The sequence below is a fragment of the Amblyomma americanum genome, chromosome 8, assembly GCF_052857255.1.
Source record: "Amblyomma americanum isolate KBUSLIRL-KWMA chromosome 8, ASM5285725v1, whole genome shotgun sequence".
NCBI lineage: Eukaryota > Metazoa > Arthropoda > Arachnida > Ixodida > Ixodidae > Amblyomma > Amblyomma americanum.
In genome coordinates, this window is record NC_135504.1 from 69,359,382 (window position 1) to 69,488,702 (window position 129,321).

The window sequence follows — 129,321 nt, forward strand, 5'->3', positions numbered from 1 at the left end:
TAGCTTGCTTCCAGAAACAATCGTAGGTGGCGATGCCTCTTATTCAATACCTTTAATGTTCGTATGTTAAACGGTTCCTGTTTAGTCAAAGCGGTCACTTTTTTTTATCAGAGCGCACTTAATTGCCCATACAGGTCAACTTAAATTTGTTTTTATATCCATTTAAAAATACATAAGTAAGGAAATTGTGAAATTGTCATTATTAACGCGAAAGCATTACTAGGCTATATTGGCGGGGTCGTGTCATCGAAACGTGTCATCAAAATGTGTGGGCAGCAGTTGTGGGGAACTCTGAAGAGATAACGTCAAACGAGTGGTTGTAATCGAAAGAGCATGTTGTGAGGATGCTGCGCAAAGAAATTATCTCGACAGAGTTATTTGTTAATTAGTTAGAACCAAAAATGTCAAGAAATTGGTGGAGCTAGGGCACTGTGTGGCGCGAAATTTGAAAAACCGAAAGTGTGGGCGCAGCCAAAGTGGCGCAAAAATTTAAAAAAGTGAAAGTTTGAGCGGAGCCAGCGCGTGGCGCCAAATTTGAAAACCCGAAATGGGTACAGTGTAAACAATTTAGTGTAATTGAAGACTTCATTTTAGAATTCAAATAAAATGACACAAGTAACGAATTAAGGCTGAATTAAGAACGAATTAAGGAATTAATCAACACTTCCACATTCCTCCAATTCGGGTAGCCGCCGTGATCTCTAATTTTTTTTCGAAATTTTCAGACCAATCCTCCGGGAGCAGCTTGGACTGGGCATACGACCGCGCCGGTATCAAGAAGTCATTCGTCCTCGAACTTGAGCCATCGTCACAAGCGTTCGACTGGAAAAAGGCCTTCATGCTCAGTCCGAGAGAAATACTGGGCGTCGCCAAGGAGACGTGGGAGGGAATTAAAGCAGCCGTCGCCTAGACCCCTCGGCAGTGCTACATAATGCCCCACTGCATCTCAGGGCGAAGCACCTCGGAACTCCTAACTTAGCAGCGTACTCATCTCAAGCATCACTGTGGAAGCTGCAACATCTTAGAACTCTTATAAGCTTTATGATATTTCTTCTGAAACTGACAATACCATAAGAGGCGTCATACGCACTATACATCGTATGCATTTTGCTATGGAAGATAATAGTAATATATTCGTCGCAAATGGCACACAATAAAAATAATTTATAAGTATGTTTCATGGTCCTGGTTTGTTAGACGGCCGAAAACTTGATTTCTATCTCAATAAAATGAAGAACTAAGTTGACGAGATGCTTAGAGTAACCCTCGGTAAGACGTCTCCAAGAAGACCTCGCAGTGTTACCAACTAATACCCCTACCATACGGCAAATTTAATGTCATTCCCATCGAATGACATTCGCAACTAATGCCAGATTAGCAACTAATGCCAGTAATCTGCTGCTACACGGCAACATTTAATGTCATTCCCATCGAATGACAGTCGCCATCGAATGAGTTTGGGGAACTCATTTGCATTGGATCTCGAACCGAATGTGTACTCTGGACACCAGATACGCAACAAAAACAAGCGACGCAAAAAATAGCATGTGCACTGCCAAAGTTAGAAATTGTATTTATTTAGTTCTGCCAAATTAATTTCGGTGCGAACTTCTTGACACTAGAAGCTGTCGTGGATAGCTGCTACTCTCGGTCCCAGCAGCAGCCAACAGCAGCGGCCGACCGTGAAGCAGGGCATTTCTCGCGACCGTCGATCATTTTGGGTTGCGTGTTTCTTGCTGGTTGGCGTTCCATGTTCGTTTAGCTCGCAGGTACTTAAAGATGTAACTGAGCACTTTACCTTTTCGAAGTCATTTCCACGCTCCGCGCGCCGCCGCGTCAGCCATTTTGTTTGTTTACATTTATCGGATTTGTGGTTGACTTTGTACTTCGCTTGGCTTTTTATGGCTTTAGTGCGGGAGAATTGCCGGAAATAGTATTTCAAGCTTATGTCATTGCACAGACATGTTCTCACCCACTTTAGAAACACCACATAACAATTTCAAACATCTTTTATGCGCGCTGATTACTTTCAATTGTACTATTTTTTTTCAGTGATCGGCACTGCCATCATTTTCGAATGACATTATTTTTTACCGTGTAGCACCGAAGCACACTAAATGACATTCGATGCATCGAATGACATTTGGTTAGAATGACAATAAATTTGCCGTGTGGCAGGCGTATTATTTAGTGCATTAATCATTCGGAATCAAAAGGCCCGGAAGTGAGGACGGTCTTCTGATCTGTCTGAAAATGGTTCAAATATTTACAGGCAAATCTTTTTCATGTTGGTCGTGGTTGGTAAGCATCGATTTTAAATGCTCCTATTAGGCAGCAGTGTTGTCTAGGCCCTTACCTGTATCATAGCCATTTAGCTCACCGTGACCGCAGACAGAGCATAGATGGAGGAGCGGCCGGCAATCGCCCGCTTTCAAAAATGGGTCACGGCGCCCGCTCCAGGCTGATGCTGGTTTTTCTTCATTTCAGTTTTATACACTTTACTCAAACTTAACAAGAACTATCAATCAGTTCACCATTATTACAAATATAATATACAGTTTCTCTCTACACTATTAATGGCTCTTAATATCTTTGCCAAGGTTGTTCCGCTGATTTTAAGCCGCTTATTGCGCAGGCGTTTTTAGTACAGCTGTATAGTTTTCCTTTATAGCCGTATGGCGGCGCATGGGTGTATGCCAGTGAGTAATTGGTCCCTTATTATACAGTTGCATTTCATGTGCTCATATGACGCCAACTCTCACTGCATTCTGAACAGCATCCCAAGAAAGCTGTCTGGCGTTACAATTGTTTTTCTAGGCTCTTTATTAATTTTGTCTTCTTTATATTTATTTTACTCCAAAGACGCGCTACCTTAAGGCAGCTACCGCATCAGTTGTCAGTAAGAACACACGGCACAAGACCCGACGTGATACCTAGAGCTGATAGCTTCTGAACTGCGCAATTCTTCCGCTTTATCAACAAAGGCAGCGCTGCCGAATACACACCTTACAAATGGAGAACCTACAATAAAAATTTTATAAATTACGGCTCTCTGCTACACAAAAACCACTCCTAGATTTAATTTACAACTTTAACTTTTCACAACAGAGCCCAGGGAAAAGAAGCTGAATCTTTAAAGACTTCTTCTATTTAGTTTACATAAATATTTCCAAGCGCGTTTGAGTTATATGCACCCAACTCAGTACATCCTTTAAAAAGCATCGCCAGTACTAAAGCGTTATACAGCTTCTTTTTCGGGTGCAAGACAAATAAATACCCTGCATGTCTTTATAACCCCTCTTAAATGTAATGGAAAAGCGACGAGTTGATACCATCTTAAGCAACCAAGGAGTCAACAGCTTCAGCACAGCTTTCGCGGAAGCGTCGAGCTTAAATTTTACTTGCAGAGTCAGCAAACGTGTCAGCAAACAATCTCCACCAGCAATTTTTAAGATGTAAGTTACAACAAGGTCGTGAAGGCCTCATTCGTTGCAGTGTCCCTTGTACTGCGTCTCTCTAATGTTCTTATTTCTCTCGCGCTAAGCCCCCTCGGAAACTGCGCTAAAACACGGCACACATATGCTACACATAAACAATACTCCGCTCCAACGTCTCCCAAGTCGTGTCCACGTTTATACCTTTCATTATCGATGAACTACCTAGACATAGTGGTGAGCTGCTGGTAAGAGCAGACTTCTAAAAGAATGGTGGCGTCTTCATAAAATCTGTTGCTATGACACACAAAGTGATAAAGTTGATATGTTCTGTTAGTTGAAGTGGGTTATTACCGTTGAAACCGCGGAGGAAAAAAAGTATATTTCAATGCCTAAATTGAATTTTTGAAGTGGATTTCTGTTTTGTGTGGAAGATTTTTTTGGCTTTGCAGCAAAGTTTCAATCCTTCAGATCAATATTTCATACAAATCGTGTAAATATTCTTCGTGCAACAATAAAAATATCAAAATGGATTTGTCCGTGCCATTGGTTTTGGGAACCCTGCATGCTGCTTCAACGAAGACGTTAGACTTTGGATGATTTATATAACGTGATCTGTTTAAATACAACTAATTACAATAATCTACACCAGAACTGGACGGAAACAGCTAAAAGCTTTCGGTCAAGCCGACCACCTAACAGACGGAGAAGGGGACGCCGCGTCCCAAACTGCGCACCTTGCACCAGCCCCAACGCTAGTAATCGCGGTCACCCAGTTCGATCATTTGACATCGACGAGAAAAGAGCCCTCAAAGTTGCACAGTAGACAGCTTATATGGCCTCGCCATCCTCTTAAAAAATAAAATTAGGAAAAGTTATTTTATCGAGATTGGTCAGCGCTCAATAACTTCCCGCCACGAACATTCCCTATCAGACGGAAACGCTGCCATGATCGCACTTTTCTTTTATGTTACCAATTTGTACTGAAATGACAACCTCGAAGTCAGTCATGATGCTTAATCATCGCTTTAGAGAGAAAAACGCAGAAAAAACGTTTGAGGTCACTGCGGTAGCCAGCATTGGAGGAATGTGAAAGCATTGATGCCTCTTCGTTTCTCTTTGCACCTGTTTGCTTCCCTTTGCTCTAGTTCTCTCTTCTTCTCATATTTATTGTTTAAGCACTGATTGAAATTCATCCAATTGCCCTATTACCACAATTAATTGCCTCACTTAATCAAGTGCCATCAATTGCCCATTTTGAGTTTTCAAACGCGGCGCCACGCTTCGTTTTCAAATTTGGCGCCACGTGTTGGCTCCGCCCACACTTCCGGCTTTTCAAATTTGGCGCCACACACTACCCTGGCTCCTCCCACTGTTTGGACATTTTTGGCTCTAAATAGTGAAGCATTGAACTTAGAGACATAATTCTTTTTTCGGCATCATCCTCACATCAACCTCTTTCGATTACAACCATTCGTTTGGCGCTACCTCTTCTAAGTTCCTCACAACTGCGGCGGACACGTTTTGCGGACACTATCTTATCGACATAGCCTAGTAAAGCTTTCGCTTTAATAAAGAGGGTCGCGAAAACGGGGTTAGGTCGTGAAAGACCCAGCAGCCATGCAAACGGGGGGAAAGACTGCCCTGTCGAATAACAGAAGGCGCCTACGTGTGCCTCCAATTGAGTGTACCAGCACTGAAAAGAAAAAAAATGAACAGCTGCACGCCGAAATGCACACTGCACCTATACGCCCCTATTCCTGCAATCAGCTTCGTTTACACGGGAGTTAATCCAGAGGAAAATTATTGAGAAACAAAATTTTTGCTGTTCAATTGAATTGTTGGAAATCTACTTCCTCTTTACCCAAGTCAAGTAGTATTGCACTCTCGTGTATTTATTGGTTTTTTGTTCACTCCAGTCCGGAGGGAACATTTTGATGCTTTAACACAGGAGTTCAATAATATTTCCGTCTTGCGGAACGATGCGGAATCCCAATTTATCTGCGTTTTCTCCTTGTTACGTTTGTATTTTGAGTGCGCCGTACATAGGATGCCAATTTTGCTATTGAATTTCCAGTTTTCCTGGAACCAAAATCGTAAAAGTGTAAAATTGGTAAGATACAAAAATAAGCATTTGGTTGTAAACATGGGCTACTGTTTGCCATTTAACAAATGATGGCGTTCTGAAATAATTTAATTAAGGCCCAATTTATGAGCTTCAAATTCGGGTTAACGTGTATGAGCGGCCGCCTTCCATCTCACATTCCATTTGAGGGGGCTTCCAAACTAGGTCTCATTTTTTTTTCTGCAGTAATTTCACGGTAATGAAGGCAAAGAAAATGTACCACAAATTAACACTTTCTGTGTCAAGTGGCAAACATATTTGAACTCTGATCAGTAGTGTCGGCACCTTTAACGCTGTCAACAAAAAGGATTGCTCGTACTCAGTGCGGTAGTACGTGTCAACACCCATCGTACGACTCAGTAATAGGTGAGAAATCTAGCAGGAAGCGCCCTAGCCGACATTGTGATGCTATAAATTTTATAAATATGAGGCCTAATGTGAAAAGGCTCACCCTTACGTCTTTCTTTATTGTATGTACATCTTGTATAGAAGCGTGCAAATGGCCTATAAATATTTGGTGTATTTTTTCAATAACCTCACATCAACTTGACTGGAATTTAAAGCTGCAAGCCAAATCTAATCGCAGATGGTGGTGGCTCTTGGTAGGAGTGCTTGCAGTGCATCGTTGCATGACGGGGAGAAATGTTCTAACACAGGATATTGGAGCCGATAACCGCCCGTATTCACATAGTCACATAGTGTCCGCTGATAAGAAGCAATGCGTATACGCCAAAACAGGAACTGAGATGGCCTCCCTTTGGTTACAAGCAGCGGATGATATCTGTGACTCCCAAAACAGAGCCTCACGTTAGCCTCTTATCGGCACTGGAGGAGCGCTATACAGGTGTGTCAAGACACCGCACCCATTTCTCCATATTTGCAAGGGAGACGCGCATAGAGGTGGTGAGACATACGCTGTTAGCGGGCCGTTGGCCAATTGATGACATTGCCTTAGAGGGAAATAAGGCATTTATATATTTTTTCGTTATTTACGCACGAAACTGTACCCAGTATGGCACAGATATGTAACATTTTATGCTAAGCTTAGAACTGCATTTTATTGTAAGCTTGGCAGGTAGAGTTGGCAAACAGTTACAAATTAATCGCTCGTCAAGTCATCCCCGAAGAATTAAATATTTAATGAGAAACTTCGCACACTTTCCACGTCAGCAAATTCACAGCGCCCTGTTTTGGACAAACAAAACTATTATTTTGCTAGATGCCCAGTACACACCGTAATGAATACTGAAACGCAGGATGCATATTTGCATGAAAACGTTTTTACGCAAAACCATTAAAAAATTTGCAGGCGTAAATCAAAGAGTCAAGAGGTTTAGTTCGCTACTTACAGTCTCAGGATTCATGCGCAAGAAATTGTCATTATACTGTGAAGTGCTATGAAATAACAAAGTGATGAGCGACAGCAATCACCGGAAATGTGAAGGCTCAAAAAATCAACCTTAATGTTTATTCTCTCCTTTTTCTCTTTTATCGCCCCGTATGTTATTGCTTTTGGTCAGAGATATTCGACATTTCAAACAACAGAAGCTCCGATCATCTGATTTCTCATCTTCATGGTGATACTATGGTGGTGGTGTTCCCTCATTGAAAACCCGCAGTATTTTGGTGAGGCGGGGCTACCAGATCCCGCCGCGGTGGCTCAGTGGTTAGAGCGCTCTGCTACTGATCCGGAGTTCCCGGGTTCGAACCCGACCGCGGCGGGTGCGTTTTTATGGAGGCAAAACTTTAAGGCGCCCGTGTGCTGTGCGATGTCAGTGCACGTTAAAGGTCCCCAGGTGGTCGAAATTATTCCGTGGCTCTCTACTACGGCACCTCTTTCTTCCTTTCTTCTCTCAGTCCCTCCATTATCCCTTCCCTTACGATGCAGAAAATTACAGTGCGGTTCAAATGTCCAACGATATATGAGACAGATACTGCGCCATTTCCGTTCCCCCAAAACCAATTATTATTATTATTATTATTATTATTATTATTATTATTATTATTATTATTATTATTATTATTATTATTATTATTATTATTATTATTATTATTATTATTATTTTAGGCTATCAGACGTCCGATTGCTCACAGTTTCTGACGACCAAATTATTGCGAATTATTGCGGGAAATATACAAGTTCCTTGGTTATATACAGCGGGAAAAAACGTTACTAGTAAGTGTTTGTTCCCTTCGAAGAAAAATTTCGCGACGTGCTCAGGGAAAAACATGCAAGAAAGCTGCAACCAGACTTCGCATAGTTTCGCACTAGTGTTTCTCGTGTACGCATAATGACAATTAATAATTGTTTTTTTGGGGAAAGGAAATGGCGCAGTATCTGTCTCATATAACTTTGGACACCTGAACCGCGCCGTAAGGGAAGGGATAAAGGAGGGAGTGAAAGAAGAGAGGAACAATGAGGTCCCGTAGTGGAGGGCTCCGGAATAATTTCGACCACCTGGGGATCTTTAACGTGCACTGACATCGCACAGCACACGGGCGCCTTAGCGTTTTTCCTCCATAAAAACGCAGCCGCCGCGGTCGGGTTCGAACCCAGGTGATTTGATTTTAATTGTAATTGAAATTGTAACTGTTTGTAATGAAGACGATTTCATTGTAACCATGAGTCCGCGATTAAAACCGATGTTGAGCTCTTCGCGCTCTCTGTCGGCCCTTTTTCTATATTGCATTTATATTCTATTTTTTTTATTTTCCGCAATTATTCGCACTATTTCGGCCGTCTAAAATTGTGCGCAATCGGAGGTCTCATTATTGCGAATTGTTGCGGAAAACATAGAAATTCCTTGGTTATATATAAAGGGAAAATAAAAATAAATTATTACTAAGTTTTTGTTCCCTTTTGATTAAACCAGCAGCGAGTTTTTCGCCTCGATAACAGAGAAAGAAAATATGGCGACGTGCTGAGGGAAAAATTTTGCAAGAAAGCTACAACCAGACTTCGCATAGTTTCGCACTTGTGTTTCTCGCGTACGGAAGCAAAAGACCCGATATCGATTTTAATCACAGACTCGTACAATTACAATCAAATCCTCTTCATGTTCGCAGTGGCTGATAAGAGTTTAATATCAAAAGCCTGCTATTATAAAATCCCGAAGCCCATGTATATGGCCCACTCAAAGCCAATTAGTCCACATTGATTGAACGCTCTAGAAAGACCGGTGAACGTTCGGCCATAGCCACTTTTAAACGTGATGGTAGCTCGCACCATATTTATTTGATATTTTGTTATTTGAGAAGGTTTATGGTTTATGGGGGATTAACGTCCCAAAACGACTCGGGCTATGAGGGACGCAGTAGTGAAAAGCTCTGTATATTTCGACCACCTGGGGTTCCTTAACGTTCACTGACATCGCACATACACGGGCCTCTAGAATTTCGCCTTCATCGAAATTCGATCGCCGCGGCCGGGATCGAAGCCGCGTCTTTCGGGTCAGCAGGCGAGCGCCATAACCACTGAGCCACAGCGGCGGCTTCTTATTCGAAATCGTTTTATAATTCTTAACGCCTGCTTTCCTTAAATTCATTCCTCTTCCAACACAAATTACAAATCTTTATATGGTACATCCGTTTTGAATGATTGAGCTCTTTCCTAGATTTTTCCCTGCTCTAAACTACCCATTTTAGTACCGTTTTCTTACTTTCGTCATTCTCTAGTTAGCCTTGAGTGCAAATACCTCAGGGCAGTTGATTTTGCTACGATCCACCTCTCAATTTGTGCCAATGCGCAGGAAGCGCTTCGATTCTGCAAACTGCGGCGCACGACATAGAGGCCCGTAAATAATGCAAGGAAGGGTGCATTGCACACGTCGTGAAGGACGCGCCAGTGTAGCCCCCAACGCTACGATTACCGAGAAGAGTCGCAAACGGGAATCGGACCGGAAGTCAGTACATTCGCTGACGGAACTCTTCGGACCTTTCTAACTGAAACCGCACACCATGGAGGGGCAACTTTCTCTACCCTCAACTTCCTGCCAAAAGTCTCTGGAAGCAGCAGCTGGCCGTCAGAAAACACTTGACAGAGCGACTAAACCACAAGCTTCAGGAATCTGTACGTATACAGTGAAAGAGATAACTTGAACTAAGATACCGATAACGAAGACTCAAATACTGAAGAAGACGTTTTCCTCCGAACTTGTCCATCGTGCAACGTTAGAGACGGGGTTATGGTCAAGGTCAAGGAGGCGCACCACTTGGAACTTGAAAGCGCACTCTTTATCGCCCTCTTTTGTCCTTTCCGGCTAGCTTATCGTTTCTTTATGTGAACCTTCGTCTCAGTTTTCGGGCATGCTTTAAGGAGAGAAAAAAAAAAGAGTGGAAGGAAAGGCGGTAATGCCTTTCATGCGGTGGTCAGGAGGAGTACAAGAATGTTAGTTTTCGTGAGCATGTAGATCATGGATAAAAGGTCGCGTTGGCAATGTTAACAGTGCCGGAGGAGCCAGCGTTACTATTTATGAGTGTGACACAATATCCGATCATGCTTGAGCACGGTTAGATTATTGTGCTCTCACCTCTCACCCCCCCCCCCCCCCCACACCCAACGTCACAAAAGAAAGATGAAGGACGCGTTCCATCCAATGGAACTGTAAGGTATAGCATCTGCTTTGTATAAGGGGTTTCATGTTTTCTAGAAGGCTCCCTATAAAATCATTTCAAATTTTATTTGCTTTTCAATACGTGAAAATGTTTTTTCTTAAAATATGCTCTATACCCAAGAAAATGTGCGCAAAAGTGTTATTCGATGTAATAATATAATGAGAAAGCAGGATGCTTTCGGAAAAGCGCGTGTAGAAATTGGAGTGCGATGTCTTAGTTCTTGTTGCAGGGCTTTTTTATCACTGCTTTCGTCTTCTGTGGCGATTTATGACTCAAAAGACGCGTTAACTTATCGCAGTTTCCCATGAGTCATCTATAATCACACAAAGCACAACAATGGCCTGACAACCAGAGCTTATCGATAGCTAGGAGCTATGCATGTAACTCGTCGGCTGTGGCACCAAAGGTAGCAACGACCAAAGAAAATCTGACGAAAGAGTGACTTAACGCAAAAGTTGCCAATACGAAAAAGTTGCCAATTCACGGCCACCTGAGCTCTACATGTTTTTATAACCACGCGGTGACAAAAAGAAAAAGCTGTGTTTGGCGGAAATACACAGACAGCTTATGCATAATGAAACAAATTGCTAATGAAAACTCCGGAACACATAATGAAGTTCTCCCTACCCAGTATAGTTAGCAAAATATTAAAAATGTACCAAGGAACACAGGTGGAAGCAACTACGCCTGTGTTTTGACTTCTGTATTTAGTAAGTCTAACTATTTTTGTAACTTCTTGTCAATAATAAATCATATAAAAAAAGTATTTTTCCAGCTACGGCGAGTCGAGCGAAAATTTCATTGCCTAACTGATGTCCACCTCAAGAAATTTTCAATAGACCGCATTTCATTAAATTTGTGCTATGTTTTTCCGCGCAGTAAGGATTGCGCATAAAATATGAAAAAAAATCACGTGACAGCGCTCTCGCACACCGCGACAGCTGCGCTTTCAAACTGTGAATTGGTGAGCGCAGAGGCCTTTCGTGCCGCCGAGGATGTGTCGGGCGAAGACACTGCAGTAACCTCCGGCGGCAAGATTGAAAGTAAAACTTGCCACCTGAAAGCGTTCAGTCCGGAAAGTACCTGGCGCGCTGGCTCTCGGCATCGACACGCAAGCAGGCACACTGCACAGAATTACTAGTCGTAGGCACAGCGTTTCGTCTTTCGGGACCGAGAAAAATCGGCAATTTTTGAAGAAAACCAATGCGTCCGAATGCAAAAATGCCCCGTGTGAAGCGCAGTATACTTCTGGAGGACAAAAAGTTACGCGAGTTGGTTCAATTCCGTAATTCTACAGCGCGAAAAACGAAGACGAAAGAAAACGAGTTGTTGTTGTTGTCGTTGTCGTTGTCGTTGTTGTTGTTGTTGTTGTCGTCGTCGTCGTCGTCGTCGTCGTCGTTGTTGTTGTTGTTGTTGTTGTTGTTGTTTTCGTCGTCGTCGTCGTCGTTGTTGTTGTTGTTGTTGTTTATGGCCTGTTTATCTCGCCTTGTTTTCATTCGTTTTCGTCTTTTCCGCTGCAGTTATGGAAGCGCAGTACCTGTGTTCGAACCCTGCCGCGGTAGCCCTGTTTCGATGGGGGCAAAACGCGAGAGGCGCCCGTGTGCTGTGGGGTGCCAGTGCACGTTAAAGGACTCCAGGTGGTCCAAATAAATTCCGGTCTCGGACCTCTGTTACACCACCTCTTTTTCATTCCCACCTTCATACCTTTTCTCGCGGCGTGGTTGAGATGTACACGGAAAATTTAAGCAGTTACAGCTCCAATTCCTTCCCTCAAGAAAAAAAACAAAAGGAATTAATATAAATGCTAGAAATACCATCCTTTGACTCGCATCGTAACTTAGTGTTCAGCCCGCATTTAGTTGTTGGGTTGTGTGTTGCATTTAGCTGCGTGTATATGTTATTATTGTGCGTTTCCTTCTGCTTTCATAGCATTTCATATGCTGCTGATTGCAATGATTTGTCCCTGCTTTTATATTTTCTTTTGCCATAGCCTCATGCCAGGCTACAGTACAAAATGAACAAAAAGTGGTACTTATACGTTATGGCACATGAGTTTAACACTCCTAACTTGCACCTCAGCTTTAATGGACAACGCAACGTAGCACTGGGGTTTAATTTTATTAGCTGTTCAAACTCCTCGAGCATCCACTACTGCACATCTGAAATCATTCTTCGCCTAGAACGCTAGAGACTGGAACAACCTGCCCGCTGAAGCTTTCATCCGTCCTGGCCTGAAATTCTTCTAATCGTTCATCACTCACCTAATTAAATTTTATGTTAGCTTACTCCTCATGTACTGCCCCTAGTGGGCCTTTGAAGTACTAATCAATAACTAAATAAATTTTCTCCATCTACGGTTACATAGCGTTCGCTAATATGGATTTTAAACCGTGACCTTTGCTCTGCTTTCAAGTTTGCGAGTGAGGAAGCCAGCACCGCTACGGAAAGAAGGAAGATTGAAATGCGTAAAACCTATTGTCGCGTACTGGAGGCGGCAGTCAGAAATACAGCGAAAAGTACTGCGAAAAGAAAATGTTTATTGGGCAGACCTGCACCCTCAAAGAACTGAAGGATTCGGCGGCACCATAGCAACAAGAGTGCTCAGCGTTCGTCGAACAGAACCCTGCAGTTCTTGACAGCGTTCGATCTAAAACTGGCAAGGAACCTTTGAGATAGGGAAGCAATTCACCTACAACAAAATTGGAAAATGTGGAAGCGGCTGTGCGCGGCAGCAATGAACCGTGATAAGCCTGCTGGCATCTCGCGTCCCAACAATGATAAATCAGCATGACGACGTCTTTGAGCTTGAGCGAGCAAACATTACAAAGATTCGCGAGAATATTTTTTCAGGCATATCACACCAGGAAGTTGACGGCGTAAACAGACATTCACATGGTAACTATTTAGCAGCAATAGCTGTTAAGTATTTGATTGAAACCATAGCCATTCATTCTACCACTGAATCTACGGAGTCAGTCGCAAGGCATAATTACTGAAATACTTTAATGAACTTATGCCGATGCCTTAATTCCACTAAACAAAATTAAATGAAATTTGATTTTCACCTGCCAACAACGGCAAGTAACGGCGACCTGCCAGATTATCTAAACCAAAGCTCAGTTTTCGCTGATTAATGCATTAGGACTATCAGCTTAGCTCTAGAATTTCTTATTTGTTGTGCCACGTGGATATTTATTGATGTCACGAAAACCATAAACTCAAGCCAGGGAGTACCCGACGAAAACGTTAATTCCTTTTTTCCCAAATGTGTGAAAAGAGAACTCTATAACCGGCCCGAGTTTGACGTGTCTACCCCAACGACGCCGAGCGAACCAAATATTAGCCTTAGAAACAACCACCTCCTACATTCGTTAGCTGATGTATGCCATAGCGAGCCCCTCTTTTTCCGCCCCTTGTTTGTCCAATAGCTAACGGAAATGACGGCCTCGATTCTAGCAGTCTTGAAGCCATAGGCAGCATATGGGCTGTGGTTCACGTGCAAACGAATGAGCGATTGAGTGGTGCGTCGAAGCGAAAATTTCCAACTTTTTGGAACCTCGCCGCTAACCGACGCGACGAAAGAAATTGATAATTGGATTTGGGGGAAAGGAAATGGCGCAGTATCTGTCTCATATATCTTTGGACACCTGAACCGCGCCGTAAGAGAAGGGATAAAGGAGGGAGTGAAAGAAGAAAGGAAGAGAGAGGTGCCGTAGTGGAGGGCTCCGGAATAATTTCGACCACCTGGGGATCATTAACGTGCACTGACATCGCACAGCACACGGGCGCCTTAGCGTTTTGCCTCCATAAAAACGCAGCCGCCGCGGTCGGGTTCCAACCCGGGAACTCCGGATCAGTAGTCGAGCGCCCTAACCACTGACCCACCGCGGCGGGGCCGAAAGAAATTGGAAAATTGGTCTTTGGGGATAGGAAAATAGCGCAGTATCTGCCCATACCGGCGGACACCTCCATTAACCGCGCCATAAGGGAAGGGTAAAGGAGAGAGTGAAAGAAGAAAGGAAGAGGTGCCGTAGTGGAGGGCTCCTGAATAATTTCGATCACCTGGGGATCTTTAACGTGCACTGGCATCGCCACAGCACACGGACGCCTTAGCGTTTCGTCTCCATCGAAACGCAGCCACCGCGGTCGGGTTCGAACCACAACTACCACCACTTAATTACGAATTTGAATATGTTGTGAAAAGTACAGGTATTGAAGACAAGTAGGTACAGTCCCACAAACAATGATGACGCTATTATCAGTGAAGTTATATCGAAAAATGGCTATTTAATTTAGCTGTTATAAAACAGGAACCAGGGACGAGCAATGTAGTCCCAGCAATGTGGATTTGTGCCTATCCTGTTCGTTTTATGAGCCCAAGGTTGTTAGGGAGCAATTATTCATTAGCATCTACCCAAGCGCTCCCATACGGCTGCAGAGAGAAGGTATGCAAGTTTAACAAAAGGCTATCATTTTAAAAACAAAATGTTTCTTGTCCGGAGTATATTACGATTTTTCCTTTCATCGGAAAAGCTTCTGGAAAGCTGCGTAGCTTTTTATTTTAGCCGCATGGCTGCGCTTGGGTGGATATTAATCAGCAATTTCTTCCTTCCTACAAATTTGCTCAAATTTGGCGGACTCCACAGAAAAAACATTAGACAGACCAAGGTCGCGTGATCGAATCCCGACACCGAAGGCTACATATGAACTGAGGTGAAACGCAAGAACACCCCTCTGCTGTGCAGGTCAGTGGACATTAAAGAAACCCAAGTGATCTAAATTAATCCGAGGTCATCCATTCTATCCAAGACAAGATATCGACCAAGATATGATTAGCTGTTGACCCATTACCTTCCTTTTGCCTGCGTATAAGGTATTAAAAGCATTTTCGAATTGAAAACTGGCCTTCGACTTATTATACTTAGTACCTTAAACCGCGGACTTAAACGAACAAGAAGAGGAACAAAATTTTGAAAATAACCGGACAGTTGAGAAAGTATGAAAAAATGAAAATTTTTCTCAAGACCTCGAGTATTAAAGGAGTATATTTTGTTCACTTCGCTAGCCGGAAAGAGGGGATCGCAGTGTGAAGTGAACGCACCATACGAGGCTATTGCAAGAAGTACAGAATTCGCAATACATATAACTGTGATTTTTTTTACCATTTCAGCAACACTGCATGGGTAAACTGAAGTTCTTTTATGCAGACGGTAGATCGCCTACCGCAGTACAGAAAAATAACGCGTCTCTATTCATAAAACGTTCATGTGTAGAGAAAATGTCAGTGGGTGTTAGAGGGGGGCAGAAAAGTTTGTGGGTGTCTGTTTTAGTTCGTTGACGTTTACTTAACATTGATTGCTATTTACGAGAATTTCTGCTTGGTCTCCTTGGTCATTCACTGAATTTAGTTATTGTCTGCCTGTCTGTCTGAAGCCGGTTTTGTGGCAGGCTCCTCACCTGCCCAGCCGTGTGTGTGTGTGTGTGTGTGTGTGTGTGTGTGTGCGTGCGTGTGTGCGTGTGTGTGTGTGTGTGTGTGTGTGTGCGTGCGTGTGTGCGTGTGTGTGTGTGTGTGTGTGTGTGTGTGTGTGTGTGTGTGTGTGTGTGTGTGTGTGTGTGTGTGTGTGTGTGTGTGTGTGTGTGTGTGTGTGTGTGTGTGTGTGTGTGTGTGTGTGTGTGTGTGTGTGTGTGTGTGTGTGTGTGTGTGTGTGTGTGTGTGTGTGTGTGTGTGTGTGTGTGTGTGTGTGTGTGTGTGTGTGTGTGTGTGTGTGTGTGTGTGTGTGTGTGTGTGTGTGTGTGTGTGTGTGTGTGTGTCACTAAAGCCAGACAATGTTGCCCGGAGCATAGACAACATGCCGGCAGGGGCTGTGGTAGTAGTGTTCCTTGAAGCGCTATTCAGAAGCAACGGATCGCAGGCGGGCAGTCTGACGACCTACTTTAGCTAAAGACAGGATCTCGGTGATACACAAGTTGTCACTGGTTGAAAGTGGCAAAATGGTGTCCAGGATGCAGCGAGACGGGCGAGCGTACAAGAGGTGGACCGTATCCAGTGAACTCTACAAGAGGTGGAAAGGGGCTGTATCCGGTTTTCTCATGAGCGGCGGTATTGAGGGCGTATGTTATGAAGGGCAGTGTGGTTTCCCCGTTCTTATGGTCAGAGTCCACATACCGTACTTGTCACCTTTTGTTTGTGGGTGATATGACGTTGAGTGCCTATAGGCGACCGTGCACAAACATAGCAGCTCTTCAGCGATATCGGCCGTGAATTGGCGGCCTCGGTCACTGATTACCACTCGCTGTGGCCCATGCCGTAAGAGGACAGAGTTCAGCAGAAATAGCGACACTTGATGCGTGGTAGCCGATGGTAGAGCAGCGTTTCCCAATAGCGTGTAAGGTTGTGAGCACATACCACGATCCAGAGACTGGGTTTTGGAGAATTCGGAAAATGTCCAAGTAGGCCGGGTGGAGCAGAGGTATGGCATTTGTGGCGCTCACACTGCGTGCAACTGGCCACATATCTTTCTGTCGTGGAACGCATTTTTGGCCAATAAAACCGCTCTTGAGCTCGATGGAGCGTGCGAGCAGATCCCAGCTGTCCGGAGACAGAGTCGTCGTGCATGACACGTAAAATTGGGGAGCACAGAGCCGTTGGAACAATGAGCAGATATTGTGGACCCACAAGAGAGTTTTTTTTTTCATAACAGGCCATCGCGGATACAAAAAAAAAGCGGCCTTAACTCCCTAATTTCGAGCGGAGGAAAAGAGAGGTTGCAGAGCCGGATCTCCACGCTACTCAGTTTGAAACATCTACACTCCAGGAAACTCTGGAGCGTTGGCTGTGATGCAATGGTCGATATTGTCACTCTCACACTCAGTTGAAGAAGCTGCATTCGCGAAAGACAGTCGGCATCGGCCTGTCGCCGCCCGCTCTTTTATACGACATCCAAGTCATTCTCCTGTAGACTGAGGGCCCAGCACGCGAGGCGATCGCATGGATCTCGGAGATTCACGAGCCAGCAGAGGGAGTGGTGATCAGTCACAACGGTGAATGGGTGGCCATACAGGTATGACCAGAACCGCTGCACGGCGAAGATCGCAGCAAGACATTCTTCTTCCGTAAAAGTGTAGTAGCGCTCTGGTTTGCTGAGGGAGCCGCTCGCGTATGCAGTAACGTGTTCCCGATCATCGTGGCGTTGAACAAGAACAGGACCGATGCCATCACCACTAGCATCAGTATGAACTTATGTTCGTGCGGAGAGCTCCAATGCCGGAGGACGGGATTTGAGGTCAAGAGAAACTTGAGCAGGCATCGCACTCTGCTGTCCATTCAAACCCAAGCTCCTTTGTGGAGATGGCACCTCAGCGGATAGGCATTGTCGGCAAAGCGCTGAATAAAACACCGGAAACAGGAATATAACCTCAAGAAACTACGAAGCCCTTGGAGTGTTCGTGGTGCTTGAAATCACTCCACTGCCCCTGTTTTCTGGGGATCTGGCCTCACTTCCTGTTCATCGACGATACAGCCGAGCACCAACGCCGGACGCTCGCCAAAGCGGCACTTCTTCGAATTGAGGACCAGGCCGGGGTTATGCAACAGTCTAACACACGAGCTAAGCTGTCGCTATGATCGTCGAGCGTTTTACCAAAAATGACGACGTTGTCAAGATAGCACAGACAAATATCCCATTTCATGCCGTGCAATACCGCGCGTCCATACATCTCTCAAAAGTCACAGGCGCATTGGAAAGTCCGAACGGCATGACATTAAATTTATAAAGTCCAGCAGGCGTTACAAACGCCCGGAAAGGTTCGAGGCGCCAGAGAGGCAGTCTATGGCGTCATCAATTCGAGGCAAAGGGCATACGTCCCCTTTGGTGATGGCATTTAAACGGCGGTAGTCCACGCAAAATCGCCACGTGCAGTGTTTCTTGCGGACAAGAATTACGGGAGCAGCCTAAGGGATCGAAGACTTCTGATGACCTTAAGTCTCAAGCATCTCTTTGACTTGCTCGTGAATTACTTTGTGCTCGGACGGCGACACACAATGAGGCTTTTGATGAACTGGGCGAGACGAAGCGGTGTCAATAGTGTGACTTGTGCGAGACGTGAAAATAGAGGGTGGTCCACTGTGCTGGGAGAAGTCGAAGACAGCCGTGTACTGCAGCAGAATGTCTAATAACAAGCGGCGCTGAACGTTTCGGTGATTATGCCAAAAATTATGCGTTCAGCGCTGGACTCTTGGACAGGTTCAGCAGGGGCAGCTGCGTCTGACGCCACAGCTGGAGGTGCACCGGGTTCACAAAAAACGAGTTTTAAGCAGCTTGGCAATATGACAAGAACTACGGGCCTTGTAATCATGAAAATGAGCTGAAAACAATGGTACGCAGTGTGAATAATTACTTACAAAATGATTTTGTACCGGAAGCTTCGCTCTAAGTCGTCGCCTCCGCTAAAGTGTACCTTGACGTCATGGTCGACCGGTCTACCGGGGACTGCCTCATTCCTGATAACGCCGACTAGCACTGGTTTGTCGTTTCTACGAACAACCACGGAGCTCAATGACGGCAAATTAATTTTCACAAGTGCACCTTGACGTCCTTTGAAGCGGCCAGAAATGCCCAGCGGTGCTTCGCACAACATTCAAAATCATTTTGAATTTTGTTCCACTCAGTACCTGCTCCTGAAAATTGCTTTACGCCCTTGAAACAAATATCTTTTGTTTGCATTCGACATTTTTTTGTCTATGCGCTTTTAACAAACTTTAACAATCTGCTATGGTGTCCCTCACAACCCCTGCGTATATCTGTCATCCTGAGCTCTACATGACACATATTTCTCAAATTTCTCATCCTTTTAATCCGGCTCGTTTCGCATAATAAGGTGACAGCAACATCAAGATGGCCAAGTATGCTAAGTGTTTCTGGCGCCGTGGAAGGCCAGCATATAACAGTAGCTCAACTGGCATCAGAGACAAGCAAATATATGAGCATTCTTATATGAGTGACATTGCTTCAAATGACACCTGAAATGCTTCTTTGTTTATTACGCCTCCAGGATTTTCCAGTGCACTGTTCGTCTGATCTTAAGCCTTACAAGCGTTACAACCAAGCGTTACAGCATGTGAACATGGCCATTGGAATTTTTTTCTTATCGTCATAGTGATTAGATGTAGGACAAGACGTCGACCGTGCTGACGGAGTGGGAAGCACACGTCGGAGACAATGGGCCACCTGCAGCCGGTGATAAGTGCTTCAAACCGTTTGAAGCGTTGCGCAACCGGCATAATGTGCAAACTAGTTCATATGCCGCGAATATGGCGTTATGGGGGCGGCTCAAGTAGTACAGGGACACGTATTCCACAGGAAAAGAGTCAGCAGGAAAAGGAGTGGCAGCTTGTGGCCTCGTTGTACTCATGCGCCAAGTCCAACTCAGACCCAATGCGTACAGGAGAGCAACGGCGTTTTGAAAACGCGAAGGAAAGGAAGATTCGCTGAACGGTTAAGTGATAACGGCCGCCGGAGAGATAAGATGCGCGATTGTATCCGCAAAAGCTCCCCGCGACTTCGCTGAGGTGTAGCTCTCGGAGTCGTCATTCGTGTGTGAAGTACTGAAAGGGAGCAAGGATCGCCAGTCGGCAACGGAGGGTCATCACCATTCATGGCGCACTTGAATTTCTGCGTTACCGTGGCCTTTGTGGTGACGATAAGTTTGTCATGGGCGCTGCCGGCACACAACGAGACGGAGCGAGTCGACTACACGGGGTAAGTCATGAGTGGAATATTTCTGAGCTGACCGCACCTCGCATCGATTTCGGCATGTTTTAGCGAAAAGAAGGCTGTTTTTGTGGTACTACTTTGAGACTGGAAAAGTTCTTCCGCTGCATTTCACAACTTTCTGATTTCGATATCCGCTCGCCCTCGAAGGATGAGGTTTTTTTATCTTGATGCCGAAGGGACGAGGCTGCTGAAACTGCAAAAATCCATTTGGATTCTTTGAATAGAATGTCAAGAGATGCTCATTATTTTGCAGGCGTAATGTCCGAAAAAATTTCTCCTTTCCTCATGTTTTGTTCGCCTTTCCTGCAACGAAACTGCCGCAGAAATTGTGCGTGAAATTGTGGCTACTTTGTCATGAGCCACAAGGGCATCGCTAGATAAAAATCCTCACGTGCCCTGATGGCAGGGTGCCTGTCCCTGGCTATGGGTGCCAGCGCTGTAGCCTAAATTATTCTGTTGACAAAAGTAATAAAACAGTGATTGATTGACTGAGTTAATTATTTATTTTTAATATTTTGATTGATTTATTGAATGATTGATTGATTGGTTGATTGATTGATTGACCAACATGTTTTTGGGCCGATCTTGGAGTGCTGATAATTGCGCTCCTAACATAGGTAAGTGGAAAGTTCTATCGTGGAAAGGGTTTCAATCGAAACAGTGACTATCATTACTGGGAAAGCAAACACATGCGCGTACCTCCTTAAAGGTCAACGTCTTAAGATATCCTTAAAGGTCAACGTCTGGTCCTACACTGAATCACAATGAGGAAAAGAAAAAATTCTAATGGCCACGTTCATATGCTGTAACATTTGGTCACCTTGAGGCTTAAGCTGCAGCAGCCAGAAAAACCATAACCATTTCCTGGCAAAAAATTGTTGAATAATGACAAGCGCATAATATAGGATGCTGTTCAGTGAATATACCGTGATTTGAGAAGAGATTTATCGCTTCACGTCAAATATAAAGTGCTCTACCTTCAAATCTCTCCTGGAGTTCTCCCCTGCGTTTCATTACCATACGGCTGGAAATGCTGCCACAGGAAGCTGAGGTTGATAACGACACGCAGTCATATATTACGTGTAATAGGCTGCATTGTCTTCGTGGCGAAGAAGGAACTGATATCTCTTTCCCCTTTGACGCAGCCACCAGTTGGTATCGGTGACGCCCACAAACCCATCTCACGTTAGCCTCTTATCGGCCTTGGTGGACAGGCTTCAGGTGAGCGATGAATGGAACCTCTATCTCGTCGCCATATCGGCAAGGACAGCGCACAATAGAGCATCGAAGCCATGCGGCTGGAGATAACATGTCCGCCATACAATTTAAACGTCCTTGCCGAATCGTTTAGTGCTTGACTCCCTGTTTACAGCTTCGATACAGGAGAACAACAGTTCAGTGCAGCCTAGCACAGAATATGTGGGGTATTGATTTTTCTCGAGATTTCTTGTTCTCGGTTGTTACCGTGTTTCAAGAACCTTCTACAATTGCCGTTATCTATTATTGTTCCACAGATGCTGTCCCAATTATACGAAATCCATCCCGGCAGCCGCGGCTGCGTTTCGATAAATGCGATTAGCAAAAGCCCTCGTATGCTGAGATTTTGGCGCGCATTAAAAAATCTCACGCGATCATGACCATTCCGGAGCCCTCCGCTACGGTGCTTCTCATAGACCATACGCCGCTTTAGGACCTCAAAACCATCCATGTAACATCGCCTTATAAGACTTAATATATCTGATTTATGCACGAATAAATAGATAAGTTGTGAGAACAAGTAAATCGCGCTGCTAATCGCCCTTCACCGCATGCTGATCTTCGGCGCTTTGATTTATTTGCGAGATTAGTGCATGCCGCAATAAATACGAGCTCAATCACAGTGCTCGAAACACTTTAAGTTAACTCTCCTTTTTTTCATTGGAGCATTCATTAGCTGTAGTTACGTTGCTTGACAGACAGTTACTAACACGCCAAACAAAGAAATCGCCCCAGTGGTTAAATGAAGTCCCGTTCCCGCCAAACATCTTCACAATCTATGTTTGGCCAAAGCGATCATTTTAGAACATAAGTATCGTCTCTTGCAAATTTGTTACGCTCCACTGCACGGGTTTCACGCGGCACAACGTTTAGTATTTCCACCTCATGGCCCGTAGTTTCCTGTGCATTATGGGAGCTATTATTTAGAACACAGGTGGTTTACTTGGACGTACTGAGCGGGAAACAAGGCGAAAAATTTTCTAGGGCATGAAGTTCGTTAGCATGAGCTGAAAAGAATGCAGCGAACTCTGAAATCTTTATGTAGGACACCACGACCAAACTATTCAAATCGTAACCCATTCCCTTTCGTTCCTGGTCATTGCCTCTGGCACCGGTCTTGAAGCGACTCAAGATATTTCTTTTAATTCTGAAGTTTTCTGTGCGCCGAATAAGGGCCCATATGAATGTATTCCACTTAGCAACTGTCAGTTTCCTGAAAGGAAAACAGCTTACGCTTGAAGTAGTGTTAATTTATTAAAGCACTATTTATTCGCTGTCTGTACTTCACTCGTTCCTTTTGGGAGCTGTCTAGCGTGAGAAAGGAAACTTGAAAGTGCGTAAAGCGACAGCTTTGTTACTTCCACACACACACACACACACACACACACACACACACACACACACACACACACACACACACACACACACACACACACACACACACACACACACACACACACACACACACACACACACACACACACACACACACACACACACACACACACACACACACACACACACACACACACACACACACACACACACACACACACACACACACACACACACACACACACACACACACACACACACACACACACACACACACACACACACACACACACACACACACACACACACACACACACACACACACACACACACACACACACACACACACACACACACACACACACACACACACACACACACACACACACACACACACACACACACACACACACACACACACACACACACACACACACACACACACACACACACACACACACACACACACACACACACACACACACACACACACACACACACACACACACACACACACACAGATATATATATATATATATATATATATATATATATATATATATATATATATATATATATATATATATATATATATATATATATATGGTTCTGTTACAGAAGTTGATAACTCTCAGGACCATGGAACACATCAAGTGAGGCACGTCGAAAAGAGTTAAGAAGAATAATTGCACTTAATGTGTAATAGTATCATCTATGTCCGCAAGTCTATTCACAATACCCGACAAATCCGTCATACAAGCGCCCGTTTTTATAACGCCAATTTACCCAGTTTCTTTATTGTTAAGACAAAGGAAATATTTATCATTTTTTTCTTCTAGAACTACAAGCAATTGAAATAAATTACTCAGTATATTGCCGGCACTCAATGTTTCGAAGTTTTTATTCCAAATTCCCAACATATGTTGCTTTGTTAATACTTGTATTTTGTTCCTGTTTCTCCTAATGACGTATTTTATACGTACCTAGTTTTGTATCAATCTCATCTTCTCGTCAAGAATGTGGACTGTTCTTAGATACAAATAAGCAATGGAAAAACAAACGGAGCAGAAACCTGATGAGAACGGACAGGGAGCAGACATTTCAGAAATGCTCCGAACATTGCAGTAACGTTCACATCGAGAGGCGGCTCACTTTTCATTCGTACAGAAGAGATAACGTATATATCCTAGCTAAGGTTCTCCTAAAGTATCTGTATTTTAATGAAACGGACATAACTTCCAGCAAGTCTTATGACATGGGGCGTTTCATTCCGTAACAAATCAGTTTTAAAGTTTTCCTTTTCCGTGGCCTCAGATCAGATAATTTCAATTGGAAACACTGAACCTGCAACGTGTTAAACATTCCCTGCTTACTGATACATAAAAACCACATAAAATTTGAGGCTTGTATTAAGGCGTCTCAGGCATTTTATGGAATTACTTATCGTCTTCAGTCGCTACTTCTGTCATTCGTAGCGCATACGAATTGCTACGCCTGCCGCGAGTCGCTGGCTGCGGACTTGGTTTCGGTTTAGGCTTGCTGATTTCGCTGCTTTACATGGTTCCACTTGGTCCATCAAAAAAAACGATTGCTTGTGACAGATAACGGCGACTCAAAGCACTGTATTGTGAATATCAACTAAATGTTCAAAAAAAAACAGGACTTTTGTTACATATAAGCTGTTGTTGGAAATTGCCAGGAACGTGTGCGTAGACTAAAACTAATTGCTACGCATACCATGACCTTCCTGTAGGCACGTAAGCTTGTTTTTGTTGGCGCATAAGCTTTCGTTTTTTGTCGAATTCTCTGGAGAGATTTAAGATTTATAGCGGCGATTTTTTACGCTCCGTTTAAAACCACTGTCACCCGCTGAGAGGTCTGTCCGCCGTTTACATCTCAGACTTGAACCTTCAAAGACTTTATTTCTTCCTTACGAAGAAAAAAGAAGCTGAGGCAAAAGGCCTGTAGCGCCTGACGAAGCCTCAGCTTCCTTGTACACTTTGCAGTACAGTGCAGAGGTAAAAAAAATTGAACATGTACAAATCAAACAAACATTCAACGTATTACAGAACAAAGCAAAGAGAAGGAGGCTCGCACATTGCATGAAACGTGATAACGGCGGAGCAACAAACATGAAATAAAGCCAGGCTTCGCTTGCGCACAGAAAACAAACGAGTGAAATACACAAGACTTTTCAATTGTATTAATACTGTTCAGGCACAAAAAGGGGCTATATTTATTAGGTAAGCTAAGATTGTGACAGAACGTCGGTGCAAAAAAGATTAAGGATTTAACATGTCATTTTGCATTAAGTAGCCCTTGGTTATTGCATTAAAATGTTTGAGAGAAACACTAAAATCAAGGCCATCTGAAAAATTATTTATCGCGGTAGGTGCTTGATAGATCATTTGCTGTTTCCCGTAGTTGGTACGCGTCCTAGGGACTAGTTACCTATGTGCTCGGAGGCTATAATATGATGAGGAATTGTCTGCGATGGTATTATACAGCCGGTTTTTTTTTAGATGTGTCGGAACAAACGATAAAAATATGCCTGATCCGCTTTAGGCAAACTGTGTCTCTTACATTTATATTGCTTCTATAAAAGTTATAATCTATCCGGCACCCTCTAGTACGCTGTACCAGATGACCACTTTGACATCTAAAGTTGTTTAATAATAATGCTATTAATATTCGCATGTATGTCCACTTTTTAACAATACGACTGAAGAGCGGTTTTAACCTTACCGCCATGAATGGTAGGTGGAACGGTAGTTGCATTACTCTCGGCCTGGGCCTCATTTTCACCATTGCAACAGTCCACAATGTGTTCACACGCAGCTGGACGTGTGGCAGGAGGCACAGATGGTCGGCGCGTCGGCACTCCTGCGGCTGCGGCCCGAAGTGGTCGCCGAGTTCGTGGCCACCACTTCGCGTTCGGGCATCACCGTCACAACGACGTGCTCGAACCTTCAAGAGTAAGGCATTTTGCGGTTCCTGTTTTTGAGGCTGAACAGTACCTTAACCGTCCACCCAACGCTGCCCACTGCTGTATTGCACAGTTTGCGTTTACGTTCAAACTAAGCACGTCGGGCTTAGATCTCATAAAATCAAACTTTCACTGGTGCCATTGCCTTAGCCGAAAAAAATTCTACGACCTCTTAATCCTGCATGACATCAACCAACCGACACTTTGGCCTCAAAGAGTTCAGCAAAAGAAAAGTGCGCTCTTTTTTTACAGCAGAGCTTCGGCATGTGGTCGGTGGAAGAATTTGTTTTCGTTTTATGTTTTTCTATCGCCACTATTCGAGCGGCCGCATTTTGCACGGCGCTAATGTGCCACTAACATGTGAGAAAAAAGGCACAGAAATAAGACGACGGAAAACTCTAAAAACTGAATATAAGGAATGCAATACGAAGCATGTACGTAGGTCGTAACAACGAAGTGAGACACAGGTGTGCTTGAGTTTATAGCGCAGGCCAACAACTGTGTGACGATCTATATTTGTGCTATCCGTTGATATATACATGATGATGGCGCCTGCAAAGCATGGCGACAGCCAGTGCTTTTTTAAGCGACCTGATGCCACTGCTTTAGATTCTCAATTTCTCTAAGTTAAGCCGAAAGTTGAACGTTGATGATTGAACGTTGAAAGTCAACGCTCACGATGTAAAAAATAAACCATTGACACGGCTACCGAGGGAAACCTCCGTGTTTCATGTTTTTTTCATAGTTCTATGTACAAATTGCGTACATTCAGCAATAAACCTCAGTCGCGAGTTAGCGCTTGTCTGCGTCGTCCTGTCTGTGTTTCTTGTTTCCTTTGCACTATTTTTACATTATATCTATTGGTCTCAGTTTTCTCTTGTCCTTCAACATTAGCCGCTCAGAACAACAATCACTTAACCCATAACATTGGATGCCGAGAACCATTATCTTCCATAATCAATGTCGCTCTTCCTAATGGTGACCGCAGTGAACGGCCATCAAGTTCAAAGAGGTACCCGTGCTCTCTTGAACAGTCCTGCAACCCACACAGACAAAAACGCACCAGCACCCCGAATTAATCGTTTCACCAGAAGACCCTTTGTACCATGCAGAGTGTTGTTCAGTGCATGCATTGCACTTTCTTTTAAGAGCAATAGCTCTTACTACTCGCATTCGAACGTTTCATGTCCGTCCAAGATTTGAAGATGGCGGCCGGGAATCTCGGTACAGCAATATGTGACTCCATCACGTGACTGCGCACGCGCAGCCGTCGGACCGGCCCTGCGGCAAGTTTGCCCTCTGTGCTGGCGTTCCGCTATATATATTTGCCGTCTGAGCTGGTGCCGAGACTAATGCCGCTAGGGGTCGTCATTGATGAAAAAATTGCGGCCCCTCCGTTTGGCGCAGAGGGTTCGGAGTGGTGGCAGTCGAATAAGCACGATTCGTCGCAGAAGTTGTTAGCCAAGTTGAAGCCTGGTGTGTGTGAGGGATTCGTACCTACGACCTTTGGTCGTCGAAACCGTAATGGAGGCGACAATCGGAGGGCCGTGGTGGGCAAACCAGTGGTGTCGCAGAGTGATGCGCGTGGTACCAAACGAATCGTCGTTTCGTGATGTACACGTTGGTATCCGAATTTGTCGAAAGCATAGGTTCAAACAGCTAACGCTCTTCATTTCATTTCGCATTCGTTAATTATTCTTTAATATTTTTTTCTAGCCTGATCGACAATGAGCTCAACGAGATGCGCTTCACAACATACTCAACATCGACGCTCCGCTTCGAGAGGTACTTGAAGTTCCAAGAGGTACGTCTGGCGTGTGCTCTGCGTAGTGGTTCTGGGCCGGAAAGCTCGCGAGCGGGTTTCCGCGGCATGCCTAACCCCAATCACCACACGCAATCAGCCAAATATTCCAAATGTATCGGCAGAGGCCGGTCCTACAAAGCACCACATTAAAACCACCATTTTCCAATATTGGACCAATATTGGTAATACATCGACAAAGGTGGTCTAACCAGGAGCACGGCGAACCACCCATTCCTAATATTGGGCCAATGTTGGAAATACACCGACAAGAGGCGGTCCTACAAAGGAGCACAGTGAAACCATTCATTTCCAATATCGGTCCCATCACTAGTTCTGCCTGGAACGTGTTTCCTGGTAACGTACAACTAACTAAACTAACACGCATTTTTTCTTTTCAATTTATGCGCAGACTCAATTTCAACCTTCCCTTTCCGTCGCCAAAATGTATAGAGCGGTGCCTTCACGTGGCTTTCATAGCTGCTTCAAACAATATGATGCCTTAACTATGGCAAGCTTTTCGCGTGAGGTTCACTATTGATCTTCTTTGGGATGTTATTCCCTCTCAAGAAGCATGCGTTCTTACTATAGACTTAACCGTTACTTTTTTTGTATTTACATGATCTCAGCGGCTTCCAACTACTCACTGCTCCAGTCATGCGTGTTAAAGGTGGACTCGTGCCTTACTTCAACTAGAAATCAGTAGTGTAGCCATTGGCTGGGGTTAACCCAGCCATTGGCTGCGTGAATGCTTTCTTGTAGGATGAAAAGCTTCCGATTATCGAGACCAAAGTACCTTATTCGCTGTATTAATGATTGCACGCACATCTTCTTTCCCAGTTTAAGAATGCCCTGAAGCAGTACGCCAAGAAATACGACCACGTGACGTACACGTCCATCGGCAGATCATACGAATCGAGGGATATGATCGGCGTTCACGTAAGTGAATGACAGCGAGGCGCTTGAAACTTTGCGGCTGCTTTTTTATGAAAATTAGTGCATGTGGCCATGTCCTTGGCTTATCGGTCGAAGTGGAATATTGCTTGAATTGTTAACCTTTGCTACAAGCCTGCCAGCTGAACTTCACGCTTAACCGCTTAACTGCTTAACCGCTGCGCCTCTGCACTGGTTGGTAGCTGTATGACGATTCGCGTGATCTGTGAATGCTAAGTAGAGAATGACCAGTTCTGCATATATGGGCATTACCCCACTAAGTACATAGCATCATACCCTTAAGGCGGAGCCTAATTGCCCCTCCCATTGGAGAATGAACACTCGCTCTCGCACGGCTACTTGATTTAAGTACGTTAAATCCTGATTACTTTTTCGTATTTCGCGTATCAATCCTATTTGCACAATAATTCCTTGAATTTTTATCAATATAACTGGTAGCTGGTGCGGCTGTATCGAAGAAAATTTCTCGCTCGGAAGGCGGAGGGCGGGGAAGGGAGCGGGATATTCCTGCTTTTTGTGTTCAATTTCAGCCCAACTTTGCATCTATCCTGTCTTCTCGCCTTAATACTTCGTTTTAAGCGTCAAAAAGCAAGTATTTAGAACAGAATCAGTGCCACCTGTTCGTTAATATAAGATTTACCATCTACCATACCTTCCCAAGCCTCCAAAATCCAATGTAATCGAAATCTCCTTGTCCACAAAACTTGTGCATTTTAAGAAATAAATAAAATTAGCTCGTCACTTGACAACCAAGTGTGAATGGTGCTATTGGCTAGTGCCTTCATTTTCCTTTTGTGTGCTTGCAGATCAAGGCCAAAGAAAACTTGCCCATCGTATTCCTGGAATGCGGAATTCATGCCAGGGAGTGGATCTCACACTCCACCTGCCTCTACATCATAGACCAGGCAAGTGAACAACAGCGCTGCCAAACACGAAGCGTGTAAGCTAGTAGCAAATAGACAGCGGTAAATGCACGTAGTGAGTGATTGTCCCCTTCTCAACTAGAGGCCTGCATGTCTAGGAACAGTGAGCTATGATTTACAGGGAGTTGGGTCTAGGCGCGAAAACTGAACCCTTAGAGTAAATAATGGCCCTAGGTCTCCTCTACGAGTGCTCCTAATTGTCACACGAAGAAATTATCTTTCGACCTCTAACTCCTCAGGTCACGTCGTTCGATCCGAAACGCCCTCTTACCTTTAGTACACTGCGTCCTAAACTGAACGCCTTTTGCAACCATATATTTATTTGTTTATTTATTTATTTATTTATTTATTTATATCTCAAAAACCCCATCACGTGTCATTACATGAGGGGTGGGCGTGGAGTATGGCAATAAGGTTACAGGTGATTTTACAGGATATTTTATTTATTTATTGATCTTGAGGAGCAGTAATGATTAAAACAGATCAGAAGCATAGAACTTATCTAGGAAGCCTTTTTCCGTTTCCTACTTTCAACCCTCTTTTTCCCGCCCTAATTCTGGCAATAAAAGGTAAATAAGACGTACAAACGAAGAGATCGTAAAATTTATAAAGATTACTGTACCCCGCACGCTGCATGCGCATTACAGCGGCGTCTGACTGCCAGCTTTGCGTCCAAGCTTCTTGTGCTCCATCAACAGTAAGAAAAACTTCCTAATTACAAAAAGCGTCCGGATGAAAATTGCGCGGCAGGAGCAATGTCCACTGCAAATCAACGTTATTTACGTAAAAGCAGCCCCTTCAGGAAGCAGAAGCCTTTGTATGCTCTACTATGCACCCTCAATTTGGGGCCACTGCGTATTGGTTCACGCGAGAAACAAAAAAGAATATAAACAGGCCACGCAACCCCAGTCCTAATTGTGTAGTACTCAAGTTTCCACTCAGGTTACATCATTCTTATTTAATCATTTCTTTATTATCATTTTATCAATGTTCTGAATTCTGAATGCAAGCGAATAAAAATCTTAATTTATATTTTTCCCCTTTTTCCCTCACTTCTTACAACAGCTGGCCACGCAGTACGATAAGGACGAAGACATCCGCCGCCTGGTGTCCAAGTATGAGTGGCGCATTTATCCGATAGTCAACCCGGACGGCTACGAGTACACACACACCACGGTCAGTCATCATTAACGCAAGAAAATGCACTTGCTGACGTCATCATGTGTGCGGCAGTGCAAGCACTTTTAACACTGGTTACTAAGGTTGCAGCAATCAGTGAAAATATCGCATAGAGAAATTAATGCCGAAACCAAAAAACTAAACTATTATGAAGGAAATATGTTTTGGCGTGTTAGTTCATCGTAGCAGAGAAAGAAAAGCGCAGTACATACACAGCAATTCTAGATAATAAGCATTTTTCAGCGGGAAACCGTTTATCAACGCAATTTTTTCATGTAATGTAAGATTTCGCTATAACAATCAATATATCTGCAGATGACCCGACGGCAGTTTCGAGTTTTTTTTCTTTTAACGTTTTTCCTATCATCTAAAGAGTTCTCCGCTGGTTTTCTACGGCAGTCTTAACTGTTGGTTTCGATCGATGGAGACACCTTAGAATAAATATTTCGCTAGATATTTTCTTAACAATAGCTTACAATTTTCAAACATTTTTGTGCGAGAATGTTGGGCATGAGGACAAGTGCTTGCGCCGTCAGCGCCTCGTCCTCTGTAGTAACTGCGCTATGCTTTCTGTGTGAACTTTTGTCACTTATGCAGCACACGTTGCCTAGGCAGTTGCGGGGTTAAAATACATTTGCATTTGCAGGATCGCCTTTGGAGAAAGACCCGTTCCAAGAGCCGCTTTAGTAACCGGTGCCGGGGAGCGGACGCCAACAGAAACTTTGATGTGGGCACATTTTGCAGTGAGTGATGTTTCATTTGATCGCGGCATCTTTCCATCTAACATACTGCACCACTAGTTAGCAAGAATCCAAACAGCTCGCATAGTTTTTTGGCGAGAATATATGAAACTGCTCCCAAAATAAGCGCTCCAAACAAGTCGTGCATGCAACCTCCGCGCTGCCACTGCCATGCAGAAAGAACGGAAATCACTTATGTGCCAATGTTTATCGATGGAAAAACATTGCGAAACTAACTTCTGTTATCTGCATAAATTTATCGGTCAATTATTAGAGTGACTACAAGAAAATCTCAAATACAGACAAGCAATATGCGACTGCCTAACGGGTAATAGCATCTGATGTGGTCGATGGATATGGGTCCGAGTCAAAAGATACCGCTGCATGCCCCACATTTCACTTTGTGTCTCCGTTAGTTCAAAATGAGTCACAAAATAGAACAACTTTACTCAGGCACCACAAAATGTATAGTTCTCCGCTGAGCCAGCAACATATTATGCGACGAGCTACCCGCCTCCTAAAATAGTACATGAGATATCACAGGATGAAAAAGTGTTGATTGCCAAATTGAAGGCAAGGAAATCTTTCCCTGCCGTCGGACCAGTGTGACTGACTCAAGCGGAAAATTAAGCTGGCTGCGTAAATTACTCAAAACATATAAAACAAGAAGTACAACTAAGCTAAAGCTAAAATCAATGGGCCCAAGACTTCGTGCGGTTTTTCGAAATGCCACTTGTCTAATAAGGATTTTTCACTAGCTGGAAAGACAACGACAATAATCCTGGACATAGACTCTCTACTGAATCAAATTCGACAAAAACTGACAATTTTAATCACGTGTAAATAGGAAAGACGCCTTTGGTTCCAGGTTACTGCTAAAGACTCTTGCTTGCATTCGCTTCGTTCTGCCTTCTTTCTGCCATGGGCCATAGATTAATGTTGCCAGTCCATTGACAATTTAGCGCATGATCATTATTTCGTTGCTGATGTGGGGATCAACACATCGCGTTATTTCCTTTCGAAAAAACATAAGCAGCCAGTTAGCTGAATTGCTTACATTGCAAATTTGAAGAACAAAAAGGTATTTATTTTGCCGCATTTATTTTTCTTTCAATTGTGTTGAAAGCATGAAATAATTCCCAGCGGTGAAGCCAAGGGTACATATACACATATTAAGAGTAAAGATGAACAATGTAAACTAAAACCCTGCTTGGATGACCGGTGGTTTTAAAGGCTATCATACACAGCCGGCTGCTTGTTCCGCACAAACGCATTCTTCCAGGAATTATGTGTAAAGCTTTAACAAGCACTAGTTAGTTTGTTTCAGAAGCTTGGTCAGCAAATACTTACACAGAGATGATGAACAAAATGTGCGTGACTGCATCTCGTGCACAGACACTAACACACAAACTGTACCTGGGTTTCATCTTCAGATCCGGTAAAACTGCAAATAGAGGGTTTGAAACTGGGCTTGTTGGTTCTGCACCAGTATTTGTGTCGTTCCTGTGTTCATCCAAGTCAATTCAAAAGCGCAATTATGTATGGCCGTGAAAATTACAATTAGTTATGAGCCCGAAAAAGCCGCTGAGCGATGAACTGAATTCTCGCTTATCAGTTGACCTCTCTGCTAGCATAATAGCGTGAAAAAGCTCACAATTATTATGTAGATATTATTCTTCGCTTCGGAATATATTCCGGAGAGTGAGATTAGATAAACAGATGTTATGGAAGGGTAGCCGGGGCTTGATCAATACAAGCTGGCTGGAGATCAGTGGGGCGTTTTCTTGCAGTGTGCTAGGCTTCAGCGGGTGCTTATTGATGTTCTGACGATGATAAGAGTTAAAAACAAGTTGTTTGTCATTTTTGTGTGTCGTGTATCGTCCTGACCCTTCTAGTTGTTCTCTGCTTTGGAGTTTACACCTGCTTCCTGTCTTGTGTGCTTATATGTTGCTGAATGTTCGTATTTTTATTCTTCACACTTATGTTATAAAACTCATAAATTTGTTTAGATAACTATCATGCTTAGGGCTATTCTCGTCAAACTGGTGAGCAGTGCTTCCTCTCAAAAAAGTGTTTTTTTCCGATGCGCTAAGAATTTTAGTCGCGAATTTAACGTCCAGAAGACAACGCCGTAGTGGAGGTCTTCGGATTACATTAGAATGCCTTGGGCTCTTTATTTGTGCCACCTCGTTCAGGATACGGGCCTTTACGTATTTCGCCCCCATCGAAATATGGCCGTCGCGGCCAGAATGGAACTCGCGACCTTCATTAAAGTGCGGACCCACGGTCATCTGATAACATTATATCACAAGTTGACCTTGTATGCAGTGGAATTAAAACTCAAAACCTCATCACTCTAGTATAAAAATGAAACAGCATGGTTACGCGTTTCCCTTCTTAACCTATTAATATAATTATCAGAGTCAATACTGGCATAGCATAACTGTCGCAGCATTCTCGCATGCATAGCTGCATTCAGTTTGACGGGCAAGTTCAGGTGGTGACTGCATCGCGGTTGGCGCCTTCAAGCAATCCAGTGCATCGGGACTCCAAGCACCAAACCTTTGCGGACACTGATGTCAACTCTATGTGCTCTATGTGCTGGCAATTTCAGAGCGCCATCAGGCTTTTACCTTCGGTTCTGTCGAACCTCTGGCCTTGTACTACGTGGTGCACTTAATACTTGGGGCAGCTCTACACACACAAACACACGCAAAGATTTGCGTGCATGTGGATATGTGTTTTTATGTTTAAACACAGGACGTTACCTTTATTAGTCATTGTGGCCTATCGGACAGCCACGGACAGTGCTTGCAAGTAGAAACGCTTACGATAATCAGATTTCTTTTTCCTCCGCATGGAATGTCTGACGTCAGCGGCAGCTGCAAACAAGATTGTGCCTGCTTGTTCTGTGTAGTAGCTTGTTCTGTGCTCGTGGTGTGGTGTGCTATGTCTTATGCAATGTGCAGGCTCCGTCCATGTTTATGGCAGCAATGTGGAACCTCCGTTGTCGTACGCACTTAAGCTCGCACTTCAAGCCGTGAAGAAAGGTATTGAAGTTTTTGAGCCTATTGAGCCTTTATTATTCAATTAAAAATATTTTTGTAGCTACCTGATAGGACCAGGTCACACCAAATTTAGTTCGTTAGTTTTTGAACAAAAGACAAGTATGGTTATTTTTTTCACGCAGGTACAAAATTTCATACAAATTGTTAAAGGAGGCGGGAATTGCAATGCTAATACACGAGGGTAGGGAATGTTTACTCCTAAGATATTACGGAATTGTTTGAATTTTGAATATTCACGCGACGAGAGAAATTCAGAAGAAACATTGAAATTACTTTTGGTGCCAAAACTTGTCGGCGAAAAAATGGCGTCGTTCGTCCTACCACGTTAACTTTTCTGATAAATAATATTTGCTGCATAGCTGGTTGACATAAAAGAAGGCAGCCTATTTCTAGTATGAAGGATGCTTAATTCGACTGAAACGAAAAAATTGTTTCTAGGTAGAACACAATCTGAGAAAAGAAGTGTGAGTTCGCAATGCACACAATTGTCCAAATCACTTTAAACGGTAAAATGACAAATTGTGTTCGTTTCTCTTTCATCAGTTTCTCTCATAGTTTAGCTTGGTGTTTTAATTTGCACATCCATTTGAATCCTAACATTTACTTCATTTGTATCTTCTAGTGTGAATAATTCTGTCATATACTGCAAAGCACTTAGGCTAACCAGTTCTTGTTCTTTTTCGCGGTTACATAGTACCTGTTAATTAGCTTTGCTCGACACTTCCGTAAAACAATTCTGTTATGAATTATGCCCTGGTGGTGGATTGATAAAAGGACCAGTGCAGGGGGACGCTTGCGGCCTCATCAAGCTTTCCCTTTGATAGCGTTTCCTGGGGACCTCCAGCATCCTGTATATTTTTTTACATGATGCGAATATATGAATAATTGTTTAGTTGCAAAAAAAGTGTCAGCTCATTTATGTTATGTCAAAGCAGAGAAAGGCTGCAGTTTTTCAGAATGACTGTCAGGGTGTGCGTCCCTATCATTGCTACTACGGTGTTACTTTTGTAGATGAAATTCAAAAGTTCGAGGTCAGAAGTTTTTAATCTCCAGAAACGAGAACTTCATTGGGGCCGTCAGCGCCCTGCGATGTTTCTCGGTAGCAAAGCCTACGGCCCACAAACTTTTATTCAGGGCAGCACATATATTGTCCATCATTTACACATACTTCTCCCTCGCCCTGGCTGCGGAGAGGCCACATTACTATTTCAGCTTCCACCCAGCTATTCGGCTTGCTTCTCCTAATTGCGGAGGCGAATTTTCTGCTTTATTCTCCTATATGAATTGCTAAAGCAAAAGTAATCTCCAGCTGCAGCTAGTATCTCCTAGTCCTTTAATGCAGTCTTCCTGTCATCAGACTTCGTCATTACAGATATTTCCACTCTCACTGTTTCAGTGCCTTAGGGCTTTCGTGATCGTTTCTATCCTATACTTCCAGATATAGATTATTTTTCTAATATTCATCCATTTGGCTGTACTAGAAGGCGCACCTTATCCACTGGACCTGTAGATATTTGCGCGATATATTTTTATTTAAGTGCTATAGTTATTGGGGAACATGCCATTCTCCTCCTCAGCTAACCCTTTCTGCCTATTTCCAATGCTTTTTCTATAATTACGTCAGTCATTACTCCCCATATTATGCTCGTCTTCCTCATTTGAAGCAATATAAAAATTATTTTAGCACAAGAACCTTAGTAGTGCAAGTATTTCTTCTACACGCTCTTTTGTTTATCCGCTTCTTCGTCAAATTTATGCTTAATTATCTTTATTTGGGTAATGAAGAGCTCAGTATTATGCAAGTGCTACGCTCATGGCTCCTAAGACCTCTCTTTCTGCACAATGTTCAGGTATCGACGGAAAATGAACTTTGATATCTTTCTCTTCCGGATAAGATTCCTATCATGTCCACTTTCTCAAACTATTTTCTCCTGAAATTTTTACCAGCAGTTGGCTTTTGTTAGCCCGGGAGTGTATACTACCGTTTAACGGGTATTTACGAACTGGGATTTACTGAATTTTACAATGAAGTCACTAACCCGCTCCGCATCCTACATTTTCCTTTCTCCATTCCCTATTTGTTATCTTTGAACGTGCGATCATCTCGCCATCCAGACGTTATATAGGCGCATATAATCTTGTACTTCTTTCGATTTCTACTTCGCATTATTAAATATTGCATCTTCCCGATCGTATATATCGAATGTTTTTTCGACGTTCCCGCTCTCTGTATCCCTCTCCGGTTATTCTTAGATCAATTAATCCATGACGTCCTATGCACGTCTAGGGATGTCTTCAGTGAGCGCCTCTAGACAAGCCTCGCACCTTGAGGTCCTTAGATATACATTCTGATCAATGTCGCTCCAGTCTCGAAAATTCTCAGCAAACTTTTCTATGCCTCAATCAAGGGCTCAAAGAGGGACAGGATGACATTATACTTAGTATCTCTGGATACCTTCACCTCTCCAGCCTTCTTGTCAGCGCTGCCGCCAAACCAAGATGTGCACCGTCTGGCACGCAGGGGTCCGCTCTAGTGAGAACCCTTGTACGGACACGTACTGCGGAGACAGCCCCTTTTCGGAACCTGAAACCCGTGCCATCAGGGAAGCCGTGATGGACACCCGCGACCGCACGGAGTTCTACTTCTCGTTCCACAGCTTCGGTCTGCTGTGGATGTTCCCGTACGCCTACAGCGACGCCATCGTACCGGAGTACGATCAGCTGGTAAGTGCGCGTTGTCCAACGGCGAAGGATAGGAGAGGGAACAAGGCCTGTTAGAGGATAGAGGACGCGATAACTCCAGGCAAAGAGCGTATATTTAAAGCCCTTCCTGTGGTACGCGCTGATCGGGATAACGAAGAAGAGAAGAAAAGAGGCGGTCGGCTACAAATTAGGCGTATAAACAAAGAGCTCTAACTAATGGTGATATAACTGCTCAATGAGCCGCAGTCAACTGGCAGGAGGATATTGTCTCAGCTCCAAACAGTGAACTCATCGGTGTCCATCAGCGCTAAGTCCGCAATCTACCGAGATTTTCTACACAGGATTCTAGATAACCGAGAGTAAGTGCAAAGGGTGCGCCAGATGGGAGGTTTCTCAAAATTATCATAGGTACGTGATCTTTAATTCAGTGCATGAAATTTGTGGGATATTCGAGGTGAGGAGGACTTTTTGTTTTGACATTTTCGTTGCTTTTTCACAACTTTCGCAGGATCTTTAACGAAGTATACGCATTTAAGTACACTACTTTTCATTGCGGAGGACGCTTCCTAAAACACCAGTAAGAAAAAGTAGTTCACTAAGCTTCGTTCGACATGTTAGCTCCATCTGATTAAGTCATGTTTCTGCCAAGAAACTTTAAAAGGCGGAGGCGGCTTTCAGCAAAAAGTTATTGTTACTATACATATTAACATGACATTTCTTGGCATATCAGAGATCATTTTTTGACAACGCTTACAAAATTACACTGTTATATCGCCTGAAAATTGTCCTCTAGTGCATAATTTTCCTCTAAATCTAGCCGCTAGCGCAGAATTGTTGCCCTTTATGTCTAATCATCCTTTAATTTTTAAATTATTTTTCAAGACCGCAGAGTTAAAGTTCGTTGCGTTCGCTGATGCACTGAAATTATATTTGTATAAAGTCGCAAGTTGTTCTTAGTACTCTTAATTTTCTTACAACAAACGCTGTCATGTAAATGAGGCTCTGAGGTTCTTTGCCGCGAAATTTGGTGTTCGTAGTAAATGCTTACTGACTGCTGTAAGGATTTCTTTTATGGTTTCGCTCTTCCTAACTTGCTCATATCTAATTTCTTTCAGCTCAACATCTCGCTCAGGGCAAAGGAAGCAATCAGAAATGTCCGTGGAACAACCTACACAGTTGGACCCATATCGACGACAATATGTAAGTGTGCAAAAACAAAATGGCCATGTTGTCGTATTTCGGCTCTTGTAGATTGCTTTTGTGGCTGATTACGACGCTCACAATCAAGTGTCACCCTGGGACAGAATCAGCTTCGCTTGAGGGACAGCAATCGGCCGCCATGTCAACTTCGCCAGGGCGAAAACTTGCACAGCGGCAGAGAGTGCTGTGCTTAGAGTACTTAATAAGAAACGTTAATTTCGCATAATGCAAAAAAACAGCGCGAACAAACGGGGACTAGACGAACTCGCCCGCTTATCTATCCTGTTGAATTTCATTTCTAGTACTACGGGCTCTGTTACGTACCCTAACCCTCTCCCTGTTGACCCGGCTGTCTTGGCCTCGTTGGTTGCTGTGTGTGTGTGCAAAGCTCGTGTGTCCTCCTGGCATGCAAGGAAAGGTTGGTGTCCACCAGAACTTCAAGTGATTTGCGGGTTCCTGCAACCGTCCAAAGGACATGCTCGCCGCGTATGTAAAATCCTGTCTTCGGAATGGAGGCACCACGGCCGGTTTTTCAAGGACCGCCTGAGAGTTGCCTGTGAGCACAGCGGAAGTCTACATCACCATCCTCGTATGTACCGTGAATGGTGCAAAACCGTTGACGAGTGCACTGAGTTCTTGTGGAGCAGGGTTCGACCGAATCTCCCGTCAAGGAAAGGGACGTCGCAGAAACCAGGAAAAGTGATTGTACTTGGTGATACGCCACTACCAAAACCGCATGAAGCCCTTCTTCAGATGGGCCCAAAATTCTGTGTTGAGCCACACCTGCGAGGGGAAGAAAAGGTGACCATGGCGCGATCGATTTCTCGCCTGGCACCGGATGAGTCTCGACCCAGGTGCGTAGAGGAATTTACAGCGGTTTTAGCCAGGACCTCTACGGCGGTCAAGCATGGAAAGAGATTCGGATCACTGATTAACTTCCTTGTCTCGAATAACTTGCGACTGGTAACTGCGGATAAAGAAGGGTGTTTTGTAGTCATACCTGAATCATTATTTTCGGATAAAGCATTAGTAGCCATCGAGAAGAACTTTCAGCCGGTCTCGGCGAAGTTACAGAAGGTAAAAAGCAGAGCGGTGCAACTGCTTGAACAATTGAATCTGGAGCGACTTAAAGGGAGTGTAGTTAAGGCAAAAAGCAGCTGTTTAAAGATTTTCTTCTCTGCTAAGACACATAAAACGGGATTACCATTTAGGGCCATTGTGACGGAAAAGAGCACCTGGCAACACGAAATTTCTGGATATTTGCAGAAACATTTGGCAGCTTTATCTATTAATGATCCTTTCAAGGTACCAAACTCTGAGTGTGTCGTCAAGTTTTTACAGGCGCATAACCCAGGTTCATGCTCGGCTTTCAGCATTGATGTGGTAGATTTATACTACTCCCTGCCGCACAAGGAAATGATGACTGCTGTTTCTGATTGCATCACTTCAGACAATGATGAAGAACAGTTTATAAGTGTTTGTGGTATTGCTGTGTCTGGGTTCCTTGAGCTGTTGTCTTTTTATGTTAAATCTACCTTTGTTGAATGGGAAGGCACACTCTATACCCAGAAAGCGGGTGTTTGTATTGGGTCTAAAGTAGCGCCTGCGCTTAGTGATATTTTTCTGTCATTCGTGGATAGAGCTATCCAGAAAGATTTGTGTGGAATGCCGTACCGAATTTTCAGATACGTCGATGATTTTTTAATCCTCATTGAAAAAACGGACTATGCCAAGCACATGTCTACAGTGTTAGAAGCATTTAAAGCTAATGCACGGGGTTTACAGTTCACCACTGAGGTACCGGTCGATAACCAGATACAATTTTTAGATTTATGTTTGACTGAGGGGAAGGGACACATGTGTTGCAATTACGCGCCACGTGCCAACAAACCGCTGCTGAACTATAAGTCACATCATTCTAAGGTAGTGAAATGTGGAATTGTTGTTTCATCCTTGTCATCTGCGTTGTCAAAATCTTGTCACCATGCTATGCAAGAAAGCTTTGATAATCAGGCTAAAAGACTAAAGGAAGCAGGATATCCAGCTGAGCTTATCACTTTGGGTTGCAATAAAATAATTAAAAAGCTTAAAGCGCCGACATTGCTGCCGTCTTCACAGAAAGAACAGAAACGGAAAAAGTTCGCAGTCCTTCCCTATGTGCATCGCCTGTCTCATGGTCTTAAAAATGTGGCCCATAGGTATAAAGTTGATGTGGTTTTTCGGCCCCGAATAAGCTCAGTAAAATTTGTTCAGCAGTAGAAAATAAGTCCCGCAACCCCAAGAAATCTGTAACGTCCTGTGGTGTTAAGCACGCTAAAAGTTTTGTGCCGTGCTCCAAAGGGGTAGTTTATAAAATCCCCCTATCCTGTGGTCAGATATACATTGGGCAAACGGGACGTTGTATTAACACACGACTCGGAGAACATCTCAAATCATTAGAATCTAATCGCTCCACTAATCTAGTTGATCATTTCCGAGAGTGTCAATCATGTTTTCCGTCCTTGCATTTTACTGACATTTTGTACAAACACCCCGACCAGTTGACCAGGGAAATTATCGAGGCGTATAACATGACAAAGAAACCAAGATTATGTGTCAGCCAACCATCCCTGCTCCTGCGTGACTGTGAGGTTGCATATCTGGACATCACATAGTAACACATGCGTTCTGATTTTGTGTTTTTTTTTGTTTTTTGTTTCCTTTTATAAGTGTGCTTCCTGTGATTAAACTTTAGTTGAGAGTCAGCGCTTGTTCCTGTGTATTCTTCGTCTAGTCCCCGTTTGTTCGCGCTGTTTTTTTGCATTATGTATCACCAACTCGCCCGCTTATCTATCCTGTTAATTTCGCGGCTTTATATAATGTAGTAAATGCAATTAAATAGAGTAGAGAGTTACTTTTCTCCGACGAAAAAAAACAACAATAATTTCCTGGCGAGTTTTGCGTTTTGCAATTGTTTTCCACAGTGGTTCGTTCAACTAGTCACCTCCACAGGCATGTGTTGTGCGCGTGTAAATGTTAGAGACACCTCATCTAATAGAAGGCTTTGCTGCCCAGGTGGTGCAATGCCAAGAAAGGGTCATTCCGGGCGCCATTCAAAGCTCTCCGATGGAAATGAGCACAAGGTTTTCAATCAGCTTAAAAGCAGACCTATCATTCATAGGAATGTTTCATTTCTAATGGCTGAATAATAATGCAAATCACATTCCTCTTCTTTTAATTCAACCTGGAGTTCACTTGAAATACATTTTTTGTCCAATTCCTGAGGTCCCTCAAGTTACATGTAATCGTCCATCGCTACTCTTGAGTTATTTGAAGAATAAACGGCAACTAACCCTAGCAATTTCTTTAACACGGCACGCGAAGAGAGCACGCTCGGTTACCTATATGTTCGACTAAAAAGATATGAATACTTATTCAGATTCCTGGGAAAAAAATCCAGCCTTAACTGAAGTGATCCTGCTGTGAGCGTAATTTGCAGTTTTTTTTTCATTTTGGATCTGGTATCGGGTTTCATTCAGAGCACAAAATCGATAAAAGCTTGAACGAGCGATGTTTTAAGTTACAACTCGCAGCTGAATAAATAAGCAGAACGCAGCCGCTGTGCTGGAATGGCGTCTTGAGGCGCAGATATCGATCGAGCCCAGCGACGAATCTCCTTGCGCGGAGGGGCCGTGCAGTGAACAACGCCACAGCCGCTTCTGTGCTCTAGAAGAGCTGCTTTTTCATTCGATGTTCATTCGCCCATTCGTAGAGACGACAGAAGATTCACGCGGAGGCATGTCATGCCGTCAGAATGGAATATGGGGCGACGAAACTCTTTGCAGCACCCGTTTATCATGAATGATTATGGCAATGGACAAGTGTCGTCTTTCTGGAACTTGTGTACGAAGGGAGCCCCTAGGAACTAGCTGAAACCCATTACTAACATCGTTTCTATGGAGGCGAAACACTAAGGCGCCCGTGTGCTGCGCGATGCCAGTGCACGTTAAAGATCCCCAGGTGGTCTAGATTATTCCGGAGCCCTCCACTACGGCACCTCTTTCTTTCTTTATTCTTTCACTTCCGCCATTATTCCTTCCTTTCCGGCGCGGTACAGGTGTCCGCCGAGATGTGAGACATATACTGCGCCTTTTCCTTTCCTCAAAAACCAATTTTTGCATCATTCCATTTTCGAGTTTACATATTCTAGGTCGCTCTTAGCATGGTCGCCATCGGATTTAGTTTAAGCGATAGAGCAGCCGCCCTAGAATACATATCATTTCTAGCATTTGACAGATGCCCCACTCCTTTGCAAATTTACGGTTCTAAACGCAGCCATATTGCTATTGGTTTGCAGGAGTAGCGGTTTAACTGCTGTTCATGCACAGCACAGTTCCAAACCTAAGTTGACTGAGTCAACCTGTAAACTTTGAGAAGCTTTTCAAAAATTGATTCCGTAAGAGCAGGTTGATTCTAATAGTCGTTACTTGTGCTTGCAATACTATTTGTTCTCGAAACCTTTCAGATCAAGTGGCCGGGAGCAGCATTGACTGGGCCTACGAGCGTGCGGGTATCAAGAAGTCGTTTGCCCTCGAGCTTCAGCCGTCCTGGTTGAGGTTCCAAGGGCAGCGGGGCTTCATGCTGCCGGCCAAGGACATACTCCCCACCGTCCAGGAGACGTGGGAAGGCGTCAAGGCAGCCATCGCCTAGACCCGGCGTTGCTACAAGTCACCACAGCCCTCATCTTATATTACGACTGTAACGGCACGCCTTGCGTCATGGTTAGCTTGAGCGCTGATAGTAACCACCCAGCGCTGAGCAGAATAAGCTTATACGGGAGGGCTCATGAAAAATATTGAGTGCCGTGGAGTGATGACATCAAGTGAGCCTTTATCTGCGACACCAGTTAAGCCAAGAGACACGTGAGATTCACCGCACGCCCAAGACAATTAACCAGACAATGTGTGTGCAGTTGCCATCTCTAAATACTAAATCTGCGCGAGGTCCTTAATTGGGCAGTAGTGAAAAGACAATACTTCGCATTTAGTCCAGCTTGAGTGCACCGCGAGATCTGAACTGCATAGAATAGACAGGTTTTACGGCATGCCATACTCGGCGAAAATCTATGGTGGAATATACCGCCCCACCACGTTGAGGCGGTTGGTATTATTTCTAGCATACTTGCATGTAGAGCCGTCTAATCAACCCCAAAACCACTTATTTACATAATAAAAAAGCATCTCGTTTTAGAACGCCTAACCATAAAGCATTACTATACGGAACTTTTCTTGGAAACTCTAAGTGCAGCGGAAAATAAACGCAATAATTTTCTTTTCATTGTTGTCTTCTAACGAATCTCAACGTTCACCAGCTAGTTCCATGGCCACTTTCTCTGTTATGAGCTCTTCCATTGCTTTCAAAGGCCCTGAATACGTTTCTAGCTACCGAGAAACTTTTTCTGCTTCAGAGAAGTGCGTTTAAGATACCTCTAAAGAATACTGGAAGTCTCCCTCCGAAATGCCGGTCTTCTCTAGAAACAATATCTTCAGTATATCTACAAGACATTCCTATCGTCTTCAAAGACGCGAGCACGCCCCATCTCCCCGCTACATTCTGGGGTCTATATACTAAAATGGTGTACGTCGCCGGTGACATCTTACAATCAACAAAATGATAACAATAAAAGATTTTCATTGTGCGTGCTCTTTAGTGTCAGAAGAACATCCGTGAACTGCTGCATTAACCTTCAAGGAACCATGACATTTCTGCAGACAGCACTTCCACGTCTGGATCTGACCGCACGTAAAAAGCTGCTGTGAGTACCACTGGCATGGCCTCAGCGCTTAAAAACCTTTGAGGTCCTCTGCATATATTACTACTGCTGGGCTTTGTCTCCCCCCCCCCCAGATTTCTTAAGCTTCATATAAACTCTTCAAATTAAGCGTGAATGAACGCACACAAACGTAAATATCGAAAGCAATTTATACATTTGAAAAAATCACGATCACGCCGCAGCATGAGACCAAGTGAGAAAAGTGACAGATTCATTGCTACTGCCATTGACACGCGGCTGGTGCATTCCAGCTTGCAGCGATGTATTAATTTGTAACAAAGGACAGGTTTTCATGAGGCTGGTTGAAGCCGCACATAGAATACATCTCCGTGTCTATGTTCTATCGGCAGCATAAAAAAAATGCAAGAATTAGGCACGGGACTGCCATAATCCGAAATGTAATCTCTCTTTCCTCGCCAGCCGATAGGCTTTCTGCAGGTGTTTCTATTGTGCAATAGAAAAATAGACGCGCTCTCTGGGAAGTACAAGACCATAACGTTCAAAATGTGAATAAGCTTGAATTCAAGGCATTGATGGCGAATAGATATGGGATAGACGTAGAATGTAGTAGATGTAGAAGGCACCCCTCAAGTGCCGTTTACCGCGTTTCTGGTTTACTAATCGCCGATTTCACGTCCTCAAAACTTACCAACCCTTCCGTCACCATGGGTGAATGTAGATGCCTAGGCGTGGAGTGCCTTCAGTTTGTGCCTGCTATTGAGACTAATTATAATTATAACATCTCTTTACTGCTGTAGATTTCTTCAACGCTTCTAGATAAGTCCTAATTGATCACGAATCCAACACCTTATTCTCACCTGTCCAGTAAACCGAGATAGCAAACTCGCTAATAAACTAGGAGATCCCATTTGTGGCCACCAGTACCTCGAACACCACTGCTAGACTAGCCTCAATGCCTTAGGTCATGCTGCAGATTTGCATTGAGCGGAAGGCAGGGATATGAAGTGACAACAGCGCTCTTACTCATGCTTCATATCCTCTTCTTTCCCGCTGTTGAAATGCACCATTAGAACTTCCAACATACCTCTTCTATATTACGTCCTAGAGCTAAACGTTGACAGCTTCAGTTTCAAAGTGGCACTTTCTCAGGACGCAGAAAACTTTAGCATCCTCAGCTTCGTCATATCTCCAAGAGAAGGCTTGGCTGGTTACTCCGCACCCATTGTGGACTGAGGACTAGTTGTTAATTAGCGTATTCATAAAAAAGGCAGTCGTACACCTTAATCACTATATGAATAAGAAGTAGGCTGGTACACTGCCGTAGTCTCAACAACGAGAGCCGAAAAATTAAGCCAAGTAGTAACTGGACATCCGGCCCATGAGAAGAAAATAAATATATTAATGAATAATGGGGAGAAGTATCATTTACCAGGTGATCTAAGGCTGAAACAAAAGCTTGCCAATATCACTCATAAGGAAAGTACACTATGGTCGCAATCTTCATTCGTAATTCACGCACTCGAAATTCTTCGTAACAGAAACCAGGGGTACATAGAATCAGAAAAGAACATCAAAGTTATTACGTATATGCGCAAAAGTTAAATTAGCAAACGTTTTATTCTATGTGGATTTGAACACTCTGAAAAATAGCGCTCTAGTGTTACCAGAAAAGGTTTTGCGGAGAAATAGCACTTCTTGTTCAGAAAAAATTAGGCATAGAAATTGTTATCACTCATTTTCTGAACGTTAGCACATATATTCTGCTAGTAAAGCCTATGACGCGGTACACACACCACTTATGATATTGAGTTCACCCCATGATGGAACGATAATTACATGATACTAAATTTGGAATACCTCCTCAAGAAAAAGAAAAACTGCAAGTAGATTCGCTTACTCGCATAAGTCTACGAGACGCTTACTAAGATCCGTTCTAACTGAATCGTAATTACGTTTAACCTCAGTCTGCACAGGATGCTCCGCACATTGCAGATTGAAGTCATCACTAAGGTCACAGAGAAAATGTGTGGATGTGAACTGACCCCTATGTACAACTTTCCCGGATACAAAAAATTCAAAAAATCACAGATTCAGCCAACTACGTGGTCAAAGGGAGACTAACGGTGAAAGGGCGACACGCACGTAATAGCATCACACCGCTTACTGTGCGATGTGAGAGCATGTTAAAGGCCTCCAGGTGGTCGAAATTTCCGGGGCCTTTCACTATGGCGCCCCTCGAAGCTTGGGTCGCTTTGGAACTTTAACCCTTTCGGCCCTGGGGTTGTCAGTTGACACCACAACACAAGTATTCTACGCGCGCCTCAGTAACGGCTGAAAATGCGATTACTTTTCAAAGCAATAGTTCCTCCGGGATCCCTGTTGCTATCGGTATCGCTGTTCACGCATTTCCATTGAGCTGTGAGGTCTAAAGAAGAAGAAGCAGCAGCATGGTAGGCATCGGGTGAAGAAGCCGAGGTAGAGCAAATTTGTAGGCTTACGTCTCACAAAAAATTCATTCTTTTGCGCTCAGATTTTTAAATAGTTTTTTAAACCCTATTCAAGCTCACATCTTCATCGAAAATATTATTTAATGTGTAGATGCTGCGCTTGGCTGCATTTTTGACATGCGCGATTTTCACCCCACCAGGTATCAACGGTTGCCAACGGTGGCCGTTGAGTGATAACAGCTGATCTTTGTGGAAGAAAATCTTCTAGTATTTTGCGGATGCACTTATACTGGTGAGCTTGAACGATAGCTGTCATAAACTTTCAGTGCAGCAAATTAAAAACTTAAATTTAGCTTTGTGATGAACTGCAAAATGGAAACTTTTGCTATCACACAAACTGAATGTTCGGATCGAGCCTCGAAATGGAATGCGGATGTCGGCGAACAACAATAGGAGCAAAAAAATAGCGATAAAGAATGCTGGGCATGGGTTGCAACCAAGGTCGTGCACCGCTATAACAAAGCCATGGCTACAAAGAAGAAATTTCGTGGCCCTTTCGACTTCGCGTTAACGAGGCTACACAGTAATTTCTCCGCTATTATATCGAACGCATCGAGATTTCGTTAGCTTACTTGATACGCCATATGGTTAGCTTGGCTGATACAGCTGTTAGCCATTTGGCTAGCTTAGTCGAAACATCGAATGCACCATGTGTTCAGTGGTCCCGCGTTCGAGCCCAACACAAAGACCAATATTTCTTCAACCGCATTATTTCAGGGAAAGCTGAGAACTTTTCATCCTAGAGCTTTCCTTCATGCTTGGGCCAAGTAGTGGCCTGCAGTATTCTGAAATAAATACATAAATAAGGTCGCTGTAGGGTGGGCGTCAGCACTTAACTACCGCCCATGTTAAATACCTTTTTGATTTCTAGTTATTCGTTCTCGATAATCGGCACTTGTGCCGTTTAGTATCAGATATATTGTAACTGTCTTTGCCGCATACTGCTGTGTTTATTTAACATTGCAAGTACTTCAAAAACTTTTTCGCTGCAGACACATATTTCTCTTGGAAATATGGTCCTAGCTGCTGCGCGTGCAAGAATAACGTTGACAGCCAAGATTGTATATCCGCTTTACAAATGGATAAATCGTTCAACATAGGCAGTTGAATCAGCAATTAAGACTGGCAAGACTGTGACAAAAACAAAGTGCATACTGAGTTTGTTTTTTTCAAATAGTGTAAAAGGAAGTGTATACTGACCCAGGGCGGATGTCCTCGACAACATCATATTATGTTACTGGGGAAAGCACAGGTCTCTTCAGTGGTGAAGCAAATAGATTCCGTTGCACGAAATTGGACCTCCAAGACCGTCTAAACAAGAAGCACAATCGTTTATATAACATTTACCAAGAATACCCCACCTCCAACATTGTTATCTCCAGCTTGCATTGGTTACGCAAAATGCAGCGAATGCCCAGAGTCACGGGGTTGCCATATACCCCTTATCCAAAGCCCATCTCGGCTAGCAAACGTACGGAAATAACTTTTCAATGCGCGGGCCATCAGCTTGTATTATGTAGCATTGACTTTTCTCCTTCATCCTGTGTTAACATGTTCTTTAAAGTGTCACCCTATTACCAAATTGGAAGATGTCAATCGTTCGTTAAGATGGTCCGTGGCTCGTCGTAAACAGTCGTGTATCCAAATGGGACAGGAAGCTGTCTACACAAAAGCAGTGGCTCTGGGAAAATTGCCGTTAGTCGAGAGGTGGGTTGAACTCTAACTTCTAAATTTTGTTATTATTATTTATGAAATACTGAGTACACTAAGTCTAAGCAGGGTGGGCGTACAAGTGAGCGAAATAAGAAAGAAATAACACTGGAAAATATACAGAAATAGCACTAATTGGTTAGACCTCATGGGACAATGGTTGGTTTATTTGATTCCAATCTATTATAATTCGTGGGAAAAATGAAAACTTGTAGGTGTCTGTTTTGGCGAATATAGGGGTTAGAAAACTAGGGTGGTAATGTCGAGTTTGTCTGGCAGATAACGGCTCTAAGAATAATGAAATACCTTCTATTAGGCACTCTGGTTTGAAAAATCATGCTGCATATAAGTTAGTGATCGCGTTACATCGAACGTGTTCGTACGCATTGTAGACGTAATTACTGTTACAAAGAAACATCTTTCCGAGGGTCATATTCGATTGCAGAAGATTATCCTGATGTTCCGAGACGTCCACTAATGACCGACGTAAACACCCGGTTCTCTTAAGAGCTGTAAATCCTACCGATCTGCCAGGCAGAAAGAGCGATCCTCGCAGAAGGCATGGTGGCCACCAGGAGTACATTGTTCAGAACCTGTCGCCATGTGGTATGAACGATCTATTATGCAAAGTTTCTATGTCTGTCATGAAGGCTGTTTCTCGGTGAACTTCTGCGCAGCGTAGCAAAATAACTACTGCCAGAACTGTTATGAACGCGTTATTAACCATCATAAAAGTACGACAGCAATATAGAAGATTCTACGAGTTTCTGCCTTTATCTTCGCAGCACACATGTGCCTTTATCTTCGCTCTTAACTCCTTCAGAGTTAAGAGCGAAGGTGTGGCAGCAAGAAGAGTTGAAGCCGAGCGAAATGACAAGCCACGAGTATTTTAACTGTATTGTAGAAACGGCTGGCGAGATACTAGGGCAGGGGACCACGCGAGCTGCGAGAAAGGTTTACAGGCCAGCTTAGCCCTAATCTGGACCTGAGCTTATGTGGATCTTTCGGACATGAACATCCCATGACCGGCCAGCATTGCATTGCCAAATAAATTTTGGCCGACAGTCACATGATGTGGCACGACAAATCCTCTTTACCAGCATTGGTTGTTCATCTAGCTTCTACTGCTTCGCTGGTCTTCGAACCGTGAGCATCCGCCTTGCATGCGGGAGGTGCAGGATTCGATGCCCACTGCCATTGGGTACCCCCCGTGTGCTACAAAGCGTACGAGCTTTGTGCTAGCCTAGTCAACGTGTGGAAACACGAGATCGACGAAGGCACTTGTCAATTCACATTCAGGTCACTCTAAACTAAAACTACATTGCAATTTCTGCCCGCGAAGGGCATTGAACAAGTCTCGCTGCCATGTCCTTAGTGATAGTTTTCGCATGTGGTTATCTGGATTTGGAATTCCGCGCACGAAGACCATATAATAACCCGGATTTTCTCTGCTACAGCAAGCTGTAAAGTGACAGGGCGCTCAACACGAAGGGAGTACGGCTTGAGAAGAATGGAGTTGTAGTCCTGCCTTCCTTCAACGCGTCTACCGCAGGCTGAAGAACGTAGCAAGTAGGAACAATGTAGGTGTAATTGGTTCAGCCCCTACAAAGTTCATGATTTCTCAAAAAATAATAAAGAGAAAAGGTTCCTAGGCAAGGAAAGGGTGCGCGTAGCGTACAGCAATGAGTTCGTTGCCTGCAGCACCGTAGTCGTATTCAGCTTTTCCGTCCCTTGCGAAACACCCACCTTCGGCCAGACTGGGCAATCACTAAGCAAGCGGTTGCAAAAGCATAGAAATAGGTTATCTACCCGCAAAGGCTTGTATCTCGGGTGACTCATTGTAAAGGGTGAGAAGTAATGATGACGAAACAGCACATTGCTTTGTTTCGTCACACACTGATACCGTGCACTTACAACGACCACTCCACACGGGAAGTGGTTGAGCTCTTCACATCGCCAAGAAAAAGCAAGAATTCCATAGTAAACCATCAGTCTGTTTGTTTTATAAAGAGATCACGTTTTCTTTGACAACCTTTAAGCGTCGCATGCATCAGTGTATAGTTTCAATGTTTTTTCACCCCGCAAGATAACGTCCGGATTTTTTAATGTTCCTTTGTAAATGGCTGGTTTTGCGAATAAAGCCACAGCTGAGAGTCAGCGCTGATACTTCGTCCACCCTTTTCCATAACCGTCAGTTTTTTTTTGCGCAGTTTATTCGGCATGGACCTTCACCAACAGACCCAAATCAATATTCTGTGGCTGGTGGAGGGGTGCTAGGTGTACTTTCTGGAAAGAAGGGGGTTGATCAAGAGCGGAGGTCAGCGGGTGAAAGGGGGTCTTCTGTTTAGTGAAGACAAGCAGAGGGTGAGTATCGTCGAGATTCAGGTAGCAGCATCCCACCACTGCCTCTAGTTGTTGGGATTCAGGTAGCGTGACTGGGCCGGAGAAGAGACGAGGACGATCGGATGAAGAAAAATTGGAAAACTTTATACAAAGTCTATTTACATAATGTACAAGTAAGGGCAACTGAGAGTGCCTCTCAGTAGAGGGAGCGTCTTAGCAGTCGGGAGCCTCTCCCAGCAAAGGGTATCTCTCAAGAGGGGGGGCTCTCTCCTTGTACCAAACCAGCATCTCCTTAAATACTGTTCATATTCCCCAGATCCCTAGCTGGGGAATATAGTTCGAAGAATGATGTCCAACCACACGATGGCACTGATGGTACCACCCACGGCAGGGCGGTCCTGATGTTCTCTCGCAGCTCTGTCGAGGGAAAGGGAACAGGACCCGGTCACGTTGTCGGTCACGCGGCCTCCAGGTGTGCGCGCACGTGTGTCCGGACCGCGCCCATGTGGACCCGGAAGGCGCCTGCGCGACACAGGAATGCAGGCTGTCTCCCAGCAGGGGTTGAAAGATCTTGTACTGATGACCGGAACGCGGAACCTCTGTCGAAGGCGCAGCACTCGGGCAATTGTTCAACCCCAGCGTGACTGAAGAGGGCAACACTGATATTGTACTTTGTCGTATGAGGACCGGAACGAACACGTGGGGACGCTATTATCGTCGCTGCTTCCGGCATTCCAGCCACGTCTCCCCCAGAGGGCTCAGCCACCCTCGCGGTGGTCCTCACGGAATCCTCCCCATGTCCAAATTCGCCGAACTGAAAAGCAGGAAGGAAGCGCGAGCACTACAGTATATGGGTTGATTGTGGAGGGAGGCTTCAGAAAAACACTGGGGCTTTTTTGCCGAAACGAGCACTGTACCGCTCACGCAGTAAATGTAATTGGATTTGAAAAGTGCATTCAAAGCTTCATTTCTTGACCCCTGCCCAAGCACTGTCAGTTTCATTGACCGGTAGATGCTATAAACATGGCGCTTATTAAGGCCAGTGGCCGCGGCGGTGACTCAGCGGTTAAGGTGCTCGGCTGCTGACCCGAAAGAAAGGGGTTCGATCTCAGCTGCGGTGGTCACATTTCGATGGAGGCGAAATGCTGGTGTCTCGTGTACGGTGCGATGTCAGCGCACGGGAAAGAACACCAGGTCGTCGAAATTGTCGGAGCCCTTCGCTACGGCGTCCATCATTGCTTTGGGAATCCTTAAGTTGGGAATCCCAGGGAGTCCCTGAGTTGCTTTGGGAAGTTAAACCTCATGAACCAAACCAAACAATTAAGCGCAGTGAAAACTCTCGTGCAATAAACTTTTAATCCACTTTCTTCTCAGTCTTTCGGGTCAGCAGCCGAGCGCCATAACCTCTGTGCCACCGCGGCGGGCTACATGCCATTTGAAACCACACAATGGACGGATGAAGCATGATGGGCATTTAAGTGCCTAGCAAAAGCTGTGTGCCAGTTTACAACACATAGCTTGATACATTGCCCAGTGCTACCCCAGTCACGTGGCGAGGCGGCAAGTTATGCTTATCTGCTTACGCATGCTCTCCTTGAAATCCTCATCGGGGCACTGTGATGAGGAAGTCAGTCTTTTAACTAACGAGGGTTAGACGTCCGAGAACCCGCCGTCGTAGTTCACGTGTCCAAGAAATCAAGATTGCTCGGAAGGTCATGACGTCACACGTGGACCTGCTATATTCAAAAGCGTCTAAAACATCAGATAAATCGTGGTTGTAAGCTCACAACGTGCCTCAAACGTCATTATGACATGCCAGGATGAAAAAAAAATAATTGGGCTGAAAAATAAATTTCGGCAACTGGATAGTAACTGAACCTGCGACCCTTGCGTCGAAAGTCAGGCAAGCTATTACAAAGCATTTGAGGGGTGTTCGTTTAAACTTGTTAAAAGGAGGTCTTTAATATCTTGTCCGACAGTGTCCGCGTACGCAGTGTGATATGCACAGAGTGCCCCAGTAAGTTCAAGGGACCTATCATGTCCAACAATCTCGGAAAAACTTTTTGAATATTGTCGCGAAGTGGTGACTGCAATTCGGAAAGCAGAAAGACTGCGATAATGGCGTCTAAACTAAATTATTTATTTAGGCCGACTTGCGCCCACAAAAAACTGAATCACTCGGCGACGGCGTAGCAACAAGTGTGCTGGGCGGGCGACGAACAGAATGCCCGCCGCTGCCAGCCGTGCTCAATTTAAAGTTGATAGCGAACTATCTTGAAAACCAGTGCAAAGTTACTACAACATTCTGGAACGAGGTAGAATTGGCTGCGCCTGCATGTGATCAATCGGGATAAATCTGGTCGGGTCTTGCATCGCAAACAAAGCTATAAAGCGGTTTGCCGGCAGCTGTGAAGAATGAGCAAACACCAGAAAGATTCACAGCATTGCTCCCCTCCAAAAAAAGCATTGAACCTATGTTTTAGAACATTGGGCGACTAGAAACAAAACAGATTGGGCAAAATAAACACCGAGTATGGAAACACAGCGGCCTTAATTTTTAGCGCGCATAATAGGGCTTACGACTTACGACATGGACCACTTCTGGTCGTACGCGGCGTCACTGGGAAGCAGTCATTTCATCTAGGACGGCTTGTACGGGCCGAAATAGCGGCGCAAAAGCTTTTCACTCAATCCGCGGCGGCGAATGGGCGTCCAAACCCAGACTCACACTCCTAGCTTGTATTCCGCGTTGCATCCTCGCAAGTTATAGCGTCAGGCGTACGTCCGCTGCAGGTTTTTGATCCGTAATCGGGCAAGTCTTCGGGCTTCCGTGCGTTGAAGGCAGACGGCGACGTAGACGTTTTCTTCTTTGGCAACATTGGGCAGCCTGGCTTCTAGCGAGGTTGTGTCCTCCCTGATATGGACGAGCCTAGAAGGCATCATCTGGGTGGCCTTCTGCACTGCGGTTTCTGCTCTCCGGATTGCAGCCACAATTTATTTACATCTCGTGGAGAAGCCTGAACCATCGCGTAGACGCTCGACGTCCGGACTCGGCAGAACAACCACACTGCTTATGTTTCTGCAATTCGTCCCGACACGTTGATCACCACCAGAGACAACTTCCGGGAAGTTTTCCGCTAAATCCTCCGCAAGGAGCTAGTACGACCGCTGCCATCCTCCTCACTGCCAATAGCAGCGACTCTCATAGTTGTGGTAACGGAACAAGTGCAACAGGCACTTGGCACCCCGGCGGCCACAGGACCTCAGGCCATGACCTACACCGCTGCATTACGCACTCCGCATCCCCAACGACGCCCCCCTAAGTCCACTCCGAGATGAGCCACTGTTCACAACGTCGCCTCCCTGCCCCCGCCCGCCCAGCCTACGAGCTATGCTCAGGTCCCAGGAAATGCGACGCATGGAGGGCTTCCGATAACAAGCCGTCCATCTTTTATTGCGATGAGACAGGCCAATTTCTTCGTCACTGGCCGTACCGAACTATCGGTCTTCGTAGATATGCCTCTGACACACCATGACCACGCTTTGGCCAACGTCCGCAAGAAATCGACGAGTACCTGCGTCGAGAGGAGTAAGCGCCGAACAGCCTTTCGCGCTCACCATCGCCGTCAGCCTCGCGTTTTACGTCGCCACGCCGCACCTTCGCAGCCATGGTACGAGGAAGGTCTCCCTGCCCACGTAGGGGAAAAGTAAAGACAGCAACCTCTGTAGGTGAGGTTCCTCACGAGCGAAACACCGAAGATCCTCCAACGACCATGCCGCACGTAGACGCTGCCCCCGACACGCCGACGCAGCATACAATGACAACCTCGACCACGAGGAAGGTCTCCCAGCCCACGTAGGGGAAACTAAAGACAGCAACCTCTGTAGGTGAGGTTCCTCACGAGCGAAACACCGAAGATCCTCCAACGACCATGCCGCAAGAAGACGCTGCCCCCGACACGCCGACGCAGCATACAATGACAACCTCGACCACCACACGAATCGCCTTCAAAACGACGCCGCCACCGAGACAAGATTCGACGACACGCCCAGCACACGATTCCCATACCCGACGAAGTCGTGACCCGACGCCGAGGAGGACGTGAAACGCAAGAGCCAGGACATCCGACTTGGAAGTGTTTATGGACGGTAGGAAATTCACCGCTCTAGTCAACACAGGAGCTGACTACTCGGTGGTGAATGAAACATTCACTGCGCATCTGAGGATAGTCACGACCGCTTGGGATGGCCCACAAATTCGCACCACAGGGGGCCGCCTCATTATGCCATCATGATAATGCACAGTACGAGCGACTTTAAAGGCACCTATCCTGCGACCTGCGTTGCACTACGGCAATGTTCTCGCGAAGAGGTTTTGGGCATGGATTTTCTTAATGAGCATCAGGCGATCATCGACATTAGATCGAAGCTTATTACACTCTGTCCTGATCATATTGTACTGACTGTCCTGAAAGAAGTGAGCGTCCCAACCCTTCAACTGCCGTCCTGACCGTAGGCGCCACGAAAGCCAATAACACTGAAGCAATCAGCTAGGGGAACATGCAATTGCTTCTAGCCAAATGAATCAACATCGCAAGCGGCATCGCACATTTCCGCAATCGCCAAGCCAAAGTACTGCTGACTACCTTCAGCGAAGAATACCCAGCACATTAACAGAGGAACGACGATTGCTTTCTTCGACGAAATATCTGACGTACGAGACTCCTTCGCCCTCTCCGAACCCTCCGCAGAAAATTCGCCTGACCACGAGAGCTCGCCCACTTTCGACATCAACCCAGCCCGGCCCCGGTACAGACAAGACCAAATCCGCAATCTGCTTCGAAGCTACAGCGAGTGTATTTTGTCATCGCCGAAGGTCCGACAAAGGCCAATTGCCAAACATCGCATTATAACCGACCAGCACGCGCGACCTCTCCGTCAAAGCCCCTACCGTGTGTCGCCGCGAGAACGACAGGCCATCCGGGACCAAGTTAAGTGGAAGAAATGTTTCGCGACGACATCATCCATCCTTCAAAGAGCCCATGGGCGGCACCCGTTGTTCTAGTGAGAAAGAGAGTCGGCGGACTTCAATTCTGCATTCATTACCACCGCTTGAACAACATAACAAAGAAGCACATCTATCCCGCACCTGCACCAGATGTCACGACGGGGTGACTGCAATCCGGAAAGCAGAAAGACTGCAAGGATGGCGTCTAAAAAATTGCTTATTTAAGCTCACTTGCGCCCACAGTGGACTGATTCACTCTGTGACGGCGTAGCAACAAGCGTGATCGGCGGTCGTCGAACAGAATTCCCGCCGCTCTCGGCCGTACTCAATTCAAAGCTGATAGCGAACTTTCTAGATTAAGCGTGCAAAGTTACTAAAACATTCTGGAACAACGTGGAATCGGCTCCGCCTGGATGCGGTCAATCGAGAAAAATCTGGTCGCGTCTTGCACCGCAAACAAAGCGGTAAAGTGGCGTGCTGGCAGCTTTGAAGAATGAACAAACACTACAAAGATTCGTGGCAATATTAAAAAGTCGCAAGATACTACAGTGGAAATATTGAAGTCATTGGTTCATTCTTCTGATGTGTAATAAAATCTTGTTTTGAACGTGCTTCCATCGACCACACCCAGCAGTTAAGACTGCCATAGGAAATCAATGAAAAACGCTTTTGACGATAGCAAAAACGTTAGAAGCAAAAAAAAATGCAAGACAGCCGTCGGGTGATCAGCGGGTATATTGATTGTTATACTCAAATCCTACTCGATATGAAAATATTGCGTTCATAAACTGTTTTCTGCTCAAAATGATATTGTCCAGAATTGCTGGGTATGAAATCTGTCAGGTCATACCCTTTAGGCGGGGCTTTAGTAACTCCCGAATATTTTTTTTCTTCCGCATACCACTTGGGCGAAGAAGTTTGGTCTGTAGTTTGGCTTCAGCTTCGCTGTTGCCTTCGCCGTGGTTTCGCGACGATGTTCTCCTGATACTGATTCAGAACTAAAAGGTGGCGGACGTTTTAGCCTGGTTGGCACTTCGGTTTTCATTCAGGTTTCGATTCAAGGCTCGGTTTTAAAGGTCACCTATGCTTCAGTCATACATCGACGAAATCGGGCCTATGCTCCTCCTTAAACGTACGATGTCCGAACATTATGGGGTTAATTCCCGTATATCCGGAATTGGCCATTCTCTACTTTGAATTCAAACAGCGCTGGAAATCGACACACCATTCCTGTCACAGTGGTACAGCGGTTAAGCAATGCGCCACTGCCCTGCGATGGCAGGTGCTGCCACCAGTGGCGCTTGCGAGACCCGGGTTGCCCTTCCTGAGAAACATCAAGGTGACAAAGATACGCTTCGCATCGAAAGACATCGGCGAAATGTGAGATTAGGGTCTTATTGCTCGCGGGGTAAAGGTGTTGCACGTTCACGAACATAGCTGCTGTACGCCCACAATGCACGATAGTGGAGTTCGTTACTTGGGCTGTGGCCTCCCCCGTCGCCCCTGCAGACTGCAGGAAGACAAGGCGAGAGGTCGTCGCAAGATGGAAGGGGCGGAGTACTGGACACAATTGGGTTACACACGCAATCAGTATAAGTTCAACGTATTGCGATGCATACGTAGCGTGTGCAAAACGATAGCGTGATTGTTCGTGAGTTGAGCAACACCTGAAAATTCCGACAAGTGAGCTGATCGTGCCTTTTTTCCAAGGAACGTTGATGAGATAAAGCTCTTGATGGGGACTACAAAAAGCCCTTGAGCCTCACATGAAATGCACCGGCCAGCGCCACCGAGGAATCGCCAAGCCCTGGAAGGAAAAAGCATCACACTTTGACATGGCGCACGCAAAGCTATGCATAGCAGCGGCCCTTATGGTCGCGGTAACCTGGGCAAAGGCGCTACCAGCATCAAACAGGACGGCACCTGTCGACTACACGGGGTAAGTTCTGGCCGAATTCTGTGAATATTGTTTGGGCAAAGTAATGACACGCCTTCGGTCGCGACTGCAATTTTTCATCAAGCTGTGCCAGAACGCGAAACCAGTTGTTATGCTATTGAATTCCGCTTAAAGTCCAGGATCCAGCAGGACTCAACAAATTCTTTACGTTGATGGTAAGTACACTGTCACAAACGCTCTAAACGTTGGGAAACTCTGATGGACTCTGATGGGATTGGTCGAACTTGAAAAATGCCTTTATTCTTTAGAACAGTACCGCGTATATTTAGAGCCCTTTGCTTTTGCTTATTGATTTATTTTGGCATTTTTGAGATAACAATGTTACAAATAGCTGTGACTTCAAGTTTTGGTTCAAAGCGGACTGTTATGCAGTTTTTCATAACTTTTCAAAACTCATAACTTCCTGGCAATTTTTCCAGCGAGAACAATATAGAGTTTGATTATGCTTTTAACAAAGTAAGTTCTGATTATCTTTCATGTTTTGTTAAACAATGCACAGAGTTTTTTTTTCTAATGTATTCAAATTTTCCTCCCTCGAAATAAAATCTCCGTTGGCATCGCATCCGCGTTTGTTCTGCTAGTGCCGTGTTTGTATCTTGCGGAGACATTCAACACCACAGCAGCCGTTTTAAGCGTAGAAGGCTCTTGCAAAACAGCGTCGTTACCATGTGTAGCGCTTAGAACAATGATCCAAAGAATGCGTCCCGTCCGTACATGCATTCTTGAATAGCGATTTTAAAAAGAATATTTTGAATTGCCCCGAAGATAAAGCAACGTCGGGCATAAGGAGCGTTAAGAGGTTTTCAGTTCATCAAAAATTAAACGAAATAGCGATCTAGATTAAGTAAAAGGCTTTCGCTAGCTTTGCGCACTTGCGATTTTTTTTTCTCTTCAAAGTGCATATTCGGTCCGAAATTGAGTTTACCGCAACTTCAAAAAAATGTGCTCAATGGTCAAGGATCGAATGAACCCGGTCTTTACTCAGCAACCAAGAACCCTGCATGTAATTGTTACAGACGAAAGTTTTTTTTTTTTTTAGTGTTGAGTCGTCCTCCGATTCATCTCTTTTGTATCGAGGTTTTAATTCGGCAGCCATTCGCTAGACAAACCATTTTATGTCGTGATTGCATCTTCAGAGAGGCCTCATGTGCCACGGTTAAAAGGTTCGGTTAGGTTTTGAGGGGTTTAACGTCCCAAAGCGACTCAGGCTATGAGATACGGCGTAGTGCAGGGCTCCGGAAATATCGACCACTTGGGGATCTTTAACATACACGGACATCGCACAGAACACGGGCCTCTAGAATATGGCCTCCTTCGAAATTCGACCGCCGCGGTCGAGATCGTACCCGCGTCTTTCGGGACAGCAGCCGAGCGCCGTAACCACTCAGCCACCGCGCTGGCACGGTTAAAAGGGTATGCGATATGCGCTGCCAGCCATTACCGTAGGTAATGGTGAGTGGTTTGTTGAAAGTGTGCACCGGTTACTAAATTCCTAGAATAAACAACAGTTGTTCATGTTGAATCTTTAATAAATGTGGCTCAGAAGGCTAACTTCTCTAAGCCGCTGCATCAGAAGTGAGGTAGGCTAATTCTTCTTTCTGTGGTCTGAGTCACGTGATGCCCGGCCATCCACTCCAGGACAAAGTTGATATGAGAGCCGTTCAAGATTTCGTGCGTTGAATAACAAGCGAAAAATTTTGCGGCGAGGTTTTAACGATCAATCATACATCGAGAACACAGAGGTTCAGAAAACCTGGATGTTTCATGCCAGTAGACTCGACGTCGCTCGTTTTTCGGCATAAGGGGAGTAGAGGAAAAACTCGCAGAACATTCCTTTGGTTTCCAACGATGCTCATTAACCTTAACGTTTAATGATCATCTCAAAGAGCGTTCTATTTTTTGGCCGATTCTTTCGTCGATTGCTCCCCATCCCTATACGGTTGTCTGTATGGAACGTCTGTGTTTCTTAAGAAGTTGATGTCAGCACGCTACATAGAAGCGATTGTGTCTCCCATTTACTACTGCCTCTTCATTGTCCTTCAGTGCATTATGGTGAGAAGTGCACAGACATAGCAGGTTAAGCTTGAAAATAGCCGGAGGACATAACACAGGAGAAGAGATACCTACAGGACAAGGCTCTCCTGTGCCTGTGCCAGCCTTTTTCTGCGCGTATCTCTTCTCCTGTGTTTTCTCTGCAGGTTCGTTTTAAGATGAACCAGTACCAACCCGCCTATGTCGTCAGATTAGCTGACATTCATAGCATCTTAAGTTCGGTAACTGCACTCATTCACTTCCAGCTGCTAAACCGCATCCCCTGCAGTGCAAAACATTAACTCAATTCTGCTCTTTCGTTGTTCGCAGGCATCGGCTCGTCACTGTAGCTCCCACAACAGCGGCTCATGTTAGCCTCTTATCGCACTTGCAGGACCGCTTCAAGGTGAGTGAGATAAAGGGTACAGTGCCACCGTATTGGCTTGTGCGGTGAACAATGCCACGGTGACGTCATCGAGGGCGGATCAATGGCTGGAAGCGTCAGCTTTTTCTTTTGCTTTGTTTTCTTCACTGCCACTTTCATTACGCATGCAAGAGACAGAAATGATCTTCACAAAACCCAATATAAACTGCACAGCTGCTTTTCAATTATGTACGACGTTCCAGTAATCCCTCCTGCAATCGAGGAAGTACATTAAAGTTTCTCACTAGGATGCGCTTTGGTGCCAGAACTTTTTTTTTAAACATTTACTAATTACTGTATCAAAAAGCAAAAAATCAACCAATCTGGCACACGCTGGGAATGGTCCGTAAATTACTGACTACACATGCAGATGAGTGGAAATGTTTGAAATATTCTCTTCGATTACACAATTTAGCATCCTCAGCCCATTCTGCATGGCGCAAAAATACCGACACTACCTAATACTTCTCTTCTTGGATTTTCAAAAACGCGACATCAACACAAGCACCATTCTAGTGCCGTGCTTCAGAAACATGTCTATGAATACTGCGTGAATGTATTTAGGCGCGTAAAAGTAGTATACACATTAGGCCTGACATTATGTCGAAGGTGTTCTGCAATGCCCACGTTGCTCTGCGTAGTGCCGTGAGCATAATAGGAGAATAAAAATATGTGTGAGGCAGAGAAACCTGCTCGGTTGAAAACTGTTGACAAGGTAAAAAAGCTCTCGACGACTTCCAAAGCATTTTTTACTACTCCTGAAAAGAAAGCCTTCCACGGTTGACTTAAATTCTTCAACTGTGCACGGCCTTCCGCCTGCCTCCCACACACCGATTTTGGTAGCTATATACTGACAGAGCTGTCGCACTTCCGCCGCAGCAGACAGGACAGCGAATCAAAGTGGAATAGCGGCGGCAGGAGTGCGGAATGGTTGAAAGCTGTGAAATCAGACAGATCTCAGCATGTGCCTGATTTTCAACATCCTCATCAGCCTGACTGCGACAACTGCAAGGCACAGGCCTCACCCTGTCCTTCGACAGTTAACCTTGTATTTCGACAGTCGCGGCCACCTTATCCCTGCGAGTGTCTTCATCTCTTCCGCCCACTTAACATTTTGCCGCCCCCTGCTACGCTTGCCTTCTCTTGGAATCCACTCCGTTACCCATAAGGACAAGCTGTTATCTTGGCATCGCAGTACATGCCCTGCCGAAGCCCATTTCTTTCTCTTGATTTCGACTAGGATGTCATCAACCCGCGTTTGTTCCCTCACCCACTCTGGCCGCTTCCGGTCTCTTAACGTTACACCTATCATTTTCCTTTCCATAGCTCGCTGTGCTGTCCTTGACTTAAGCTGAACCCTTTTCGTTAGCCTCCACGTTTCTGCCCCGTTGGGGAGTACCTGTAGGATACAGCTGTTATATCCTTTTCTCTTAAGGGATATTGGTAAACTGCCATTCATAATCTGAGCGAACCTGCCATATGCCATACACTCCATTCTTATTCTTATATAGTTATATCACTTTCGTGATCCGGATCTGCGGTAACTACGTGACCTGGGCATACGTGTTCTCTGAGCAGTTCCAGCACCTCGCTAATAACTGTGAACTGCTCTTATCTTCCGTGAATATTGAGCATTACTTTTTTGTTTTGCATGCTAATTTTTAGATCCACCGTTCTGCTCGACCTAAATCATTGATCATGCCTCTGCTTAAGTCATTCATCGTGCCTTGCATTTACCCCCTGAGTGACTGACCAAGGCAATGTCATGAGCGAATCGCAGATTATTTAGGTATTCTCCGTTAACTCTTATCCCCAACTGTTCCTCATCCAGGCCCCAGAACACCTGCAGTAAGCAGGCGGTGAATAGCGTTTGCAAGTAGTAGTGTCCCTGCATGACACCGTTACTTTTGGGATTTTATTCCTGCCTTTATAAAGGATTATTGTGGTTGTGCAGCTGTTATTTATATCATGCAGTATTTTTACATAAGGCTCTTCTATATATACACCTACTCTGCGATACCTGCCTGACTGCTGAGGTTTCGATCACGTCAAATGTTTTCGCGTAACGTTTCAAGGCTTTTACAGATGTGTGCTTTTAATTGAACCAAATAACGTGTTATTTTTATCTGAGTATTGCAGCGAAACCCGCACACGTCCCAACGTTTCGTGTGTGTCGGAGGCAGGGAAGCCAAACTCACATGACTGGAATGCTTAGTGACATTGTAGGAAATAATGGTGTAGACGATGTGCTGTCAATTGATGCACAGTCCTGAAAGCAGTGAGGCATTTATATCAGGTAAACACTCAAACTCCCAATTCTGGACGCAAGCATTTTTGTGCGGCGTTTATGAACGCAATTTCTTCACACGATGTAAGATTTCACTTTAATAATGAATATATCCGCAGATCACATGTCGGCAATCTTATATTTTTTGTTTCTATTAATGGTTTTGCTATCGTCAAAAGCGTTCCCTATTTATTTTCTAAGGCAGACGTAATTTTCCAATGTGACAGATGGAAACAATTTAAAAGAAAGATTTTGCCATATATCAGAAGAATAAACTATCACGTTCAATATTTCCATAAGAGTGTCTTAACTTTTTCTATGTTCAAAACTTTCGTCCGAGAATGTTGCACATGTACAACTGAAGATGACAGACCACTGTGATCAAACGTCTGCATCATCGTCAGGTGGCCATGTTTAACTTGTTCCCTGCAGGTCGATGTGTGGCAGGAGCCTAACCGCTTCGGAGCGCCTGCACTGCTAAGACTGAGACCCGAAGTCGCCGATGAATTCGTGGCAAGCGCATCGAGCTCGGGAATGTCCGTCACCACGACCTGCTCGGACGTGCAAGAGTAAGTCATTCTATGCTATTTCTACCACAATAAAACATGTGTTGTTTTATTTTCATGTATTTCAATAGCTCTACATAAATAGCGCACTTTTTCCGAAGGTGTTTAACCGAACGTATCACACCAAATTATAAGTCTGAGATAGTAGGAAAGAAAATATTAGGACAAATTCCGAGAACAAGCAGGTCTTTGTCACTATTTCTTTAAGTATGTGCAAAACAGTGAAAGGTGGCACATCCATTTAAGAAGATATAATTAGCGCGCATTTAAAATTACTGACGAATGATATCTTTTGGGTCTCCAAGAGTAATGAAACTGGGAAGAAATACACAGGCGCAAGCTACATATTGAATACTGTTTCATCATAGGGCAATGCCGCAGTAAGAGAAATAAATTTTAGGCTGCATAATCGTTTGACCTAGGTTTTGCAGCTAGTTACCTAACCGCAGACCTGTTCCTTACTCACGGTTAGAACTTTTACGTTGCTCTGATATGCATCCGCAAGCACAAAGCAAATACGTTCAAACTTTTTATAAACTCACTTTATCACACTTAATATGCCAGGAATTACAGCCTGCACCAATATGATGTAGAAAGTATCACTAGCAGATGTGAAAACTCTCGACACTTGCCAATCTATTGGTTACTATATAGACGTACTTGTCACCCAGAGTGTAAAAGATGTCTGCTAATTATGACAGTGGATGCAGCTATTATGAGTAACTGTTTCAGCAGTAATACTGTTAGAGCTAAGGGAAGAGCCACCTTTTTCGCTGTTTCATTGAAGAAAAATGTTCACCAGAAGCCAACCGCTAAAAGCAGCCTTCCCGTTGTTTCGCTGCCTTTCTCAACTTTGCCAAGGCAGTGTAAAAAGGTAATGCACCTATTAGACAAAACAAGCACAGGCTCGGATAGATGAAAAAAATGCGGCAAATAAAGATACTAGGATCAAGTACAAGAAGCAAAACCAAGAGCAATCCGCTCCGGCAATGGCTTCCGAGAGCAACACAGATGTGTCGCATTTACTGGCGGCACATAACTTTAAGGTATCGACTTTATGCTGCCTGTTCCACTATTGTATGTGCGCTTAATAAAAGATCGCTTTATGTTGCCATTAAAGAAGCGTTTCGATACTCTTTGTGTCACCGACCAAACAACTCATGCCCTTATTCATAAGGTCCTACATTTAACGCACGGTTTCAAGAAAGATGAATACTTAAAATCTCTTTTAACTTGTTTAATTTGCTTCTTCAATGCCACGTTTACTGTTATTGATACAGTTGACATTGACGAAGGTGATTCTGATGCTGTTGATAAAACAACCTTATGAGGATGGCATATTGGCTGTGATTTACAATGACCAAGCCTAGAATTTCAACTACCCAATGCCGCACACACACGCACACTGAGATCATTGTATAGGTCCGTTGGATTCTTACAACACAGACTACCGTTTGCTGCATGTATTAATAATGCTCCTTCGTTTCAGGCTAATCGACAACGAGCGCAAAGAGATTCGCTTCACCACCTATTCTACGGAGAAGTCACGCTTTGACAGATACCTGACATTTGAAGAGGTACATTGGAGGCCTGCCGGGTCGTTTCTTTTTTTTTTCACGAGTTAATGATTTTCTCTTAGCCTCTGTGAGGTAGTTAACAAATTTTCTGGTGACGAAAACAAAATCCCACACTTCAATACAACCCTCTCTTAAAGGTTGCGTAAAGGGAACAAACAAAGAATATTGATTATTTGTGTTACTTCTGGGAAGCTTTTTCTTTACGCACCTTATTTAGCCCCATAATATAATTTACATCCTATGTGACTAGTGTGCGTCCAGCACTTTGCACGAAAGCTGTTACACTTTTTCGTGAGTTATTTCTATTTTTCCAGCACGTAGCATTACAGCAGTCCCAACTCTAAATTTTAATTTTGTATATTTATATCAATAGCGGTCTCTTCGTTTGTGTTGGTTAAAAGAGTTATTTTCTCGTGCCATCAGCAGCCAGCTAGCTTCCAGCTCAATTCAACTGCCCCTCAAACGACCGGTGTCTTCTATGAGAATGGTAGGGCATTTATAAAAGAATGTCTATAATCCTTCACAGCTGAACGACGCCTTGAAGGACTACGCAAAGAGCTACGACCACGTGACGTTCACGTCCATCGGCAGGTCGTACGAAGGACGGGATCTCATCGGTGTTCACGTAAGTTACACGTGTTACCAGGCTTCAGGCTTTGCTTGAGATTCCTCCTAGATTTGGAGGTATTGCAAATAATACTTATTTCTTCGCTTAGTATATTAAAGAAGTGAGAAATTTTCTTCCTTTGTGCTGTCCCGTACGATGCACGTTGTATTCCTAACCGAAATTGAAAACTAATCACAAGGTTTTCCACGGCGCCTGAGCCAATAAATGCGGCGTGTTACAGCCACAGACGTCCATTACTTTCCCATTTAACAGTAGACACTTCACTTTGTGCAAAGCCAGTATACCCGTCTATATGCCAGCCTAAGAATCTTTATGTTAGACTTAAAATGTTACCCTACGTAAGGTCAATTAAATGCATTTCGATGATCCTTCTTTCTGTTTCCCTGCAGATCAAGGCGAAGGATAACTTGCCCATCGTCTTCATGGAGTGCGGAATCCACGCCAGGGAATGGATCGCTCACTCCGCCTGTCTCTACTTCATCGACCAGGCAAGGACAATAGCAACAGATGAAGAAACTGCAGAAATAGGCATATAATATATCAATATCTGTGCTAGTTCACACTGGCGACTTTCGTTACGGATCGTCAATCTCGATTAGCGAAGAACCGTTCTTAGGAAAGCAATTGATCGCTCTCGGGGCGGGATTCTTTCAAAACTGAAAGGCATCACGCAGTCACATAAGTACATGTGATAAGTGATGTAGATATCTAAATCACATATCTGTGCTTTGTCTGACTTTGAGTTTCAACTCAGGAGGCAGACTTTCAAAAAATAGTTATTTCATTCTCTGATGATTCGCGTCCGCATGTTTGGCCAGACGACGAGGCCAGCTACCATCTAGAAGACGTGAAGACGTCAAAGTCCGTTAAATTGCTCTAGAACTAAACAAACCTAACTGTGATGTTTCTAGTCACTAACGCGATTGACTTCAGTCCGCAATGCGCGCATGACAGAGATACCACGTGGGACGAATCTCTTTGCTGAGCTACAGAAACTGAGAATGAGCCGCGCTAGTTAATGCCTCAAGCGTTTCTGCATTGCCCCTGGTCGCGCTGGAAACAATTTTCCTTTCCCGCTCGGTTGAGTTAAAATTTTCTTTTTTTCCCAAGGCTCCGTTTGCAAAAATATAACGCAGGAAGAGATATTTCTGCCGAAGAAGGTCCCTCTAACACTTCCCTTGCGCGTCTCCCTCTCAGTTTACCTTTGTTTTCAGTAATACAGAGTGTGGTGTTTAATTACAGTTGGCTAAGATAATAACACATCGGAAAAAAAACTGGCTGCGGCGAGTTTAAGTTGAAACTCTCATAATTACCCTAAATCCTAGCCTTGTTTTTCGCGAAATGAAAGTTTACCGTTTAGAGAGGTGCTTCTGAGCAAGTGCCTCATCGATATTTCAACTTTTTTAGCATCCTTGTACAGTAATACCGATAATGTATATATCAGTGAAAAACCCCGTCAACGTTTCCTGCTTTTCCTTGAACAGCTGGCCACGAACTACGAGGATGACAAGGTGGTGCGTGGTCTTGTGGAGAAGTACGAGTTGCGCATCCACCCGGTCGTCAACCCCGACGGCTACGTGTACTCGCACACCGCGGTGAGTAACCACCCGTGCAGGTACGGAAGACCACTGGGCCACGCCGGCCATCTGCGAGTTACGTGGAAAACAAAGGAGACAGGGTTTTTTCTTGAACTAAGTGGGCTTGTGCCCGTGGTATCTGAAATTTGACTAAAAGGAACAAACACTTTCAAGATGAGAGCGTGCTTACTAGCACTTTGTGTCTCTTATTAAGTCCGCAAGGTCGCGCTTCAGTGTACGTTCGTATCAAAGTGCAGATCTAGCATCATGAGGTGGCACTTGCACTACGAAAAAATGGACTTTAATTCCGGCTTTAACATCCAGGAAGATATGGAGGGGATGGCCGATCAATACGAATGTACGCCAAATAGAGCAACCAAGATCACTTGGTTCCGGAAGTCATCTGGATTCATTGCTCTTAGCAACGGCGATGCTCTAGAGACTCCAGTTCCGCGACTTGCTTACGCAGAGCGCGCGAGCACTTGCGGAAACTAGGAAGCGGCAAGAAGCAGAGGCTCCTAAAAAATCAGACTTCGCATGTGCTTGATGACACAGTGGTCTCGCCCGACGTCAGAAAAATTACGTATAGGCCTCTCTTGTCTTAATTCTGTGAACTAAACTGCTTCATGAAACAAGCCTACAACTTCCTTTACCCTGAATAACTTCGCTGCAGTTCAAAATTAGAGTACGACAGGACAGTTAGGAGCAAGGCCACACACATAGGAATCAAAGTCGAGTTTAGAACGCTTTCGCTTACAATAATAATAATAATTGGTTTTGGGGGGAAAGGAAATGGCGCAGTATCTGTCTCATATATCGTTGGACACCTGAACCGCGCCGTAAGGGAAGGGTAAAGGAGGGAGTGAAAGAAGAAAGGAAGAGAGAGGTGCCGTAGTGGAGGGCTCCGGAATAATTTCGACCAAGATTTTATTTTTCACACGGTTTGTGAAAGGTACCTAATATGCTTGGCTGATTCAAATACACTTGTGTTCACACAAAATTTTCAAAATATTTTTAAAGAGAATTGCAAGATGGGCTTTTCCCTAAATAATAGACACGAGAAAATAGGGGGTATCCTGCACAGACCGATGTAGCCTTGGACAAGCAGGCTCTCCGCAAAACTGTAGCACGCAGAGGTTTTCCAACTGAAAAAAACAAAAGGCGCGAACCAGGAAGCAAAATCTATACTTCCTGAGCTGAAGTTTTCACGATAGCTACGCTCCAACAAATTGTAACGTTAGAGGAAGTTAAAAGGAAGCGAATTTTGAGAGAAAACTTTGAAGTCTGCTTCTTTCAGGTAGGTTTGGCCAGTCTCCTGCCATTTTAGAAGAAGGCCAGAAACCGTGAATGAAATTGGACCTGATGACCAGGACAACGGAAATTATGTCTCCGGTTTTGCGGTCAGCTCGAAAGAAATGGCTGCGGTTTAGCTCTCGTTAAACCTGGAGTGACGCGATAGCTACATCTGGCCCAGTGGAACTAGCTCAATGGAATTTCAAAGTCAGTCTTTCGCCGCTCCGTTGTTGTTGTTGTTAGCTTATTGCTGGGCGTTCCTTCTTCATCTTCGTTCCACATAACAAGGCGCATGCGCACAGCTGTTAGAGCTGTTGCGCGCCGCGCCGCCGGCAGCAGCTGCTGCTCCGCATCACGTGATAAACCCACGTGACCGAACACGTGACCAACGGAGCCGCCACGGAGCTCAAGTGGTGCCACGCTGAAGGGTCGAAGAGTTGGCGTAGTGTAGCTATCGCTACAAAAGAAATATGCTTTTTTTATTTTAGCACGTATTACCTACTACCACTCGGGAAAACGAGCGATTCGCACAGAAGGCTGTCTCAGCAAAGGTAGGGTCTAACACCATTTTACAGAAACCTGCGCCCCCGCACATTTTCTAACAAAGCTTTACAGGACTCAGCAACATAGAGGAAGATTACAGGAGGCGAAAACAACATTTGAAAGATTTATGGTTTATGGGGGATTTAACGTCCCAAAGCGACTCAGGCTATCAGGGACGCCGTAGTAAAGGGCTTCGGAAATTTCGACCACCTGGGGTTCTTTTACGTGCACTGACATCGCGCAGCACACGGGCCTCTAGAATTTCACCTCCATCGAAATTCGACTGCCGCGGCCAGGATCGAATTCGCGTCTTTCGGGCCGGCAGCCGAGAGCCATAACCACTCAGCCACCGCGGCGGCTCCAGATTTGAAAGAGTACATAGAAAGCTGGACACATAACAGGACGCTGATCACAGGGTAGCTTACAAGAAAACGAAACACAGCTCACAGCGGCCCCTGATATATCGCCTTTTCTATCCCACTCAACGACCGGCTTTCTCCTAAGGTTTCTAAATATCTCAGTGCTCCAGTGCAAATGCTTAAGTCTCCAGACGCTATGCACGCTTATTCAAGTATTTTTCTATAGCGGTATAAATTTATATACGGGCTAATAAACCAGAGAATGGAGTGCTTTCAGGCCACTTGTGATCGTAAACTGCACGTATGCCTTTTACACAATTGTCGTTTAACAAACATGCAGAATCACGGCAGCATCAAGTTACAAAATTCTGCTTTATCTACTTTTTGGGGGGGAAGGGGGGAGGGGAGGCGCTGTTAAAACAAGAGAAAAGAATAAATATAGGGTACAAAAAAGGCGAATAATTTTTATTTTCAATTTGCAGGATCGTCTTTGGAGGAAGACACGTTCAAAGAGCCGGTTGAGTACCGAGTGCATCGGGGCAGACGGCAACCGAAACTTCGAGACTGCCAAATTTTGCCGTAAGTAATGCTTCATTCTATTTTATCCACTAAAATAGTCTTCGGAAAGCTCCTAACAAATCAAGTTTATGTAATTTCATAAACAAAACCTTAAGAAAGACACGATACGCATGAAACGCGTTCTTTTCGATATCCTTATTCCCTGCTAAGGCGAGATGTGATCAACTTGCACGCAACAGTCATTTTAACAAACACCCGGTATACTTATAGACTACAAGCTTAAAAACATAAACGTGCGTCGTTTCCACTGGGGACCAGTCTTCTTCAGGGTCTGAAGAAGACTGGTATACTAGTATTCTGCAGAACTGGCGCAAGCATTGACGTCTCACTCACACGTGTCGTGCAGAGACAAAGGCCACCGACGACCCCTGCAAAGAAACGTACTGCGGCGACAGCGCCTTCTCGGAGCCCGAAACCCGCGCCATCAGGGACGCCGTGATGGACATCAAGGACCGCACTGAGTTCTACTTTTCGGTGCACAGCTTCGGCCTACTCTGGTTGTTCCCGAACGCCCACAGCCTGCCTCCAGTTCAGAATAACGACGTCCTGGTGAGTTGTCTGTTAACAACTGCTTTACAGGGGGAAAAAATTGACCTGATGGTCGGAAACTTATTGCGAAAGAGATGCACCAGTATTTTTATTAGCCTTTGATGATTGCTTTGATGCTTCTCCTGTAGTAAATCTTTCTCAATACCGAGGCTTCATATACACGAAATCATTGCTCTGGATAGCAAAGTTTCTCGGAGGTGGCTGCTACAGTCGCTGGAGAGAAGCACTATTGAAGGGTGAAGGTGAGGTGGGTGGTTGGCTGAGCAGCTAAGTTGTGGTACTTCTGCAGAGTATTGCTCTGGATAGCAAAGTTTCTCGGAGGTGGCTGCTACAGTCGCTGGAGAGAAGCACTATTGAAGGGTGAAGGTGAGGTGGGTGGTTGGCTGAGCAGCTAAGTTGTGGTACTTCTGCAGAGTGTCTATGGGGTGGTACTTCTGCAGAGCACATACCCAACTGTCCTTGGGTATTAAGGCAATTTTTTAATATATTTTCAGATTTCACTGTAACAATGAATATATCCGCAGATCTCCCGTCCGGCAGGCTTGCAGTCTTAACTGCCCCGTGCATGCGTTTTCAAAAATTATAGAAGAAAGATTTTGCTAACCGTCGGAAGAATGGACTATTACCTTCAATATTTCTATAACAGTGTATACCTTCCAATATTTCAATACTCAAAATTTTTATCCGAAAACGTTGGTCATGACTGCCTTTCTCACCACGGCTTTCAACTGTATTTCGCTCTTTGTTTTACACTTCAAAGCAGAGGGTGCTTCTAATGGATGCGCTCCTTGTCCAGAAGGGAGGTAGGTTCGGTTGTGGTAGGTGTCGCGTCTAGAGTGCAGAGCTGGGTTCGAGATGGCCGGCTGGTGGCCCGTGTGGAGTGTGGGGGATTCACTCCCAGAGGATTCAGACGAAGGACATCAGCATTTTCTCAAAGTGCCACTCAGCCACCCATATTGCCCTAAATGCACTGTATCTTCATAACTTTAGCCAGATAATTTAGTCGTGCCATGAGCGATGGAATGAAGCTGTACATACCTTGCGGTCTCCAAGGAAAAAGATTTCCCGAAAAGGAAAGCAAGGCTAAGGTCCGAGCACAGATGTAAAACTGAACCAAGCCATTGTTCAGTAACAGCAGCAGCATCGCTCCGCAAAGTGTTATTACTCCCCTGTCTCGTAACTTTTTTTTATAAGCGCAATTTTTCCCCATCCCGACGTTACCAAATATTCTTTGTATTCGAAGTTTAGGAAGCCCGCAAAACGTGGCTTCATTGTGTCTTTGCACTCCATCATTATTCAGTAGAGGTTGTAGTGATGATTCTTGTGAGGTGGAGAAAGCTACTTATATTTTCTTAAAAAAGATGGCGTTTTATGGTTTTCGGATGGCAAATTGTTCACCACTCTTTATATCCACAAGGGATTTCATTTGACAGAGAAGCTTGGTGCGAACCTATCAATACATGCTTGTTGTGCCCTTCACTGCATTCTAGAGTTTAAGAGTGAAAGCACTACCCCACGAGGACAAAGCGACTCACCGGTTCGTGTGAAGCTCGACCTTGAGGATGAACTTGGCTGAACCATAAATAAATGAAAAAAATAATGCTGCGACTGGCATTCGAACCCGCAGCGCAACAAACAGATCTTCGCTGGCCACTGCACGACAGCACTGTGCTATCGCCGTAGCAGGTCACGCGTCGTGTTAAACTGCAACACTCCTCGCGCTGAGCATTGCACGTCGTCGCCTTCATTATTTATTTACTTATCTGCGACCCTAAAGTTGCCACATGGCATAAAATGTGTTGCCAGCCAGGAACGTTATGAAATGTTACAAAAAAGCATGAAGCCCGATTATGTGTAAAAAAATAACATAGCCTTCGCTCGTAAATGTCTTTCGTCAGCAAGAAGTGAAATTATTGGAAGACCAGCCTGCCTCTTGAAGAACAGGAGCGCGCACCAGCGAAGTTCGTGGGCATGTCCACAGTAAGTGGTGCACAGTGGTGTCGAAGCTGGTGCTTCGCAGTGAAGGCATTTTTCGCTGCAGGAATGTACTCACTTTGCCACTGGTTGCGAACTGCAGGCGTAAGGGCCATTCCGACCCGGAGCCGCCTAAGAGAGACCTAACCACCCGTGATAGATTGGGGGAAGGGGTAGGTACGCGGAGGAATGAGAGCACGTGTACGCTGTGTGAAAGAGGCTGAAGATGCTAAAGGCGTCAGAAGTGGATCCGGTGGCAAAGAGGCAGGGGGAGTTTGTGGTACGTCTGCTAAACGAGAAAGCATGCCAGCTGCAATGTTATGGACATCTGTGCTAGCCTAAACCAAGTGGATGAGTACATTCATCGGGCAGGATTGACAAGCAGCTTGTATAGGCTGGGAAACCCGAAGGGTACCATGGACTTTCTTTAGATGCTCGAGAGCTTCTTGTGATTGAGTAAGTATGCGCACCCGGTTATAAAGAGGGTCGGCAGGTAAGGCTTGCAGTTCGAAGGCCAGAGATGACAATGTGCCGGTGCAGTAGGTTTGGCGCCTGTAGAGTTGAGGGTGTGTTGGGCTTATAAAAGCAGTTGATCCCCCCATGCAGTTACGGCGATGTCTGTGTAAAAGATTCAGCCATCATGTTTCGTACAAGCAGCTGGTGGTCATGGCGGAGAGGAGAACTCTGAATTCTTATGAGGAGCAGGCTTGTTTGAAGTAATGTGACAGTAGCCCCAAATGAGGAGATTGAGGCTAGAACGTGGAACGATAAGAAACTTGTTCACCAACTAATACTACCATAGAACTAACATCATCGCCAGACCTGCTGATGACCCGACAAAGCAGAACCATCAGCCAACCAGGCTAAACACATGCTTTCGCACGTCTACTCAGTTTTATCATGATCATCATCATCAGCAGCAGCAGCAACAGCAGCCTAGCTAGGTCCACTGCAGGGCAAATTCCGCTCGCATATCTCTTCAATTAACCCGGTCATTTACCAGCTGCGCCCCCCCCCCCCCCCGTATGCATGAAACTTTTTAATCTCAACTGTCTGCTATCTTCCACCCCCTGCCATACCTTTTTTCTCCATATGACACTGGTAGCATAATAACTACGATTTATTACACTTGCGCGTGTCAGAAGAATCACCAAAGCTCGCAATGACATGGGCTGCCATTATATTGCCTTCATTAATAGTTTCCATGCGGTCACCGCGGTGGCTCAGTGGTCAGGGCGCTCGGCTGCTGACCCGAAAGACGCGTGTTGGATCGAGACCGCAGCGGTCTAATTCTGATGGAGGCGAAATTCTACACGCCCGTCTACTGTACGATGGTGGTGAAAATTTCCCGAACCCTTCACTGCGGTTTCCCTGATAGTCTGAGTCGCTTTGTCACGTTAAACAGCCATAAACCAAAAAAACCAAACCAGTTTCCATGCATTTGCTATCCCTTGAATTAAGCAGTGTATCTAAAGACTGCACTAGTCTTGCCTATGTAATTACAGTAGGTTGCCTGAAAACAATAAAAGCGCTTTTTATTACACTTCCTTTGCATTCTAACTAAAACTACGATCCTTTTTCAGGCGAACATCTCACTGAAGGCGACGGAAGCCATTAAAAAGGTTCGGCACACGCAGTTCGACTTTGGATCTACATCGACGGTCCTATGTAAGTTCACCATTGCACGCCTCCTGTAAAAGTTCTTTTCCATCCATTTTTTTAAATATCTTTCTGCATTTTAGCTTTGGTCTGACCATAATGGCATTTGCATTTCTCAAATGAGATGTCAAACAACTTTCGTGGGTAGCACAAATTAAAATACACTTAAAAATAAGTTCCCGAAGCGCACATTCCAGATGATAAAACACACTGTTTTTTGAAAAGATTAAGCGTTTAGCGCAGCCCTCAGTGTCTAAAAGAGAGGATAAGACTCTGCCACTAAAGGTCGGAACTGTCAGGGACGGCGGTTTCCTTTTTAAGAGCGCTAGCTCTTATTAATCCCGTTTCTCGATTTGTTGGGGTCTGCTACGACCTCCATTCGGCATGAAATATTCTTTTCTATTTCCGAGTAATTCAAGATGGCGGCCCCCATAGTACATCGTTATAGCAACCCAATTGGTGATTGACTGACGACGTCGGTAGTTTATCGAATTGGTGATTGGTGAGGTCAATTTGTGACGTCATAATTACCTAGTCACGTGACTATGTTTCATCGCTTATAACTCAATTAATGACCTCTTCATACAACGAATTATATAATTTTAGGAATCTTCTAGATGAGTGGAACACGTCAGACATCAATGTTAACTAATGAAGTTAATATTTAGTTATGGTTAGGCTTAAACTTAATTGCTTACAATTAATCAACCGATGACATCATGATCTAACATACGGCATATTCGTAACGGGATCGGTAATTAAAATATGTTGGACACCAATATCATCTAATTAGGTTAATATTTAGTTATGGTTAGGCTTAACATGCCGGCCGCGACGCCAGCACTCGGCAGCTTACAAGTCGGTAGGCGCCTGCTCGCCTTGAGGTACGGAAAAGCATCCTAATCACGTGGTAATACATCGCATGGACGATAGATTGCGCTACCAAATAGCTACGCTCGTTACTTCAACGTCTTCCAGGCGGTGGGTGGTGGCATAATTTTTTTTTATTTTGCACTCTCAAAACGCAGTTTACCTCAATCAGGAAAGGGGTAGTTTCATTATCTCTGAGTCGTTTAGTCATGCTCTCATACCCCGTACGGCGCCGTACTGCAAGGTACTAAATAGTCTCGGCCATTGCTGCACGTCCCAGCATGTCAACGCTCGCAAAATCGCACTTGATAATCCTTTCTCGTCACCTACCTCCGTTTGCTTAATTTATGTGCGGCTCTTCGACGGCCGCTGCTGTTGTACTCACATTCGTGCGCTGCAGTTCGCTCCAACACTTTCTACAATCAATTGAGGGCAAAGATAAATTACAGGCACTGAGCAATCTTTCTATATAGACGCGAAGCGTCTGTTCTTTGTTTACCCCCAAGCTAGAGCACACACAAAAACATTCTTACGTTGCACACGGGTTTTCAACGTCCTTTAAGCACGCGCATCGTCCCTTTTCTACGCGTTCTGTGCGCTGTGAAAAGCGAAACACAGGTGGTAGCCCGGTTACCCCAAGGACAGAAAGTTTCGCAACATTCGCCTTCAAATTCAGGTTCATGTTCGCGTTTCTGCGACGGCGTTCCCCTGAGTCTGCCGGGAAATGGAGTTTATTTTACTTGTTGCGTTCCCTCAAGAGAAAAGTGTACAAAAGTGTACAACAGCTGTATCTTACCAACACTCCCCTACGGGGCAAAAACCTGGTTGCTCACGAAAAGGGTTCAGCTTAAGTTAAGGACAACACAGCGAGCCATGGAAAGAAAAATGATAGGTGTAACTTTAAGAGACCGGAGCGGGCAGAGTGGGTGAGGGAACAAACGTGTGTTAATGACATCCTAGTCGAAATCAAGAGGAAGAAATGGGCTTGGCCATGGCATGTGCTCCGAAGGCAGGATAACGGCTGGTCTTTAAGAGTAAAGGAGTAGATTCCAAGAGAAGGTGAGCGTAGCAGGTTGCAACCGAAATTTAGGCAGGCGGATGAGATTAGGAAGTTTGCACGGACAGGGTGGGAGCAGTTGGCAAATGGCAGGGTTAATTGGGTATACATGGGAGAGCCCTTTGCCCTGCGGTGGGTGCAGTCAGGCTGATGATGATGATGATGATGATGATGATGATGATGATGATGCGTAAAACCCGGGAACTGGAATATAACAATGTTGTCAGATTGGGGTATCAGAACCGAAGAACACTGATGATATGGTAATCGATATTCAAACACAGTTGAAATGCTGACTGTTCTACTTTGAATATGAAAGGCAAAATATTAACTCTTGTTTTTTTTAAACGTTTCAGATGAAGCAGGCGGGACGAGCATGGATTGGGCCTACGACCATGCTGGTATCAAGAAAGCATTCACCATGGAGCTGGAACCGTCGTATCGAGTGCCCGATTGGAAGAAGGGATTCATGCTCCCGCCGAGGGAAATCCCGAAGGCCGTTGAGGAAGCATGGGAAGGCCTTAAGGCAGCCGTCGCGTAAAGGCGAAGCTGCTAAACCTCGCCACATGACGTTTCGCAAAACCCTCTTGGTGGGCTGCTCACCCTCCATCGTGATTATCTGAAGATCCGAAGATCACGTTAGAGCAGCTCTAATAAACCAACAGATACTCACTATTCGATCCGCACTTACGGTCATCATGAACCTTGTGATTGCAATAAAGTATCCACGTGTCCTGGAAAATGTCGGGATTTGTGTGCAATCATTTCTCGAATGTAAATTCCGTAATAGTTTACCCAGATCAACTTCACCAAATAAAGCTTACAGCAAAAACGGTGTTTTACTTTCGCTTCATGAAATTCCTAACATGTCATTTGCACGATAAACCTGACCACTGGCTGAAACCAGCCATGGAGTCCGAAAGGCCACTGCATTGTTGCATGCCAGACATTCCGGGTGGTAAGTATACCAATATACCCTAATGTGACGGCGATAGCCTCAGCACCGATGCTCTGCATGAGTTAGTGCATAGAAAATCTTGCGCTTTTGCACTCTCTTCCTTTGGGTGGCGTTTCTTGTATGGCTGATCTCTGAATTTCCAAATGAACACAGATACTCCCGATACTCTTTGTTTAATTTGGTTGTCGTAAGGTTTATCTCTGAATTTCCAAACGAGTACACAAACTCGTGATACTTGTTTACTTCTCTTCCTTCTAGTTAAACAGTATTAGCGTTTAATGAACCTTTCCCAATTTTTTAACCACATGGTTTTCTTTTTATGCTTGATCTACAATATACAGAGTCGGAAGAAGGCAAGTGAGGCTATTGAAGGTTTAATTCCTCCATAGACTTTATTCAAAGCGCGGTCACCTACACAACCGATAGGCTGCATGTATCGTTGCTGAAACAATTTGCCGATATGCTTACGAATACAACAAAACTATTTCGAATGTTTCATGATAATACGAAGGGCGCACAAATGAAGCGTGCCATGTTGGAAGCGATGGAAGAAGGCTTAGCGAAAAACGGGCTCTAAGGTGGGCTGCGAATTCATTTCGGCCTTCTGAGATATGTTACTCTAGTGCTACATAGTAGTATTCCCCATAATATAGTGTTACATCTTTAAAATTCTTGCCACTACGCTGAAAACACGCTCGTCTGGCGCTCTCTCAACGATCATTACGATAGTTTTCAAGACGATTTCTTTCCGTCACCTTCTGTAATAGTGCTTCGCCGAGACAACGTTCACAAAGCCAAAGGTCAAGTGTGTCACTCTGCTTATTACGCATAATCGGTTACAGCCTGAACCACTGTTGACATGAATAACCTACAGTCTGACATTGCTAATGAAGTTCACCCCGACACTTTCAACAAATGCTGCGTACTTCCATCACAATTTGACGTCTCTGTGTCGTGTTAAAATATAGTTTTGTGGTGAATAGTTATTCTTTTGTGTTTATAAAACCCTTTTGAAGTGATTATGTATTCAATTTTCAGTTTATTCCAGTTTTCTTTACAAAAACTCAGGGGCGGCAAGAAAAAATCAAAGCGGTAAAAGCAGAAATCTGCTCTTGCTGGTTGTGAATCATTATAAACGTAAGACTAGTGCTTAAAACGCGGACATAGAAAAGAAACAGGTACTTTGAGGCACTCTGCATATATTACTTATTAGTGCTGTGCTTTGTCTTCTTCCTCCGGCCGAGATTTGTTAGGCTTCATATCAACTCTTCAAATGAAGCGTGAATGAACGCACGCAAACGTGGATATCGCAAGCAATTTATTCATTTACAAAAAAACACTTTTATTCCGCAGCGTGAGACCAAGTGAGAAAAGTGACAGATTCATTGCTACTGCCATTTTCACGCGGCTGGTGCATTCCAGCTTTTGGTGATGCATTAATTTGAAGAAAGGACAGGTTTTCATGAGGCTGGTTGAAGCCGCTCATACAATGTATCTCCGGGTCTAAGTTCTATAGGTGGCATCAGAACAAAAAGCCGAAGAATTCGGCGCCTGACTACCATAGATGGAAATGTAATCTTGCTTTCCTCGCCAGTCGATAGGCTTTCTGCATATGTTTCTATTGCGCAACAGAAAAATAGACGTGCTCTGCGGGAAGTACAGGACCATAACGTTCAAAATGTGGATAAGCTTGAATTAAAGGCATTTATGGTGAATAGATATGGGATAGATGTAGAAATGTAGTAGATGTAGGAGTTAGCCCTCAAGTGCCATTTACCGCTTTTCTAGTTTACTCACAGCCGATTTCACATCGTCAAAACTTTCCAACCCTTTCGTCATCATGGGTGGAAGTAGACGCCTAGGTGTCGATTCCCTTCAATTTGTGCCGGTTATTGAGCGTGATTATAATTATAACCTCTCTTTACTGCTGTAGATTTCTTCAATGCTTGTAGCTAAGCCCTAATTGATCACGAATCCTACACCTTATTCTCACCTGTCCAGGAAACCGAGATAACAACCTCGATGATAATCTTCGAGACCCCATTTATGGCCACCAGTATCTCGAACACCACTGCTAGACTAGCCTCAATGCCTTAGGTCATGCTGCAGGATTGCATTGAGCGGAAGGCAGGGATATGAAGTGACAACAGCGCTCTTAGTGTTGCTTCATATCCTCTTCTTTCCCGCTGTTCAAATGCACCATTCGAACATGCAACATACCTCTTCTGTATTATGTCCTAGAGCTAAACGTTGACAGCTTCAGTTTCAAAGTGGCACCTTCTCAGGACGCAGAAAATTTTAGCATCCTCAGCTTCGTCATGGCCCCAAGCGAAGGCTTGGCTGGTTACACCGCACCCATTGTGGACTGAGGACTAGTTGTTAATTAGCGTATTCATAAAAAAGGCAGTCGTACACCTTAATCTCTATATGAATAGGAAGTAGGCTGGTACACTGCCGTCGTCTCAACAATGAGAGCAGAAAAGAGTGTAAGCCATGTAGTAGCTGCACATCCGGGCCATGAGAAGAAAATAAAGGTAATATGAATAATGGAGTGAAGTAGCATTTACCAGGTGATCTAAGCCTGAAAATACAACCTTGCCAATATCACTCATAAGGAAAGTACACGATAGTCGCAATCTTCATTCGTAATTCACGAACCCGTAATTCTCCGTAGAAAGAAACCAGGTGTACATAGAATCAGAAAATAATGTCAAAGTTATATCGTATATCCGCAAAAGTGAAATTAGCAAATGATTTCTTGTATGTAGATTTGAGCACTCTGAAAAACAGCGCTCTAGTGTTACTTGAAATGTTTTTGTGGAGAAATAGCACTTCTTGTTGAGAAAAAAATTAGGCATGAAAAATTGTCATCACTCATTTTCTGAACGTTAGCACATATATTATGCTAGTAAATGCTGTGACGCGGTACACACACCAATTATGATATCGAGTGCACCGCATGAAAGAACGATAATTATATGGTACTAAATTTGGAATACCTCCTCAAGAAAAAGGAAAACTGCAAGTAGATTCGCTTACTCGCCCAAGTCTACGAGACGCTTACTAAGGTCCGTTCTAACTGAATCGTAATTACGTTTAACCTCAGTCTGCACAGCATACTCCGCACATGCCAGATTGACGTCATCACTCAGGTCACAGAGAAAATGTGTGGAAGTGAGCTGACCCCTATGTACAACCTTCCCGGATACAAAAAATTCAAAAAATCACAGATCCAGCCAACTACGTGGTAAAAGGGTTAATAACGGTGAAAGGGAGACACGCGCGTTATAGCATCACAGCGCTTAATGTGCGATGTGAGAGCATGTTAAAGAACCCAGGATCCCGGTTGCTATCGGTATCGCTGTTCACGCAATTCCATTGAGCTGTGAGGTCTAAAGAAGAAAAAGCAGCACCATGGTAGGCATCGGGTGAAAAAGCCGAGGTAGAGAAAATTTGTAGGCTTATGTCTCACTAACCACTCATTCTTTTCCGCTCAGATTTTTAAATAGTTTCTTAAACCCTATTCAAGCTCACATATTCATCGTAAATATTATTTAATGCGTTGGCACTGCGCTTGAACACAGTTTTGACATGTGCGATTTTGAACCCACCAGGGCTCAACGGTTGCCAACGGTGGCCATTGAGTAATGATAGCTGATCCTTGTTGAAGAGAATCTCCTAGTATTTTCCGGATGCATTTATACTGATGAGCTTGTCCGACAGGTGTCATGAATGTTCAGTGCAGCAAATGAAAAACACTTAAATTTAGCTTTGTGACGAACTGGAAAATTGGAAATTTTTGCTATCACACAATGTGAATGTTCGGATCGAGCCTGGAAATGGCAATGTGGATGTCGGCAAAAAAGCAATAGGACCAAAGTAATAGCGATAAAGAATACTGGGCATCGGTTGCAACCAATGTCGCGTGCCGCTATAACAAAGCCGTGACTATAAAGAAGGAATTTCGTGGCCCTTTCGATTTCGTTTTAACGAGGCTACACAGTGATTTCTCCCCTATTTCATCACACTCCACCTAGGCAGAATCCTCTCAACACATTGCACTAGCATCGGCATACTTTGAATTGCTGAACGAATCGCCATTTAGTTATCTTACATGATACGCCGTTTGGTTAGCTTGGCTGAAACAGCTATAGGCCATTTGGTTAGCTTAGTCGAAGCATCGAATGCACAATGTGCGCAGTGGTCCCGAGTTCGAGTCCCAGAAAAAGGCCAATTTTTCTTCAACTGCATTTTTTCTGAGAACGCTGAGTGCTTTCCTTTCTGCTAGGGCCAAGCAGTGGCCTGCAGCATTCTCAAATAAATAAATAAATAAATAAATAAATAAATAAATAAATAAATAAATAAATAAGGTCGCTGTAGGGTGAGCGTCAACGCTTAACTGCCGCCCATGTTAAATACCTTTTTGATTTCTAGTTATTCGTTCTTGATAGTCGCCATTTGTGCCGTTTAGTGTCGGCTGTATTTTAACTGTCTTTGCCGCATACTATAGCGTTTATTGAACACAACAAGTAGTCCGAAAAGCTTTTGCTGCTGATACAGATTTCGCTTCGAAATATTGTCGTAGCTGCTGCGCGAGCAAGATTATTGTTGACGGCCAAGATTATATATATGCTTTACAAATGGATAAATTGTTGAACATAGGCAGTTGAATCAGCAATTAAGACTGGCAAGACTGTGACAAATATAACGTGCAAACTGAGTTTGTTCTTTCAAATAGTGTAGAAGAAAGTGTGTACTGACCCAAGGCTGATGTTCCCGACAGCGTCATAATATGCCACTGGGGAAAGCTCCTGTCTCTTTACTGGTGAACCAAATAGATTCCGTCGCAAGAAATGGTACCTGCAAGACCGTCTAAACAAGAAGCACGATCGTTTATGCTACATTTAGCAGGAATACCCCTCCTCGAACAATGATATCTCCAGCTTGCATTGGTTACGCAAAATACAGCGAATGCCCAGAGTTGAGTTGAGTTGAGTTGTTGTAAACTACCGGTGGGATTAGCCTTGCAGTTGCTGCCGGCAATTGCTCCACCGTAGCGACACTTAAATAGAAATCACAGAAACACTATCCGCAAAATCCAAATAGACACTCCTGAGGTCACCATGTGGAGGCCAAATCCGTGTCCTGCAGGTATAGTAGAAGAAGGCGAGAAGCATCCCTTCTACTCGACTGGCTCCCGCGCGGGAAAACAATGTCCTGAAGAGAACTGTGAGGAACTCCTGCCTTCTTGAGGGATCCGAATAACACAGCCCATTCCGCGTTGTACAAAGTACAGCACAAGAGGTAATGTTCTATGTCACCACACACACCACACGTTGAACACAATGGTGACAACGCTAGGCCAGTCTTATACATCCACGCCGGCGTACGAGCAGAATCCGTGCGAACGCGTTGCAGCAAAGTGGCTTGGTACCTTTTGAGACCCTTGGTCACACATGGCTGATGAGGAGAGCTCCACAAAGAACTGAAATGGCACAACACCAAATCTCTGAACATTTGCTTGACTTCATGAGGGACTCCATGTACTGGAATCCCGGAGAGAGCTGTATGGACGAGGTTGTCTGCTATCTCGTTGCCTCAGACACCTATGTGCGAGGGCACCCATTGAAAACGTATAGAGAAGCCTTTGCTATGTAGATTCTGCACCAAGCGTAGGGATCTAAGACTCAAGGCATCAGTGGGGAACCCGTACTCTAACCTTTGAAGGGCAGATTTTGAATCCGTAATTATGACAGTAGGTTGAGGCGTACAACACCGTAGCTTCTTTAGAGCTGCCTCAATGGCAACGCTTTCGGCCATTGTGGAGGACACGACTTTAGTAAAACGAACAGACCAATCATACTTCAAAGACGGAATATGAAAAGCAGCTGCACTAGATCCTCTGACCTTGTCCACAGAGCCGTCTGTAAAAATTTCAAGATGACTGGCATATTCGGTCTCAAGATGTTCCAGTATGAGCGAACTCATTGCCGCTAAAGGAGAATTCCGCTTAGCGCGAACGTGGGGAATTGTCAAGGAACAATCGAGGCTCGGAAAGGACCAAGGTGGCTTCAACGTCTTAGGTCGATCTCGAAGGTCGAGACCCAGAGAACGAAGAGTATTTAAAGCCAAGTACGCCCGGGACTCAGATCTCTTTCGAAGGCGCTGTAGAAGCGCTCTCCCGGCAACAGTCTCTCTGAGGCGGCCAATTTGCAGCAAAAGTCTTTGTGAAGCGGCTAGCCGAAGATGTTTCGATTGAGACTCACACAGTACTGCATTGTTTGGAGCAGCCTGCGGAACGCCGAGAGCCCTCCTTAGTCCCATTCTATGCAAAACCTCAAGGCGTTCCAGCTGCGATACCGAGGGGGAAATTAAAGGGAGCTAGTACATTATGCGACTTGTCACCAGGGCATCGTGAAGCCTGATCATTGAAGCAGGATGGTTTCCCCATTGCTCACTAGCAACTCTACGAAGCACATTGAGACGCGAAGATAGTGAAGCCACAATCGAGTCCACAATTCCACAGTGACGCCCAAAAAACGTATGTGGTTAGCCTGACGAAGGCAAGACTGATCAAGGTCTATGCTCAGCCGCACATACCGTCGTCCCCTACCTGGAAACAAGACGAAGCCAGATTTTTCCACCGAGAGAGTCAACCCAACACCTTGAAGGTAACTTTTAACTGAAAGCACGGCCTGTCGCGCTAATAGAGCTAAACGCTTATGTTGATATCCGGTTAACCAAAGACAAATGTCGTCTGCATATATCGACATATGGACATGCCTACAATGTTTTTGCACTTTTGCGGGAAGACCAGCCATGACAACATTAAAGAGCGTTGGGGACAGGACACTACCCTGAGGTACCCCTCGCGATACCGCCCTTTCGGAGCTCATTGTACTGTCTAACCGCACTCGAAATTTACGATCACTGAGAAATGAGTGAATGAATCGCAGAAGATAGCTCTGTACGCCTATGACCTGCAGACTATTCAGTATTGAGCTCTGGAGGACGCTATCATAAGCCTTTGATACGTCTAGGAAAATAGCTAGTGATGAAAGTCCAAAGGCACTCTGATGTTCAATGTGGCTTATCAAGTCCAGGACGCTATCTTGCGCGCTTAAACCTGTGCGGAATCCAGTCATGCATGTTGGTAGTGCCCTTCCATCCTCAAGCCACCAAGACAAACGCTTACTTGCCATCTTCTTCGTGAGCTTAGCCACACACGACGTCAGCGATACAGGACCATACGAGGCCGCGTCTGTCATCTCTTTGCTGTCCTTCAGCAGTGGGACTACACAAGCCACCTTCCATGAATGGGGAACGTCACCATACTCCCACACTCGATTGAGATAGGTTAGGAGCATCTTCCGGTGTTCCAGATGCAGGTTCTGTAACATTTGATTGGTAATGCCGTCAGGACCTGGTGCACAGCGACGCCGCAGGCTGCGGAGCGCTGTCTGTAGTTCTCGAAGTGTGAACGGGGCGTTCATAACAGACGGAGACGTAGCAGGCAGAGCGCAGGGATGAATGCCTGGTCTGGAATTTACAAATGCATCCGAAAATTCCTCTGCCAAGCACACGAGATGTTTCTGCGTGCGCAATGCAAGCGCCTCGAAAGGTTTACTCGGACGAGTGCCACCAGCAAGACTGCCAACGACACGCCAACTTCTCGTTATCGGTGAGAAAACAGTCAAACTAGCGCAAAAGGATGCCCACTGGGACATACAGAGCTTGTTCGCATGACGTCTAATGGCAGAGTTGAGCCTGTTGAAAGTTGTCTTCAAGGCTCTGTCGTCCTTCTTCCGCAACAGTTGCCGCTCCGCCCTTCTGCGCGCTGCGCAGAGGTTTCTGAGTTTTAAATCCAGAGTCGGAAAATGATCAGGTAGCTTGAGCGCCGTGGTAGCAGCTATCTTAGCATAAATCATTTTGTCTGTCACATCACCGGAAACACAGGCTAAGTGCTCCCTGTATTTGTCCCAATTACCAACATGGCAAATTTTAGGACCACGCAGATGGAAGTCGGCAGTAAAAACAAATATCGGGTAGTGATCACTTCCCATTCGGTCAGCTCTAGTTGACCACTGCACACGGATGTCAGGTGAATGGAAGGTTAGGTCAATAGGTGTGGGTGAGGTTGGAGGCCGAAAGAAAGTGGGACTTCCGTCATTGGCCACGCACAGGTCCAAACTGTCGATGACTTCTACAAGTTGGCGTCCGCAAGGATCTGTGTTCCTGTCACCCCAGGCAGGGTGGTGGGCGTTGAAGTCACTGCAGATGATTCTGGGTGCTGGGCAGCGGTCACAAAGTTGCTGGAGGAACAAAGCCATATCGACCTTTTTCCGGGGGGACACGTACACTGATGCAATGGACCGAGTTCGGAAGGCGAGCCGAATCCTCACAGCCACTACCTCAATACTGTCGGTGCAAAAATCGGTGACGTTCAAAGCCACATGAGGAATCTCCCTTCGTATGTAAAGGGCGGCACTTCCTGCGGGAAAAGACTTTATGCTGCAATTCTTGTGGGCGACGTATCCCGGCAAAGACCTCCCGTTTGGCAAGCCAGCCTCCGAGAGGACCAGTACTGGGACACAGGTCTCTTTCAAGAACAATTTTAGTTCTGCTAATCGACTTATAATCCCAGCGCAGTTCCATTGCATGATAAACGGCACTTTTGTAGGGTTTTTAGTTGCAACAGGTTGAAGAAAACTAGCCATCTAGAAGTTGAAGTTCTCTGCGAAGGCGGTGATCAAGGTCTCAAAGGAAAGCACCAGCTGTATAAAGTTCTTCAAAGTGCCAGTGCGTTGTGAAGCGACTGCGAATCGGAGCAGATCCCAGTAGTACTTTAATATCATCGAACAGCCTGATAGGGTTCCACTCTCTGAAGTCAACACCTTTCTCTTTTGGCTGAACTATCACTGGGATGCCGACTGTCCGGTGCGACCGATGACTCACCACTTTGAAGCCATCGTTGTCCATTTCCGCCATGTCAGCCACTTCCTCGTCAGAGGCGACGATAGTTGAGTCGTCCCACTGAGCGATGATGACGCACTGCATTGCTGGACGTCCCTGATGACTGGCAGATCCCCGCCATGTGATGCCATGGCCGCCTCCGCCCCACTGGGCTCCTTCGGATGGCGCTGTCTCTTTAAGGATACCGGCGCCGGAGCTGCCGTACCCTTCCCGTAGGGACAGTACCACCTTAAAGACGCGGCCGTCTTCCAAGGATGGAAATAACCTAGTTAATAACTAGAAAACAAGGCAAAATTACTGAGCTGAGGTGACAACAGATCGAGCAACGTCGTCTTCCTCTTCCTTCCTCTTCCTTCCTCCGAATGCCCAGAGTCCCGGGGTTGCCACATACCCTTTATTCAAAGCCCATCTGAGCTAGCAAACTTACGGAAATAACTTTTAAATGCGCGGGCCATCAGCTTGTATTATGTCGCCTTGGAGTTTTCTCCTTCATTCTGTGTTAACATGTTCTTTATGGGGCCCACCAATTACCAAATTGACCGAGGTAAATCGTCCCTTAAAATGGTCTGCAGCTCGCAGTAAATAGTCGTGTATCCAAACAGGACAGGGAGCTGCCTACACGGAAGCAGTGGCTCTGGGAAATTGTCGTTGGACGAGCGGTGGGTCGAACTCTTACGCCTAAATACCTTCTTACAGACACTCTGGTTTGCAAAATCATGCTGAATATAAATGAGAGATTGTGTTACTTCGAACATGTTCGGACGCATTGTAGACGTAATCTGTTGCAAAGAAACATCTTGCTTAGGGTCATTTTCCATTGCAGAATTTTATCCTAATCTTCCGAGACGTCTACTAATGCTCGAGGTAAACACCCAGTTCTTTCAAGAGCTGTAAATCCTATAGATCTACCAGGCAGAAAGAGCGATGCTCGTAAAAGGCATGGTGGCTACCAGGAATACAGTGTTCAGAACCTGTCGCCATGTAGTATGAACGATCTGTTATGCAAAGTTTCTATGTCTGTCATAATTGAGATTTCTCGGTGAACTTCTGCGCAGCATGGCAAAGTAACTACTCCGAGAGCTGTTATGAACGCGTCATTAACAACCACAAAAGTATAACTACAATATAGAAGATTCTACGTGTTTCTAAATTTATCTTCGCGGCACACATGTTCCCTGAAGCAGTAAAGAGCGAAGTTGTGGCAGCGAGCAGAGTTGAAGCCGACCGAAATGACAAGCCACGAGTATTTTAAGGGTATTGAAGCAACCGCTAGCAAGATACCAGGGCAGGGGACCACGTGAGCTGCAAGGAATGTTTACAGGCCACATTAGCCCTAATCTAGACCTGAGCTTATGTGTATCCGTGCGGCCGTGAACGTCCCATGACCGGCCAGCATTGCATTGGCAAATAAATTTTGGTCGCCAGTCACATGATGTGGCGCGACAAATCCTATTTACCAGCATTGGTTGTTCATCTAGCTTCTACTGCTTCGCAGGACTTTGAACCCTGAGAATCCGGCTTGCATGCGGGAGGTGCAGGATTCGTTGCCCACTGCCATTGTGTAACCCCGTGTGCTACAAAGCGTACGAGCTTTACACTAGCCTGGTCGTCGTGTGGATATATAACCCGAGATAGACGAACCACCTGTCAATTCAGATTCATGTCACTCTAAACTAAAACTACATTGTAATTTGTGCCCGCGAAGGGCATTGGACAAGTCTCGCTACCATGTTCTTGGTGATAGTTTTCGCATGTGGCTATCTGGATTTGGAATTCCGCGTAAGAAGACCATATAATAACCCGGATTTTCTCTCGGCTACAGCAAGCTGTAAAGTGACAGGGCCTTCAACACGAATGGTGCACGGCTTGAAAAGGATAGAGTTGCAGTCCTGCCTTGCTTCACCGGGTCTCCCACGGGCTGAAGAACGTAGCAAATAGGAACAATGTAGGTGTAATTGGTTCAGTCCCGACAAAGTTCACGATTTCCCCAAAAATACAAAAGATAAAAGGTTCCTAGGCAAGAAAAGGGTGCGGCGTAGCGCATAGCAATGATTTTGTTGCCTGTAGCACAGAAGTCGTGTTCATCTTTTCCCTCCCATGCGAAACACCTTCTTTCGGCCAGACTGGGCAATCACTGAACAAGCGGTTGCAAAACCATAGAAAAAAGGTATTTACCCGCAAAGGCTTGTATCTCGGGTGACTCATTGTAAAGGTTCGGAAGTAATGATGACGAAACAGTACATTGCTTTGTTACGACACACACTGATACCGTGCACGTACAACGACCACTCCACACGGGAAGTGGTTGAGCTCTTCACATCGCCAAGAAAAAGCAAAATTTCGTTAGTAAACCATCAGTATGATTTATAAAGAGATCCCGTTTTTTTGACAACCTTCAAGAATCACATGCATCTGTGTATAGTTTCAATGTGTTTTCAACCCTCAAGATAACGTCCGGATTTTTAATGTTCCTTTGTAAATGGCAGGTTTTGCGAATAAAGCCACCGCTGAGAGTCAGCGCTCTTACTTCTTCCACCCTTTTCCTTACCCGTCAGTTTTTTGCGTTGTTTATTCAGCATGGACCTTTACCAACAGACCCAAATCAATATTCTGTGGCCAGTGGAGGGGTGCTAGGTGTACTTTCTGCAAAGAAGGGGGTTGATCAAGAGCGGAGGTCTGCTGGTGAAAGCAGGTATTCTGATTAGTGAAGACAAGCGGAGGGTGACTATGTGGGTGGATTGTGGAGGGAGGCTTCAGAGAAGCACACTGCGGCTTTTTTGCAGAAAAGAGTACTATACCGCTCACGCAGTACAAGTAATTGGATTGAAAAAGTGGATTCAAAGCTTCATTTCTTGAGCCCCGCCAAAGCGCTGTCAGTTTCATAGATCGGTAGATGCTAAAAACATGGCGCTCATTAAGCACAGTGGCCGCGGCGGTGGCTCAGCGGTTAAGGTGCTCGGCAGCTGACCCGAAAGGAGGGGGTTCGATCTCAGCAGCTGTGGTCGCATTTCAATGGAGCCTAAATGCTGTTGTCTCCTGTACTGTGCGATATCAGCGCACGGTAAAGCGCACCAGCTCGTCGAAATTGTCGGAGCCCTTCGCTACCGCGTCCATCATTGCTTTGGGCATCGCTGAGTATGGAACCCCTGGGAGTCACGGAGTTGCTTTGGGAAGCTAAATCTGATGAACCAAACCAAACGATTAAATCGTAGTGAAAACTCTCGTGCAATAAAGCTTTCAAGCCACTTCTCAATCTTTCGTGTCAGCAGCCGAGCGCCATAACCCCTGTGCCACCGCGGAGGGCTACATGCCATTTGAAAGCACACAATAAACGGATGAAGGATGACGGCCATTTAAGTGCCTAGCAAAGGCTGTGTGCCAGTTTACAACACGTAGCTTGATACACTCCCCAGCGCTACCCCAGTCATGTGGCGAAGCGGCAAGTTATGCTTTTCTGCTAACGCAGGCTCTACTTGGAATCCTCATCGGGGCACTGTGATGAGGAAGTCAGTCTTTTAACGAACGAGGGTTAGACGGCTGGGAACCCGCCGTCGTATTTCACGTGTCCAGGAAATCAAGATTGCTCGGAAGGTCTTGACGTCACACTTGGAGCTGCTTTATTGAAAAGCGTCTAAAACATCAGACAAATCGCGGCTATAAGGTCACAACGTGCCTCAAACGTGATTATGACATGTCAGGATGTAAAAAAAAAAATAATTGGGCTGAAAAATAAATGTCTGCAACTGGATAGTAACTGAACCTGCGACCCTTGCGCCGCAAGCCAGGCAAGCTATTACCAAGCATTTGATGGGCATTCGTTCAAAATTGTTAATAGGAGTGATATGCATAGAGTGCCCCAGCAAGCTATAGGGACCCATCATGTCCAACAATCTCGGGCAAAAATTTTGAATATTGTCATGAAGTGGTGACTGCAATTCGGAAAGCAGAAATACTGCGAGTATGACGTCTAAACAAAATCAGTTATTTGGGCCAACTTGCGCCCACAAAGAACTGAATCACTCGGCGGGGGCGTAGCAACAAGTGTGCTCGGCGGGCGATGAACAGAATATCCGCCGCTGTCAGCCGTGCTCAATCTAAAGCTGATAGCGAACTTTCTAGAAAAAGAGTGCAAAGTTACTAGTACATTCTTGAACGAGGTAGAATTGGCTGCGCCTCCAAGTGATCAATCGGGATAATTCTGGTGGGGTCTTGCATCGCAAACAAAGCGATAAAGCGGCTTGCCGGCAACTGTGAAGGATGAGCAAACACCAGAAAGATTTACAGCATTGCTCCCCTCCAAAAAAAGCATTGAACCTATGTTTTAGAACATTGGGCGACTAGAAACAAAACAGATTGGGTAAAATAAACACCGAGTATGGAAACACAGCATCCTTAATTTTTAGCGCGCATAATAGGGCTTACGACGGACGACATGGACCACTTCTGGTCGTACGCGGCGTCGCTGGGAAGCAGTCATTTCGTCAGGGACGGCTTGCATGGGCAGAAATAGCGGCGCAAAAGCTTTGCACTCAATTAGCGGCGGCGAATGGGCGGCCAAACCCAGACTGACACTCCTAGCTTGTATTCCACGTTGCGTCCTCGCAAGTTGCAGCATCTGTCGTACGTCCGCTGCAGGTCTTCGATCCGTAAACGGGCAAGTCTTCGGGCTTCCGTGCGTTGAAGGCAGACGGCGACGTCGACGTTTTCTTCTTTGGCAACATTGGGCAGCCTGGCTTCTAGCGAGGTTGTGTCCTCCCTGATATGGACGAGCCTAGAAGGCATTATCTGGGTGGCCTTCTGCACTGCGGTTTCTGCTCTCCGGATTGCAGTCACAATTTATTTACATCTCGTGGAGAAGCCTGAACCATCGCGTAGACGCTCGACGTCCGGACTCGGCAGAACAACCACACTGCTTATGTTTCTGCAATTCGTCCCGACACGTTGATCACCACCAGAGACAACTTCCGGGAAGTTTTCCGCTAAATCCTCCGCAAGGAGCTAGTACGACCGCTGCCATCCTCCTCACTGCCAATAGCAGCGACTCTCATAGTTGTGGTAACGGAACAAGTGCAACAGCCACTTTGCACCCCGGCGGCCACAGGACCTCAGGCCATGACCTACACCGCTGCATTACGCACTCCGCATCCCCAACGACGCCCCCCTAAGTCCACTCCGAGATGAGCCACTGTTCACAACGTCGCCTCCCTGCCCCCGCCCGCCCAGCCTACGAGCTATGCTCAAGTCCCAGGAAATGCGACGCGTGGAGGGCTTCCGATAACAAGCCGTCCATCTTCTATTGCGATGAGACAGGCCAATTTCTTCGTCACTGGCCGTACCGAACTATCGGTCTTCGTAGATATGCCTCTGATGCCCCATGACCACGCTTTGGCCAACGTCCGCAAGAAATCGTCGAGTACTTGCGTCGAGAGGAGTAGGCGCCAAACCGCCTTTCGCGCTCACCATCGCCGTCACCCTCGCGCTTTACGTCGCCACGGCGCACCTACGCCGCCGTGGTACGAGGAAGCTCTCCCAGCCCACGTAGGGAAAACTAAACAGAGCAACCTCTGGAGGTGAGGTTCCTCAAGAGAGAAACACCGAAGATCCACCAAAGACCATGCCGCACAAAGACGCTGCCCCCGTCACGCCGACGCCGAATATAATGACAACCTCGACCACGACGTGAATCGCCTTCAAAACGACGCCGCCACCGAGACAAGATTCGACGACACGCCCAGCACACGATTCCCATACCCTACGAAGTCGTGACCCGACGCCGAGGAGAACGTGAAACGCAAGAGCCAGGACATCCGACATGGAAGTGTTTATGGACGGTAGGAAATTCACCGCTCTTGTCGACACAGTAGCCGACTACTCGGAGGTGAATGAAACATTCACTGTGCATCTGAGGATACTCACGACCGCTTGGGATGACCCACTAATTCGCACCACAGGGGGCCGCCTCATTATGCCATCAAGACGATGCACAGTACGAGTGACTTTAAAGGCACCTATCCTGCGACCTGCGTTGCGCTACAGCAATGTTCTCGCGAAGAGATTTTGGGCATGAATATTCTTAAGGGCACAGGGTAAGGTAAAATTGGAAAAAAAATCGTTTTTTTTTTCTTTTGGAATTTTAGAAGTTCAATTCTTTCTACACATGTTCCATGATCGCACTTTCCTCAGAAAGCCATATTTACGGCTGAAAAACGCTTTTTCCGAAACCAAGTATTGAGCGGCCACGCCCCCTTTCAGAATTAACGTCAATTTTTTCAACCAAAAAGTCCACCACCTGATTTCAAAACTTGTCTAAAATCAGCTACATATAAACAATTGTCTGCCAACTATTGTACAGCTCCTCTTTTTTAGCCAAGACAATCCTGAGACGCTTTGCACGTTTTTTCCACGTTTCTGCAACCTTCATGCAGCTGCGTCCGAGTGCTATCCCTTTCGATCAGTATTGTAAATTGTGCCGGTGTTGGTTGCTGCTGATAAGTTGAGATGCCCAGGGCAAAGAAGGCCTTCGTCAGGCGTGAATTTCACGGCAATCGCTACGCTCATCGTGAAAAAGCAAAAGGATGTCCACGACCGAACGAGATCCCGAACGCCGAACGCGCCAGCTCCTCGACATCGAAGCTTTCAAGATTTTCTCTGTGCTTCCAGGAAGAGGATGTGCTACAGAGCAGCAGCCAATATGCCTTAATGGACATGGACGGCATTTGTGCCGCAATTTCACAGATTTGTGTGTGCAGAGAGTGCGGTGGAAGTGTTGAGCTCATCGAAATTGTGACAAAACGGGTAGGTGTTGCAAGCGTTTACAGTTTGAACTGTGAAGTGTGCAGTGCCGCACAACGATTTGAGACTTCGAAGAAAACTACTTCTGGCCTCTATGAAGCCAACCTCAGGTTAGTGTATGCCTTGAGGTCCATTGGTAAGGGAATGGCTGCAGGAAATATACTCTGTGCTATGCTAAACCTTCCTAAGCAGCCGACAAAGTTTGCGAAATACAATCAAGAGCTTCTAGGTCACATCGAAGCTGCTGCTCAGGAGTCGATGAAAAGGGCAGCTGACGAAGCTGGCGCAGCTGAATGAGGGGGATAAAGACATCGCAGTTGCTCTTGATGGAAGCTGGCAGAAGCGAGGCCATACTTCCAATAACGGCATAGTCTCTGCGACCAGTGTAGACTCTGGGAAAGTGCTGGATGTGGAGGTTTTGTCTAAACGTTGTCCAAAGTACAGCATCAAGGGTACAAACAGTGACCCCCTTCATAGAGAGGTGTGCCAAAGCAACTACCAAGGCACCAGCGGTGGAATGGAAGTCGCAGGAGCACTGAAAATTTTCGGCAGGAGTGAGGAACTTCACGGCGTTCGATACGTCAAATACCTTGGGGATGGTGACAGCAAGGCTTTTATGGCTGTGACGGCACAAATGCCATATGGTGATTCCGTTGAAATATCCAAGGTTGAGTGCATAGGGCACGTGCAAAAAAGGATGGGCACAAGGTTACGAAGGCTAAAAAAAGAAAACAAAGCAGGAAAACTCTCTGATGGAAAGAGCCTCTCGGGCCGAGGCCGACTGACTGATGCAGTAATAGACAAGCTCCAGACGTACTATGGTTTGGCCATCAGAAGAAATGTAGGAAACCTGGATGAAATGCGAAAGGCCGTTTGGGCAACCTTCTTCCACTTATCGGCCACAGACGATGACCCATGCCATGGACTTTGCCCAAAGGGACCTGATACGTGGTGTGCCTTCAACAGAAGTCAGTCAGAGGGCAAGCCATTTTTCCACAAGGAGAGTTTGCCTGCATCTGTCTTGGAGGCTATCAAACCCATTTATAGGGAGCTATCGAAGGCTGAGCTCCTAGAGAAGTGCCTGCATGGGCGAACTCAAAATGCAAATGAGTCGTTCAACCATGTTCTTTGGAAACGCGCGCCAAAGAATGTGTTTGTTAGGCTTCGGACCCTACGGATGGCAACACTGGATGCTGTTCTTTCATTTATTGATGGTAGCATCGCACGGGCCAACGTTTTGAAGGCGTGTGGATTGAACCCAGGGAGCAACACCATCAAGTGGCTGGGGGAAGCTGACCATAAGCGCATGTACTTTGCGGACCGAGCAACACGACAGCTTACAAAAGAGGCTCGACAGTCAAAACGAAAAGCGGAAAAGCGAAAAAATGACGGCGACAGTGACTACGAAGCAGGGGGCTATTAAACCAATTACTATGGAGGCGTTTCTGCGAATAAAAAATGGTTTTTCACATCTTTTTTCTCTTTACGCTCTATTATCTCAAAACAGTGTTTTTTCTTACAAAGGTACCATTATTTCCAATGCCTTTCAAGACAGACGGCTGATTTTTTTTTGCAATCATCTACATAAGTGTTGCCAACTACTGAACTAGAAATAAGCAATTTCACTGAGCAGCTATTCTGTTATGAATTTTGAAATGCGCAAAGAAAGGCCAGATTTGTGTACTACCGGAAAAAAATTTATTAAAAATCAAATTTTCAACACATTTCAAATATTCTAATTCAGTAAAAGGAGCACAAGATTTGGCAAACAATGATATATGTATTATTAGGCTACTGTTATTAGTTAGTGAGAAACATGTACCTCAACAAGGCCTAAAATGCATGGGAAGTATAGGGCTTACCCTGTGCCCTTAATGAGCATCAGGCGGTGATCGACCTGTGATCCAAGCTGATTACGCTTTGGCCTGATCACATTGTCCTAACTGTCCTGGAAGGAGTGAGCGTCCCACCCCGTTCAAGTGTCATCCTGACCCTAGGTGCCACGAAAGCCAATAACACTGAAGCTATCAGCTCGGGCAGCATGCAATTGCTTCTAGACATATGAATCAGCATCGCAAGAGACATCGCACATTTCCGTAATGGCCAGGCTGAAGTATTGCTGACTAACTTCAGCCAAGAATACCGGCACATTAACAGAGGAACGACGATTGCTTTCTTCGACGAAATATCCGACGTACGAGATTCCTTCGCTATCTCCGACCCCTCTACAGAATATTCGCCTGACCAAGAGAACTCGACCACTTTCGACATCAACCCTGCCCTGCCACGGAACTGAAAATACAAGATCCGCGATCTGCTTCAAGCTAGAGCGAGTGTTTTTGGTCATCGCCGAAGGTCCGACAAAGGCCAATTGCCAAACATCGCATTATAACCGACCAGCACGCGCGACCTCTCCGTCAATGCCCCTACCGTGTGTCGCCGCGAGAACGACAACCCATCCGGGACCAAGTTAAGTGGAAGAAATGTTTCGCGACGACATCATCCATCCTTCAAAGAGCCCATGGGGGGCACCCGTTGTTCTAGTGAGAAAGAGAGTCGGCGGACTTCAATTCTGCATTCATTACCACCGCTTGAACAACATAACAAAGAAGCACATCTATCCCGCACCTGCACCAGATGTCACGACGGGGTGACTGCAATCCGGAAAGCAGAAAGACTGCGAGGATGGCGTCTAAAAAATTGCTTATTTAAGCTCACTTGCGCCCACAGTGGACTGAATCACTCGGCGGTCGCGTAGCAACAAGCGTGCTCGACGGTCGTCGAAAAGAATGCCCGCCGCTCCCCTACGTGCTCAATTTAAAGCCGACAGTGAACTTTCTAGATCCAGCGTGTAGAGTTACTATAATATTCTGGAACAACGTAAAATCGGCTTCGCCTGGATGCGGTCAAACGAGATAAATCTGGTATCGTCTTGCAACGCAAACAAAGCGATAAAGTAGCGTGCCGGCAGCTTTGAAGAATGAACAAACACTACAAAGATTCGGGCAATATTGAAAAATTGCAAGATACTACAGTGAAAATATTGAAGTCAATGGTCCAACCTTCTGATGTTTAACAATATCTTCCTTTGAACGTGCTTCCATCGACCACATCCAGCAGTTAAGACTACCATCGGAAACCAATGAAGAATGCTTTTGACAGTAGCAAAATTGTTAACAGCAGCAACAAAAAATACAAGACTGCCGTCGGGTGGTCAGCGGGTATATTGATTGTTATACTGAAATCCTACTGTATATGAAAATATTGCCTTCATAAACTGTTTTCCGCTCAAAATGCTTTTGTCTAGAATTGTTGGTATGAATTCTGTCAGGTCATACCCTTTAATCGGCGCTTTAGTACATCCCGAATTTTTCTTTTCTCGCGCGTACCACTCGGGCGAAGAAGTTTGGTTTGTAGTTTGGCTTCAGTTTCGCTGTTGCCTTCGACCTTGTTTCGCGGCGATGTTCTCCTCAGGCTGATTCAGATCTGAAAAGTGGCGGACGTTTTAGCTTGGCTAGCACTTCGGTTTTCACACAGGTTTCACTCCGAGGTTCGGTTTTCAAGGTCACCCGTGCTTCCGTCATACATCGACGAAATCAGACCTATGGTCCTCCTTAAACGCGTGACGTCTGAACATTAATTCCCGTATATCCGGAATCGGTCACTCTCTACTTTGAATTCAAACAGCGCTGGAAATCGACACACCATTCCTGTCACAGTGGTGCAGCGGATAAGCAATGCGCCACTGCCCTGCGATGGCAGGTGCTGCCACCAGTGGCGCTTGCGAGACCCGGGTTGCCCTTCCTGAGAAACATCAAGGTGACAAAGATACGCTTCGCATCGAAAGACATCGGCGAAATGTGAGATTAGTGTGTTATTGCTCGCGGGGTAAAGGTGTTGCACGTTCACGAACACACCTGCTGTACGCCCACAATGCACGATAGTGGAGTCCGTTACTCGGGCTGTGGCCTCCCCTATCGCCCCTGCCGACTACAGGAAGACAAGGCGAGAGGTCGTCGCAAGTTGGAAGGGGCGGAGTACTGGACACAATTGAGTTACACACGCAATCAGTTTAAGTTCAATGTATTGCGATGCATACGTAGCGTGTGCAAAGCGATAGCGTGATTGTCCGTGAGTTGAGCCCGAGGTAAGTTGATGAGATAGGCGCTTGATGGAGGGTACAAAAATCCCTTGAGCCTCACATGAAATGCACTGGCCAGCGGCGCCGAGGAATCCCGAAGTCCTGGGAGGAAAAAGCATCACACGTTGACATGGCGCACGCAAAGCTATGCATAGCAGCGGCACTTATTGTCGCGGTAGCAAGTGCGCTACCTACATCAAATAGGACGGCCCCTGTCGACTACACGGGGTAAGTTCTGGCCGAATTTTATGAATATTTTTTGTGCGAAGTAATGATACGCCGTCGGCCGCTATTGCAATTTTTCATCAAGCTGTGCCAGAAGGGGAACCCAGTTGCTATGGCATTAAATTCCGCTTAAAGTCCAGGATCCGCAGGCCTCAAATTCTTTACTTTGATGATAAATACACTGTCATAAACGCTCTAAACGTTAGGAAAACTCTGATCCACTCTGGTGGGATTGGTCGAACTTGAAAAATGCCTTTATTCATTAGAACAGGACCGCATATATTTAGAGCCCTTCGTTTTTGGTTATTGATTTATTTTGGCATTTTTGAGATAACAATGTGACACAATGCGGTGATTTCAAGTTTGGGTTCAAATCGGACTGTTATGCAGTTTTTCATAACTGCACTTTTTCATAACTTTCCATAACTGATAACTTGCAGGCAATTTTTCCTGCGAAAACAATATAAAGTTTTGATTATGCTTTTAACATTGTAAGTTCTAAAAAAATTTCATGTTTTGTACAATAATGCACAAATGGCAGCTTGTACGAAGAAAGTGCGCATTCAGAGGTTTTTTTTTTCTAATGTATCCAAATATTCTCCCTAGAAATAAAATCTCCGTTGGCATCGCATCCGCGTCAGTTCTACTAGTTGTCTGTTGGTATCTTGCGGAGATATTCAACACCACAGCAGCCATTTTAAGCGCAGAACGCCCTTGGAAAACAGCGTCGTTACCATGGGTAGCGCTCACAACAATGATCCAAAGAATGCGCCCCGTCAGTACCTGCGTTCTTGAATGGCGATTTTATAATGAATATTCTCAATTGCCCCGTAGATAAAGCCATGTCGGGCATAAAGAGCGTCAAACGTTTTTCAGTTCATCAATAATTAAACGAAACAGTGACCTAGATTAAGTGAATCGCTTTCGCTAGCTTTGTGCTCTTGCGATTTTTTTTCTCTTCAAAGTGCATATTCGGGGCGAAATTGAGTTTACCGCAACTTCAAATAATGGTCCTCGATGTACAAGAATCGAATGAACCTGGTCTTTCGCAGCAAAGAAAAACCCTGCATGTAATTGTTACAGACGAAAGTTTTTTTTTTTTAGTATCGAGCCGTCCTCCGATTCAACTCTTTTGTATCGAGGCTTTAATCCGGCAGACATTCGCTAGAGAAACAATTTTATGCGTGATTGCATTTTCAGAGAGGCCGCATGTGCCAGGGTTAAAAGGTTCGGTTTGGTTTACGGGGGTTTAACGTCCCAAAGCGACTCAGGCTATGAGAGACGCCGTAGTGAAGGGCTCCGGAAATTTCGACCACCTGGGGATCTTTAACGTACACTGATATCGTACAGTACACGGGCCTCTAGAACTTCGCCTCCATCCAAATTCGACCGCCGCGGTCAGAATCGAACTCGCGTCTTTCTGGCCAGCAGCCGAGTGCCATAACCACTCAGCCACAGCAGTGGCACGATTAAAAGGATATGCGATACGCGCTGCTAGCCATTAACGTAGGTAATCGTGAGTGGTTGGTTGAAAGTGTGCACCGGTCACCAAATTCCTAGAATAAACAACAGTTGTTCATGTTGAATCTTTAATAATTGTGGCTCAGAAGGCTCACTTCTCTAAGCCGCTGCATCAGAAGTGAGGTAGACTAATTCTTCTTTCTGTGGTCTGAGTCACGTGATGCCCGGCCATCCACTCCAGGACAAAGTTGATATGAGAGCCCTTCAAGACTTCCTGCTTTGAATAACAAGCAAAAAAAATTGCGGCGAGGTTTTAACGATCAATCATACATCGAGAACACAGAGGTTCAGAAAACCTGGATGTTTCATGCCAGTAGACTCGACGTCGTTCTTTTTTCGGCATAAGGGAAGTAAACAAAAAACTCACAAAAGATTCCTTTGGTTTCCAACGATGCTCATTAACCTTAACGTTTAATGATCATCTCAAAGAACGTTCTATTTTTTGGTCAATTCTTTCGTCGATTGCTCCCCATCCCTCTACGGCTGTCTGTATCGAACGTCTGTGCTTCTTAGGAGATTGACGTCAGCACGCTACATAGAAGCGATTGTGCCTCCCATTTACTAGTGCCTCTTCATTGTCCTTCAGTGCTTAATGGTGAGAAGTGCACAGACATAGCAGGTTAATCTTAAAACCAGCCGGAAGACATAACACAGGAGAAGAGATACCTACAGGACAAGGCTATCCCGTGTCTGTGCCAGCCTTTTTCGGCGCGGATCTCTTCCCCTGTGTTTTCTCTTCAGGTTGGTTTTAAGATGAACGAGTAGCAACTCGCCAATGTCGTCAGCCTAGCTGAGAATCATCGCAGCTTAAGTTCGGTAACTGCACTCATTCACTTCCAGCTGCTAAGCCGCATCCCCTGCAGTGCAAAACATTTACTGAATTCTACTCTTTCGTTGTTCGCAGGCACCGGCTCGTCACTGTAGCTCCCACAACAGCGGCTCATGTTAGCCTCTTATCGCACTTGCAGGACCGCTTCAAGGTGAGTGAGATAAAGGGTACAGTGCCACCGTATTGGCTTGTGCGGTGAACAATGCCACGGTGACGTCATCGAGGGCGGATCAATGGCTGGAAGCGTCAGCTTTTTTCTTTTGCTTTCTTTTCTATACTGTCACTCTCATTACGCATGCAAGAGACATAAATGCTCTTCACAACACAGAATATAAACTGTGCAGCTGCCTTTCAATTATTTACGACGTTCCAGTATACCCTCCTCCTGCAATCGAGGAAGTACATGAAAATTTCTTACTACGATGCGATTCGGTAGCAGAACTTTTCATGTAAACATTAAGTAATTACTGTCTACAAAAAGCAAAAAGAAACACAATCTGGGACACGCTGGGAATGGTCCGTAAATGACTGACTACACACGCAGATGAGTGGAAATGTTCGAAATATAATCTTCGATTACACAATTTATCATTTATCATCGTCAGCCCATTCTGCACGGCGCAAAAATACTGACACTCCCTTATACTTCTCTTCTTGGATTTCCAAAAACGCGACATCAACACAAGACGCCTAATTAGCGCCATGCTTCAGAAACATGTTGAGGAACACTGCGTGAATGTATTTAGGCGCGTAAATGTAGTATACTCATTAGGCCTGACATTATGTCGAATATGTTCTGCAATGCCCACGTTGCTCTGAGTAGTGCCGTGAGGATAATAGGAGAATAAAAATATGCCTGCGGCAGAGAAAGCTGCTAGGTTGAAAACTGTTGACAAGCTAAAAAAGCTCTCGACGACTTCCAAAGCATTTTTACTACTTCTGAAAAGAAAGCCTTCCACGGTTGACTGAAATTCTTCAACTGTGAGCGGCCTTCCTTTATTTCATCGCGTCCGCCTGCCTCCCACCCAACGCTTTTTTATACCTATATACTGGCAGAGCTGTCAGCACTTCCGCCGGAGCTGGACGGACTGCGATCAAAGTGCAATAGCGGCGGCAGGAGTGCGGAATGGTTGAAAGCTGTGAAATCAGACAGATCTCAGCATATGCCTGATTTTCATCATCATCATCAGCCTGACTGCGACAGCTGCAATGCACAGGCCTCGCCCTGTCCTTCGACAGTCGCGGCCACCTTATCAATACGAGCGTCTTAATCCCTCCCGCCCACTTAACATTCTGCCGCCCCCTGCTACGCTGGCCTTATCTTGCAATCTACTCCGTTACCCTTAAGGACCAGCGTCTCTCTTGCCTTCGCATTACGTGCCCTGCCCAAGCCCATCTCTTCCTCTTGATTTCGGCTAGGATGTCCTTAACACACGTTTGTCCCTCACCCACTCTGCCCGCTTCCGGTCTCTTAACGTTACACCTATCATTTTCCTTTCCATGGCTCACTGCATTGTCCTTAAGTTGAACCATTTTCGTTATCCTCAATACGTCTCCGCCCAATAGGTAGGTACCTGTAGGATACAGCTGTTATATCCTTTTCTCTTAAGGGATATTGGTAAACTGCCATTCATAATCTGAGCGAACCTGCCAAATGCGATCCACTCCATTCTTATTCTTGTATTGTTATATCACTTTCGTGATCCGAATCTGCGGTAACTTCCTGGCCTGGGTATACGTGTTCTCTGATCACTTCCAGCACCTCGCTAACAACTGTGAACTGCTCTTATCTTCCGTGACTATTCAACATTTCTTTTTTGTTTTGCATACAAATTTTTAGATCCACCGCTCTGCTCGACCTAAGTCATTGATCATGCCTCTGCTTAAGTCATTCATCGTGCCTTGCAATTTGCCCCCTGAGTGACTGAGCAAGGCAATGTCATGAGCGAAGCGCTGATTATTTAGGTATTCTCCGTTAACTCTTATCCCTAATTGTTCCTAACCCAGGCCTCAGAATACCTGCTGTAAGCAGGCGGTGAATAGCGTTGGCGAGATGTAGTGTCCCTACTTGACACCCTTAATATTGGAGCTTTATTCCTGCCTTTATAAAGCATTATTATGGTCGAGCAGCTGTTATAGATATCTTGCAGTATTTGTACATAAAGCTCTTCTATATATACTCCTACTTTACGATACCTGCATGACTTCCGAGGCTTCGACCACGTCAAATGTGTTCTCGTAACGTTTCAAGGCTTTTACAGATGTGTGCTTTTAATTGAACCAAATAACGTGTTATATTTATCTGATTATTGCAGCGAAACCCGCAAACGTCCTAACGTTTCGTGTGTGTCGGAGGCAGGGAGGCCAAACTCACATGTCTGGAGTGCTTAGTGACATTGTAGGAAATAATGGTGTAGACGATGTGCTGTCAATTGATGCACAGTTCTGAAACCAGTGAGGCCTTTATATAAGATAAACACTCATACCCCCCCCCCCCCCCCCATTCTGGACACAAGCGTTTTTGAGCGGCGTTTATGAGCGCAGTTTCTTCACACGATGTAAGATTTCAATTTAATAATGAATATATCCGCAGATAACCTGTCGGCAGTCTTCTATTATTTGTTTCTATTAATGTTTTTGCTATCATCAAAAGCGTTCCATATTTGTTTTTTTGTTGCAGACTTAACTTTTCGATGCGACAGATGGAAACAATTTAAAAGAAAGATTTTGCCACATATCAGACTAATAAACTATCACGTTCAGTATTTCCATAACAGTGTTTTAACTTTCCCTATGTTAAAAACTTTTGTCCGAGAATGTTGCACATGTACAACTGAAGATGACAGACCACTGTGATAAAAGCTCTCGATCATCATCAGGTAGCCATGTTTAACTTGTTTCACGCAGGTCGATGTGTGGCAGGAGCCTAACCGCTTCGGAGCGCCTGCACTGCTAAGACTGAGACCCGAACTCGCCGATGAATTCGTGGCAAGCGCATCGAGCTCGGGAATGTCCGTCACCACGACCTGCTCGGACGTGCAAGAGTAAGTCATTCTATGCTATTTGTGCCACAATAAAAAATCTGTTCTATTATATTTATGCATTTTAATAGCTCTACATAAATAGCTCACTTTTTCCGAAGGTGTTTAACCAAACGTATCACACCAAATTCTAAGCCTGAGATAGTAGGAAAAAAAATATTAGGATAAATTCCGGTCTTTGTCACAATTTCTTTAAGTATATGCAAAACAGTGAAAGGTGGCACATCGATTTAAGATATATTTAGCGCGTATTTAAATTTGGTGATGAATGATATCTTTTGGGTCTTGGCAGAAATACACAGGCGCATGCTACATATTGAACACTGTTTCATCATCGGGCATTGCCGCGGTAATAGAAATAAATTTTAGTCTGCTTAATCGTTTGACCAAGGTTTTGCAGCTAGTTACCTAACCGCAGACCTGTTGCTTACTCACGGTTAGAACTTTTAAGTTGCTTTGATATGCATCCGCAAGCACAAAGCAAATACGTTAACACTTTTTATAAACTCACTTTATCACACGGGATACGCCAGGAATTAGAGCTTTCACCAATGAGGTTAGACAGTATCACTAACTGATTTGAAAACTCTCCACACATGCCAATCTTTTGGTTGCTAGGTGGACGTACTTGTCACTCAGATTGTAAAAGATGTCTGCTAATTATCACAGCGGATGCAGATATTAGGAGTAACTATTTCGGAAGTAATACTGTTAGATCTAAGGAAAGAGCCAGCTTTTTCGCTGTTTCATTCAAGAAAAATGTTCAGCAGAAGCCAACCACTAAAAGCAGCCTTCCTCTTGTTTCGCTGCATATCTCAACTTTGCCAGGGCTGTGTAAACAGGTACTGCACCTATTAGACAATAACAGGCTCGGATAGATGCAAAACAAACGCAGCAAATAAAGATGCTAGGATCAAGTACAAGAAGCAAAACCAAGAGCAATCCGCTCCGGCAATGGCTTCCGAGAGTAACACAGATGTCTCGCATCTACTGGCGGCACATAATTTTAAGGTAACGACTTTATGCTGCCTGTTCCACTATTGTATGTGCGCTTAATAAAAGATCGCTTTATGTGGCCATTAAAGAAGCGTTTCGATACGCTCTGTGGTACCGACCAAAGAACTCATGTCCTTATTGATAAGATCCTACATTTAACGCACGGTTTAAAGAATCATCAACATAAAAACTCTATAAACATGTTAAATTCGATTCTTCAATCCCGCATTTACTGTTATTGAAGCAGATGACTTGAACGAATGTGATTTTGATGCTGTTGATAAAACAACTTTATGAGGATGGCATATTGGCTGTGCTTTACAATGACCAAGCCTAAAACCGCAGCTACCCAGTGCCGCACACACAAGCACACTGAGATCATTGTATAGGCCCGCAGGATTCTTACAACACAGACTACCGTTTGCTGCATGTATTAATAATGCTCCTCCATTTCAGGTTAATCGACAAGGAGCGCAAAGAGATTCGCTTCACCACCTATTCTACGGAGAAGTCACGCTTTGACAGATACCTGACATTTGAAGAGGTACATTGGAGGCCCGCCGAATCGTTTCTTTTTTTTCGCGAGTTAATGATTTTCTAATAGCCTTTGTCAGGTAGTTAACAAATTTTCTGGTGGCGAAAACAAAATCCCACACTTCAATACAACCCTCTCTTAAAGGTTGCGAAAAGGAAACAAACAAAGAATATTCATTATTTGTGTTACTTCTGGGAAGCTTTTGCTTTACACACCTTATTTAGCCCCATAATATAATTTAAATCCTATGTGACTAGTGTGGGTCCAGCACTAGGCACGAAAGCTGTTACACCTTGTTAGTGGGTTATTTCTATTTTTCCAGCCCGTGGCATTACATCAGACCATACTATAACATTTAGTTTTTGTATATATATCAATAGCGGTCTCTTCGTTTGTGTTGGTTAAAACAATTATTTTCTCGTGCCATCAGCAGCCAGGTAGCTTCCAGCTCAATTCAATTGTACCTCAAACGACCGGTGTCTTCCATGGGTACGTTTGGCCATTTATAAAAACATGTCCACCATGCTTCACAGCTGAACGACGCCTTGAAGGACTACGCAAAGAGCTTCGACCACGTGACGTTAACGTCAATCGGCAGGTCGTACGAAGGACGGGATCTCATCGGTGTTCACGTAAGTTACACGAGTTACCAGACTTGAAGCTTTGCTTGAGATTCCTCCCAGATTTGAGGGTATTCCATAGAATACTTATTTGAAATTAGTTAGAAATTTTCTTCCTTTGTGCTTTCCCGTACGATGCACGTTGTATTCCTAATCGAAACTGAAAACTAATCACCAGGTTTTTCATGGCGCCTGAGCCAAGAAATGCGGCGTGTTACAGCCACAGACGTCCATTACTTTCCCATTTAACATTAGGCGCTTCACTTTGTGCAAAGCCAGTATACCCGCCTGAATGCCAGCCTAAGAATCTTTTTGTTAGGCTTAAAATGTTACCTTAAGTAAGGTCAATTAAATGCATTACGATGATCCTTCTTTCTGTTCCCCTGCAGATCAAGGCGAAGGATAACTTGCCCATCGTGTTCATGGAGTGCGGAATCCACGCCAGGGAATGGATCGCTCACTCCGCCTGTCTCTACTTCATCGACCAGGCAAGGACAATAGCAACAGATGAAGAAACTGCAGAAATAGGCAGATAATATATTGATATCTGTGCTAGTTCACAGTGGCGACTTTCTTTACGTATCGTCCATCACGATTAGCGAAAAACAGTTCTTAAGGAAGCAACTGATCGATCTCTGGGCGGGATTCTTTCAAAACTGAATGGCATCACGCAGTCACATAAGTACATTTCTGCCTGTAGATATCTAAATTACATATATGTGCTTTGTCTGACCGTGATTTTGAACTCAGAAGGCAGACTTTCAAAAACTAGTTATTTCATTCTCTGATGATCCGCGTCCGCAAGTTTGGCCAGACGACGAGGCCAGCTATCATCTAGAAGACGTGAAGACGTCAAAGTCCGTTAAATTGCTGTAGAACTAACGAAACCTCACTGTGAAGTTTCTAGTCACTAACGCGATTGATTTCAGTCCGCAATGCGCGCATAACAGAGATATCACGTGGGACGAATCTCTTTGCTGAGCTACAGAAACTGAGAATGAGCCGCGCTACTGAATGCCTGAAGCGTTTCTGCATTGCCCCTGGTCGCGCTGGAAACAATTTTCCTTCCCCGCTCGTTTGAGTTAAAGTTTGTTTTTTTTCCCCGGGGCTGCATTTCCAAAACGATAACGCAGGAAGAGATATTTCTGCCGAAGAAGGTCCTTCTAATTCTTCGCCGTGCGCGTCTCCCTCTCAGTTTACCTTTGTTTTCAGTAATACAGAGTGTGGTGTTTGATTACAGTTGACTAAGATTATAACACCTCCAAAAAAAACTGGCTGCGGCGAGTTTAAGTTGAAACGCTCATGATTACCCAAATTCCTAGCCTGGTTGTTCGCGAAAAGAAAATTTTACCGTTTAGAGATGTGCTTCTGAGCAAGTGCCTCATCGATATTTCTTTTTAGCATCTTTCTACTGTAAAACCGATCATGTATATTTAAGTGAAAAACCCTATCAACGTTTGCTGCTTTTCCTTGAACAGCTGGCCACGAAGTACGAGGATGACAAAGTGGTGCGCGGCCTTGTGGAGAAGTACGAGTGGCGCATCCACCCGGTCGTCAACCCCGACGGCTACGTGTACTCGCACACCACGGTTAGTATCCACCCGTGCCGGTACTGAAGAGCACTGGGCCACGCCGGCCATCTGCCAGTTACGTGGAAAACAAGAAAGGCAGGGTTCTTTTGTGAACTAAGTGGGCTTGTGCCCGTGGTATCTGAAATTCGAAATTCGACTGAAAGGGACAGAAACAGTTTCAAGCTGACCGCGTACTTACTAGCACCTTGTGTCTCTTATTAAGTCCGCAAGGTCGCGCTGCAGTGTACGTTCGTAGCAAAGTGCAGATCTAGAGTCATGAGGTGGCACTTGCACTGCAAAAAAATGGACTTTAATTCGGGCTTTAACATCCAGGAAGATATGGAGGGGATGGTGGATAAATACGGATGTGCGCAAAATAGTGCAACCAAGATCACTTGGTTCCGGAAGTCATCTGGATTCATTGCTCTTAGCAACGGCGATGCTCTAGAGACTCCAGCTCCAGTTCCGCGACTGGCTTCCGCAGAGCGCGCGAGCACTTGCGGCAACCAGGAAGCGGCAAGAAGCAGAGGCTGCTAAAAAATGAATCAGACTTCGCATGTGCTTGATGACACAGTGGTCTCGCCCTTCGTCAGAAAAATGTCGTATCGGCCTCTGTTCTCGTAATTGTGTGAACTAAACTGCGTCATGACACAAGCCTACACTTTTCTTTCCTCAATAACTTCGCTGAAGTTCAAAATTCAGAGTACAACATTCCAGTTCGAGGCAAGTAACATAGAATTCGATGTCGAGTTTAGAACCCTTTCGCTCTCTGACTTTTTATTTTTCACAGGGCTTGTGAAAGGTATCTAATATGTTTGGCTGATTAAATACACTTGTGTTAACACAAAATTTTCAAAAAATCTGCTAAAGAGAATTGCGAGATGGGGGCTTTCGCTAAATAACAGACACGTGAAAAAAAAAAGGGGGGGGGGGGGGGTCCTGCACAGACCGATCAAGTCTTGACTAAGGAGGCTCTCCGCAAAACTGTACCACGGAGAGGTTTGCCAACTGAACAAAACAACAAGCGCGAACGAGGAAGCAGAATCCACAATTCCTGACCTGAATTTTTCGCGATACCTACCCCCCAACAAATTGGAACGTTAGAGGAAGTTTAAAGAAAGCAAATTGTGAAAGCTAAACTTTCAAGTCTGCTTCTTGCAGGTAGGTTTGGCCATTCTCCTGCCATTTAATAAGAAAACCAGAAACCGTGAATGAGATTGTACCTGATGACGAGGACAACGGAAAGGATGTCTCCGGCTTTGCGGTCAGCCCTGAAGAAATGGCGGTAGTCTAGCTCTGGTTAAACCTGGAGTGACGCGTTAGCTACAGGTGGCCCAGTGGAACTCGCCCCGTTTAATTGCAAAGTCAGTCATTCGCCGCTCCGTTTCTCTGGGCGTTCCTTCTTAATCTTCGCCAGACTTGACACGGCGCATGCGCACAATTGTGGCAGCTGTTGCGCGCCGCGCCGCCGGCAGCAGCAGCTGCTCCACACCACGTGACCAACCCATGTGATCAACCCACGTGACCAACGGCGCCGCTACGGAGCTCAAGTGGTGCCACGCAGAAGGGCCGAAGAGGTGGCGTAGTGTAGCTATCGCTACAAAAGAAAGACCATTTCTTTTATTTTAAACACGTAGTACCTACCACCAGTAGCGAAAACGAGCTATTCGCACAAAAGAAGGCTGTCTCAGCAAAGGTAGGGTCTAACATCATTTTACGGAAATCTGCGCCACCGTTCATTTTCTAACAAAGCTTTTCACGGCTCAGCAATATAGAGGGAAATCAAAGGAGGCCAAAACAAAATTTGAAAGAATACGTTGAACGCGGGACACATAACAGGACGCTGATCACAGGGTAGCTTACAAGAAATCGAGATACAGGTCACAGCGGCCCTGATCTATCGCCTCGTCTATCCCACTCAACGACCGGCTTTCTCTTAAGATTTCGAAATATCTCAGAGAGAGAGAGAGACTCTTTAATGAAGAAACAGAGAATTTAGCCGGCGTTTCAATATCGCTGGCATGCTACTCTGCGTAGGGAGGGGAAAATATCTCAGAACTCCAGTACAAATGCTTAAGTCTCCAGACGCTATGCACGCTTATTCAAGTATTTTTCAATAGCGGTAAAAAATTTTATACTGGCTAATAAACCAGAGAATGGAGCTTTTTCGGCCACTTATGATCGAAAACTGCAGGTATGCATTTTACATAATTGTCGTATAACAAACATGCAGTATCACGGCAGCACCAAGTTACAAAATTCTGCTTTATCTTTATTTTTATTTTTTTTTGGGGGGGGGGGGGAGGCGCTGTTCACACACAAGAGAAAGGAATAAATACAGGGCACAAAAAAGGCGAATAATTTTTATTTTCAATCTGCAGGATCGTCTTTGGAGGAAGACACGTTCAAAGAGCCGGTTGAGTACCGAGTGCATCGGGGCAGACGGCAACCGAAACTTCGAGACTGCCAAATTTTGCCGTAAGTAATGCCTCATTCTATTTTATCCACTAAAATAGTCTTCGGAAAGTTCTTAACAGATCAAGTTTATGTAATTTGATAAAGAAAAGCTTAAAAGAGACACGATACGCATGAAACACGTTCTTTTCTAATCCCTAATTCCCTGCTAAGGCGAGATGTGATCAACTTACACGCAACAGTCATTTTAACTTGAGGTGTCGGAATATTTTAAGACGTTTAATAATTTTATTCTCCTTATATATATATATATATATATATATATATATATATATATATATATATATATATATATATATTAGCAGACAAATACATGCAGGAAGCCAACCGTCACCGAAACCAAGGTGCAATGGGGAATGTTTTCTGGTTTTTTTTTCATTTATAGTGCGGATTAGTGGGAGAAAAATGCTTCAAATAAGCTTCGATTTTTAAAGAAAACTGCTTAGAACGCAGCAGAAAAACAACCATGCCGCCGGTTGGATCCGAACCCACGACCTCCGAATTTCGCGTCCGGTGCTCTTACCAACTGAGCTACGGCGACGGCTGTCCTATCTGCTGCTCTCGTGGGTATTTATGTTTATTGCGTGTAAGCGAACCTTTGAGAGTGTTCACCAGCGCCACCCTCGTCCATAGCGGAGGACGTACCACGTCCTCTTAGACCGCGAGTGTGACGTGGAACGTCATCTAACGGAGAGGGCGGACACTGTGCGAGAGCCCTCTTATGCTACCTATGGCATCAAGACTGCCAGAACTGAGATCCTCGTTAAGCTATTAGCAGACAAGTTAAGTGAAATAAGGGAAATGAGGGGCTCGTTTGACAAATACATGAAGGAAGCCAACAGTCACCGAAACCAAGGTGCAATGGGGAATGTTTTCTGTTTTTTTTTAATTTATAGTGCGGATTAGTGGGAGAAAATCGATCGGAGGACCGATCAGAGGACCGATCTTTTTCACTCTTGAAAAAGATCGGTCCTCCAATCGAAACGTCGAGTAAAATAAAAATGTTTCCTTAAATGAAGGGTATACTCCGATATATATATATATATATATATATATATATATATATATATATATATATATATATATATATATATATATATATATATATATATATATATATATATATATATATATATATATATATATATATAAGGGCTGGAAAATACTGGGGTTTCGAAAGTATGCCGGCAAAGCAACCCCTTCAGTGCATGCAGCTAGTAGAAAAAGTCAAATTTTTTCGAGCCATACCGCCAAGGGTAATTGCGCTTTCGAAATTATAAAAAGTGTTATGGCTATTACTAACGACCGGCTAGAAATCTCTAACAGCGACAGGGTGCCTAACTCTACTAGTTTAAAAAGTAAATTATTAAAATTAGTTAACCCGCTTACTACTTAATACGATTCACCTGTTTTCTGATGTCCGCCAACACTGGTAATACAATGCTGCAAAAGACATTTTTACTCAAACTAAACCTTTTTTCGAAAAATTTTTGAAAGTGTTCGATGAAACACCCGGTATACTTATAAAGTAGATTACAAACTTAAAAACACAAACGTGTGCCGTTTCGACTGGGGACCACCCTTCTTCAAGGTCTGAAGGAGATTGTTGTACTACTATTCTGCAGAACTGGCGCAAGCTTTGGCGTCTCACTCACACGTGTCGTGCAGAGACAAAGGCCACCGACGACCCCTGCAAAGAAACGTACTGCGGCGACAGCGCCTTTTCGGAGCCCGAAACCCGCGCCATCAGGGACGCCGTGATGGACATCAAGGACCGCACTGAGTTCTACTTTTCGGTGCACAGCTTCGGCCTACTCTGGTTGTTCCCGAACGCCCACAGCCTACCTCCAGTTCAGAATAACGACGTCCTGGTGAGTTGTCTGTTAACAACTGCTTTACGGGGGAAAATATTAACCAGATGGTCGGAAACTTATTGCGAAAAAGATGCACCAGTATTTTTATTAGCCTTCAATGAGTGATATGATGCTTTTCCTGCTATAAATTTTTCTCAATACCGAGGCCTCATATACGCGAAATAATTGCTGCTACGGTCGATGGAGAGAAGCACAATTTAAGGGTGAAGGGGAGGTGGGTGGCTGGCTAAGCAGCTGAGTAAAGAGGTGGCTGTTGGGTGGTACTTCTGCAGAGCACATACCTAACTGTCCTTAACTATGAACGCATTTTTTTCATATATTTTAAGATTTCACTGTAACAATGAATATATCCGCAGATCTCCCGTCCGGCAGGCTTGCGTTTATTTGTTTTTTTGCTATTAACGTTTTGCTATCGTCAAAATCGTTCCCTCGTTGGTTTTCTATGGCAGTCGAAACTGCTCCATGCTTGCGTGTTCAAAACTTAAAGAAGAAAGATTTTGCTACCCATCAGAAGAATGGACTATTACCTTCAATATTTTTATGACAGTGTATACCTTCCAATTTTCCAATACTCAAAATTTTTATCCGGAAATGTAGGTCATGAGTGCCTTTCTCACCACGGCTTTCAACTGTATTTCGCTCTTGTTTTACACTTCAAAGCAGAGGGTGCTTCTAAAGGATGCGCTCCTTGTACAGAAGGGAGGTAGGTTCCTTTGTGGTGGGTGTCGCGTCTGGGGTGCAGAGATGGGTTGGAGATGGCCGGCTGGTGGCCCGTGTGGAGTGTGGAGGATTCACTCCCAGAGGCTTCAGACGAAGGACATCAGCATTTTCTCAAAGTGCCACTCAGCCACTCCTATTGCACTAAAGGCACTGTATCTTTATAACTCTGGCCAGACGATTTAGTCGTGCCATGAGCGATGGAATGAAGCTGTACATACCTTGCGGTCTCCAAGGAAAAAGTTTTCCCCAAAAGGAAAGCCAGGCTAATGTCCGAGCACAGATGTAAAACTGAACACACGCCGCAAAAACTTTTTTTTTTACAAACGCCGCATTCCCCCACCACGGCGTTACCAAATCTTCTTTGTATTTGATGTTTAGGAAGCCTGTAAACAGTGGCTTCATTGTGTCTTTGCACTCCACCGGCATTATTTATTCAGTTGAGGTTGTAGTGACGATTCTTGTCAGGTGGAGAAAGCTATTTCTTTTGGGATGGCAAATTGTTCACCACTCTTTCAATCCACGAGGGTTTTCATTGGACAGAGAAGCTTGTCAAGAACCTATCAATACATGCTTTGATGTGCCCCTTACTGCTTTCTAGAGTTTAAGAGTGAAAGCACTACTCCACGAGGTCAAAGAGACTCACCGGTTCGTGTGAAGCTCGACCTTGAGGACGACCTTGGATGCACCATGAATAAATGAATAAAATAATGCTGCGGCTGGCGTTCCAACCGGCGGCGCAGCAAACAGATCATCTTCGCTGGCCACTGCACGACAGCACTGTGCTATCGCCGCAGCAGGTCACGCCTCGTGTTAAACTGCAACACTCCTCGCGCTGAGCATTGCACATCGTGTTCTTCATTATTTATTTACTTATCTGAGACACTAAAGTTGCCACATGGCATAAAATGTGTTGCCAGCCAGGAACGTTATGAAATGTTACAAAAAAGCATGAAGCCCGATTATGTGTAAAAAAATAACATAGCCTTCGCGCGTAAATGTTGTTCGTCAGCAACAAGTGAAATTATTGGAAGACCAGCCTGCCTCTTGAAGAACAGGAGCGCGCCCCAGCGAAGTTCCTGGGCATGTCCGCAGTAAGTGGCGCACAGTGGTGTCGGAAGCGGGTGCTTCGCAGTGCGGGCATTTTTCGGTGCAGGAATGTTCGCACTTTGCCACTGGTTGCGAACTGCAGGCGTCCATTTCGACCCGCAGCCGCCTCAGAGAGACCTCCTCCACCCGTGATAGGTTGGGGGGAAGGGGTAGGTACACGGAGGAATGAGAGCACGTGTACGCTGTCTGAGAGAGGCTGAAGATGTTAAAGGCGTCACAAGTGGATCCGGTGGCAAAGAGGCAGGGAGAGTTTGTGCTACGTGTGTTAAACGAGAAAGCATGCCAGCTGCGATGTTATGGACATCTGTGCTGGCTCAAACCCAGTGGATGAGTATAGGCACCGGGTAGGATTGACAAGGAGCGTGTATGGCCTGGGAAACCCGAAGGGTACCTTGGACTTTCTTTAGATGCTTGAGAGCTTCTAGTGAATGAATAAGTATGCGCACCCGATTATAAAGTGGGTCGGCCGGCAAGGCTTGCAGTTCGAAGGCTAGAAATGATGATGTGCCGATACAGTAGGTTTGGCGGCTGTAGAGTTGAGGGTATGTTCAGCTTATAAAATAAGTTGATGGCCTAATGAGCTTACGGCGATATCTGTGTAAACGATTCAGCCATCACGTTTCGTACAAGCAGCTGGTGGTTCACCAACTAATACTAGTATCGAACTAATATTGTTATGAAGACGAAGAAGAGTGCAGTGGCGCGGGACGGAGTGCTCGCGCTAGGCCCTTGAGCCATTAAATCATATCTTTATTCTCTCATCATGTCGTGATTTCCTTGGCTTGCCACCACGTAACAATATCATCGCCAGACCTGCCGACGACCCGGCAAAGCAAAACCATCAGCCAACCAGGCTAAACACATGCTTTCGCAGGTCTCCCCAGGTTCATCATCATCATCATCATCATCATCATGATCATCATCATCAGCAGCAGCACCAGCCTGACTACGCCCACAGCAGGGCAAATTCCTCTCCCATATCTCTTCAATTAACCCGGTTATTTGCCAGCTGCGCCCCCCGTATGGCGGAAAATTTTTAAATCTCATCCGCCCGCCTATCTCCCAACCTCTGCCATACCTGTTTTTCTTCATATGACAGTGGTAGCATAATAACTACCAATTATTGCACTTGCGCATGTCAAAAGCATCACCAAAGCTCGCAATGACATGGGCTGCCATTATATTGCATTCATTAACAGTTTCCATGCGGTCGCCGCGGTGGCTCAGTGGTCAGGGTGTTTGGCTGCTGACCCGTAAGATGCGGGTTGGATCCCGACCGCGGCGGTCGATTTTTGATGGACGCGAAATTCTACACGCCCGTCTACTGTACGATGTCAGCACACGTTAAATAACGCCAGGTGGTGGAAATTTCCGGAGCCCTTCACTGCGGCCTCCCTGATAGCCTGAGTCGCTTTGGGACGTTAAACAGCCATAAATCAAACCAACCAAATCAGTTTCCATGCATTTGCTAACCCTGGAATTAAGCACTGTGTCTAAAGACTGCACTAATCTTGCCATATGTAAGCACAGTAGGCGGCCGGTAAGCAATGAAAGCACTTTTTCTTACATTTCCTTTGCATTGTAACTAAAACTACGATCCTTTTTCAGGCGAACATCTCACTGAAGGCGACGGAGGCCATTAAAAAGGTTCGGCACACGCAGTTCGACTTTGGATCTACATCGACGGTCTTATGTAAGTTCATCTCTGCACGCCTCAAGTAAAAATTCTTTTCCATCCAATTTTTAAATATCTTTTTGCATTTAATTTTTTCCTAACCATCGTGCCATTTGCATTTTTCAAATGAGATGTCAAACAACTTTCGTGCACAGTACAAACTAAAACACACTTAAAAATAAGTGCCAGAAGCGCACATTCCAGATGATAAAACAGTTTTTTTTAACAGATTTAACGTTTAGCACCACCGTCATTGTCTAATATAGAGGATAAGACCCTGCCACTAAACTGTCAGGGACGGCGGTTTTCTCTTTAAGAGGTCTAGCTCTTATTAATCACATTTTTCGATTTCTTAGGGTCTGCTAACACGTCCCTTCGGCGTGAAATATATTTTTCTAATACCGAGAAATTCAAGATGCCAGCCCCCATAGTAAATAGATATAGCCACTCAATTGATGATTGGCTGACGGCTTCAGTATTTTATCGAATAAGTGATTGATTGGTGAGGTCATTTTGTGATGTCATAATTACCTACTTACATGACTATGTTTAATCGATTATAACTCAGTAACTAGTGACCTCTTCATAAAACGAATTAGATATTATTTGTAACCGTCGAGATTAGTGGAACACGTCAGACCCTAATGTTAACTAATGAATTTATTATTTAGTTATGGTTAGGCTTAAAATTAATTGCTTACATTTAATCAACCGATGACATCATGATCTAACAAACGGCATATACGTAATGGGATCGATAATTAGAACATGTTGGACACCAATAACGCCTAATTAGGTTAATATTTAGTTATGATCAGGCTTAACATGGCGGTCTCGCCGTCAGCACCCGGCAGCTCACAAGTCGGTGGGTGCCCGCTCGCCGTGAGGTACGGAAAAGTAGCCTAATCACGTGGTAATACATCGCATGGACGATAGATTGCGCTACCAAACAGCTACGCTCGTTACTTCAACGTCTTCCAGACAGTGGTGGCATAATTTTTTTTTATTTTGAACTCTCAAAACGCAGTTTACCTCAATCAGGAAAGTGGCAGTTTCATATCTCTGAGTCGTTTAGTCATGCTCTCATACCCCGTACGGCACCGTACTGCAAAGTACTAAATAGTCTCGGCCATTGCTGCACGTCCCAGCATGTCAACGCTCGGAAAATCACACTTGATAATCCTCTCTCGTCACCTACCTCTTTGTGCTTAATTTATGTGCGACTCGTCGATGGCCGCTGCTGTTGTACTCACATTCGTGCGCTGGAGTTCGCTCCAACACGGTCTGCAATCAATTTTGGGAAAAGATAAATTACCGGCATTGAGCAACCTTTTTATATAGACGCCATGCGTCTGTTCTTTGTTTACCGCCAAGCTAGAGCGCACACAAAAACATTCTTACGGCGCACACGGGTTTTCAACATCCTTTCAGCACGCGCATCGCCCCATCTCTACAACTTCTATGCGCTGTGTAGAGGGAAACGCAGCTGGTAGCCCGGGTACCTCAAGGGCGGAAAGTTTCCAAACATTCGCCTTCAAATTCGGGTTCATGTTCGCGTTTCTGCGACGACGTTCCCCTGAGTCTGCCGGGAATTCGAGTTAAATGTATTTGTTGCGTTCGCTAAAGAGAAAAGTGTACAAACGTATACAACAGCTGTATCTTACCAGTACTCCCCTACAGGGCAAAAAACTTGGATGCTCACGAAATGGGTTCAGCTTAAGTTAAGGACAACACAGCGAGACATGGAAAGAAAATTGATAGGTGTAACTTTAAGAGACCGGAAGCGGGCAGAGTGGATGAGGGAACAAACGCGTGTTAATGACATCCTAGTCGAAATCAAGAGGAAGAAATGGGCTTGGCCATGGCATGTGCTGCGAAGGCAGGATAACCGCAAGTGCTTAAGGGTAACGCTGTGGATTCCAAGAGAAGGCGAGCTTAGCAGGGGCGGCAGAAGGTTAGGTAGGTGGATGAAATTAGGAAGTGTGCAGGGATAGGGTGGGCGCAGTTGGCAAATGGCAGGGTTAATTGGGTATACATGGGAGAGCCCTTTGCCCTGCAGTAAGTGTATTCAGGCTGATGATGATCATGATGATGTTGAGTATGACTCGGTAACTGGAATATAACAATGCTGGCAGAATGGGGTGACAGAACCGAGGAACACTGATGTTATGGTAATCAATCTTCAATCACAGTATAAATGCTGACTGTACCACTTTGAATATGAAAGGGAAAATATTAACTCTTGTTTTTGAAACGTTTCAGATGAAGCAGGCGGGACGAGCATGGACTGGGCCTACGACCATGCTGGTATCAAGAAAGCATTCACCATGGAGCTGGAGCCGTCGTATCGAGTGCCCGATTGGAAGAAGGGATTCATGCTCCCGCCTAGGGAAATCCCGAAGGCCGTTGAGGAAGCGTGGGAAGGCCTTAAGGCAGCCGTCGCGTAAAGGCGAAGTTGCTACACCTCGCCACTTCACGTTTCGCAGAATGCTCTTGGTACACTGCTCACCCTCCATCGTGAATACCTGAAGATGCGGAGATCACTTTAGAGCAGCTCTAATAAACCAACAGATAGCCAATATTCGATCCGCACACGTGGTCGTCATGAACATTGTGAGTGCAATAAAGTATCCACGTGTCCAGGGAAATGTCGGGATTTGAGTCCAATCATTTCTCGAATGTAAATTCCGTAATAGTCTACCCAGATCAACTTCACCAAATAAAACTTACAGCAAAAACGGTGTTTTGCTTTCGCTTCATGAAATTCCTAACTTCTGTCATTTGCACGATAAAACTGACCACTGGCTCAAACCAGCCATGGAGTCCGAAAGGCCCCTGCATTGTTGCATGCCAGACATTCCGGGTGGTAAGTATACAAATATACCCTAATGGGACGGCGATCGCCTCAGCACCGATGCTCTGCATGAGTACGTGCATCTAAAATCTTGTGCTTTTAGCACTCTTTTCCCCTGGGTGGAGTTTCTTCTATGGCTGATCTCTGAATTTCCAAATGAACACAGATACTCCTGATACTCTTTGTTTAATTTGGTTGTCGTAAGGTTTATCTGTTTATTTCCAAATGAGTACACATACTCGTGATACTTGTTTACATCTCTTCCCTCTAGTTAAACAGTATTAGCGTTTAATGAGCCTTTCCCAATTAGTTTAACCACATGGTTTTCTTTTTATGCTTGATCTACAATATACAGAGTCGGAAGACGGCAAGTGAGGCTATTGAAGGTTTAATTCCTCCATAGACTTTATTCAAAGCGCGGTCACCTACACAACCGATAGGCTGCATGTATCGTTGCTGAAACAATTTGCGGATATGCTTACGAATACAACAAAACTATTTCGAATGTTTCATGATAACACGAAGGGCGCACAAATGAAGCGTGCAATGATGAAAGGGATGGAAGAAGGCTTAGCGAAAAACGGGCTCTAAGGAGGGCTGCGAACTCATTTCGGCCTTCTGAGATATGTTACTGTAGTGTTACATAGTGGTATTCTCCGTAATCTAGTGTCACATCTTTAATAAATCGTGCCACTGCGCTGAAAACACGCTCGCCTAGCGCTCTCAGTTCATCATTACGTTCGTTGTCATGACGGTTTGTTTCCGTCACCTTCTGTAATACTGCCTCGCCGAGAAAACCCTTAGAAAGCCAAAGGTCAAGTCTGTCACTCTGCTCATTACGCATGATCGTTTACAGCCTGAACCACGGTTGACATGAATAACCTACAGTCTGACATTGCTACTGAAGTTCACCCCGACACTTTCAACAAATGCTGCGTACCTATATGACATTTTGACGTCTCTGTGCCCTGTTAAAATGTAGTTCAGTGGTGATTAGTTATTTTTTTGTGTTCCTCAAATCCTTTTTGCCGTGGTTCTCATATCAATTTTCAGTTTATTCCAGTTTTCTTTACAAAAGCTGAGGGGCAGCAAGAAAAAAATCAAACCAGTCAAAACAGAAATCTGCTCTAGTTGGTTGTGAATCATTATAAACGTAAGACAGCGCTTCTGACGCTCACATTGCTAAGAAACAGGTACTCTGAGCTACTCTGCACATATTACTTATTAGTGCTGTGCTTTGTCTCCCTCCCCCCACCGAGATTTGTTAGGCTCCCTATCAACTCTTCAAATGAAGCGTGAATGAACACACGCAAACGTGGATATCGCAAGCAATTTATTCATTTACAAAAAACACTTTTATTCCGCAGCGTGAGACCAAGTGAGAAAAGTGAGATTCATTGCTACTGCCATTTTCACGCGGCTGGTGCATTCCAGCTTTTGGTGATGCATTAATTTGAAGAAAGGACAGGTTTTCTGAGGCTGGTTGAAGCCGCTCATAGAATGTATCTCCGGGTCTAAGTTCTATAGGTGGCATCAGAACAAAAAGCGGAAGAATTCGGCGCCTGACTACCATAGATGGAAATGTAATCTCGCTTTCCTCGCCAGCCGATAGGCTTTCTGCGTATGTTTCTATTGTGCAATAGAAAAATAGACGTGCTCTGTGGGTAGTACCAGACCATAACGTTCAAAATGTGGATAAGCTTGAATTAAAGGCATTTAAGGTGAATAGATATGGGATATATGTAGAAATGTAGTAGATGTAGGAGTTAGCCCTCAAGTGCCATTTACCGCTTTTCTAGTTTACTCAAGCCGATTTCACGTCGTCAAAACTTTCCTACCCTTTCGTCATCATGGGTGGATGTAGATGCCTAGGTGTCGAGTCCCTTCAATTTGTGCCGGTTATTGAGCCTGATTATAATTATAACCTCTCTTTACTGCTGTAGATTTCTTCAACGCTTCTAGCTGAGACCTAATTGATCACGAATCCTACACCTTATCCTCACCTGTCCAGGAAACCAAGATAGCAACCTCGCTAATAATCTACGAGACCCCATGTATGGCCGCCAGTACATCTAACACCACTGCTAGACAAGCCTCGATGCCTTAGGTCATGCTGCAGGTTTGCATTGAGCGGAAGGCAGGGATATGAAGTGACAACAGCGCTCTTACTGTTGCTTCATATCCTCTTCTTTCCCGCTGTTCAAATGCACCATTCGAACTTGCAACATACCTCTTCTATATTATGTCCTAGAGTTAAATGTTGACTGTTTCAGTTTCAAAGTGGCACCTTCTCAGGACACAGAATTTTAGCATCCTCAGCTTCGTCATGGCTCCAAGCGAAGGCTTGGCTGGTTACTCCGCACCCGTTGTGGACTGAGGACTAGTTGTTAATTAGCGTATTCATAAAAAAGGCAGTCGTACACCTTAATCTCTATATGAATAGGAAGTAGGCTGGTACACTGCCGTAGTCTCAACAATGAGAGCAGAAAAGAGTGTAAGCCATGTAGTAGCTGCTGTGACATTCCTTGTGTGTGCTACGAGGTTCCGCGTTCGACGGCGCGGCGTAGACGGAGACCCAGATGACAGCGGCATCATCAATTACCCAGCCATGCTCTTTGAGTGACGACCAGAACGAAGGGGTTTAAGCCCAACCGGACCCAACCGGACCCGCCGCCGCCGCGGGGAAACGGGCTTATCCTCCCCAATTGGCGTGGCGGTTCCAGGGGCGGCCCTCCCGAGCACATTCCAGGACAAGGGAACTGTCAGCGGGCCAGAGCGCGCCTTACCTTGAGGAGCGAGTGTCAGTTGATGGATGGAGAATGGAGGCCGGTGACCCGCGGGAACTGTCAGCGGGCCAGAGCGCGCCTTACCACAGCCGACGCTATGTGCTACCTCGAAGACAACCTTCTTTCCCTCGGACTCAACACGTGAGGGGGGCGAGACAATAAGTGCGGTGGTATGTTCGTGCGCCCAAGTGAAAGCCCTAGCCCCCCCCTCCTTCCCCTCCGGCGTGGGCGTCCTCACCCTAGGGAGTGTGGAGAAGAGGATATAAAAATCGAGAAGCAGTACGGAAGAAGGACGCTCAGGACGACATCGTTCGCCAAGAGGGCCTTCAGCGCCGAAGCCCGACGGCGTGCAGCTTCTGCCAGCAACCGCTCGAGCCCAACTCCGGAGCCACTCCATCGCCCCCATGAAGTCGTCGGCACGTAAGCTCGGACGCCCCAGCCTCTGAATCTTAATCATGTATAATTATTGAATATATCTGTTTGTTTAAACTGAGCCATACGGTGTCTCTTTGCCTCTCCGTCCCGTGTGGACCTGCGCATTATGGGGGTCATCACACTGGTGTCAGAAGTGGGGTCTCAAAAGCAAATGTCCTCTGAATGCTGTGACATTCATGACTTCAAAATTGTAATCAAAAGGGAATCACGGGACTGATTGTGGGACTTTTACCCCCATTTGAGAGCCTTGAGGCACTGGAGGGCTTGAGAAAAAAAAAATGTCTGTATCTGAGGGAGCTCCCACTCCACAGCCGTCGCTCGGAGCAAGCATGCTGGCATTAGGAAGCGTCATTCCGACGTTTACGGGAGATAAGACAGGGGTTCCAATCTGCGATTTCTTTTCCATGCTAGAAGAGATTGGGAAAATGGGGGGATGGTCCGATGCTCAAATGCTGGGAATGGCGAGGTGTAAGATGGCAGGAGCTGCTCATGATTTTGCATGGCGAGACGAAAAAGTAAAATCCACAAAATCATTTGCGGAATTTAAGAAGCTCGCGTTTGAGCATTTCGACACTGAACCACGTCGCGTGCGGGTACAGAGGTTCCGTGACGCCGGACAGATGGTAGGGGAGGACGTGCGAACATTTGCGTCGCGGCTTCAGCGCCTAGCACGCGATACGTTAAGCAGGGAGGAGGAAGGAGACCAGCTAAGGAAGAAATACGCGGAGGATCTACTTAAAGAGGAAATGACCGCTTTGTTCGTGGCTGGTCTGCAAGACCCCGTGCGCCGGTTCGTGCTCTCGCGCAAGCCGAGCAATTTCGACCAAGCCGTGGAGGCCGCATTGGATGAGGAACGAAATGAGGCGTTAACGACAGCCGCAGCGAGAGTACGCGTCATAGAGAGAGCGGTGCTCAACCCTGAGGTTGCTCTCTTGACAGAGCGGTTAGATCGCTTGGAACAGCTGCTATCTCAGCAGGTAGAACGCCAGGTTGAAGCGCGCGCTCAACAGCGCCCATTCGCTGGAAACCGGAGACCGCCACAAAGCTACAGGCGCGGTATGCGAGATTTTGAAGAAATCGTATGCTTCGCTTGCCAGGGTCGCGGACACATCGCCAGGTTCTGCCAAAACGTGCGCCGTGAGGAGCCACAAAGAGAAGCAGGCGAGACACGCCCTAAGCAAGCCTACAGCGGGGCTCCAGATACCGAGACAAAAAACTAGTTAGTCCTCCCCAGCCTGAGGAGCGTGGGGAGGGAGCAGTGGATGATGAGGTGGTGGTAGTTTGTGTGGCCGACGAGGCATGCCCTGTTGTGCGTTGCAAGTTAAATGGTTGTTGCATGGAATTGTTGATAGATACGGGGTCAAAGGTGACATTGCTTAAGGAGAGCAGTTTTAACAAGCTTCGAAGGAAGGGTGACCGCGACGTGTTGGAAGCGTCTGGTGGTATGGCAACCAAATTTGTAGGCATAACGGGGGATCCTCTTGGCATAAGTGGACTCTACCGGTTACACTTCTCTCTCGGCGGAATTGCATTGGAGCACCCCTGCTACGTATGCCCGGACACGGTGTCTCTGCCAAACGGAGTGTCAGGTATATTAGGGCAGGATTTTTTGAGAAAAGGGAAGGTAGTAGTCTCATTCTCTGAGGAAGAGGTTAATGCGGGCGGATCAAAAGTTCCGTTTTTGAACAGGAGAGGGGCTGAGATTCGCATTACCGATATTGACACCCGTCAAACAGTGGGATCATTGGAGAAGGTATATTCGCGGGTTGCCGTCAGGCTGGTCGATGAGGCGGTCGTCCTTCCTTGGTCGGAGCACATTTTGTACGCGTTTGTGCATTCAGATGTAGAGAGCGGCGCCGTGGGAGTGCTTGAGCCGGTCGACTCTCTCAGCAATGGCCTGAAGGCAGCCGCGTGCCTCGTGACAGTTAATGACGCCCACAGAGTGCCCCTACGGGTGGTTAACTGTAGCCAGCAGCCACTGAGCCTTCCCAAGAACAAAACATTGGCTTTCTTCACCTCTGCGATAGAGAAACGTGAGCCCACCGATGCGGTACTCGCAACTGTAGAGCATGCTAGTCCTTCGGCTGCTCCAAAGGTGTCGTTCGATCTTTCTCACGTAAAATCCAGGGAGAGGGAGGCTCTGGCTGGTTTGCTGAACGACTACTCGGAGGTATTCGCCGCGTCCAACCTGGATTTGGGCTGCTGTGGCGTTATAAAGCACAGGATAGAAACCGGCACTTCATCGCCCGTTTACCAGCGTGCGTACAGGATTCCTTACTCCCAACGTGAGGAGATGGAGCGGCAGGTGCAGGACCTGATTGATCGCGGCATTGTCGAACACTCAAAGTCACCCTGGGGAGCACCAGCACTATTGCTGGAAAAGCCAGATGGCTCGTATCGATTGGTAGTGGACTACCGCACACTAAATGCCGTAACTCGCATCGATCCATACCCCATCCCCAATATACAGGAGACGCTTTCTCAGCTGGGCTCTGCCAGGTACTTCACGGTAGTGGACATGGCGGCGGGATTCTGGCAGATAGCAATGGATCCGGCAGATGCCGAGAAAACGGCATTCAACACGCCCTCAGGGCACTATGAATGGAAAAGAATGCCGATGGGTCTGGCCAACAGCCCTGCTGTCTGGCAGAGAACCGCTGATGTTATCCTGGCAGGTCTTCTGGGGAGGCTGTGCTTCGTGTATATGGATGACATTATCATATAGAGTGACAGTTTTGATAACCATTTGCGCGATATTGAGCAGGTTTTGGTGCGACTAAGAGGAGCGGGTCTCAATCTGAAGCCCTCTAAGTGCCAATTCCTCAAAAACGAGGTGAAATACCTCGGGCACGTTGTTTCAGCTGACGGCGTGCGACCGGACCCTGAGAAACTAAGGTGTGTCTCGGATTTTTCATCCCCGACTAGCGTCCGCCAGGTCCGGCAGTTTCTCGGCCTGATCGGTTACTACCGAAGGCACATAGAGGAGTTCGCCAAGCTCGCTAAGCCGCTCACCGCCTTAACAGCCAAAAATGTCGCCTTTCGCTGGGACGAAAACGCGGAGAATGCTTTTGGGGCCCTGAAAAGGAAGCTAATGAGTGCACCGCTGTTGCGCCACCCGGATTTTAATTTGCCCTTCGTTATGGCCACAGATGCGTCAAAGTTCGCAGTTGGTGCCGTGCTATCTCAGGTTATCGAGGGCAAAGAACATCCCGTTGCTTTTGCTAGCCGACAGCTGAACCCCACAGAGCAAAAATACGGAGCTACGGAAAGGGAGTGCCTCGCCGTTGTCTGGGCAGTAAAGCACTTCAGATGCTACCTTTACGGCCGCAAATTCAAGCTAGTCACAGACTGCCATCCTCTGAAATGGGTGATGAGTGTCAGGGACCCTAGCTCGTGACTCGCTAGATGGAATCTACACCTGCAGGAATACTGCTTTGAAGTTGAGCACAAGTCAGGAAAGACGCATCTGAATGCTGATGCACTCAGCCGCACAGCTGCCGTGGCAGCTATAGATGAGTTTGTCCCCGTAGTCGACCCCGCCGAATTACGCACAGAGCAGTGCAAAGATCCTGACCTGAAGCGAATAATCGAAAGCTTAGAGGGCGCACCGTCTCACCCCGAACAGCTAGGTTATTTCATTGGCAAAGACGGCACCCTGTGTCGGCGCACGAGGCCAACCAGGAAAGGGAGACCAGAGAAAACCGCTTGGGAGAGAGTCGTCATACCTCGGTCGTGGACAGAAAGGGTTCTTCGCGCGTTTCACGATGCGCCATGCGCCGGTCATTTTGGCGTAGCGAAGACACGCAGGCGTGTGGAGCGTTTGTACTTTTGGAGTGGCATGCGACAGGATGTTAGAGACTACTGTGCGAAGTGTCATTCCTGTCTCGACAGAAAAACACCCAAGGGACGAAGACCAGCTCCAATTCAGCCGTTCCCTGAGGTTTCGGCTCCCTTCGAGCGGACAGGTATGGACATAATGGGCCCATTGCCCACGACCACTTCCGGAAACAAGTACATTTTAGTATTTGTCGATCACCTTTCAAAATACGCGGAAGCGGTAGCACTCCCAGATCAGAAGGCAGACACGGTTGCAAGAGCATTTGTCGAACAGATCGTGCTCCGACATGGACCCCCGAGGCAACTCTTGACAGATCGGGGAACGAACTTCGTGTCGCAGATAATGAGGAGAGTTTGCGAGCTGCTTAAGATCGCTAAGAAGCAGACAACACCGTACCATCCGGCTTGCAACGGCGCGGTGGAGCGACTGAACCAAACCGTGGCCGGGTTCCTGTCGCATTTTGTTTCGCGCGACCAGCGGGACTGGGACTTGTGGCTCCCGTATGCAATGTTTGCCTACAATTCCGCAGCACACGAGAGCACGGGCGAATCGCCATTCTTTCTTCTCTACGGCCGAGACCCGGACCAGCCTAGTGAAGTGCCAGAGGGCCCCCGTCGTGTCCCATACGCTTCACTGGACGACTATAAGGTGGAGCTAGAATCGCGCTTGCAAGTGGCGAGGGACATCGCAAAGGAGGCCTTAAAGAAAGCGGCGAAGCGCAGGAAGGAGGTGCACGATCGCAGTGCTAGAGACGCGCCGTTTAATGTGGGGGACAGCGTGTACATTGAAAACTGCCAAAGGCAGATTGGGCTAGCTCGTAAGTTCCAGACGAAGCGGAGAGGACCGTGCGAGGTTGTCGAGAAGCTTTCTCCGGTAAACTTCAGAGTCCGAGACGTGAACCGGCGCTTGATAAGGATACACGCAAATCGCCTCAAGTCGGCACCGGTTAAGTATACACGAAATGAGGAAAGGGAAAGCGCGGATTTTGATGGGGACAGAAGTGAAGCGGAGCGCGCAGATAGTTCGCAAGAAACGCCCTCTCCTGCATTTGTTCGGCAGGCGCCAGAGGTGACGGCCGGAATGCCACCGGATTTACTTCATGCATTGCTAGAAGAAGAGGCGCGCGAGGTTGCCGCGCAGATAACGCCAGGGGAGGCTCCTGCCACGAGCCCTCGCGAGTCCCAAAGCAGACAAAGGGTCACAGACGTACTTAGTATGACTCATGAAGGCCGATATCCGCTGCGAAATCGGACAGCTAAGTCGGACTAATGGCGTAAACAGAGCGGAGTTGTGAACTGGTTAGAATTGTGTAATGCCACAGCTCATAACATTGCTATGTGCTTATGTGTTAAGTTATCGGAGTTGGTAGTTAAACCTTTCTGTCATTAAGTAACACCTTCACAGGAGAGCATGCGGAGCGCATGCAGAACCTGCCCTACTTCCTTTCGTTATCTATATTTTTGTCTGTGCCGTGATCGTGCTAGAAGTGGGAGCTCCTTTGTAACTGTGGTAAATTTATTTCGTCCAGTTTGGACTAGAAAGGAGAGGCTTGGGTGCTGAGTTTCATGTTTATCTGTAAAAGAAGATCAGTGCTGCCCCTGGAGACGCCAGTTATGACAGCGGAGGCATATGGTGTTGTGCAGTGGTGTTGAGTGCAGCGAAAAGTGTTTTGTCGGACGCACTGTGCGAGGCGATTCAGAAAGACAAGGGGAGCTGCGTGGACTCAAATGTTCGGAGAACATTCTTCTGGAGGGTGAGCGAGTGTGACATTCCTTGTGTGTGCTACGAGGTTCCGCGTTCGACGGCGCGGCGTAGACGGAGACCCAGATGACAGCGGCATCATCAATTACCCAGCCATGCTCTTTGAGTGACGACCAGAACGAAGGGGTTTAAGCCCAACCGGACCCAACCGGACCCGCCGCCGCCGCCGCCGCGGGGAAACGGGCTTATCCTCCCCAATTGGCGTGGCGGTTCCAGGGGCGGCCCTCCCGAGCACATTCCAGGACAAGGGAACTGTCAGCGGGCCAGAGCGCGCCTTACCTTGAGGAGCGAGTGTCAGTTGATGGATGGAGAATGGAGGCCGGTGACCCGCGGGAACTGTCAGCGGGCCAGAGCGCGCCTTACCACAGCCGACGCTATGCGCTACCTCGAAGACAACCTTCTTTCCCTCGGACTCAACACGTGAGGGGGGCGAGACAAGAAGTGCGGTAGTATGTTCGTGCGCCCAAGTGAAAGCCCTAGCCCCCCTCCTTCCCCTCCGGCGTGGGCGTCCTCACCCTAGGGAGTGTGGAGAAGAGGATATAAAAATCGAGAAGCAGTACGGAAGAAGGACGCTCAGGACGACATCGTTCGCCAAGAGGGCCTTCAGCGCCGAAGCCCGACGGCGTGCAGCTTCTGCCAGCAACCGCTCGAGCCCAACTCCGGAGCCACTCCATCGCCCCCATGAAGTCGTCGGCACGTAAGCTCGGACGCCCCAGCCTCTGAATCTTAATCATGTATAATTATTGAATATATCTGTTTGTTTAAACTGAGCCATACGGTGTCTCTTTGCCTCTCCGTCCCGTGTGGACCTGCGCATTATGGGGGTCATCACACTGCACATCCGGGCCATGAGAAGAAAATAAAGGTAATATGAATAATGGAGTGAAGTAGCATTTACCAGGTGATCTAAGCCTGAAAATACAACCTTGCCAATATCACTCATAAGGAAAGTACACGATAGTCGCAATCTTCATTCGTAATTCACGAACCCGTAATTCTCCGTAGAAAGAAACCAGGTGTACATAGAATCAGAAAATAATGTCAAAGTTATTACGTATATTCGCAAAAGTGAAATTAGCAAATGATTTCTTGTATGTAGATTTGAGCACTCTGAAAAACAGCGCTCTAGTGTTACCGGAAATGTTTTTGCGGAGAAAAAGCACTTCTTGTTGAGAAAAAAATTAGGCATGAAAAATTGTTATCACTCATTCTCTGAACGTTAGCACATATATTATGCTAGTAAATCCTGTGACGCGTTACACACACCACTTATGATATCGAGTGCACCGCATGAAAGAACGATAATCATATGGTACTAAATTTGGAATACCTCCTCAAGGAAAAGAAAAACTGCAAGTAGATTCGCTTACTCGCCCAAGTCTAAGAGACCTTTACTAAGGTCCGTTCTAACTGAATCGTAATTACATTTAACCTCAGTCTGCACAGGATACTCCACACATGCCAGATTGACGTCATCACTCAGGTCACAGAGAAAACGTGTGGAAGTGAGCTGACCCCTATGTACAACCTTCCAGGATACAAAAAATTCAAAAAAATCACAGATTCAGCCAACTACGTGGTCAAAGGGAGACTAACGGTGAAAGGGCGACACGCACTTTATAGCATCACAGCGCTTACTGTGCGATGTGAGAGCATGTTAAAGAACCCAGAATCCCTGTTGCTATCGGTATCGCTGCTCACGCATTTCCACTGAGCTGTGAGGTCTAAAGAAGAAAAAGCAGCACCATGGTAGGCATCGGGTAAAAAAGCCGAGGTAGAGAAAATTTGTAGGCTTATGTCTCATTAACCACTCATTCTTTTCCGCTCAGATTTTTAAATAGTTTCTTAAACCCTACTCAAGCTCACATATTCATCGTAAATATTATTTATTGCGTAGGCGCTGCGCTTGACAAAGTTTTGACATGTGCAATTTTTACCCCCACCAGGGCTCAACAGTTGCCAACGGTGGCCATTGAGTAATGATAGCTGATCCTTGTTGAAGAGAATTTCCTAGTATTTTCCGGATGCATTTATACTGATGAGCTTGTCGGACAGGTGTCATGAATGACCAGTGCAGCAAATGAAAAACACTTAAATTTAGCTTTGTGATGAACTGGAAAATTGGAAATTTTTGCTATCACACAATGTGAATGTTCAGATCGAGCCTGGAAATGGCAATGTGGATGTCGGCAAAAAAGCAATAGGACCAAAGTAATAGCGATAAAGAATACTGGGCATCGTTTGCAAGCAATGTCGCGTGCCGCTTTAACAAAGCCATGACTATAAAGAAGAAATTTCGTGGCCCTTTCGATTTCGTTTTAACGAGGCTACACAGTGATTTCTCCCCTATTTCATCACACTCCACCTAGACAGAATCCTCTCAACACATTGCACTAGCATCGTGCATACTTTAAATTGCTGAACGCATCGCCATTTAGTTATCTTACATGATACGCCGTGTGCTCAGCTTGGCTGAAACAGCTACTGGCCATTTGGTTAGCTTAGTCGAAACATCGAATGCACCATGTGCGCAGTGGTCCCGAGTTCGAGCCCCAGACAAAGGCCAATTTTTCTTCAACTGCATTTTTTCAGAGAACGCTGTGTTTTCCTTCCTGCTAGGGCCAAGCAGTGGCCTGCAGCATTCTCAAATAAATAAATAAAATAATTAATAAACAAGGTCGCTGTAGGGTGAGCGTCCACACTTAACTGCCGCCCATGTTAAATACCTTTTTGATTTCTAGTTATTGGTTCTTGATAATCGGGATTTGTGCCGTTTAGTGTCAGCTGTATTGTAACTGTCTTTGCCGCATACTGTAGCGTTTATTGAACATAACAAGTAGTCCGAAAAGCCTTCGCTGCGGATGCAGATTTTTCTTCGAAATATTGCCGTAGCTGCTGCGCGAGCAAGATTATTGTTGACAGCCAAGATTATATATCCTCTTTACAAATGGATAAATTGTTGAACATAGGCAGTTGAATCAGCAATTAAGACTGGCAAGACTGTGACAAATATAACGTGCAAACTGAGTTTGTTCTTTCAAATAGTGTAGAAGAAAGTGTGTACTGACCCAAGGCTGATGTTCCCGACAGCGTCATAATATGCCACTGGGGAAAGCTCCTGTCTCTTTACAGGTGAACCAAATAGATTCCGTCGCAAGAAATGGTACCTGCAAGACCGTCTAAACAAGAAGCACCATCGCTTATGCTACATTTAGCAAGAATACCCCTCCTCGAACAATGTTATCTCCAGCTTGCATTGGTTACGAAAAATACAGCGAATGCCCAGAGTCCCGGGGTTACCACATACCCTTTATTCAAAGCCCATCTGGGCTAGCAAACTTACGGAAATAACTTTTAAATGCGCGGGCCATCAGCTTGTATTATGTCGCCTTGGAGTTTTCTCCTTCATTCTGTGTAAACATGTTCTATAAGGGGCCCACCTATTACCAAATTGACAGAGGCAAATCGTTCGTTAAAATGGTCCGCGACTCGCCGTAAACAGTCGTGTATCCAAACGGGACAGGGAGCTGCCTACACGGAAGCAGTGGCTCTGGGAAATTGTCGTTGTACGAGCGGTGGGTCGAACTCTTACGCCTAAATACCTTCTTACAGGCACTCTGGTTTGCAAAATCATGCTGAATATAAATGAGAGATCGTGTTACTAAGAACGTGTTCGGACGCATTGTAGACGTTATCTGTTGCAAAGAAACATCTTGCTGAGGGTCATATTCCATTGCAGAATTTTATCCTAATCTTCCGAGACGTCTACTAATGCCCGAGGTAAACACCCGGTTCTCTCAAGAGCTGTAAATCCTATAGATCTACCAGGCAGAAAGACCGATTCTCGTAAAAGGCATGGTGGCTACCAGGAATACATTGTTCAGAACCTGTCGCCATGTGGTATGAACGATCTGTTATGCAAAGTTTTTATGTCTGTCATGATTGAGATTTCTCGGTGAACTTCTGCGCAGCATGGCAAAGTAACTACTCCGAGAGCTGTTATGAACGCGTCATTAACCAGCACAAATGTATAAATACAATATAGAAGATTCTACGGGTTTCTAAATGTTCCCTGAAGCAGTAAAGAGCGAAGTTGTGGAAGCGAGCAGAGTTGAAGCCGAGCGAAATGACAAGCCACGAGTATTTTAGGAGTATTGTAGCAACCGCTAGCAAGATACCAGGGCAGGGGACCACGTGAGCTGTGAGGAAGGTTTACAGGCCACCTTAGCCC

At 45.4% G+C, this 129,321-nt stretch overlaps 4 protein-coding genes across 4 annotated transcripts in view; all 4 read left to right on the plus strand.

The window, feature by feature from the left end:
- LOC144101869 (zinc carboxypeptidase-like) overlaps window positions 1–1,173 on the plus strand; it is a 19,258-nt gene extending 18,085 nt beyond the window's left edge. Inside the window, exon 11 of the mRNA XM_077635090.1 lies at window positions 726–1,173. Within this exon, the coding sequence (XP_077491216.1) occupies window positions 726–910 (185 nt within the window). The 3' untranslated portion in view covers window positions 911–1,173. The remainder of the gene's footprint in view (window positions 1–725) is intronic.
- An 18,455-nt stretch (window positions 1,174–19,628) lies between these two features.
- On the plus strand, window positions 19,629–43,769 carry LOC144101867 (zinc carboxypeptidase-like). Its single transcript, XM_077635089.1, has 11 exons — window positions 19,629–19,931; window positions 21,092–21,167; window positions 25,377–25,513; window positions 27,241–27,328; window positions 28,166–28,264; window positions 29,086–29,184; window positions 30,268–30,378; window positions 31,028–31,124; window positions 36,711–36,913; window positions 38,008–38,092; window positions 42,597–43,769. The coding sequence occupies exons 1-11, from the start codon at window positions 19,828–19,830 to the stop codon at window positions 42,779–42,781; spliced, it is 1,284 nt and encodes a 427-aa protein (XP_077491215.1). The 5' UTR covers window positions 19,629–19,827; the 3' UTR covers window positions 42,782–43,769.
- Window positions 43,770–57,214: 13,445 nt separating this feature from the next.
- On the plus strand, window positions 57,215–76,105 carry LOC144101870 (zinc carboxypeptidase-like). The gene is made up of 11 exons (XM_077635091.1): window positions 57,215–57,372; window positions 59,752–59,827; window positions 62,565–62,701; window positions 64,188–64,275; window positions 64,802–64,900; window positions 65,293–65,391; window positions 66,388–66,498; window positions 69,158–69,254; window positions 69,601–69,803; window positions 73,361–73,445; window positions 75,720–76,105. The coding sequence occupies exons 1-11, from the start codon at window positions 57,269–57,271 to the stop codon at window positions 75,902–75,904; spliced, it is 1,284 nt and encodes a 427-aa protein (XP_077491217.1). The 5' UTR covers window positions 57,215–57,268; the 3' UTR covers window positions 75,905–76,105.
- A 20,182-nt stretch (window positions 76,106–96,287) lies between these two features.
- LOC144101871 (zinc carboxypeptidase-like) lies at window positions 96,288–116,134 on the plus strand. The gene is made up of 11 exons (XM_077635092.1): window positions 96,288–96,455; window positions 98,878–98,953; window positions 101,710–101,846; window positions 103,296–103,383; window positions 103,908–104,006; window positions 104,384–104,482; window positions 105,473–105,583; window positions 107,947–108,043; window positions 109,709–109,911; window positions 113,350–113,434; window positions 115,679–116,134. Exons 1-11 carry the CDS (start codon window positions 96,289–96,291, stop codon window positions 115,861–115,863), a joined length of 1,347 nt encoding a protein of 448 aa, XP_077491218.1. The 5' UTR covers window position 96,288; the 3' UTR covers window positions 115,864–116,134.
- Window positions 116,135–129,321: the final 13,187 nt, after the last annotated feature.

Excerpts from the sequence above, each read along its gene's own strand:
- LOC144101867 (XM_077635089.1), top strand. The coding sequence starts at position 19,828 with ATGGCGCACTTGAATTTCTGCGTTACCGTGGCCTTTGTGGTGACGATA. Across the intron at positions 19,932-21,091 it reads GAGCGAGTCGACTACACGGG|CCACCAGTTGGTATCGGTGA; the intron begins GTAAGTCATGAG and ends CCTTTGACGCAG. Across the intron at positions 28,265-29,085 it reads GGGATATGATCGGCGTTCAC|ATCAAGGCCAAAGAAAACTT; the intron begins GTAAGTGAATGA and ends GTGTGCTTGCAG.
- LOC144101870 (XM_077635091.1), top strand. The coding sequence starts at position 57,269 with ATGGCGCACGCAAAGCTATGCATAGCAGCGGCCCTTATGGTCGCGGTA. Across the intron at positions 64,901-65,292 it reads GGGATCTCATCGGTGTTCAC|ATCAAGGCGAAGGATAACTT; the intron begins GTAAGTTACACG and ends GTTTCCCTGCAG. Across the intron at positions 73,446-75,719 it reads ATCTACATCGACGGTCCTAT|ATGAAGCAGGCGGGACGAGC; the intron begins GTAAGTTCACCA and ends TAAACGTTTCAG.
- LOC144101871 (XM_077635092.1), top strand. The coding sequence starts at position 96,289 with ATGAAATGCACTGGCCAGCGGCGCCGAGGAATCCCGAAGTCCTGGGAG. Across the intron at positions 108,044-109,708 it reads CGAGACTGCCAAATTTTGCC|AGACAAAGGCCACCGACGAC; the intron begins GTAAGTAATGCC and ends CGTGTCGTGCAG. Across the intron at positions 113,435-115,678 it reads ATCTACATCGACGGTCTTAT|ATGAAGCAGGCGGGACGAGC; the intron begins GTAAGTTCATCT and ends GAAACGTTTCAG.